General features: G+C 38.7%; 3 protein-coding genes and 30 non-coding genes across 33 annotated transcripts in view; 31 read left to right on the plus strand and 2 right to left on the minus strand.

The window, feature by feature from the left end:
* Positions 1-275: 275 nt before the first annotated feature.
* heatr1 (HEAT repeat containing 1) lies at positions 276-42,270 on the minus strand. The gene is made up of 45 exons (XM_073827698.1): positions 42,215-42,270; positions 41,537-41,678; positions 39,181-39,397; positions 38,527-38,668; positions 38,324-38,425; positions 38,087-38,233; positions 36,225-36,436; positions 35,976-36,106; positions 34,611-34,713; positions 34,384-34,488; positions 34,165-34,282; positions 32,425-32,532; positions 32,193-32,288; positions 32,003-32,085; positions 29,630-29,841; positions 27,257-27,378; positions 26,941-27,135; positions 26,471-26,639; positions 25,297-25,445; positions 22,846-23,038; positions 22,422-22,594; positions 22,135-22,290; positions 20,173-20,415; positions 19,674-19,805; positions 19,457-19,560; positions 19,234-19,380; positions 17,284-17,402; positions 16,922-17,043; positions 16,714-16,842; positions 15,356-15,586; positions 15,077-15,206; positions 12,748-12,917; positions 12,599-12,651; positions 12,393-12,516; positions 12,097-12,237; positions 11,669-11,970; positions 10,799-10,949; positions 10,518-10,676; positions 10,266-10,400; positions 10,076-10,180; positions 6,725-6,893; positions 6,376-6,578; positions 3,998-4,156; positions 920-1,028; positions 276-731 (listed from the first exon to the last, which is right to left on the minus strand). Exons 2-45 carry the CDS (start codon positions 41,676-41,678, stop codon positions 643-645), a joined length of 6,501 nt encoding a protein of 2,166 aa, XP_073683799.1. The 5' UTR covers positions 42,215-42,270; the 3' UTR covers positions 276-642.
* A 2,049-nt stretch (positions 42,271-44,319) lies between these two features.
* On the plus strand, positions 44,320-72,532 carry ppp1r9bb (protein phosphatase 1, regulatory subunit 9Bb). Its single transcript, XM_073827690.1, has 10 exons — positions 44,320-46,057; positions 59,347-59,479; positions 60,382-60,502; positions 62,507-62,611; positions 64,258-64,393; positions 66,598-66,744; positions 67,234-67,287; positions 69,845-70,074; positions 70,596-70,692; positions 70,818-72,532. The coding sequence occupies exons 1-10, from the start codon at positions 44,684-44,686 to the stop codon at positions 70,869-70,871; spliced, it is 2,451 nt and encodes an 816-aa protein (XP_073683791.1). The 5' UTR covers positions 44,320-44,683; the 3' UTR covers positions 70,872-72,532.
* Positions 72,533-73,152: 620 nt separating this feature from the next.
* Positions 73,153-78,493, minus strand: prdm9 (PR domain containing 9). Its single transcript, XM_073827689.1, has 6 exons — positions 78,355-78,493; positions 77,756-77,869; positions 77,346-77,617; positions 77,176-77,243; positions 76,901-77,091; positions 73,153-76,606 (listed from the first exon to the last, which is right to left on the minus strand). The coding sequence occupies exons 1-6, from the start codon at positions 78,368-78,370 to the stop codon at positions 74,697-74,699; spliced, it is 2,571 nt and encodes an 856-aa protein (XP_073683790.1). The 5' UTR covers positions 78,371-78,493; the 3' UTR covers positions 73,153-74,696.
* Positions 78,494-132,193: 53,700 nt separating this feature from the next.
* trnal-aag (transfer RNA leucine (anticodon AAG)) lies at positions 132,194-132,275 on the plus strand. Its single transcript has one exon. It is a non-coding gene; the product is annotated as a tRNA-Leu (tRNA).
* Positions 132,276-132,430: 155 nt separating this feature from the next.
* On the plus strand, positions 132,431-132,512 carry trnal-uag (transfer RNA leucine (anticodon UAG)). The gene has a single exon. It is a non-coding gene; the product is annotated as a tRNA-Leu (tRNA).
* A 153-nt stretch (positions 132,513-132,665) lies between these two features.
* On the plus strand, positions 132,666-132,747 carry trnal-aag (transfer RNA leucine (anticodon AAG)). Its single transcript has one exon. It is a non-coding gene; the product is annotated as a tRNA-Leu (tRNA).
* A 577-nt stretch (positions 132,748-133,324) lies between these two features.
* trnal-aag (transfer RNA leucine (anticodon AAG)) lies at positions 133,325-133,406 on the plus strand. The gene has a single exon. It is a non-coding gene; the product is annotated as a tRNA-Leu (tRNA).
* Positions 133,407-133,547: 141 nt separating this feature from the next.
* On the plus strand, positions 133,548-133,629 carry trnal-uag (transfer RNA leucine (anticodon UAG)). Its single transcript has one exon. It is a non-coding gene; the product is annotated as a tRNA-Leu (tRNA).
* Positions 133,630-134,040: 411 nt separating this feature from the next.
* On the plus strand, positions 134,041-134,122 carry trnal-aag (transfer RNA leucine (anticodon AAG)). The gene has a single exon. It is a non-coding gene; the product is annotated as a tRNA-Leu (tRNA).
* Positions 134,123-134,277: 155 nt separating this feature from the next.
* Positions 134,278-134,359, plus strand: trnal-uag (transfer RNA leucine (anticodon UAG)). The gene has a single exon. It is a non-coding gene; the product is annotated as a tRNA-Leu (tRNA).
* A 145-nt stretch (positions 134,360-134,504) lies between these two features.
* On the plus strand, positions 134,505-134,586 carry trnal-aag (transfer RNA leucine (anticodon AAG)). The gene has a single exon. It is a non-coding gene; the product is annotated as a tRNA-Leu (tRNA).
* Positions 134,587-135,149: 563 nt separating this feature from the next.
* trnal-aag (transfer RNA leucine (anticodon AAG)) lies at positions 135,150-135,231 on the plus strand. The gene has a single exon. It is a non-coding gene; the product is annotated as a tRNA-Leu (tRNA).
* A 141-nt stretch (positions 135,232-135,372) lies between these two features.
* Positions 135,373-135,454, plus strand: trnal-uag (transfer RNA leucine (anticodon UAG)). The gene has a single exon. It is a non-coding gene; the product is annotated as a tRNA-Leu (tRNA).
* Positions 135,455-135,865: 411 nt separating this feature from the next.
* trnal-aag (transfer RNA leucine (anticodon AAG)) lies at positions 135,866-135,947 on the plus strand. The gene has a single exon. It is a non-coding gene; the product is annotated as a tRNA-Leu (tRNA).
* A 155-nt stretch (positions 135,948-136,102) lies between these two features.
* Positions 136,103-136,184, plus strand: trnal-uag (transfer RNA leucine (anticodon UAG)). Its single transcript has one exon. It is a non-coding gene; the product is annotated as a tRNA-Leu (tRNA).
* A 145-nt stretch (positions 136,185-136,329) lies between these two features.
* trnal-aag (transfer RNA leucine (anticodon AAG)) lies at positions 136,330-136,411 on the plus strand. The gene has a single exon. It is a non-coding gene; the product is annotated as a tRNA-Leu (tRNA).
* A 564-nt stretch (positions 136,412-136,975) lies between these two features.
* trnal-aag (transfer RNA leucine (anticodon AAG)) lies at positions 136,976-137,057 on the plus strand. Its single transcript has one exon. It is a non-coding gene; the product is annotated as a tRNA-Leu (tRNA).
* Positions 137,058-137,198: 141 nt separating this feature from the next.
* On the plus strand, positions 137,199-137,280 carry trnal-uag (transfer RNA leucine (anticodon UAG)). Its single transcript has one exon. It is a non-coding gene; the product is annotated as a tRNA-Leu (tRNA).
* Positions 137,281-137,691: 411 nt separating this feature from the next.
* On the plus strand, positions 137,692-137,773 carry trnal-aag (transfer RNA leucine (anticodon AAG)). The gene has a single exon. It is a non-coding gene; the product is annotated as a tRNA-Leu (tRNA).
* A 155-nt stretch (positions 137,774-137,928) lies between these two features.
* On the plus strand, positions 137,929-138,010 carry trnal-uag (transfer RNA leucine (anticodon UAG)). The gene has a single exon. It is a non-coding gene; the product is annotated as a tRNA-Leu (tRNA).
* A 153-nt stretch (positions 138,011-138,163) lies between these two features.
* On the plus strand, positions 138,164-138,245 carry trnal-aag (transfer RNA leucine (anticodon AAG)). Its single transcript has one exon. It is a non-coding gene; the product is annotated as a tRNA-Leu (tRNA).
* A 564-nt stretch (positions 138,246-138,809) lies between these two features.
* Positions 138,810-138,891, plus strand: trnal-aag (transfer RNA leucine (anticodon AAG)). Its single transcript has one exon. It is a non-coding gene; the product is annotated as a tRNA-Leu (tRNA).
* A 141-nt stretch (positions 138,892-139,032) lies between these two features.
* trnal-uag (transfer RNA leucine (anticodon UAG)) lies at positions 139,033-139,114 on the plus strand. The gene has a single exon. It is a non-coding gene; the product is annotated as a tRNA-Leu (tRNA).
* A 412-nt stretch (positions 139,115-139,526) lies between these two features.
* Positions 139,527-139,608, plus strand: trnal-aag (transfer RNA leucine (anticodon AAG)). Its single transcript has one exon. It is a non-coding gene; the product is annotated as a tRNA-Leu (tRNA).
* A 155-nt stretch (positions 139,609-139,763) lies between these two features.
* On the plus strand, positions 139,764-139,845 carry trnal-uag (transfer RNA leucine (anticodon UAG)). The gene has a single exon. It is a non-coding gene; the product is annotated as a tRNA-Leu (tRNA).
* A 153-nt stretch (positions 139,846-139,998) lies between these two features.
* On the plus strand, positions 139,999-140,080 carry trnal-aag (transfer RNA leucine (anticodon AAG)). Its single transcript has one exon. It is a non-coding gene; the product is annotated as a tRNA-Leu (tRNA).
* A 554-nt stretch (positions 140,081-140,634) lies between these two features.
* trnal-aag (transfer RNA leucine (anticodon AAG)) lies at positions 140,635-140,716 on the plus strand. Its single transcript has one exon. It is a non-coding gene; the product is annotated as a tRNA-Leu (tRNA).
* Positions 140,717-140,857: 141 nt separating this feature from the next.
* On the plus strand, positions 140,858-140,939 carry trnal-uag (transfer RNA leucine (anticodon UAG)). The gene has a single exon. It is a non-coding gene; the product is annotated as a tRNA-Leu (tRNA).
* A 411-nt stretch (positions 140,940-141,350) lies between these two features.
* On the plus strand, positions 141,351-141,432 carry trnal-aag (transfer RNA leucine (anticodon AAG)). Its single transcript has one exon. It is a non-coding gene; the product is annotated as a tRNA-Leu (tRNA).
* Positions 141,433-141,577: 145 nt separating this feature from the next.
* Positions 141,578-141,659, plus strand: trnal-aag (transfer RNA leucine (anticodon AAG)). Its single transcript has one exon. It is a non-coding gene; the product is annotated as a tRNA-Leu (tRNA).
* A 553-nt stretch (positions 141,660-142,212) lies between these two features.
* On the plus strand, positions 142,213-142,294 carry trnal-aag (transfer RNA leucine (anticodon AAG)). The gene has a single exon. It is a non-coding gene; the product is annotated as a tRNA-Leu (tRNA).
* A 141-nt stretch (positions 142,295-142,435) lies between these two features.
* Positions 142,436-142,517, plus strand: trnal-uag (transfer RNA leucine (anticodon UAG)). The gene has a single exon. It is a non-coding gene; the product is annotated as a tRNA-Leu (tRNA).
* A 411-nt stretch (positions 142,518-142,928) lies between these two features.
* trnal-aag (transfer RNA leucine (anticodon AAG)) overlaps positions 142,929-142,942 on the plus strand; it is an 82-nt gene continuing 68 nt past the window's right edge. The window contains exon 1 of the tRNA in view: positions 142,929-142,942. This exon is cut by the window's right edge and continues 68 nt beyond it. This is a non-coding gene — a tRNA (tRNA-Leu).

Raw genomic sequence — 142,942 nt, forward strand, 5'->3', positions numbered from 1 at the left:
GCGGACACACTGATTAACACAGTAAATAAAGTCCATTTTAATCTCATGATTTCATCTAAATTCATCTTAATTTCATCTAAAGGCAGAAACACTATCCTTCTACACAATTCAAAATACCTAGTTTTATTTTCTTCTAGCTGCTCTCCATTTTCCGGACTGCTCTCTTTAGGGTGCAAGTGTGCTCGGATCTGAATAGATTTACATGACAGATATTGCATGTATGCAGCAAACTTGTTCAAATAGTAGAAGCATAGTAAAAGCATAGAGTTGAAAACCACCTTTCATTATACCTTTAATTTTTTTCAACCAAACACACAAACGCACATTTTCCAGACTCATTTTTTTATGGCATTCAGATTCCAGAGAGGTACATCAATACGCATTAGAAAATTCAATATAAAACCATTTCTTTTTAAAAACGTGTCATTTTTATATTACCCTAACGTCAAAACATGTTGCATTGCATTTGTGTCTTTTTACATTTACATAGACATGTAAAGGGTAGGACAGGTCAAGCTGTTAGTCAAGTGCGCAGCTGGAACAGGTTGGCATAATGACATGTGTTCCAGAAGGGTGGTTCATCACTAAATATTATACAAGGATTATGAATGCACACTTAAAGGGTTTAAGAAGCTCCTGGGATTAAAAGTAGCTTTGCAATGATTCACCGAGGATAGTCTCCATTTCATGAATGACCTTCTGCACTTGCTGCTCCACTTCTTCACAGTCATCTGTGAAACAAAGGGGAAGAACAATTAAATTCTGAATTCTAAAATATTTTAGAAAACATATTTAAATGTTCTTAAAATGCAACAAATACCCAAAGAAACAACAAAGATAACACCAGGTAAAACACACTGTACTTTGGTAACAGAATCATGTGTGCCTATTTGATTAAACATTGACTTAATGTTCTTACCCTCCATAAGCTCAGCCAGAAACGGGATAGTCTCTGGCAGAAGAACTATGTAGTTCTCCCTCAGCTTGTCTGCCAACTCCAGCAGCATGACAAGTGAAGAGAAGCGCACCTGAACAAAAAGGAAAACGTGGTCATTTAGTTTCAATTCTTTATTTAAAATATATTTAGGTTGAAGAGAAATCAATCCACATATTAGAGCAAAGCCTAAAACATAAAAGATTAAGGGCACTCATTTTAATCATTCCCACAAACTCTGGCTTTATAATGCAGGACATTCACATAATCAGACATGTGATCAGCTATGAACAAGCAACAGGAAAAACTTTTTTTTTTTATTTCAATTTGACAATATAATAACAAAATAATTATAGCTGCAAGCAGCAATTATGGGGCCAAGCACTAGGCAAGCAATGCAGCAAACAGAGCAACTGAAGCAATGAGCAATTGAAGCCATTTTAAGAAGAGTCTAGTCAAAATGGGTAAAAAAAAAAAAAAAAAAAAAAAACATTACTAGTAATATGATTTAATTGCTTTTTTTTTTTTTAAAGTAGGTTTCATTACAAAAGGCTAATGCAATCAAAAGTTATTAGCATTTTTAGACATTTCACAGCTAATGTTTAATTAATGGTTTATTACTCTTGACCAATAGGTGGCGCGGTTACCAAATTGATGTGCCGTGGTCAGTATGAGGTGACAGTGGCACATACAAAATGTGGTGTCAATTTTTAAAAGCTTTTCAGAGATACAGCCTCTGAAGCAGTTTGGCATCTTTCAAGCAAATTCATTGATGCGCTAAACGAAAACCGTTTCATATATCGACACGAAATCCATTACTTTTTGCCAGCATGGTCTGGAGATGATCAGAGTCAAATTTGGTGAAAACTGGACTAATAGTCTAGGAGGAGTTTGAAAAAGTAGGTTTTCAACATAAATCAAAACGGCAGAAAGGAAGTCCATCCAATTATGGCATAATTGGTGTCAATGTTCTCGGCATTATCCAAGGAATATAGCAAGACCAGTTTCATTACAATAGGTTAATGCTAATTATTAACATTTAAAATTTCATTATAACTTTTGGTCATAACGTGGCGCTGCCCCCAAATTTTTTGAGTACTGTCAAGGCATGGTGCCGAAGACACACATCGAGCTCCGTAGCGATACGCCAATGCATTCATAAAATATATAATTTTCTGACAAAATTTAAAATGGCAGACGCCCAAAATGGCTGACATAGGAAAATTGGGTATGGTTCGACTTGGCATGATGCACCAAATCTAAAGAGACCTTTTTTTATTTTTTATTATTTGCTTATTTTTTGGCCGAATAATTAACGAGTTATAAGCAAAAATAGCCATTTTTCATACATCCTAACCACTAGGTGGCACTGCGGCGAAACACTGCAAATAGCCTCAGGTCATGCTTGTTATAAAACAAACCAAGTTTGGTCTCAATACGCCCAACCGTTGAGGAGACATAGCCTCACACCCATTTTTGCGCACTTTTTGTAGAATTCGTTTGCACGTTATTCGAGAGCGGTTCAACTAATCAACTTGAATTACAATCATTTTTTGCCAGCATGGTCTGGAGACGATCTGAGCCAATTTTGGTGAAAATCAGACCAACCGTCTTGGATGAGTTTGAAAAAGTAGGTTTTACGAACTATTAAAAATTGAAATACCTTAAGATTTTTACATTTTGGTGTTCATTTGACTCTGCATGAGCCAAGGGATCAGAGGAAAAAAGAATCTGTGTTTCTTTAATTTGAAATGTTAAATTAGAGCTTTCAGTTTGGTGTAAAACATCTGGTAGAGGTCAAATCTGCTGCTTTGTTGATTTATGAACTATTCTCATTACAAATTTGTGAAGGTTGGTGTTTTGCATTTTCAAACGCACATAATAGGTGAGAGCTTGCAGAGATGAAGTTTGTGTGGAGCAGCATTTACAGTGAACCAAGTCACTCTAAAATACTGGAAAACCAAATCATGAGCTGCTAGCGTGTAAATGAAAACAATGTTGCCTGTTGTTATCACCATTTCATATACTTGGCAACACCAATTTTTACTCTTATTTGGCACTTGCTGGTGTTAATTCTGGATCCTGGCTAAGATACTAAGAGTGCTTCACCCACAGCCACAAAATGGTGCAACGTAATCCATGTATTCTATCAAATTTAGTCAATTTTTACTATAACTTATATAATCAAGTAAGCATCAGCATTGTTCCCATTTAGAAATTTTGTATGGGTAGCTGACAAATAGGCAGTAAAAATGCTGTTTTGTAAAAGCTTTTTTGTAAAAAAATTTAATATACTTGTCAAGTATGAGAAAATAGAAAAGGTCACTAACTTCGTCAATTCTTTTATTGTTTTTTTTTTTTTTTACTGAACTGTACCATAAATTTGTCCTATGGTGTGACAGCCAAAAAAATTTATTTTATCTTAATAATAAACAAATAGCATGAAATAGATTTATCTTGATTGTTTTATATAGTGTTATATATTTAATATGAAATTATAATTAACATTTTTTGACTTGACTTGTTGGACAATTTCAAGACAAACTGCTGGCATCCGTTTAAAACTGTTGAAAATGATAACATTTTAAGATGAGTGATATCTATGATCTCTCTATTGCAATACACAACTATTTAAAGATATTTCAAGATAAAAACAAATCTGTTGTTCTTTTATAATGTGTCACATCATAGGACATTACGCCACACTAAAGGACAGAGTTATTAAAATATTGATATATAATTATGGCGCTATGCTCGAGATAGTCACACCATAGGACAATTATGAGATTTGGCTCACAAAAAAACCCAAAAAAAAAACCTGCAGGTTTTATAACAACAGGTCCAAAAACAAATAAATGTTTAATGATTTACTGCATTTTAAATAATGAAAATGTTAATTATATTAATTTTTATCTTGTGGGACAGTAAAGATGCCATGTCACATCAACCCATACACATTCACATAAATTAATTTTTTGCCCTACAAAATGGTACCGCATACAATGGCACATCACTTCCACTCTATCTCTGTATGTTTAAAACTTTGATTCAGAATTTGCATACCTTGGGTGAACTGTGTCGTGTCTTGAGCAGAATCTGATAATTGAGAACTTTCCACTGCGAGTCGTCTCCCATGGCAACGGCAAACTGGCCAATACAAGGCACCAAATGTTCGGTAATATGGATCTTGTAGATCTCCTCTCCTCCTAGCATGTTCTCCAACTTCACACACATAAAAAAAAATGTATTAGACACCACAATAGCAGGAAAAACTTTTATACCCTTTATATAATACACAGTTTTGATCTAACAACTATAAAAACGTCAAGTGGTGTAACCATGTAAAAGATAATAAAATGTAACTAGGAAAAAATATTTCATAATCATGAAAATGTTAACTTTTCTTGGGGTTATTCCATTTGACACCCTGAACTTGCTGTATTACGAAAAGGTCAAATTAGCCAATATCTTTTGAGACATTGACACATATTCATTAGAGTCTATATGGGTAATCAGATGATTTTACATTGTGATTGATCTTGAAGACATCCACGATCTACTTTTCAAGTGAATTATAGAGATTGAGATCTTTTATGCCTTGGAAATAATGTTAAAAATACAGCAATGACTGCATACTAGATGGTTGTGCTGACCAGCCAAATAGAGACAATGAACCATTCTACATGACCTACTAAAAGGGCCATGCGATTAATCAAATTCTTGTTTCGGTTTCGATTTTGGCTTCCAATGATTATAAAAACAATAATCAAAATAAAATGATCACTGTCTTGTTTACAGTTTCTTATTTTAAGGCACTACTTAAAAGTCTAAACTTAACATCAAAATGCAACGTGACAGTAGTAAAATACAGTCTAAGAAAAAATTACTGCTGCTCTTGAGTGAATAACTTAAGTAGTCTTAACCCTTAAAGACCTAGAACATTTTGGGGCACCTGAGGCACCTGTACATGTCTTTGTTTTTTTTTTCAGACCTATTCTAGCAGTCAGCATCAATTGTCATATACCATTATAAACATAAGAACTTCAACTTTATGTCTAGCTAATTTAAAATGACAATTTTTCTTTTGTTTTCTCTAAAAATGAGTGAATTTCCAGAACTTCAGGAAAACCGCTGGCAACAATTGGGTGTTTTTTACTGTGTATTCAAACAAAAACTCTTGAAGTTTGGATTTTTTTTCTTTAGAAATTTGTATTTAGGTGTTTTACACTTCCAAATAAAATTTTGTCTATATATAACATTCCCCAAGCAAGTTATAGCCATATATTACAATATTATTATAGGCGATTTTCAGTGAACAACAGGCATATTTAGTTTATTGACAATATAGACATGTCCAAAAGTGTTTCAAGTCATAGCAGAATCAGTGTTATATAATAGCAAAACACGGTAAAAAAGTTACTTTTTCAGATAAATATATTCTTAATGGAGTATGAACAATAAACACAAACAGTGTAGACCTAAATTCCAGTGCTTTATCTGATATATATTGCCGTTTCATCCTTGTTTTTGGTTTGTGTTATGTCAAAGGGCTGAGTATTTCTGTGCTTTTTCAAAAAATGCTGCCATGCAAATTTTATTTTGCGTTTGTTTTCATGCACGCAAGATGCACTTTACTTTCACTTTGCGTTTGTTCAGAATTCCAAAGAAACATGCTAATCGGTGGTTCAAAGGACCAAAATCTATGTTAATTGGTTGAATAGAATAGATGACAGTTTGAACCAATGTGGGCACACGGGTGGGACTAAGCATCAACAATCGTTCCTGTTTGGCTCAGAGGACCGAAATGCATTGGTTTCATCTGACGAATCAGTGCAGACTTTTTAAAGCATTTAAATTGGATTAGCGGTTCAACAGTTATTAAACATTTAAAAACAATAGTTTTTTTTTTTCTGTCTAAGTCTTTGAGGGTTAATAAGAATAAATATTTAATGAATCAAGAGTGAAGTCTGGATATTTAGATAGTATTTCAGTCTCAAAATTGTGAAGATCGCAATTCAGATTGTGGATTGTGTTTTAAAATATTGAGTTTTTGGGAAGATAGCCCCAACATGTTGGTTACACCAGTGTTTACCAACTCTACTCCTTGAGGCACACCAAAAGCACACATTTTGGTAGTCTTCCAAACCCGGTCTTGGCGTATCTACTAATGAGTTCAAACGAGTGTGTTTGATTAGGAGGACATCCAAAATGTGTAATTTTGTTGTGCTTCAAGGACCCGGAAACAGGAACACTCAGTCACACTGCCCTGACCAGTATTTTGTTTTTGTCAAAAAAAAAAAAAAAACCTACTATATTACTACTTTATTATGAAAAGACTTTTAAGAATTTATACAAGAACTTTTAATGATCTTAATGATGAATGTGCCACGAGGGGAAAATATTATAGGTGTTGATACATTCAGTTTACATGCCACACTGACCTGATCCACCAGGGGGCCCATGAGAGCATCAGCCCTCTCCTTACTGAGGAAGCGCTGAGTATCATAGAGGAAGATTTTTTGGAGGCAGTCCAACATGTACTGCAGCAGCAGGCTGCTCTTTGCCACATTGTTGTCATTTTCATCATCATCATCTGAATCATCATCATCATCTGAATCATCATCTGAATCAAAGAAGGGTTCATCTATAGCAGAAGAGGGGGAAGTCAAAGTAAATTACAGCAGTTAAAAAGTGCAAAGAAAAATTACTGGAATATTTAAGTGTTTTGTCTCTAAAGTGCAAAATGTTCTACAAACTTGATACAAAAACATATTGATATGCGCAGACTACCTGTGTGGGAAAAGTTGAGCTGATGCAGCAGTTCAGAGAGGGGTTTGACCAGCTGCCCAGCAAACAATACAAACAGTCCTTTGAGTTTGCTGGCGATACTGTCTGCCAGTCTGTAGAACGTCAACAGGCGGTCTTTAGAAGCACCATCCATCTTTGACCAGTCAAACAGCTGCAGATAAGTGAAAAAAAAGATTCAGTCAGCATGCATTTTCACTTCTAATAGACAATTCATAACCAAAGTATATATTGAGCATATTGTTAAATAATTCATTTTCAGCTTTATTAATCAACCAGTTTAATACATATCATCATACCCCAAAAACACAAAATATTTCTTTGAATTCTAGGGCTGGATACTGTCAGATTTCACAAATCGATTTAACTTCAGTTCAGAAGTTCTTAATTCAATTTGATTTAAGGTTTAATACAGGTACGGGCATGTCAATTCCACTTAAAAAGTCTCTCAAACAATGCTGTAAACCAGGGCTATTCAATTAGATCCATTTGAGGGCCGGATTATCGAACTGGAAATTTGAAGCGGGCCAAGGGGATGGGGGCCGTCCCGATCTTTTTCTAGGGGGCCTATACAATTACATTGAAATGCATATTCACTAAAATGAACTAATATTACCAACACCAACATCTATAAAAGGTTAAGGTGCTGTCTGTCAATCAATTAAAAAAAAAAAAATCACACATTTTTTTAAATTAATCATGAATAATCGCATATTTATATATTTATACTGTCATAATTTCACAATGAACCTCCAAATTAAGGTAGAAACAACAAAGTATTTTTAAATATGTGTTTAATAGCATCTTTTTACCAAGTAGCCTATTATTAATGAAGTATTGATATCAATATTGCTACTGGTGTCTCTATTAAATTAATTTTCTCTCAGTTTTACATATTAATTATGTCCATTCAACATTACAGTAGAATTGAAAGCCCAACATTCAATAGGCTCTGAAATATATAACAGCTTTTAATTTAGGTGATTTTAAAACAATCTTTACATAAACTATAAATTGTGTATATGCATAAAATATACAGATTATTATTGCCATATACTAGTTATAATCGTCATTTTATGTTTTTAATTTTACATTAGTGTTTGTTTACCACAAAGTATATTTTGTCCATCAAAATAACATTCAAATTGGATCATAAGAGCTTTAAAGTGCTTAAAATGGTTTTGCAAAAATGCTTGAAAGTCATTGAAAAGTGCTTGAATTTCTCTCTCAAAAGGTTGTACAAACCCTGAAATTAATACTGTAATAACATTCGACTTTGCTTAAGTTGGTGTGACCTACATCAGCGCTGTTAATAACAGAATTCTGAGCAGAATTTGAATGATTCTCACTGATCTTTCAGCAACCTTAATTCATTCTGGGCGAAATCAAACACTTTTCACTGGATCTCGCAGCACTATGCAGTAACAGTGTCGCGAAATCAACTTTGGTTCCCGATGCTGTTCTGAGCTTGGACAAGTGTGTTTGCGTTGCGGTCTGAGCTGATAAACGGTCCGCGCTGCGCAGCTCAAACGTGGCGCGCTTTGGTTTCTCTTTCGCTTTGTTTGCCGTTTAATGTTTCTCATATGAAACAGAAATAGCAGCGCGTATGAGTTGAATAACGCGGTGGTCGCGCCATTGCGACCGCTCACAAAATTTAGTCGCACCGGCAGAAAAAATGCGGCCATTTGGTCGCAGTCTGGAGCCCTACAAGCGCTTGTCAAATCTGCCGTCTATTGATGTTGCGATCTCCGGTAGATTGTCGTTGTTCTTGGCTCTCTAGCTTTTCTTTTTTGGCTGGCCCGCCGCCTAGTGGACAAACTAATTAGTGCAAAAACCATTCAAGCCACCTGCTGCTCCCTCGGGCCGGACGAAGATGATTGGCGGGCCGCATTGGGCCCGCGGGCCGCCAATTGAATAGCCCTGCTGTAAACTATCAGTTGGTACATTAATTTGAAAGTTTAAAATAAGGCATCATAAAAAAAAATTATATTAAAAAAAGAAATTAATATGAAATATAGTGCATATATCTAGCAAAATGCTCTTCTGTAAAGTTTTATTCTTCTAGATGACTAACAAGCTTTGGACACCAAATCGCTTTATTTGAGGTCAATTTAACTGTACGTAAAATGAATATGTGAAATGCCGATAGAGCGATTACAAGTTGTGCTGTTTCTTTTAGCATACCTTCTGATATTCATTCATGTGTATTTCTCGCCATAACTAGTAGTAAAGTGGAAGATGACTGGTGCATGTCACATTAAAGGAACACTCCACTTTTTTTGGAATCCATTCAGCCGTTCTCCTGTTCTGGCGATATCACTTTTAGCATAGCTTAGCATAGATCATTGAATCCTATTAGACCAGTAGCATCGCGTTCAAAAATGACCAACGAGTTTCGGTATTTGTCCTATTTAAAACTTGACTCTTCTGTAGTTATATCGTGTACTAAGACAGGCGGAAAATGTAAAGACGCGATTTTCTAGGCCGATAAGATTGGGAACTACACTCCCATTCCAGCATAATAGTCAAGGAAGTTTGCTGCCGTAATATGGATGCAGCAGGCGCAGTTATATTACGCAGAAATGCTCCGTGTGCATGCAGTTGGTCACATTGTGCTGCGTGATATTACTGCGCCTGCTTCGGCCATGTTACAGCATATACATTGTTACAATTTTCATGTGTCAAACATTTTTTTTTGGCCATATGACAGAAATCTGATATTTTATTTGTCGTAAATGCGCATAACTAAAGTAAATAAAGCAAGCTAGTATGCATAGGCCACAAAGTGTTGCAGAAATAAAACATTAGTGGACCAAAAAAAGAAATATGGCATTTTTTCCAGAAAATGTCTTGCACAAAATAAATTCAAGCACTTTCAAGCACCCGTAACTATGCATGTTCATTTTCGAAAAACTTTCCAGGGCCTTGAAATTTTTTTTTTTTCACATTCACAAACTTTCAAGATTTCAAGGACCCATGGGAACCCTGTATACACATCTAGAAATCACCGAATGACATTAAACATTAAGTCTCTGTAAAATATGTTGCATTAATTTGTAGGGCTTGTTTTGTGTTTTATGGAACATTTGACTAGTCCAACAAGAGACAATTAACTACTATGATTCTTTTTTTTTTTTTTTACATGTCTACATTATAAAACTGATCCAAGATCATGTAAAAACAGACTTGAAGAAACTCAGAGACTTGGTTTGAAAACAAAAAAGCTTCACAAAGCAGTGGTTTGAAAGAACCCATTACTGTTATCTTGTTTTTAGATGCGTAAACAATATTGTCTTATTGAAGGAAGACTTTTTTCACTTAACAACAGAAGCTTACCTTGAAGAAGAGTGGTCTAAAAGTGACTTCTGAAAGTTTCATAACCATCATTAGCAGACAGTCAATCACATAGCCCTCTATCTCAGCAGTCTTATTCAGATCTCCCTATTGAACAATAAAGTTATATCGGTCATCATCAATAAGTGCACTTATTGAAAAAAGCACAAATTGAAACAGGGGTATGTAGTACCAGGCAATGCTGTGCACGGAAATCAAGAGCAGACAGGAAGAAGGTAGTGAGCTCTGATTGGTGGTTGTTGAGTTGGTCCTTCTCCATGTGAGTTATATGTTCTTTCAAGATGATCATCAGAGGACCAATACGATTCTGCAACAGGTACAGAAAATATGATCAGATGAATAAAACTAACAATAGCAATAAACCGTAGGAACTGTGCATTAAATGCATTAAAAGATCATTAGTCCAATCAAACTATTTACTTACCCGGTAAGCATCACCCATGGTGGAATAGCATTTTGAAATGGTGGGAATGAGGACCCTGGGAGGCACCTTTGTGGCAAGAGTGGTGCTGAGCGAGGAGAGACGTACAGACAGCTGAGGGCAAGCTGTCAGTCGCTTGGTTAGCAGAGTTAGGCGAGTGACCTAGAGCACCAGAGAAGAATGAGAAGGTTCAAATAAAAATAGTAAACTTAAAAGATAAAAATGTTTCTGAATAACATATGCTGCTCTAAGGTTTATCTTAAGTTACAAGGTGACACTAATACCTGTAAGATGATGTCCTCCAGGTAGGGGCTGATAAAGTGTGGCAGCGCCTCTGATACGCGCTGTAAAGCTGTGACAGCACTCAGCAGGTAGACTTCATTATTCATCAGGTCCTTTCTCTCCTTCAGAGCGTCCAGCACTGCAGGCATCAGGCTGAAGTCCGAACACATTAACATATAAGGATTCAAGATAATTCACTTCCAGTCTATTTAGATTCCCAACCCTTTTGTCAGCTTTACACTTCACACTTATGTAAAAATCAACTTTTTTTTTGAGGAAAACATTTCAGGATTTCTCTCCATATAATGGACTTCTATGGTGCCCCCGAGTTTGAACTTCCAAAATGCAGTTTAAATGCAGCTTCAAAGGGCCCTAAATGATCATAGCCGAGGAAGAAGGGTCTCATCTAGCGAAATGATCAGTTATTTTCTAAAAACATTTACAACTTATATACTTTTTCTACTATATCTCAAACGCTTGTCTTGCCGAGCTAGACAAGACGAGCATTTAAGGTTAAAAAGTATATAAATTGTAATATTTTTTTTTTTTTTAGAAAAATAACCCATCATTTTGCTAGATAAGACCCTTTTTTCCTTGGCTGTGATCGTTTAGAGCCCTTTGAAGCTGCATTTTGGAAGTTCAAACTCGAGGGCACCATAGAAGTCGTTTATATGAAGAGAAATACTGAAATGTTTTACTCAAAAAACATAATTTCCTTACGACTGAAGAAAGAAGACAAACATCTTGGATGACAAGGGGGTGAGTACATTATCTGTAAATTTTTGTTCTGAAAGTGAACTACTTCTTTAACCCCTCACAAAAGTGCTTGTCTACGCTGGGAGTTGTTGTTGTTGCATCTCTAGTAGTCGTACCTGTGTAACTGTGGTATAGCAAGGGCTTTAAGTGTGCTGGTCACTTCAGCCACACACAGCAGAGCACTTCCCATAACGTTCTTCTCCTCGTCTTTATTAGCAACCAGCTCCATAGCTTTTTTCAGCACTGGTATAAACACCTCCTGGTGACCAGAGCCGAAATTTCGGCACAGAAGCTTAAGGCTGTAAAGGGCCGTCTGTCGATTGATAGCCAGCTCGTCTTCTTCCTGTGCCGTAACCTGTCCGTGACTCCGACCCACGATATTTAGGAGGACGCCAACGAGCTCCAGAAGCACAGTAATCTGCCAGAGAAAAAGTGGAAATAAAGTGACCAGCTAATATTTAAACATGTTTATTAATGCAGAATGGGCAGTCGATTTATCGAAGTTATAAAATGTAACATTTTCTAAACTGTTCATATTTTTTACCTGTTCTTCCACCCACTGTGTCCGTTGCTGTAGTTTGTTATTGAGTAACTCCATGGCCTTTCTTCTTACTGATGCTAACTGATTACCCATCAGGCCTCTCAGTACAATGATGAAGGAATCCATGGGCAGCAAGGCATTAACCTAAAAGTCATATGCATGCACAAATTAAAGTTCCAGTTCAGTTCAGTGGTTCAGTTCTGAATAGAAAATTATCATGTTGCATGTAAACAGGTAAAGTTCAGGTATCAGTGTACTGGTGTACATGCAAACATGCTTAATAATCCGGCGCTTCCTACCTTGTCCAGGATGTCATAGGACTTGCTGAGCAAAGCTCTCCAGAACTTAGCCGTGGGTTTGTCTGCATTATCCTCTACACATCGAGCAACTGCATGGATGTGGCACAGAACCTCCTCCAGCAGACTAACAAGTAAACAAACATTACACCCTGCCAATGTCACCGTAACCAATCATCATTAAATACTGTAATCAAGCTTCAACTCACTGCTGCTGCAGAATCTGTAAAGGACCTTCTGTCATGTCCTCACAGTCAGCCACCTGTCAGTCAAAAATGTACACATTTAGAACGTTTATTGAAAAATCCTAGCATTTTAATATGCCCATTAAATAGAATGCCTCCTATTCTCAATGTACCTTCCCAACAAATTTGTCAGAGGCCAGAAGCTGAGCCGTAAAAGAGACGGAGACGAATTTAAAATGCCGAAGGTCTTTGCCACTATGAGCCTCCACACTGAAGATGACATCAGAGGCACTTTCTTCCTTCTTCGCCGCACTTCTTCCACGGGTCCTCTTTTTCTCCGGAGCTGCCCAGAGAAAACATCAAACATAACTTTCTTCCCTGCCTATTTTCTAGTCCAAAAAATTGAATAGCTATTAATTTTTATATATACAAGGAGTCAAGACCTAAATATAAACAGTTTGGTACACAAATACTGCACATAAAACAAACTTCTTAATAATATACAATGACAGTCAAACTGTGGCTTTCATAAAAATGCGTATTCAAACATGCATTTAACATGATCACTAACAGTTTAAGTTAAAATATGTACTATAGTGCATATATTTAGCTAAATTCTCTCTAGGGTCGTCTAAGTTGACTAAGTTGAGCTATGGACACTGCATGGCTTTCCTGAGGTAAACGTAACATTATACAACTTTGTTTACAAGCTGTTTCATCAACGTTTTACCATGGTTGAAAAACTGAGCGATTACAAAAGACATGATACATTCTTCTTAACACATCTTTTTATGCTAATTTATTTCATGCTATAACTAGTAGTAAATAGGAAGAGACAACTGTTTCATGTGTGCTCCTTACTGGTGCTTAAACTTAGGCAGATACAGTAATCTTTCACACCACTTTTAAGAGCATCAATGGCATTTACACCGTTTGAATTTCATGATAAAAGTGAGAATTTCAAAGCTGAGACTTTGTTTTTTATCAAAAGTAAAAAAAAAAAAAAACTAAAAAGTTTATTACTCTTACTAGATGTCAGGAATGCTACAAATAATGCTTGAAGTTTTGTTCACACATCAACTGAAAACAGCATAGACTAAAAGATTGCTCTTTGGATTTAAGAATTAACCCTTAAAGACCTAGAGCAGTTTTGGGGCACCTGAGGCACCTGTACATTTCTTTGTTTTTTCAGACCTATTCTAGCAGTCAGCATCAATTGTCATATATCATTTTAAACATAAGAACTTGAACTTTATGTCTAGCTAATTTAAAATTACAATTTTCCTTTCGTTTTCTCTAAAAATGAGTGAAAAACGCTAGCAACAATTGGGTGTTTTTTACTGTGTACTCATTTACTTTGTAATTAGGTGTTTTACATTTCCTAATAAAATTTTGTCTATATATAACATTCCCCAAGCAAGTTATAGCAATTTATTACAATATTATTATAGGCGCTTTTCATGGAAAACAGGCCTATTTAGTTGATTGACAATATAGACCTGTCCAAAAACGTTTCAGGAGTAAAGTCATAGCAGAAACAGTGTAGCATAATAGCAAAACACAGTAAAAATAAGTTACTTTTTCAGATAAATACATTTTTAATCTGAGTATGAACAATAAACACGAACAGTGTAGAAAGCAGCACAAGAAAATTGCACAAATTGTCTTGTCAAATTGTGCAACAAAAATATAAACAGACTAAATTATTCACAAACTGACAAAATGACAGAGGAATATACAGAGTGCAACAGAAAAAAAATGTATAGTTCTTTACAAACTATATAAGAATTTGTTACATAATATAACAACCAAATAGATGGATCTGCTGGCTGTAGTCCGTGTCTGAATCCATTTCACCGAGAGATCGCATATTGACGCGGAAACCTAAATTCCAGTGCTTTATCTGATACGTACGGCTGTTTCAACCTTGTTTTTGGTTTGTGTAATGTCAAAGGGCTCTGTCGTGAGTATTTCTGTACATTTTCAAAGAATGCGCTCATGCAAATGTGTTATTTTGCGTTTGTTTGCATGCATGCAAGACGCACTTTGCTTTCACTTTGCGTTTGTTCAGATTTGCAAAGAAACATGCTAATTGGTGGTTCAAAAGACCAAAACCTATGTTTATTGGTTGAATAGATGACAGTTTGAACCAATCTGGGCACAGGGGGGACCGAAACGTATTGATTTTATCTGACGAATCATTGCTGAGGAAATGTGATGATGTAATTACGCTCACCACGGAGCCTCTGAATATGCAAATGAGACAAATGCGATATCACTGAAAAATGCATTACAAGACTTTTTAAAGCATTCAAATTGGATTAGTGGTTCAAAAGTTATTAAACATTTAAGAATGGTTATTTTTAGCCGCGGGCGACTGTCTCTGTCTTTGAGGGTTAATAAGGGTTCATGAAAATGAATATAATTTAAAATCAAGTGAACAATACTGTCAACCTCAAGAAAGATAGTCAGAGGCAATTCATCGAAGTGCACAGTTCTTACCTTCTTCTTTGTCCTGTGGTAGAGTCATGAGATACTGCAAGATTTTGATGATAGAGGTCAGCTGCTCCTTTACCTCAAACTCACAGCACACAGAGATCCAGAACTCCTGATCTCTCTCCACAACAGCCTCCTACACAACACAAAACACAACTGTCTCTACAAACCCTAATCACAAGGGGTTTCCAGTGTACCATAGTATTTTTCTGCACATTGCTTATTCAGCAAAAAAAAAAAACTAAAATATTAAAATTTTAAAAACACACATGAAACTTTCTTTACCTTTTCAGCCCCAGCTGCACTGACGGATGTTTGTGTGACATGCTGCTTGAACAGGAGCAGCATTAGGACCCAGAGGAAGCGAGACGGTCCCAGTGTTTTCATCAGCTGGCTGAGGATGGGCAAGCGTCTGTGCTCAGGCACATGAGGCAGGGCATCAACAAACACATGCACAATATGTGATACCACAGTCTCCATATGCCCCTCAGACTGGCCACTTCCACCCTCATGGGCCTGTGGAGAAATAAAAAAAAAAAAGTAATTTTGTAACAGTTTAATTTTTCTGTTAAATAAGAAAATGTGAGTATAAAACTGGGTAAAACTCCCAGGACTATGATAGAAGGTTGTGTTTGGTTAAAGGGCAATGCCATGTAGAAAGGTTTCTATGCAAATTCTAGGTGGTTCCTAAGGCCCAGGTCACAAGAGTCCACCTTAAAGTGTTTATGATATTCTAGTCTCTAGATATGGCTTAGATCCCTCCTTAAGTATTAGTCACCCATTTTATCATCCACCAGGCAAAATAATCCAAAGAAGTCCTATTGTTTACAACAGTAAGAGTATACTTCTCCTTATACAAAGCCTTATACAAAGAAGAACCATTCATGTCTGCAGCACAAATCATTATGGATGTCTGATAGTGTCAAAAAGTAAAAAAAATACAAAAATTGAAATTGAAATTATAACCACCAGTACGTGGCAGCAAGCCAATTTGAGAATGAGTGAGTCATACGGCTGATTCATTTAATCACTGTTTCATTCAATAATAGGGCACCACTGTTTGTTTCTTGAATGTGTCACTGAATTACTGACTCACAAGATTCATTCAAAAACACTCATTCACTAAATCACTGCTGTGTGTTGCTTGAACATGTGCAAAGGTTCTGCTGGGGTTTTGTTTGGAACTATTTTCATTATTATAATAGTACTATTTTATTTTGATATGGAGCAAATCAGACAAATCAAGTTGACAATACTGTGTCTAAAACATACCTCAGAAAATTAACTTTATTTAACTGCTGCATTAAATGAGTATCACATTTGTAATAGTGTTGATATTCAAGGCGGCTTGTATGACCTTAACCATATGTTATAAACATAAAAATACAACAACTCATACAGGGTAATTTTTTACCACAATATCTAAAATCAAATTATTTTTTACAAAGCAAGTGATGTACTTAATGTCAGCTCTGATTATGATATTACCATACATGTCGTTCAACCCTACAAACCAGCTACAGAGTGAAGTTTAATACTATAGATTTGAGGTTTGTTCAAATCTTTAAAGCTCTTATGGAAATCGAATCAAATGCTTCAAATATATCAAACAGTATATAGCGCAACCATATTTTTCAACATACCTTTATAAGAGCAGGAATGACTGCCCGGACAGTCTTGTTGATGACCTGGAAGCTGTAAGTGTCATCCAGTCGCATGATGTTGGAGCCCATGAATGTAAAGATGGGCATGATGTTGTGAAGGACCTTCTCCTAAAATCCGAGTGAGAAAGACCGTTACCACTGTGCTTGCATGTATGTGAGTGAGTGAGCGTCTCATGACTGTACTTACAGGAAAGATACCCGCCAAAGTACCGAGCAGAAGCAAAGCATGATGGTGAGTTTGGGGCATGTCAGAGATCCTGACACACTGCACTACCAGCTCCACGTTAAATTTATCCTCCTCCAGCACATCTACACACACATACACAAATGCAGTATTTTCTTAATGTTTTCTGATTCAAAGAAACTTAAGAGAAAGTTCGCCTATTTATCCTCTGAAAAGAGATAAAAAAAAAATTGGATGGTAATTATTATTATTACACACCCTCATATAAAATATTACCAGCTGCATAGAGCTAAAGAAAGTTATATAAGCACTTAACCTTTTCATAATTTATCTTTTTCAAACATTTCATGCCAGATTTCTGGTACCTTTGCTGATAGGCCCACCGTCGGGAGACAATTTTTGACAGACATTCAGCAGGCAGCTGAGGATAAGTTGTTTTGTGTACTCAAGATTCTCCTGCTTAGCTGCGGCAGGCTCCAGACATCTATAGCAAACAAATAAAACAGCTTTCACAATCCATTATACTTCTATGCAGTGTTGGGGGTAACGCATTACAAGTAATGTGAGTTACTTAATCAGATGACTTTTTTCAAGTAACTACTAAAGTAACATATTACTTTTTAATTTACAAGACAATATTTAGTAAATATCTCTATTTTTTTTTAAATCTATTTTTACTTTGTTTATGTATTTAATCCCATTTTATTAACCAATGTCCAACTCAACCATACTAATAAGCAAAACTTACTTTAGTTAACTAATATTTGTGCTTCATTTTTCTCATTGCTGAGGAGTGTTCAACTTCCTTCTACAGATCTACTGTACATGAATTTATTTTTCCTTCAGCCTTAGGCTTAGTTATTTTACTTTTTGGTGTGAAAGGGCTTTTACATTTGCTTTTATATTAAAAACAAACAGGCAAGCCCTGCACAGATTTAAAAAGTAACAAAAAATTTAGGCAAAAGTAATGTAACGCATTACTTTCCATAAAAAGTTACATGATACGTTACTTTTTTAGGAAGTAACGCATTGTAATGCATTACTTTAAAAGTAACTTTGCCCAACACTGTCATACTGACATACAGGTGCATCTCAATAAATTAGAATGTCGTGGAAAAGTTCATTTTTTTCAGTAATTAAACTCACATTGTGAAACTCATGTATTAAATAAATTCAATGCACACAGACTCAAGTAGTTTAAGTCTTTGGTTCTTTTAATTGTGATAATTTGGCTCACTTTTAAAGGGTTATGAAACCCCAGACTACTTTTTCTGAGATTTTAGCAAAAGTGTTTGTGTTGCACATCACAGAAAGCAATGTTAGCATCTGTTAATATTAATTGTTAGAGAGAACTGGTTAATTTAATCTGGAAAGCATGTTTAAAAACACTATGGTCATTTAACCAACTTTTGGTGCTTTTGGCAGTGTGGGCAGGTGCCAAATCCTGCTGGATAATGAAATCAGCATCTTTAAAAAGCTGGTCAGCAGAATTAAGCATGAAGTGCTCTAAATTTACTGATAAATGGGTGCAGTGACTTTGGTTTTGAAAAAAACACAGTGGACCAACACGAGCAGATTTTGCACCCCAAATCATCACAGACTGTGGAAACTTAACACTGGACTTCAAGCAACTTGGGCTATGAGCTTCACTACCCTTCCTCCAAACTCTAGGACCTTGGTTTCCAAATGAAATACAAAACTTGCTCTCATATGAAAACAGGACTTTTGCTTGAGAAGCCTCTCTAGGCTGTGGTTCTCTCGGTTGGTTGTGCATCTTTTTTCTTCCACACTTTTCTGTTAACATGCTTGGATACAGCTGTGAACAGCCTTCTTTGGCAATGAATGTTTGTGGCTTACCCTCCTTGTGAAGGGTGTCAATGATTGTCTTCGGGACAACTGTCAGATCAGTAGTCTTCCCCATGATTGTGTAGCCTAGTGAACCAAACTGAGAGACCATTTTGAAGGCTCAGGAAACCTTTGCAGGTTTTTAAGTTGATTAGCTGATTGGCATTTCACCATATTCTAATTTGTTGAGTGAATTGGTGGGTTTTTAGTTAAATGTGAGCCAAATTATCACAATTAAAACAACTTAAGACTTAAACTACTTCAGTCTGTGTGCACTGAATTTATTTAATACACAAGTTTCACAATTTGAGTTGAATTACTGAAACAAATGAACTTTTCCATGACATTCTAATTTATTGAGTTACACCTGTACATCAGAGAATATTCGATCAGAAAAGCCACAAAAGAATGTGTGTTTGGTAAAGGAAAACAAACATATGTCAATACTAGTAGATTCAAGTTTAACATACCTGGAGAGCAGGTTAAAGAGAGCGGGCACAAGAAACTGGGCTCTCTTTAGCTTTTTCTTGTGTTGCAGAAGCTCTAAAATCAGGGTAACCCTTGGCCAAGAGACAACATTCTCCTCTAGCACTGCCCCGGGTGATTCTTGTGTTTTTCTGAGAAAAAAAAAAGATTGTAAGAATCTTTCAGAACTTGGAATTTGGAGTTGATTAACTAAAGACAGCTACGCACCTTGTTTGCATTTTACTCCTGCGTGTTTGTTGAACTGTACCAGCAACTTTTTGTTTATCTACAGGCATCAACTCATTGGCCACTAGCTCTGCATCAACAGCAATCTAGCAACAAGGAAAACATGGGTAAGTGATATCGCCAGAATAAGCGAACAAACATTACTTTACCATAACATAATTTAAAGTGAATATGAAAAGAAAATTAATGTTTCCCATACCGCTTTAAAGACACTGTTGATAGTTTGGGCACATTCAGGGTTTTTGTTCCCCACCAGCAAGTCAAATAAAACAGAAAGAATTTTCTGTTGAATCTTTTCATCTCCAAGAGCAGCGAAGAACGGCCTGGTGATCTGAAGAAACATGCAATCAAATAACGCAACAGATAGTCACACAATTAAATTGAGACCAAAAATGGAACTTTATTGAATCCTTAACGCGTTGGTTCACACAAAAACTTTTGTTATTGTGTAACATAAGCATGTTTGACCTTCCGCAAGAACCAATAAGATTTGTTTAGGCACATCAAACAAGTACGGTTGAGCTTCTGCTCACCATATTTGATGAGCTCTATGTATGTGGACCAATGTTTACATGTGAATAAAATACTTAATTGAATCTGTTCATCATACACAACGATTGTGTCTCTTCATAAGATACTTATTGCTTTGCTACGTCCTACACAGTTAACGGTTCTAAAGAACATAAACGTCCACCAACCTGCTCCAGGGCAATAATCTGGAAACTAGGCATAGTAGGGTACAGCTTGTACGAGGTGCCCAATGCCCTAATGAAGACCTCTAGGCATTGAGGGTCTTTGACCAGTAAAGGTGCTGACGCCTCACTGAACTTGCTTAGCAGGAGCTGCAGAAGGTGGGCCTCATCTGGCAGGAAGGTGCATGAGTCTGGAGCAAACTGCTCAAGAAGTCGCTCCACAGCAGGCAGAAGAATGGCCAAAATGGGCTACACAAAGTGAATTATAAGCATTATTATAAGAAAAGCATGATAAACCAATATCAAACACAGACAAAAATGACTGAAAATTACTATGTGCGACTGTGAAGAAAAGTTGTCTTTTGTTGTTTGATTAGCATTAAGCACAAAGACGGCAGAAGGAATATTACTTTTTACCGCTTTAAGAGCTGCACGGATCCAATATACTGTGACACTGTCACACAGGACACATGTTTTAACCTGCTCGATATATTTTGATTTTATGTATATTTGAGTTTTAATAGGTTTTCATGTTGTCTTAGCCATTTTATTCCTCTTAACCATTTTAATGTGTGTATGTCTTTAAATGAGTCTGGGTCTGCCTGTCATGTGATCAGTCACATGACAGGAATCAGGAACTAAACAGTATAAAGGAGGCAGCATGTCAAACAATCAGGGTCATTGACCAAACATTGGATTGTGGAGTTTCTTTTAAGGACTTACCATTACAGCATCACTTTTATTGGACTACACTTCTTTGGATTGTATATACAACGGTGGACACTTTTTACTTGGAGCTTTCAACCAACTAGGATTCTTAAGGACTGTTTTAGGGTATGATTTGAATGGACAATCTGCTTTTAACAGCCTAAGTTATTCTGGTTTTACTGTGTTGTTTTAGTTCCTTGTGAATATTGTAAATACATTTATTTATTCACTGTACTTTTGTCGTTGTCTTATCTTTTTAAAACACTTATTTTTCCTCACACAGCATAATCTGACCCCTTTTTAAATCCATGTTATTCGACTGATAAGGCCGATCGTTACAATACTATTACACATGTATTTTCATTCTCAACTGTTTACGTTAATTTGAGACATAACTGACGAAGGTTTTCACAAATAATCACCAAACGCCGCATTTTGACATATATTTGCATTGTTAATGTACGCATCTTAAGCTAAATGTTCACTTTACTTCCGTGTTCTGTTCCGCCTCTGAACGCATACACAGAACAGGGCAAATTCTCTTTCGTGTTTTTAAAAACACAACATCAAATAAACATTAATAAATCACGCACGTCTCATATTATGCAAGTCACCTTACATGATTTTACTGATTTGAATGTGAAATTGGGCTTTTATAGAAGAGCGAAAGCGCACAAAGGGGGGCGGAATCAGGAGCAATTATCGTTTTATCCTGATTATTGTATTTTCATAATCGGTTGAAGCCGAAATCAAAATCAAAACTGAATTTCACTGAATGCACAACCCTATTTAAAAGTAAGCAAAAATGTCTTTTAGGTTAACAGTAAAAATTTTCATGAAACCAATGAAGTTGGAAAAGCTTCACTTCTGACCCTGTTGACTTTCATTGTAAGCACAAATAACATTTTTGATTGATTCAAAAACATTCTTCAAAAAAAAAAAAAAAAAATCTTTTTGTTTCGTAATGACATGAACGTGAGTAAATGACAGAGTTTAAATTTGGGGGTATTTTTCTAACAATGACAGGATAACTGAATTTTGTTTTCTAGATGACTCCTGACCCAATAAAACCCATATGTAATGTAGTCTGAGTGCCATCTGTTGGAAACACGTGTTTTAGTATTTTTCATGGTCATGTGGAGTTGCATTTTGGCAACTAAGACACTTGATTACATGGATTGCATAAAACACTTCTATATAAACCAAAAAACTAAAGACACTATTTGAGACGGAAACTGATGATCAATTTGGTGACAGTACCTCTCCATGAACATCTTGAAGTGCTCGCAGCAGTGTTTTGCAGGTGTAGGCAGGGCAGCAAGGTAACTGCACACACTGCAGGAGCTGCTCAATTGATGCCAGCTTTTTCTTTTTATCTTTCAATAACAGTGCCTCCTCATAAATCTTGGACAGTGCCTATGGTAAAATCAGAAGTGTTATTTCTTAAAGATTCTGATTTACGCATCCAACACTTTTAGAACTTACACAACACAAAAGGAAAATTTCTATTTACCAAAGCTACGACGCTGTATTATGCTTTGACTGACCTGGCTGAGATATGAAGGGTCAGCGATGAGCTCCTCTGATGATTTGAGGAGGTCCTCCACAAGTGGATGATAAGGTGAAGAAACAACCCCTGACAGAGAGTGGAGTACGGCAATGGCAGCTCTCCGAACTTCACACACGCCTGAACACAGACACAACAGCAAGGACGGCACCACTGCAAAAACAAGACCACAGTGAGTTACACATGAGTCATGACTGAAAACAAGTGGTCTTAGATTTCTTTTCTTAAAAAGTAACTATATGTTACCTATGAACATACAGTATTCATGATTAAATTCTAAATAGATTTTAAAATATATTACTACTTAATTGACAGTCCTTGCAAATATACTAACTCACAACATCCTGTACAAATGTGCAATTCATATGCAACTAACCCAGATGGGAGAGACCATATTGACGTACCTGGTGAGGAATCTGACGCCAGCAGGTTTAATGTTTTTTCTGGCTGATTGCAAAGCAAAGCCTTTCCCACATAAAGAGCCTGAGTTTGCAGTATGGCACTAACTTTGCAATCCAACTGATCTCCCAAATTACTGTTGTATCCCCATAAAAGAGAGAGGAACTTAAACAGGGTTACCGGCTCATTCAGATGCACCTGCAAAATGAAAAAGCCAGAGAGAAATTAGCCATCTAGCCAATGCCTTTGATTTTAACGAAAATAAATAGTAATCAATCAACCATTTCCTGACTGTCACAATGGCAGTATCTGGTTTAATTATAGCAAGGCAAGACTAAAAACCATGTTCAAGAACTGCATATTTATAAGTATTAATGCAGGTTTTCTGCAGATATGAACAAGTGAAATTTAAGACTTTTAAAGATCTTTTTATTACCACCTTATATGACATTTAAAACCTAAACCTGTAATGGAAATACACACGTAAAATTGTATGTTTAAATGTAAAAAGAATACTAAATTTCATCGCTATTCTAAAAATTCTAGAATAGGGCTATTACCAGTCAGATTAAGTTTACACTGCTAAATTAAAACTTCAATAAATAATGTTATGAGATTCATTTTTTTTAATACATTCATGAATATACAAATAATAAATGTTGGGGGGGAATAGGGATGGCGAAAACTAAAAAATTTCTTGACCGACCACCGAGCCTCATTAGCCGGTTGAAACCGGTTAACCGATTAGTTTAAAATATGGTACGCTATTTGAAATAACAGCCATTTCGAGCCGCGCCTGCAATTTCGCAACTCTGTCGCATCTCTCTGCCCGCTCTGCCTCCCGCGCACACACACACACACACACACACACACACACACACACACACACACACACACACACACACTGCCACTCACGTCACTTTTTTTAAAATCCCAGACAGCGCGAAACATGAGTCCCGCAAACGCGGCGCCGAAGAGCTTGTTGTATGTAATCGTAGGACAAATGGCTCCTTAGTTTCAAATGGTTTGGGTACAAGGTGACCGCTTTGAAAATAAAGGCGTTTGTCTAGGTTAGAAGCTCATTTGAAACATTGCCACGGCTCATTTAAGAAAATGACAGCTCCGAAGAGACGCCGCTTTAGTTGAGGTAACAGTGCTAACCATAATAAAGAAAGATGATGATCATCATCACCTTATCGGTTACCACTGAAATGTAGATGTAATGTATTTCCAAATCTAAGCCCATCTTATGCGGAATGTTGCCTAATAGACTGCAACATGATAAAACCAATGGATAAAACAGGCACCTTCAGAATGCGTAAAAGACGCACCGGCACTTTTTTTTTAACTGACTACCGACAACTTTGACCGGTTAACGTTGATACGGTCAACCACCGGTCAAACGGTCATCGGTTAACATCCCTAGGGGGGAATGCATACTTTTAAAAATACTAAACTACCAGTAGGTGGCGGTAAGTCACTTGATGAGTGAGTGAGTTATTTCAACTGATTCATTCAAAATGCTGAATCATCTAGTAACAAAACACTGCAAGTGTTGCTTGGAGAACGTGCTATACTTCTGTTGTGATCCTTGTTTGGAACTATTTTCGTTGGTGAAACAGAACAAAACAGTAAATATTGTGTCTAAAATGTAAGTAACTTAACTACTTATAATAACTAATCAATGTAACACTTGCAATCGTGAGAATATTCAACAAAATAGCTCCCTTGGTATGTTAGTGAACTATATCATGCTATAAATAAACTACACATTTTGAACTTTTACCTCAGTGTTTCTTCTGAGTTTCTTTGTGTGTGCTGTTACACTAATTTGTTTTGAAGTCTCACAAAGAGACAAGCAGAGCGACTTTGATACCAGAAATATACTATTCATTATTAATCAATGTTTACGTTGAATGTATTAAAATAAGAAGAATCGTTCTTGCGTTTCGATGCTTCACTGGTTATTTTCTAGTTTTTGTCACTTAAGTCAGGCTGTTTGTCTGGTCGGGCAAGTAGAAAAATAAAACATTTTAATCTAGCTTTTTAATCTAGCTTGAAGGCTGGTGGTCAGCTAGCTGTAGCTCGACCTATATTACTTATTATTATTATTATTATTGAGAACATTATATACAGGAAAAGGTAGTTCGACCTGTATTCTGCTACTGCGATTCTGTCTGATGCTGCAGTAACTATACCGCAGTCCTTCAACTTATTGTAAACAGCCATTAAGTCCATCAGACTAAAGATATTTTGCGGTGATGTGACCAAAAATATTTAAGACCCATCAAATCTAAATTTAAGACATTTTAGGGCCTTTTATTAGGAAAACATTATATAAGACATTTTAAGGACCCCTGTAATGTGGCTCAGCTGCATTTGTAAAATTCAAAATTAACAGCATGTTATTCCACCTAGAGACTTAGAGTATAGAATGTGTAAAGAGAAAAGAGTACCTGTAACAGAGGCTGCATTAGGCTCTTGAAGCAGGGAGCCAAGGGCCCTTGACTGGCCCCTGATATCACCACGTCAAACAGACAACACAGGAGATGGAGGTAACAACAGGTATTGGCGTCCATTTTTTCTGGGTTCCACCAAGGCTCATCTGAAAAAAACAACCTTGTCAACTAACAATTACGTTACATAGCAATGCAAAGTCTCTTTTAGATAATGAATTATTCAGGCAAATTAATTGGGCCACAATTGGTCCTTCTGAGAACATCAAATATATGTAGTGAATTAAGTACATGTCTATATTCCAAGAAATGCTGTGCTCTTTAAACTTTATTTCATTATTAAAAACACTTTTTTCTTTTATATTTAACTAGGATATTTATGCAGCTTTTGTTTAGCGAGGATGCATTAAATTGACAGCAATGACTTTTACATTGTTACAAACAAAAACTGTATTTCATTATTTTTTTCTAATAATTCTTAAAAAAAAAACACTGTTACAGTTTCCATAAAAATATTAAGCAGGACTACAGCACAACATTGATAACAAGATATGTTTTTTGAACACCAAATTGGACGCTAAAAAAATTCAGCTTTGCCATACATACTGTATTTCTGATTAAATAGATTCAGTCTAAGTAAGATCTTACCAACCCAAAACTTCTTAACGGTATTCTTTTTCTTTCACTTTACATAAAATGTAAGAAGCCACTAGGGCTGTCACTATCGATTATTTTGGTAGAGTAATCTGTCAATTATTCTAATGATTAATCAAGTAATTGGATAATTATAATTTTTTTTGTAATAATAAAATAGACCTAAGTTAACAATAGCCTTTAAAATGACTTAAGTACATATATAATAGCAACGAGGCAATAATAATTAGTTCAAATAAAGTATCAAAAGCAAGTAGTCAAATGGTTTTATTGAACAAAACATATATATTTAATTGAATTGTAGCGTTTGAAAAATTTTAATAGCATTATGCTTTATTATCATTTTAAATGGGTTTAATATGTGGAATGGGCAAAATGCAATCAAGGATTTTTTTAAATCGAATATTCGAATAGAATCGAGGAATCATTACAGCCCTAGAAGCCACAAACAAAGACACAAATGTATGCATTATTTATTACAATCACATCACAGTTCACAGCTAAATAAGCAGTCCTGTACCTTTAAATGAAGAATCTGGACATTTGAGGGCCATGATGAAAAGACGCAGGAGTGACAGCAGGAGGAGGCCTTGTTCTCTCTCTACATTGAAGCCAGAGCTCATTTTCTGCAGAAACTCACCCAATATCTCAAAGACTGGCTGGCACTCATTTACCTCCTCACTAGAAACCTAACATAGAATAAAGAAAGAATTGCAAATTAACATTAGACCCAAATACAATTTGTGTAATTTAAACCAAGTCAAATGTACAATTCACAAAAGTAAAATATAATGCACAATATATTATATACTCTGTATCGCTGTGTCAAAACTAGTGATTTATAATTATTAGCAGCAGTCAACATTGGATGTACACAGTGCTGATAACAAAAGTTTTTTTTAATCAAACAATACAGTTTTTGTCTAAACAACAGAAATGAAAAAAAAAAAAAAAGTGTGAGCCCATTTGTTTCTGCATTTGTGCTCTGACCTGTGCAGGTTGGATTTGGTAGATCTGTAGCAGTAAAGGTTCCAGTAGTTTGTACACACTTTGTGCTGTGTGAAGGTGTTGACTCTCTGTCAAGGACTCCAGACTCTGTAGCAGTGCATTACTGAACACCACAAATGCTGCTCTCCTCTGCACACCGCTGCCCTGATGGCTCAGGATTTCACACACATTCTGTAGCTGCAAAACACACAAATGAGAAAACATAAATTGTTTATTTGTATGGACAAAATAAAAATGAAAAGAAACAAATCATACAGGGTTGAAACGACAGATTATCTATTTTCATTTTTACACTTACAGTGTTGCGTTTAGTTGCATGATCCATGTTGGCCAAGTTTTTGATCAGAGTTGTTGTAAGCATTTGATTGACCACACCGAGCACATCCGATGGAGCGGTTTTGTCCAAAACATCCTTCAGCACTATAAATAAAAAAGCCATCAAGACAACAAGAAATATATCAGTAATGATTTTATCAAATTTTCATCACATAATGTTCTTATTTTCTCACTATTTCAAGCAGCTGTGGGCCCAAAATAGGGTGACCAGACGTCCCGAAAAATTCGGGACAGTCCCGAAATCTAAGCTGCTGTCCCGAATCCCGCTCTAATTGTCCCGAAAATTATACTGAAGCAAAATCTTAAATAGTTTTTGTCTGATAAATCATAAAAAACTGTCCGTGGAGCGAGGTTGAGTCATCCTGCAGCCTGGCAACCAGCCCCCGCCGGCTGCTCATTGGCTGCAGCATCTTTTTTTTTTTTTTTTTTTAGATATACCCAGAGCCATAGAGAAAGAGAGTTACGACACGCTTTGATCTCGCCGCCGCGCGGTCACGTGGTTCGTGGAGCGCCCAATAGTTCCAAACAACTCCGCGCTGTCAATGTGTTTGAATGGGTTTAAGTAGGATAGACAACAGTTTTACTATATTTGCAGCAATTTCAAGTAATTATTAACACATATTGTGCATTGATTGTGTATTGATAACTTCTCTGAATACGCTTCTCTGAATATCGCATTTTATTCTGGGCAGTGATAAAGAGACATAATTAATATGTTCTCATACTTTTTGGCAGTCAAATGTGACCAAACACGTAACTTTTATTCAATTAAATAAATGTAATATATAGTTCAGTTCTATTTAGTTAATATTTGAGGAGGTTTTTTTTTTTGTACTAAATAATATGTGCAATAATGATCCTGACTATTTAAAAGATAACATTTTCTAATATAGTATTTATATTATAGTTAGTGTGATATTTAAGGTAAAATACATTTGAATGTGTATTTGGACATGATCAAACACTCTCTTTTTTATATGTTTTGATTTAACGATTTAATGTTAAATAAGAAAAAAGTAATTTATTCGTGTTATTTTATGATATTCAAATATACAACATAACTGAATATTATAAAAGGCAAGCAAAAATGGCATTTGACATAATAGAAAAGATGAAAATAGTGTTTAAAAAAACACAAGGCAACGAATTGCATTCAGCATACATTTTTTTTTATCGTATTTCTTGAATGCAGTCTTTACTGAAACTCATTCAACCTCCTACAGTGAGAGAAAGATTGCAGAAAGACTAAAAACGTAAAAATATGACAATTAGTATCTGGTTATGGTCGCTATTATGGTGTTTCTCACGTTATCTAACTGCATTTACAGTATAACTGTTCATTTTTTTAACGATAAACATTAACTACAACACGCTTTATAAAATACCACTACTGGCCAGTTTTCCGAGAGGTCAACTGATGCGTTAAAATGGCAGAGGCAGATGTTAGGCTGCATGCTAGCAGCATATTACACTGTACCAACACCGCGACAGTACAGACCAACAAGTTGGTCTCGTCCTTCTTTAAGAAGGCACCGTGTTCAAAATAACACTTCTATAGCCTATGTATTAGGCTATATCAATTTATATGCATATGTACTTGTTAATAAAAATATGATTGGTTCATTAACTTCAGTTTGAAGTATAAAAATAGCCTAACGTTACTTCTATATTATATAAAATTATATGTATATGTAGGCTACTTATATTAATAAAAACATGATTGGTTCAGTCACTTTCGTTTGAAATTCATTATCTTTATTAGCCTATTCATTACCCCCCCCGGTCCCAAATTTCAACCGATCTCATCTGGTCACCCTAGCCCAAAAATAATATTAACTAGTTAATATCAGAGCTTAACTTTCACTATCCAATCAAATACCAATTGATAAAATTATTATTCTTTTTTTTTTTTTACACAGACATAAGTAACATTATGGAAGGTAAACATGTTGTGAATATAAGGAAATTGCTATTTGATAATTAAGCAAACCTAAGTTGTTTCAGCCCAAAAAGTGTTCATCTTGAAATACCACAATCAATTTAAAAGTTATTCTAATGTGTACTTTATTTTTAAAAAGACAGACATGTGTACCACAACCTGGAAGTGTACTAAAATGCCTTTTACTTGCTAAAAAAAGTATAAACTAACTACCAATAAAAAGACAAAAGTTTTTTTGAATAAAGTTGAGATCATGCTGACAATTTAGAGGCCTTAGAAATTTGTATATCAAATATGATATCAAAGACGTTATTAAATATATATGTAATATTTTCCTCTTATATATTTCTTCTTACTATAAAATAGATTTCAGTGTATAACAGTAGCAGTGTTTACCTTTGGCCCAACCATGAGTTAGGGGAAGCTGGGACAGCAAAGTGGTTTCAGCAACACAAGATGCCATCTGTAGCTCCACACACTTGGGTGCAGCATTGGTCAACACCAGGAAAGGCAGAAGCTCCCAACTAATCTGAGCCTTAAGATCTGGGTTGCCCTCAATAATACGCGGGTCATCGAGAACTTGCACAGCCTCTTTTAGCACTGAACACCTGTGAAAAACAAGAGCAGATAAAGCTAAGCTAGTGCATCCTTCTTAGTGTGGAAAATGAGTTCTTTATATTCCTACGCTATTTAAAAAACATCAAAAAAAGTTTTTTTTTTTTTTTCGTTGTTGATGTCCCAATTACAACACATGATTTGCATGTCTTAAATTATCCGATTTGCACCCCTTATTATGACATTTTCATTATCATGGATGAAAAGGGCAGTATAGCTTAATGATACATTACACAACCTATTACGCTGCCTACCTAGGCAGCATTTCAAGTCACTATAGTCACGCTGCCAATGCTACCTTTTAAGAGATCTAATTTTCCTTCCTTGCACTTCAGGTAATGAATGCTATTTAAATAATACACAATTCCTGCTTATGCAGAAATTAGTTAGGAGGCAGTTAACAGCTCATTAGGTTTTTAGACAAAGTGATCATTCTATGGCAGTGTTGTTTTTGACAACCATCTTAGATTTAGTCTTAGTCTTTTGGACTAAAATGGTTATTAGTTTTAGTCAAATTTTAGTCACTTCTATATGTGATAGTTTTAGTCCAATTTTAGTCGACGAAAAGTCAAGAAGGTTTTAGTCTAGTTTTAGTCGACGAAAAGTCTAAAAGGTTTTAGTCTAGTTTTAGTCAAAAAAAGGGGAAAAAGTAGTCTTTTAACAAATTAATGTAGGTCAGTTAGTATTTTGCTGTTGGGTAGTGTCACTTATAAGTTCTGAAAATAGCAGATCTATAGTTCAACACAATGTGAGCTTCCGGATCGACTATTTTTTACCAATAATTACAATAATGAAGGAATGTTTTAAAACATAAAAGACAAACAAGGATGGAATGCTAAAACGGCTTGCCATACTAGTATGGCAAAGAGTATTTAATGCTAAAACGGCTTGCCATAGCGGCAGGTACTTTTTTCGGTTTTAATTGGCATGCACAATAAGCAGAAATGTCATGCATTTTAAACGTCTAACGGACCACCCACTAACATTTTCGTCTATTCTCGTCTCGTCAACGAAAACTCACACACGTCTCGTCATGTTTTAGTCATCAACGAGCCATTTTTATCTCGTCATCGTCTCGTTTTCGTCATGGAAAAAAGTGGCGTCAACGAAATGATTTCGTCATCGTTGACGAAAACAACACTGTTCTATGGAAATGTCCATTTTCCTGTTCCTGAAATATTACACTTGAAAAACACTTTAGGGTTACAGTTTCTTTATATTTTCAAAAGAAACAATGTTACTTGAACAATTAATGTGGCAATATTTGTTTTTAAATTAATTTAAAGTGCTTTGTTTTGATGTCTAAACAGGCTTTCTACCATTTAAAATACAATAATGTATTCATAACTATCAAATATTTTATGTAAATGTTGTGTCACCGGTGTTACCGTTTAACAAAAATCTTTTATTTTGGAAAAAATAAATAAAAATAAACATTCTCATTTCTCATTTATTTTATTGTTAGGGAATTGTAAAAAAAAAAAAAAAAATTAAATTTTACATAAATTTAAATGGATTAAGCTACTTAATTTAGTGAGTATACCATCACTGACAACATGTGGTTTGATACCTTGCAGCAGCCATTTCATAAAATGCATTTTTCATGAAAACTTCAACTTCAACCTTACTTATGTGCAACACCAGTGAAGATCAGCATACTAGGTCTTATGTATGTCACTGGTGATTCATTGTGTCACTAATACTGTTACTATGTTTCTGTCACATTAAATAAATAAAACATAATCTCCTTATTTCCTGAATTTTCATTGTTTTTTGTAACTCTGACTACATGTGCTGAAAAAAGGAGGTTACCAAAGAAGGTAACACAAGTGACAAAAAAAAAGGTACATGTGGTCTGTAAATAATTGCTCAAAAAAGAAAAAAAAAAAAAAATCAATAAGCTGTCATTTATATGTATGCATAAACTCAAAAGGTAATCTAATAATGTGGTCTAAGTTTAAATGTAAGAAAAAGACATCAATTTTAAAACATTTTGCTATTCCAAAGATGGACATCTCTGTAGAATGACCCAAAGACTAAAAGAGCATGTTTCAATTTCCATTACATTGAAACTTTCTATGAATTTATTTATCAAGAAGACAAACACTTGTATCATTCTAGATTTAAAAGGCGGCATAATATCAGTTAACTAACCAATCTGCTGATGGTTTGACGCGATGAAGAAATGAAATCAAACAGGAAACGGTCTCCTCTGCATCCATAAGATCCATGTGAAGCTGTCATGGAACCATAACGTACATTTTAAATTTACATTGTACACAACAAAGATAAGTTTACAGTTTACATCAGCAAACACACAACATTCATGACATTGTCATTTTACCTGCAAAGCTTTCAGGGCTGACATCACAATCTCTGGCACATCATCCTTTATTCTCTCCAGCAATGCATCCTTCAGATACTCCTCATCAAAGCCGTTCTGCTCCATAAAACATACAGTCAAAATATACATCTCATTACTTAATGTGGGTCTCGTGGATGTCCAATGGGATGTTATGATAAAAACAAGCTCAAATGGTGAACTAACATTAAAGGAGAATGCAAAAGATACACACATGTTCTGAGGTGAGGATCTCCTTCAGGTAGTCTACAGCCATATTTCTCACAGAAGGTAGTGGATGATTCAGACTGAGCATCAGAGAGGTGTCAGAATTTGGCAGGATCTGCAAATAGGAACAAGTCTTGTTATACAGGGCTGAACAATTTTCCAATAATTAAATGATAAATGCCAATATTTGTTAAAACAGTGTTAACGCATTCATCTGTTTTGTGGGATTAAAGGATTAGTTCACTTGCAGAACAAAAATTTACAGATAATGTACTCACCCCCTTGTCATCCAAGATGTTCATGTATTTCTTTCTTCAGTCTTAAAGAAATTGTTTTTTGAGGAAAATATTTCATGATTTCTCTCCATATAGTGGATATGTATGATGCCCCCAAGTTTGAACTTCCAAAATGCAGTTTAAATGCAGCTTCAAAGGGCCCTAAACGATCCCGGCAGAGGAAGAAGGGTCTTTGCTAGCGAAACGATCGTTATTTTCTAAATAAATTGACAATTTATATACTTTTTAACCTCAAATGCTCGTCTTGTTTCGTCTCTGGGATGTGCTTGCATAGTCTGTGTAATACAGGTCAATACAGTTAGGTTATGTCGAAAAACTCCAATCTCGTTTTCGCCTTCAACTTCAAAATCGCACTACAATGCTGTCTTAACTTATTTTTTGTAAAGGCCGTTTGATCTTCTTTGTATGTTCACTTTGTAAACACTGGGTTGGTACTTCTGCAGCGATGTAGGATGATTTTGAAGTTGGGGAAGAAAACGAGATGAGAGTTTTTCGACATACCCTAACTGTATTGACCCGGACCACAGACTACGTATGCGCATCGCAGAGACGAGACCATTTGAGGTTAAAAAGTATAGAAACTGTCAGATCGTTTCGCTAGGTAAGACATTTCTTCCTCGGCTGGGATTGTTTAGAGCCCTTTGAAGCTGCATTTAAACTGCATTTTGAAAGTTCAAACTTGGGGGCACCATACATATCCACTATATGGAGAGAAATCCTGAAATATTTTCCTCAAAAAACAATTTCTTTAAGACTGAAGAAAGAAATACATGAACATCTTGGATGACAAGGGGGCGAGTACATTATCTGTAAATTTTTGTTCTGAAAGTGAACTAATCCTTTAATGCTGATCGCAAATTTGAGAAAGGACTGAAACTGAATCGTAGACACATTCACAAATTTAGTATTACAGTGAATGAGGACAAACCATCTTAAAGAGTAATTTATTTACAAATTAAACTAAGATGGTCATATGGAGCCATTGTATAAAGAAATTTAATTACTGAAGCTTGTGTGTGAAGCAGTCAACATATACACACATGTATGATTAAGTTTATACAATGTGAGTAAAGTTGTTTCATTGCTACATTTTTATATCAGTTTGTTATATAATATTATATCACGTTTGCATATTATGCAGGAACACAATCTATTTTTGTGTTCAAAAATCACAAATAAATGATAAACTAAAAACTAAAATTTCTCATTGTTGATGAAAATCAAGCACTCTGAAATACTTGATTTTGATTAGTCGGTGACTTTTTAATTGATAATTGATCATTGTCACAGGGAACTAATTTTCTACATCTGTGCCAGTATTAGACTCCTGATTATCTGGTGAGAATGTATTTTGTAATAAAGGTCAGCTCATAGTACAATATTATGGATTATTTGGTTCCTCTAAAATAAAGGCTGGTTGCGTAAAACAACAAATGACCTGATAAACCTACTTTATATTTTCCACAGCTCATAGTAAGAGAGATGAACTGATGAAGCAAGGCTTTTTCATGGTCGGACGACACATTTTTGACGTGATTTTCTAATGCCCCATCCAGTGCACATGGATACCTACAAGCAAAAAAACACTCAAAGATAAACACCAGAAACAAATAATAACATTTTATGAGCTGTGCTATAGCACTAAAGTGCAAACAAGACTATAAACCTACCTAGACTCAAACAGTCGTACAATAGATTGAATTCTCTCATTAAGAGCCGAAATCCTATCCGAGGGAAGCTCATTGCTGTAGGAAACATACTCTTCAAGAAGCAGTCTGTGCAAAACAATAATTGCAGAAGATTAAAGATCTAACACATCGCCAGACCATCACAAATACATAATGTCCAGGATAAAAAACGATTACTCAGAATCGAAGCTAAATTAAACCACACATACTTGGCTGCAGTGTTCTCCAGGTTGCTGGACAGTTGAAGGTCCTGTAACACTGACTGTAATAGTCCAGTACTGTCTGACAAATCTTCATTCTGCTGCATCTGATCTATAGGGACACAATAAATAAAACAATTATAAGAGTTACAAGAGTCAAATTTGTTCTACTTTCCATATTTAGAGTTGAGAAATTTAAACTAAAGGCTAGAATACAGTACATGACTTTTGGCAAGTTTTTTGCCGGTCTGGACTTGTCAACACTATTTGCTGAAACTGATTTGCTGAACTGATTTCAAGACACATCAGGGTTATTGTTTTCACATTATTGTTTTCATTTTTCTTGTGTCAACTAGCAATGAGGCTAATGTTTCTGCATGATTTTTTTTTAGTGTTCGGAACAACCTGAATGTATGGAAGTGTGTGATCTTAAGTCGTTTAGTGTATAATGGTCAGTTTTCCTATGTAACTATTATAATTATTATTAACTATTACAAAGAGGGCAAATATATGATGTTTAGAATTGTAGATGTAGTGTATTCCAGCCTTTAGAAATAATTTTTGGTAGACAGGTTAATTAATATAGTGATGACATATTCTGCGATCATCAACAAACAAAGTCACACATGGATTTATTTGAGCATTATAAACGTTGCTTGGAAACAGCTCCAAGCTGAAATCTCATTATTACGGTACCTACGACAAAAAATGAATGTAGCATTTCACGAGAGATGAGAAAAGCCAATCTACTAGCTGTCTGATATTACACAGCTCTTTCTAGGAGCAATTTGGTGAGGGTTACATTTATCCAAACCTGTAAATGTCATATCCGAAGCAACGTTTATCATAAGATCCACCAATATTTACAGCACACAATGGCAAGTTTATAAGAGTAGTATGTTAATGAAAAGAAGCAACATTATTAAGTCAATGTGAAAAGGAAATTAGGAAAGTGTTTTCTTCATTATTGAAATATATTCTTGAACAAGGAAAAAAATGTAGGGCAGGGGGTGCAACTTGAATTTGTCCAATAGTAACTGGAATGTTGTAATTTCACCTTAGAATTATAAGGTTCTATCTGACATTTTTTGTCAAAATTGAGTTATTCACATTCTTATTCTGTGACAACTTATTTACATTATTTAATGTTTCTTTTGTAAGCCATGTACATTTGGGGCCATTTTTTAGAAAACAAAAATGGTTCTATCTACAGAAGTCTATGGAATGCAAAAACTTTGAAGCTCAATATCTCGAAAGTGCTCAGAATGCAGATAGAACCTTATAATTCTAAGGTGCGATTTGTTGTCAACTAGTGAATATGTCATCAGAGAAGAGATTTACACAAGTTTACACAAAGCACAGATAGAAACCAACCATCCTGGGTCATCACAGACTGTATGAGATGGGGCAGCAGATACCGCAGAAGGGGACTGATGTCATGGACTGTTGCTATACTCTGGAGACTGGACACCAGGTTGGGGATAGCACACAGGTACCCAAATGCCCTAATGAGAAAATACAAAAAAGGTTATACATTTTATTAGAGGAACAAAAACACTAGATAGACCTATATACCTACTTATTTAATGTAAGACACAGAGCAGGAAAATCACTAAAACTTACTTTGGACCAATTACACCTTCTTTTTGATTCTGCAAGAGGACGATAATACAGCTCAAACCCTCTCTGGACAGCTGAGGTGTTCGACGTAGAGACTTGCACAACTGCACGGCCAGAGTGTCCACAAGCTGAGCCTCCATTACTACCTTCACTGCCATTTGACACACAATCATGTAAGTGGCAGCCATGTAGTCTAAAAGGTTAGATTTAAGTCCCTGGAAAAGAAAAAAGCAAAAATGAATTCCAGTTCTGTTGCATACATCCTTTCTTGGTCCTAGAACAACATTTCTATAAAACGACTGTTTCATGCACCTTCATTTTGGTGAAAATATTCAGGTGTAATTTGAGGTAGACAAATGTTTTAGATGATTACGATTAAGTTATATCGTATTACATATATATATATATATGCACATCAAAACTCTATTAAAGGGGATTTTGCAATGTTCAATTAGTATAATATTGGCAATATTTTAGTCATGTAAATATTCTGATTCCCTAAATTCCAGTTTTCACCCCTGGAATATCCTGTTTTTAGTTGTAAATTTGTTACATTAGTAAGAGTGTGAAAACTATCCTTTTTTAATAGTGCTGTTAAAAGAAATTAACATGATTTATTATTAATATTAACATTAACAAATGCCTGACCCTTGCCATTTTTAGGAGGTGTAGTTGGACATTTTTAAATTCAGCAAGTGTAATCAAACCTAAAATTTTTGGTGGGAAAAGAAGTAATAAAACTAATAAATGATTAGTCAGCGTCTTGAATCTGCTGAGAAATAACAGCATATATAGATTGGCATCTTTACAACAATGTATACAAGAATATTTTGATGCCTGTAAATTTCATATTCAGAATATGGCTTAAAAAAAAAAAACAATTAACTACCTACTAAATAAATTCTCAGATTCTGAGTTATATTGATGTGTAATGAAAAATAATTAGTTATACATTAAAGGAGAATTTCAGTTCCTGAACAAAAACTTACAGATAATGTACTCACCCCCTTGTCATGTCCTACTTTCTTCAGTCATAAAGAAATGATGTTCTTTGAGGAAAACATTTCAGTATTTTTCTCCATTAACTTAATTAACTTCTATGGTACCCCGACTATGAACTACCAAAATGCAGTTTAAATGCGGCTTCAAACGATCCCGGCTGTAAATGATCCCAGCTAAGGAAGAAAGATCTTATCTAGGGAAACAATTGGTTAATTTTATTTTTTAATTACAATTTATATACTTTTTAACCCTTAAACGCACATCATGTCTTGCTCTGTCTGAACTCAGTTTTTTTCTGGTTCAAGACAGTTAGGGTTTGTTGAAAAACTTCATCTCATTTTCTCCCTCGACTTCAAAAATGTGTTTACAAAGTGAACATGCAAATTTCAAACACCCTTAACAAAAAAGGCAAAACAGCGATGTAGGGTGATTTTGAAGTTGAGGGAAAAAATGAGATGGGTTTTTTCAACATTCCCTGTCTTGAAAAAATATATAAATTGTAATTAAAAAAAAAAAACTGATTGTTTCGCTACTGCCCTTTTTCCTTTGCTGGGATTGTTAACAACTGCATTTGCGATCGTTTGAAGCCATATTTAAACTGCATTTTGGAGTTTCAAACTCGGGGCACTATAGAAGTCCACTATATGGAGAAAAACTATTTTTCCTCAAAAAACAATTTCGTTACGATTGAAGAAATGAACATGATCTTGGATGACAAGGGGGTAAGTACATTATCTGTAAATGTTTGTTCTGAAACTGAACTTCTCCTTTAATATAATTCATTAGAAACATAAAACTAACCCATATACATACATTTATAAACTCAACCACATCAGCATTATGTCTCTGAATTATTATCTTACCAGTTGTACAAATGGAAGCAGTTTGGCAATAATAGAGTTAGTTATCTTCTCCACTGCATCAAGTGAAGAAACAATGGTGGATGCATAGAAAGAGAAAATCACACGCAGCTGCGGACAGTTCCCATCCTTGACGAATCCAGAGTATGCCTACAATAAGAATCAATAAAGCATTAAACACTGCAGTATTATTGGACTGACAGACTTTAACCTGCACAGAACCCAGTCGTGGTGTCTTACCTTTACTGAATCTGTGACCATAGAACAAATGAAATCCATGAAGCCTAAATCCTTATAGCAGTGTGTGAGAAGAGTTCCTCTGGCCAGGGGAACGCCAGGTTTCTATAGATAAAGTACAGGGCAATTAGAAGGGTTGCAAATGAAGCTATAGCTTTCTTTACACTAAGTGCATATATGACAAAAACAGAAACAATATGGTTCACCTGAAGTCCATGTAGCCAGTGCCATTTGTGGGTTGGATCTTCAATCTTTAAAATCTGGATCACTCGTACAAACACTTTAGTCTCATGATACGGTAAAACACAAGCAATCAGGCTGTCCTGGTTGTACAGCTGAATGTGGAATCTGAAAGCACAATTTTGTCACTTACAAAGTTTATCACACTCTAAAGCGATAGTCTCATAACTGACAAAGTGAAACTCACAGTAGCTGCGTTTCCTTTACAGATTTGCGCAATCCTTTGGCATTATTTTATAAATGTTGATTAAAAAGTATTGCGAAATGACGGCGTTTTCATTAATCGATGTTATGCGACTAAAACATAATTTTTTCCTCTCGCGATAAGTCATGGCAACTGAATTTTGTGGGATTTTGGCTATATTTAATTGAATGGGACCTGCAAATGCAAAAAAACCTTTCCATTGCTGTTTTGCGAAATATTCCTTTTTCAAATTGCCTGAAATCCACCTCATGCGAGTGTAAATTTTTTTTGTGATATATGAGAGTTTTTGCGCAACTGACGCATTTCCATTAGGCATATTTTTAATTCGCAATTTCAATTTGCGCAATTAAAAGGGTAATGGAAACGCAGCTATATACAATCAATGTGAGACAATAGCAAATCTACTGAAGGTTACCTGTGTATTAGCCATTCAATGCATTTCAGAGCAGGCTTGAGCAGAAAGTATGGTGAAAGTCGAGTGAGAAAGAGTGAGATGCTTTTGTCCAGTTTCTTGTTGACTTCTTTGGTCTGAACGCTGCGCTCTAAAGTCAAAGAGGCTTGACTAAACAGAATTTCCTGAAACTCACTGAATGCTGAATCAATACCCATCAACTCCTCAAGTCCTGTGCAGCCTGTTCAGAATGATCAATAAAAGCAGACATTTAGATGAGATGACTATCACTACTCTTTACATTGAATGATTAAACGTATACAGGTGAATAATTACAGTAAGACTAATCAATTAACAATTTCAATGTGAAAAGATGACTGCTGCAAGATATATATATATATATGTACAATGTACAAGAGGCATCATTGTGGAAAAAAATATTTCTCAGCTTTTATTTACATTTGAACAAAAGGTGGCATGTCCAAAATTATTCATACCCTTTGCAAACTTCCACAGTGGGAAAATCCAATGTTCAATACCATTCCAAATAGTACAAGCTGTTCTAACGCATCCTAATTACCCTGATTCATTGGGAACAGCTGTTTTAATCAACTCAACAGGTGAAAAACAGAAGCTCTCTGCTGTTGGTTTGTGGACAGTCATGGATAAGACAAAGGAGCTCACTGAGGACCTGCGGCTGCGCATTGTGGCAGCTCACAATCCAGAAAAGGGCTATAAGACTATATCTAAATGATTTGAAGTTCCAGTGGCTACAGTGCAAAGTATTATTAAAAAATACAAGACGTTCCGCACTAGGGCTGGGCGGTATGACCAAAATTTTATTTCACGGTATGACAAATTTTATTTCACGGTAACGATATCTTTCACGATATAATTTTTTATATAGGTAGTTATTGCAGAAAATGTACAAAAGGGCTTTATATAATAAGCTTGAACATTTAAGAAAAGAAAAGGACTTGATCTTATTTGATTATTTTGTATTTTATTTTTAACCTTATAACTATAGTAAACATTTTCTTTTGATTTTCTGTTGAGCCCTCCTCGTCTGTTCGTTTCTCCTTTTCCATGTTTTTACAACCTCCCAGCATATCCTTAAGTCTTGCATTCAACGGTTTGACCAGTCTTAGCCTCACGCGTGCTGCACGTGAGTTGGCCACGCCCACTTATTTACATTACGTAGTATACAAGGAATAAAAAATTATTTTACGGTACAAATTTCATTCCGCGGTAACGATATATACCGTCATACCGCCGAGCCCTATTCTGCACTGTGAAGAATCTCAGAGGAAGTGGTCGGAAGCCAAAAGTGACACCTGTGCTGGCCAGGAGGATAGTGAGAGAGGTAAAAAAAGAGTCCAAGGACCACCACCAAGGCCATCCTGATGAATCTGGGCTCTGCTGGTGGCAACATCTCAAGGCAGACAGCTGCACACCACTGGGTTCCACCGACGCAGACCAAGGAGGACACCACTTCTCCAGATAAGGCACACAAAAGCCCGCTTGGCCTTTGCAAATGCTCATCTGGACAAAGAAGACGACTTCCGGTCTTCTGTTTTATGGTCAGATGAAACAAAAATTGAATTGTTTGCCCACAATGATGTAGCCTTCATTTGGCATAAAAAAAGGAGAAGCCTTTAACCCTAAGAACACCATCCCCACTGTCAAACATGGTGGTTGGAACCTAATGTTTTGGGGGTGTTTTTCAGCTGGTGGACCAGGGAACCTAATCACAGTAAACGGCACCATGAAAAAGGAGCAATACTTCAAATTTCTCAACAACAACATCAGGCAGTCTGCAGAGAAACTTAGCCTTGGGCACCAGTAGACATTTCAGCACGACAACAACCCAAAACACAGCAAAAGAGGTGAAGAAATGGTTAGAAGACAAAACATTAAAGTTTTGCAGTGGCCCAGCCAGTGTCCTGACTTAAATCCAATTGAGAATCTGTGGATGGAGCTAAAGATCAGGGTGATGGCAAGGAGACCCTCCAACCTGAAAGAGTTGGAGCTCATCAATAAAGATGAATGGGCAAAAATACCAGGGGAGACATGCAAAAAGCTGGTCAGCAATTATAGGAAGCGTTTGGTGTAATAGCCAATAAAGGCTTTTCTATTGATTATTGAGAAGGGTATAAATAATTTTGGACATGCCACTTTTTGTTCAAATGTAAATAAAAGACGAGTAATAATTCTTTCCACAATGATGCCTCTTGTACAACATCTTATCTTCTGGGAGACGTCTGTCATTTCTAATAAAAAAAAAACTTGCTGGTTGAATAAAAGTAACTTTAATCAGAATTTGCCAGGGGTATAAATAATAAATAAAAATAAAAATGCTCTAGCAGGACATTTGGCTTACCCAGTGCATGGAAGGTGCTGCGGTCCATGCTGGCAGCATCTTTAGGGTCAAATAGCACAGAGTCCACCACTCTCCGGCTGAGCAGATTGGAGTCATTCTGCGGCAAAGCCAGCCGCTTCAACTGATGTGCTAATGATGTCATCTGGAGAAATATTACAATAATATGAGAATTTCTGTTTTCACACAAAAGTATGTGCGTAACATTGTAAGGTTTCAGCGGGTCAGTGTCACAAAGAAATGATATTTCTACAAAGGTCAGATTTTACCACAAAATAAATTACATTTTATATAAAGAAATGTAGTTGAAACATCCATGAAGCGTTTTTTCATTACTAATACAATCATGAGGGTTAAAGATGACTTGACAGGCTTCGTGAGATACATACAGTACGTACGTGGTGGACCACATTATGTCTATATACATATGTATACTTACGTGTATAATACAATATTTATACTGGCTTATATTGATAATACAACAAAAAAACACAGACCCAAATGTTTAAAAGTAGCTATAACGTTATACGATTAAAATAAGCTATGTTTCGGTACTCTTTTCGGTTGCCAAAACACATATGCATATCATCGTAATATAAGCCCCACATACAATTTTTCCCATAAACGATTAAACGTTTTGATCTCGTCTATGCGTTTAAAAGAGTAAATATATTCCCATACCTTTGATTGAAGTTATCACACCAGTTTCCACGTGTGTGAGACTGCTAGTGCAATTTTCCTCTCTGTTTTGCTTTCGGTAACAGATAACTCAAAAGATGTTTTACTGCCACCTAGTGCATCGGATGGTTCGTAGCAAATAGAATGCGAATAGAAAAACCCACACACAGAGCGTTTCATGCAAGCAAACCACAAGCTATAAAACGTTTTTGTACTTAATTGCCGTTCATCTTTGAATTGTATTTTAACACAAACAGTTTTACTATCTTAATAGTCTTTATAGCCTATAGCCTATGGAGCCGAAAAATTGTCAAATGGTAAGCCTATCTTTATTTGGACTTTAAAGAACATTAACCTAACTCATCAATGTTTCAAAAAATGTGGTAAATGTTGGTAACACATCTTTCCATGCAGTCAATACCTAACCTAACCTTTAAAATATGTTTATGTAGTGCTGAGAGAGAGGTCAGGATTCTATTTATCCACTGTAGTCGAGAAATTTAACAACTTGGAGCTGTAGTATATAACTAGTTTATTGGATTACGTAATAAGATTCCAAAAATTAAGTAGGCTACTTTTAATTGGAGTAAGCTACATTTTAAAATACTCGTAATCAGACTACAGTTACAGTTTTTACATGATTACATATTATTCACACAATAGCAATAAATTAGTCATCATTTTGATTCTCTCTAATTCCTCCTTTTTTAAATTAATTTTCCTTTCTAAAACAGTCTACTGCTTATATACACTCAGAAAGTCCAATTTTGTGGACATTCACACATAGAATAGTCATTAGTCAGGTGGCGACACAGCATTTGATCAATGGATTTACAAAAATCATTTCAGGTTTAAGAAGTGTCTCAACATTGCATCAACTACTAATGAACACATTAATTTTTATTTGAATTATCACTCAATAGATTATTTAACCAAGTATTATTATGTATTATTGAAAAGGGAATCTCACAAAATTAACAGATTCTGGCTATTTGAACCTCTTTCACCTAATATATTTACTTTAAAGGGGTGGTCAATCAGCTCAAACAGCAACATTACACGCTAACTAGCATTAAAAAAGTGAAATCATAATCAGAGACCCCTTTAAGTATCCCTGAGATTTTTAAATAAATGTTTTAATAATTCAGATTTGCATGTTCACGGTTTTCTAATGGTTAATGGTCATATGGCTTGCAGATAAACCTAAAATATTTAATCTTTTTTAGTAATTGTAATTGTATTATTTTGATTGTTATTTTAAAATTATTTATTTTTATTTGACATATGATTTAATTACTTGTTAGCCTTTCATTAAACTCACAAACACCCTTGCAGTTCCTTTACAAAAGTAACATAATGCTTAATGCACTTCATGTTGTTAATTACAATGTAAGGAATACATTTTCTAACTCTTTGTATTTTTACATCATTGTGGTACAAGATTATCCTGTTTAAATCAATGTGATAAACAAATTAGGTCAAAAGTCATCTAAAAGTTTATTTTTACTTAAAATGACTACAATATGCTCAAAAACTGAGACATCTGTCATCTGCTGTCTCCATCTGCATATACAAAGACAAACAATAAAAAAATAAGAGCCAGAATTTGCAGATCCATCCTCTGTGTGAGCATAGCATAGTATAATATAATATAATATAATGGGCCCAATATTTTGTTATTGTACTTTAATTCTTTTCTTGTTTGTTCATATTTCTTTTTATTTTTTATTCATAGTCGTTGACATAACAGAAAAAAACATAAGAAAAATAAGATCAGTAAGATCATGTATGGAGTGATTTGCTGAACAGGTGTTGATCAAAGCATAAATAGGCTATTTCCACAGCTGGAATGCTGTGTCAACCAATCGGAAGCCAGGATTAATCTGTTAATACAAAATTAAATTAAATATATATTTTTTAAATGCTCAATATTGGCGTAAAAAAAATCAAAACCTAATTTATTGCTGGTTTTTAGTGTTATATTGTATGGAGCCCTGGTATGAGGACTAAAATGTGTGACCCCATTAAAATCAATGTGCTGAGAGGGTGTGAAATGAGACGCGCTCTATGACCCTGTATCTCTGCTGCGCTGCTGCAGCATCAGTGGGAAAGGCAGAAATCTGCAGCTGACTAAATCAAGAGATCAAAACGATCCGGATTATAAACGCACAATCTGCCGTGAAAATCCAGGGCGCATCGCTGTTCTAGTTTCTCATTTGGTCGTTCATCAATGCATGTGTGATTTACACATTAATCAGCGTTTTTTTCCACAGACGGGAAGATGGTGCGTTGCCTGTGCCATGCTGCTGACGGACACTCTACACGCATTCATGGGCATTAATTCACCGTTCTCTTCATCATATTCCAAAGCACATTATTGTTATTTAGCGACAGCGTTGTCCTGACAGAAACGTCTGGGCCACGGACTCAGAGATGCTGTTATCGCATCGCCTCGGAGAAGCCTAACAGACCATGATGAAGACCGAATCCTCATCCTCCTCTAAGCCAGCGAGCACCACCGCGCTCCGCAGCCCCTCTCCTCACCGCAACGCGTACGAGGCGGCGGGGATTCAGGCGCTAAAGCCGGCGACCGATGTTTTAAATAACGGCGACGCTCAGGATGGCAAGCCTAAACCCACCAGCCGCGGTCGCACGTACGGCTCGAACGTGCACCGCATCAAGAACATGTTCATGCAGATGGGCGCATCCTCACCCACCGAGGCTGAAGACGCGCAAAAGGCGAATGGCGACGGCAAAGCGGTGCGTCTCACGCTCCCGCGGGCTGGCAGCCTGAACGAGAACGTGGATCACAGCGCGCTGCTCAAACTAGGATCTAGCGTCTCCGAGCGCGTCAATCGCTTCGATAGCAAAACGGACGCGTCGCCAAGGTACTCGAAGCTGCAGGAGACGAGGAAGATCTTTGAGCAACAGCAACAGCAGCAGCAGCAGCAGGAGAAGCAGGCTGCTTCTAATCGCGTGTTACTGAAGAAAGAACGCGCCGCGGGCTTTCAGGATGCGTCGCGTTTGGATGTGGTCGCGCGTTTTAATGGCAGCACGGAGTCGTTGGATAGTCTGGATGCGATCGGCGGCACCGGCGAGGCCGTGTCGCCCACCGTCAGCCAGCTCAGTGCCGTTTTCGAGCGGGCCGCCGAGCTGCGGAACAACCTGCACCGGCTATCCAACACGCCCCCGCTGCCCTTGCGCGGGGTCACCGGCCGGGTCGGTGCGCTTAACTCAAAAATCATCACCAAACGGGTACGCGCTTTTCCTTCAGGGGCAAACAAGGAGGATGGGGTTAACCAGCACCAGGAGGAACAAGATGGGAGGTGTAGCAGCCTTAATGGAGCCTCTGAGTTTCAGGACAGTATCACAGCTGTGGATACAGAGCCCCTGGATGAGAAAAAGACAGGAGAGAAGGATGAATCTAGTCCCAATAAGGCTAATGCTACAGAGGCAAAAGGTACTCTTATTTCTGCTGATATCCGTAATTTGGAAAATGGGGGAGTTACTTCCAATGGAGAGGCCCTGGAGAGAGACACTATGGAGTCTGGCATCGCCAGCACTGGAAGGAAAGGCGAAGATGGACATGCTCGTCCATCAGTGGGGGTCAGCAAGAAGGAGGATGATGATGGTACTCTGAAGGAGAATTACTCTAAGGCTGATTTGGTGGATATCAGTGCCTACAGTGCAGTAGGAGAAGACTCTGGTGGTAGCCAGCTTGAGGATGAAGAGGATGAAGATGAAGTATATGAGCCGGAGTCAAGCTGCTCGGAGATTTCTGGATTACCTGTGGAGGAGGATCCGCCCCCGAGCCGGAAAATTAAATTCAGTACTTCACCCATTAAGGTGAGTTTATTCCTCAAAGGAATATTTCACCACAAATGAAAATTCTGTCATCATTTACTCACTCAAAACCTGAAAGACGTTATTTCTTTTTCGGAACAAAAAATAAGGTATTTTGCAGTACATTTCACCTGCCTTTTAGTGGGCCTCTGCAAAGTTCCTTGAGGGCCCAAGGATAACTTAAAAGTATTTAAATTAATAAATTATTATTTATAGATAAAATAATTTAACTGTAATCAAAATTAAACTGCTACAAAAACACAAAATCAAACAAAATTATGTTTCTTTCTTATGCTTTAATTACTGTTGTTTATATTGGAGAACATCAGTTTGTGAAACGTCTGTATGGTTAATTAATTTAATATATCAATACTTCCAGTTTCTGTTGATTTGTACAGCAGAAATATCTATAAAAGCCTATATATATATGGCCATATATATTGTTAAGTAAGAAATGTTGAAAACCACGGTTATTTATCAAGCTCCAAAAAGGACAAAAACATAAACATGTATAATTATGCATAACAGTTTCATAAAGGCAGTCCATATGTCCTATGCACTATACATCAAATTTTATGTAGTCATATGATAACGTCATATGAGGAAAAGACTAAAATTGAAATGATTAAGCTTTAAAGTGTAATTTGAATCATTGACTCCAAACACCATTAGATCTCACAAGTTTCATAACCAAAAATGAAAATCTTAATATGAATGAGATTTGAGAGTTATGATAGAGGGTACGATTTTTCAATGAGTGCATATTCATGTATTAACTTAATTAGATTTTTTTTTTTTTTTTTTTTTACATTTTTTATAAAGCCTTTGATTGCTCCATAGTTAGATGAACTCTGCTTTGTGTTCTTATTATTTTGTGTTCTTACTATTTAAATATCAAAAAATAATTTTTACCCATACAATGTATTTTTGGCTATTGCTACAAATATACCCGTGCTACTTAAGACTGGTCTGTGGTCCTGGGTCACATTTTTATGTCTTATATGTTTGGCTTTTGTTTTATTTCCATTTTATTTTTATGTTCATTAAAATGAATGAGAGGGGTCTGGTTCACTTAAAATGGTCGCCTGGGGCCTTGTGTATGTATTGGACTGAGTGAATGAATGAACGAACTTCATACATTATATCATTCAGTCTTTTATTTATTGGTTCCTGTCAAACCCTCAGTCACTGTTACTGTTGGTACGCTTTTAGAGGCTGCAGACCGGCACAGACTGAATAAGTTGAATAGAATATAACATAATCCAGACTGTCAGTCGGTTTGTCTTGGCATCTATTCTATCTCAAGCGCTTCCTCTCTTTGATTAGGTGTGACATTTATCCAGGACAAACGCTGACCTGACATCACTGGCTGAGGTAACAAACATACCTCAGACAATGTGTCTGATAAGCTCAGCTGGCCTGTTTGTGATCAGGATGTAGCTAGTTCTGCTCTGTAAATCTGTGTAAACATGAAAGCAAACCAACATTTACCTTTCAGGATACCATGTGCAATTATCTCTAGAATGAGAATGTCCCTTCCACTGACTAATATATATATATATATATATATATATATATATATATATATATATATATATATATACTAAAAAACTAAAATATACTGTAAGTTTAACCTCATTTTTATTCAAACGTGTATGTCTTGTAATTACACATTTGTAATAATAAAGTTGCAGTTTAGTACATTTAAAATATATTAACGTTAAATGTGACACTGAATAAAACACTACAGTTAAATTTATAAGCACTTTACATTTGCTGTAGTATGTGAGTCAACAAATACTAATACATAACACTAACACCAACACAAATGTTTTCTTTAAATCATAAAAAGTAATTTGAAGTAAAACTTTTGATTTGACATTAGAAAACTGCATTTTATTTCTTTAATATGATTTTATCAGCAAGTTAAGTTTTTTTAAATATACATTTAAGATCTGAAGTAGTGTACAAGTGCACATTCAATACGTTTTACCTCACAAGGTTTATGTTCTAGAATTACAAATATTACCCTTTTCACATCTAGTATTAACATCTGTTTCAGAGAGACTGAGAGATCTGATCACAAGTGGTAAATGCTTAGTAGAAACATTAAATTGTGGTCCAGGAAGTTTTGTGATTCGACAATTATGATTACATTTGGAGGTAGACAGAAACATATGTGATCACACTGCATAAGGATTGTAGAACACAGCAATACAATACCTGATACAGTATTTCCTGATTTACCTTCCTAACAATCAACTATTTAGCTAGAAAAAAGTCTAAAAATGTTTTTATGTAAATGTAAATTCATGCAGATTAAATACTCTCTTACAAATCATTATTAGAAAACTGAGAACATTCCGAAATCTTTTTAGTGGCATAAATACAAACGTATTAGCATTAAGTAATTATGAGCTGCCTAGTTCTGTACGGATGTCTAAAAGCGTGAACAAGTTCCCATGATGCATCTGAGAGAAAGGTGTGAGTATTTCAGATGCAGGGAATGCGAAAACATGACGAAACCCCTCCTGTAAGTGATAAGAGTAAAAATAGCTGACCTATGAATAGACGAATGTAAAGAGTAGATGTATTGTGAATATATCAGTATCACTGATAAATAGGAGAAACCTACAAAGAAACAGGAGCTCTTTTGTAATAGTCAGGGCTGATGCTGTTTGTGAGAACCAAACTCACAATGATCTTGTAGTCTGTTAAAGATTGTTCAAGAGAATGAAAGAATGCAACTCCAAGGTCTGTAGTCATGTTTTAGAGATGGAAAGCACAATAAAACCACCATGTGCTGTGTTTGAGTCAGATTTTACTGAAAACAGTTTTCCCAAAACATGTATGGCTTTCTTTTTTCTGCAGAACACAAAGGAACACATTTAGCATAATGTTCACAATCCACTATTTTCCATGCAAAAACAAGAACAGAACAACCTAGCAAAGTCTAAACTGATGGTCCTCTAGGAACAGGACTGGACAGCCCTGGCACAGGCAAACACTAAAAACAACATAGAACATCCTAGAATATAACTGCCATGGCAAATATCCAAAATACTCTAGCATTGTGCTGGTTATTTATTGTTGTTCAGAAAATGGATTTAAAAATGTAAACATTTTACCTCAGTCTTATTGGAAATATAATGTGGTTAAATTTGAGAAAAACTGCCTGGAAACATTTCACTGCAGTTTCCAGTTGAAATAAGCATTGGTGGCAGTATAACACCAACAACTTTTGTTCCTTTTCATCCAAATTATGATTACAGGGGAAGTTTATCAATTAACACTGTGTTCCTTGCACACTACTATGTAATGACCTAACTGGTCTAATGACAAAATGGTACCTGCGAAATGCGAAATACGTACCAATAAGTACATATCACAGCAGTTTCCAAAAGAAATGAACACTGGAGACAGTAAAATTCTGACACCTTTTATTCCTTTTCACACAAAGTATGATTTACAGAGTTTGATAAAGCGTACATTTTTACGGAATTATTAGGAAGAATCTTATATTATGACTAACATGCTGGGAGATTTGAAAACTGATGCTTTTGAACATTAGCATCACATATCCAGCTTCATATCTATGGGTTTTCATAGACTAGGTTTGTTCGGTAGCTCACGCAGTAAGGAGATGTACTTAAGGGGTGAAGAGCTCTGATTTGAATCCCATTTAACTACAGTTTTCCAAGAGATTTCACATCTACACAATTAAGATTCAAATGGCGTCAACAAATGTGTTTTTATATCGGGTTTTGCATTTGTTAACACTATCATGTAGATGTAGGGTAGGGTTGGGCGACAGAGCATTAACTTTTAGCAACAGTCCCCGTATATTTGAACTCTGAACCACCGCAATACGTACCTGAAGCAAAGTAAAAAAAACACAGCAATACGTACCTTTATCAACGTAATAAAAATGTGCCAGGGTTCACATATTGAACCTGTGTTTTAGCGCCACTTAGTGTACATTTCTTTTTGAAACATGCAGTAAGGTACATAAAAACGGTGCTGCTAAAAAAGTACCCAGAGGTACGTATTTTTATGAGTTGGTTATGACCTCAAAATACCATTTGTAAATAAATTTGTATGGGTTGTTCGAATACATTTGTATACATATGTAAGGCTTTGGTGAAGTAGTAAACTTGCTCAGTACCTCACCTGGTATAGCATTACACCTGCAATATGAAGCACTTGGGTATGAGTCCTGTAAAATATGAGTCAAGATTACAGAGCTCTAAGACATTTTTGCCACCAGGCTGTTTAATAAACCTGCATCTGCAATGGAGAAAAATTATATTGTTAAAGGTTTAGCAAAAATGTAGTCAGAGTCAAGTATTTCCAACCGTCAAAAAAGTTGATTGAGCATATACTTTGCACTAGCATCTCTGTATAACCTTTAAATTGAGTAAGAACTGTTTTTAAACCATCCGTTCTCAATCTGCAGTCTTCGTACAGTGTTTTTCACTGGTGTGTGAGATCATATAGAGGCCGCAGGCCGAGGAGACAGCATTCAGTCGCTGCCAAGCTGTGGCTGCCTTTGTGTTGGTCAGTAAGTGGCCGTGTCACTCTCTCTGTCTGTCTCTCTCCTTCTGTCCCTTTTCCACCCCCTTTCTTATTTGCGGACAGAATTTGGGACAAAGTTTTCTCCCTAAATGAATTTAACAGCTCTCCGTCAAACACAAGGCCTGTTGTGCTGGCTAGGGTGTTGGGTCTTTATTAAACCTCTCTCTCTCTCCCTCTCTCTTTAGGCTGGAGAGTTGAGGCTGACCTAAGAGGCAGATCCCACACTAACCGCTTTGTTCTCATTTTCTTCCCTCCCTCTCTCTCTGCCCCTCTTTCAGTTGCTCACTTCTTCTCCTCTCTGTGTCCTTCTTCAACCCATTTTCATCTTTGATGAACATATTCCTTCAAATTCATCTAGTATTCTTTTTGATTTTCATCTTCCTTTAGTTTTTTGACTGCCAAGTCACTCATTCTCATTTTAATCCTATTTTTTCCCTCTCTTTCTCTCTTTCACTTATTTTCCTGTCTCTTCTTCTTTCCCTGGCTTGGCATTGCTTATAAATAGCAGTATTGTCACTGTCAGTCCTCCCCTGCAAAGCGTTGTGCACACCAAACGCTCAAACGTACAGCATTTTTCATTAGGTCTCTCTGTTATTCTCTCTCTGTAGCCAGTGTTTCATCTGGGTGAAAAAAATCTTTCTATGTTTTACACCTCACCATGTGGTCCAGAATCAATAAATGTCAGTTATTTTAAACACAGTTCAAGGTGTATAAGTACCTGAGTAGTTTTTAGAGTGCAAGTTGGTGAGAAGAAACATCAGGATCATATTATATCCTAAAATTAAAAGAAAAATGATGTATTGCTTAAAGAATATAAAGATGTTTTTAGAAGAGATTTAGAGTCAAGAATGGGGTTTTAAAAAGCTTTAAAATGGAACAGACCAAATTATAAGATGTTATACAGTAAATATTGTGTTATAAAGTAAATGCATGGAAAAAAGTACTTTTTTTAAAGGGATAGTTGACCCAAAAATGAAATTTTTTTACTCACCCTCAAGCTATCCTAGGTGTATATGATTTTCTTCTTTCAGATGAATACAGTCAGAGTTATATTAAAAAAAGACGGCAGTGACATTTTGAAGTCTAATAAAGTGCATCCATTCATCATTAAAAGCACTCCACATGGCTCTGGGGGGTTAAAAAAGGCCTTCTGAAGAGAATGGATGCATTTGTCTAAAAATATTTATCCATTTATATATATATATATATATATATATATATATATATATATATATATATATATATATATAAATGTAATCCCTAGATAAAACTTGGTTCTATTTTCACAAGAGACAAATAAGCATCCATTCACTTCAGAAGGCCTTTATTAACCCCCTGGAGCCACGTGGAGCACTTTTTATGATGGATGGATGCACTTTATTGGACTTCAAAATCTCAACACCCATTCACTGCCATTATAAAGCTTAGAAAAGCCAAGACATTTTTTGATATAACTCCAATTGTATTCGTCTGAAAGAAGAAATAATACACAATAATACACCTAGGATGGCTCGAGGGTGAGTAAATCATGGGGTAATTTTCAAATTGGTTTGAAATTTTGAGGCATTTCTGTAGACAGCTGACTGAAATATCAGGATCATGCAGACAACCCAGAACTGTCTGTGAGTGAGACAGAAGGATGTTCCTCACACCTCTGTGCCTGAGGGACACTACAGGAAGTTTGACTGTACTCACATCAGGGTGGCTTTGCCCTACTTTACATTCTAGCCTTGTGCACCTTTAAATCTAAATAAAATATGCTATCTTAAGAAAAAAAGGCTGCTTATTAATGCATTTTGGCAGTGTGGTTGTATATATAATGAGAACAGAGAGGTGTGTATTTATAGGAAGTGCATGCATATTAATCGTATTTGAACAGCAGGTGTGGTTCATTCAACCATGCCTCATTCTTTACTCAATCCCAGCACTTCATTAGGATAAAATCCAGCTTGCTATGCAGTATCTCACCATATGCTACATTACTGAACAAAGCCTCAGAACAGCAGGATATAGATGATGTTTAGAAATGACTGCTGAAATTCTACAATATGTTATGTTTTGCCTGCCTGGCATGTGTTTTGCATAATTGTTCTGGGAAAGCTATATCAGTGCTAGCATTTTAGATCATATCCATGGCGTAGCCAGAAATGGTAAAATACTTTGGTACAGTAAGGTGGCCTTTTCTACTGATTCGTTTACATTCATGCATTTAAAAGACACTTTTATCCATGTTTCCCATTGACTTGTGCATTCAATTCAATTCAATTCAGAAAGCTTTATTGGCATGACAAAAAAGTACATTTTGTATTGCCAAAGCATCACAACAATATAGAAAATGATTTAGAACATTTAGTACACAAAATTATAATAATAGTTCAATTAAATAAAAAGATAGTATTATATATATTATCTTGGCTAGTTATTGCAAAAATAATAGTACAGATAACATAAAGCAATAATAATAGTGTAAACAAAGATTAATAAATATCGAACACAAGACCTTTGTCTAATGTTTCAGCTATAATGGTACAACTGGTACTAAGCAAGTTAGGCAGTATTTAGATTTCTGTTTTGTTTTGTTAAACCTGTAAAACCAGGGTTGTTAAATTTGTTATTAAATAACAATCTCACACACTTCTCTCTACTTTACAGTCACATCTTCAAATACAATTGCCTCTAGGCCCAGAAGATTTAAAACTTAATAAAAGACAGTTAAGCAAGAACTTGGGTCTGTTTTTTACCAAGAGTATTGATTGCTTGCTAAAGTGCTAAATGATAAGTGATATCCAGTATAATAGTATCCAGTATAGAGTTTTTTTTTTAACTTTTCTGATTTAAGTGTCAATAAAGGTGCTACAGGGTTACATAAGATGAAAAACACTGAACTGTACTGTATTTTGCAGTGTACCCATAATAAAAATGTACTAAATGTATTTAAAATACATTTATTTCATGCTAAGTATACTAAAATACATTTACATATACCGCACTGGTAACACTTTAGAATAGGGAACACATATTCACTATTAACTAAGAGTTTTCTCTTACTAAACTCCTGATTTGCAGCTTATTAATAGTTAAGGTTAGGTATTGAGTCGCGTTAAAGGATCTAGAACATGGTCATACAGAATAATGTATTAATGTGTGCTTATAAGTATTAATAATCAGCCAATATACTAGTAATATACATGCTAATAAGCAACTATTTAACAGTGAGAATTGGACCTTAAAATAAAGTGTTACCTATGTACTTAATAAAAATACTAAACTTGTATATTTAAGGTCTGCTAAATTGGAACTAATTTTGTACTTAATGCATTTTAAATGGTGTGGAATTAGTGCTGAAGTCCAACTAAAGATATACTTTTGATATACTTTTAATATTTGATTGTGCTAAAGTGGAACTCTTGCAAGTATACTTTAGGTGTACCTTAAATATCTTCCATTCAAAGACCGATATTATTTAATGTTCATACAATCCTCATCAATAGTGTCATTAAAACATATGTTAGGCTTAATATTAAGAAAGGTGCATTGTGCTGAAGTAGTACTCCAAATAAAGTTTAATTACAGTTTTTATATCAGTATGTCACAAGCGAGATGTCAGTAAATATGTAAATATACTTGAACTATACTTAGTATAAAATAATTAAATTCTATTACTTTTAGGGACCCTGTTCCTTTGCACTTTCATATACATTTTGCAGACGATTTTATCCAAAGCAACTTGTATTGTATTCAAGGTGCATATTTACATTTTATCACTTCTTATTTTCCCAGGAGTTAAATCCATGACCTTGGCATTGTTAGCGCCATGCTGTACTGATTGAGCTATAGGAAAGCCTTTGAAATAAACAAAAATACAATACATGTGCATGTGAGCCATAGTTGTATTTATTGCAATTAAATGTTATTTTATTATTTTATTTATTTCATTTTACAAACACATAACATTTCATTATATTTTATAATATTGCTAGTACCATACAACATATATTTTATGCCTAGCGTATGTAGATTTTTTGAAATCTACAGCTTGAAGAGTAAGAAAATATAGTAACAGGAGTGTTTAAAGAGAAAGAGGGAAAAACACCGGAAAACCTCTGCCTCATGCGTATGCAGAAACATGGAGTGCCTTCTGGTGTGCACAAATCTATTCCTGTCACCTGGAACAGAACCAATCTTACTGCAACTCTCTCTTGTTCCCGACCTCAAGCAGGGTAGAAAATGTCAGTGGTTGTGGGCAACAATTTTTCAACCATGTTATTTAGATCTGTTCCTTTCCCACAGCCTATTAACAGTATTCCTTAAATGGATTTTCCTGCCAGAACTTCTCACAATATTATGTTTTGTTCATTGTTACAAGTGTCTTGTGTTCTTCAATCATTCTCCAGTGCTATCCCCCTTAATCGCTCATGATACAAAACAGTTACATTTCTATACTAAAATGTAATGAGACTGAGACATTGACAGGCAATTTAATCCAAAACCTGAGCAAAAAAAACAGCAATTCCTTTAGACTATTTATGGCATTTACTGTAGATTTATAATCATTCATACCTTTAGTAGGGCAGCAGAGCCAGGATGGGACAGTTTAAGTGGAGGAGGGGTATTCCTGGCCATCTGTTAAGAGATGTGACCCACTGGTACTCTCACACAACTGGAGCGCCACTGTCTGTCTCTCTCTTGCTCTTTCTCTCATTCTATCATCCCCCTCCTTAATCCGATGTTTGTGTCCACCGGGCACCACCAAAAATCCCAGCCACACAGTCTAACTGAATCATGTGGCCGTGGTCTCAGCTGGTATATGTGATGCTTCATGGGGTATTTTGCTGTTGGGGAATAGGTGCAGGTGGGCTTAAAGCACAGATGGGAGTAAAGCACGATTTTTCTCTCAGGGCTTGTGTTTTGTGTGAGAAGTGTGGCTAACAGTTAGATGCTTGTGGCAGGACATGAGTGGGTGAGGATTTAGGATGCTGGTGGTTGTCTGGCATTGGGGAATAAAGACAGTCTGGTGTTATTTTTGTTTTATTACATAACAGGAAACGGCATTCACAGTCCATTTTACTTCTGTAATGTGACTCATTTCTGAGTGAAACAGGATATTCAAGGGAAAAAAGTAGGGCAGGACTTGATTTTATCCATTGGGAATTGATTGGATTCTTAAAGTAGTCTCTATATGAGAGGTGGATACAAAATGGGCTTGGTGGCGTCAACCAAACATGAAAACTCTTTTTATAAAAATACATAGCACACACAAATGGTGCAAACTATCGTTTGCCAATATTTCGGGGTTGAATAAATTAAAAGTATAATTATTTGGGTTTGTGTGCCATCTTCTAGAGATTTTTTTCACAAAGCTTCTCACAATGCATTCTGGTGTTACGTTCTCTGTGAAGAACAATTGCGATGTTTGGCCAAAAGAAGATGAGAAGGCTGCAATACAAAAGTAAAATGGATATCGACATGCTGTGTATCGAAGCATAGTCACCTAGATTATTTCACATTAACAGTGTAAATTTAAAACATGCATGTGTGCTTAGGCAAGGTTAAGTTGGCGCCTGCACCCACATTAAAAAGATTATATAAAACTAAAGCCTCAAGAGCTGCTGTGAAGCGGGCATACCTGCTCTGCCCACACAGTTTTGCTTTCAAAGGAAAGGAAAGGAAAGGAAGTGAGGTGAGGCCAAGTATGGTGACCCATACTAGGAATTTGTGCTCTGCATTTAACCCATCCAAGTGCACACACACAGTAGTGAACACACACACACCGTGAACACACACCCGGAGCAGTGGGCAGCCATTGCTGCGGCGCCCGGGGAGCAGTTGGGGGATCGGTGCCTTGCTCAAGGGACTCACCTCAGAGAGACACTTCAATTCCATAGTCATTGCATCAGTCTGTAGATAAAGTTATGTTTACATTCAAACAGCATGTAACAACATTGTGTCAGTAAACTGCAAGAGACAAGTATTTGAATCCAGTCAATGTGCTGGAAGAATTTGCAGCCAGAAAATGACCAAAAACAGCTGTTGTGGAATTGCAAATTCTTTGTTTATAAAATTTGGAACTTTAGATGTAAGGAAAGTCTAATGTTGCTTCGAAACAGAGAAAAACATGGTTGTATTAATAGTATTGCTAAAAAGGTGTACTTTTTTTGCCTCAGCAATGTCATGTATCCTTGTTCTTCACATAAAACTTAATTATTAGCACAGAGAGAGCTTCCCTGATTTAAAAACCCATAACAACAAGTATTAAATTGTGTACCTTGTGTAATCCTCTGCATGTACCAAACATTAATGATACAGCATGTCACAAAAGTGAGCACACTTCTCACATTTCAGCAACCATTTTAGTATATCTTCCCAAGGGACAATACTATAGAAATTAAACTTATATATTTTAGAGTAGTCAATGTGCAGCTTGTATAGCAGTATAGATTTACTGTCATCTGAAATTAACTCAACATACAGCCATTATTGTCAAAATAGCTGGCAACAAAAGTGAGTGATAACAGCAGTATGTTGTTTAACCATGCAAAGCCACATGTCCTATTTATCATGTTTATGTCTTTGTCTGCTTGACAGGACCGTACAAAGTTGTGTTGTATTTGAGCAGTTAAAATTAGGTGCTTTAAGTACAATTCTCTCATACTGACCACTGGATGTTTAACATGGCATCTCATGGCAAAGAACTCTCTGAGGATTTGAGAAATAGAATTGTTGCTCTCCACAAAGATGGCTAAGGTTCAGTAACACCCTGAAACCGAGTTACACTACAGTGGTCAGGGTCATACAGAGGTTTACCAAGATAGGTTCCATTAGGAACAGGCCTTGCAAGGGTCGAGTTTAGTACTCGTTCTGTGCGTCAGGTGCAGAACCTGGCTTCAAAAAAACAAATGCATGAGTGCTGCCAGCATTGCTTTAAAGGTTGCAGAAGTAGAAGGTCAGCTTGTCATTGCTCAGACCATACGCCGCACACTGCAACAAGCCGGTTTGCATAGGCGTCGTCCCAGAAAGAGGCCTCATATAAAGCTGGCTCACAAGAAATCCCACAAACAGTTTGCTGAAGACAACCTGTTCAAGAGCATAAATTACTGCCGAACGGCTGTTTTCCAACATGATAACGACCCCAAACACACCATCACGAAGATATACTAAAATGTGAGGGGTGTACTCTCTTTTCAAAGTGTTTAAACAACAAGAAAAATAGCAAAAATCATTGAGGGGGGTGTACAGAGGTCTTGTGAGAGGACCCAGTCATGAAAACATGGAAAATCATATAAATATTAGCAGGACAAATGATTTTGACTGACAACTGATTGAGAGTTTTATAAATGTAAGCATTTCTCCAGAAAATGTAGAAATTTAGTTATTTAGTTTTTCAAAACTTTGCTTAATGCTAACTTGCTTATTCAGGCAAGTAGCATTAGTCAGCTTCATTAAATGAAGGTGGTGAACTGATATTATTGATATTTATTGCCTAATATCACTGAATGGTCAGACTGTACAATCTAAAAAATGCTGGGTTAAAAACAACCCAACTTGGGTTATTTGGCAACCCAGCGTTGGGTAAATATTGGACAGAACACATGCTGGGTTATTTTGCTTTATTAAAGTCAACTGTTGTTTAAAAATTATTATATTGCTGCCTTAAAATGGGCTGGAAATCAAAAATCACACACAGAATTATAGAGGCAACAGCAATAATCAAAAGATGAACATTTATTATTAAGCAAAAACACCCATGGACAAAAATATAAGACAAATTTAATTTATTTGGGTGAATACAGCATAGTTTACAATATTATATACATTTAAACTTGTTTAAGAAGCATTTTAGAAATAAAAAATTGAACATTTAAAAGTAGCATTTTAATTTTTTTATTACTCTTTCATTTTGATACCTTGTTGTGTGTTAATTTTATGTTTGCGAGTTTATTATTCTACAATGTTCAGCACTTTGGTCAACTCTGGTTGTTTTTAAATGTGCTTTATAAATAAATATTGTATTGTATTGTATTGTATTTAAGTGTATTCAACCGTTCTCTGTAATCACTTTTCATAAAAGTGTTAATTCTCATACCGGTGTCGGCAAAATCGAAGCCGGTGATGGTTTTCTGGTTCGCCAGGGGGAACTATGAAGCTCAGACTGACGCCTCACTGAGATTAGAGAACATATTTTAACATCAAATTAAATTCAACTAAATTCAGTATTATAACGAATAAAAAAAAAAAGACCATTGTGCAAAAATGACTGCTGCTGATGCAGCTAACTGACATTTCATTCTTGTATGTTGCGTTGTGTAAACTAATATAATTGATAGCACAGTAAAGACTTGAACAAACCTTTATTTTGCCAAAGAAGTGCACCAAATCGGCAGCAATCACAGAAGAGGTGGCACTCTCTTCTGTAGAGAGTGCAAAAAGCCCTTGCTCTGACTATAACTCAGCAGCTGGGTTTGTTTGGTTGGAGACAGGCTCAACCCAAAAAATGTAATGACCTGTTAAAAATGACCCAGCAGCTTAGCAAATTACAGAAAAAATACCCAGCACCTGAGTTAAAAATATTAAAAATAACCCCCCCATAAAAATGATCCAACAAGCTCAACCCAGCATTTGGGTTAAAAAAATAACCCAGCATTTTTCAGAGTTCAGAAAAGCATGTTTCTGAACAAAAAAATGTGGTTATTAATATGATCAAATCACCTTTTTCTCAGGTGTTCACTACCTATTCTAATGAGGACTACGACAGGAGGAATGATGACGTGGACCCCATGGCTGCTTCTGCAGAGTATGAGCTGGAGAAACGTGTGGAAAGGCTGGACCTGTTCCCCGTAGAACTGGAGAAAGGTATTTGCGGAGAGGGGGTTGAAATGATTGATGCATTGAAGAGTCAATAAGTGGGTGGATATACTGATGGATGATGGATGAAAAGATTAGAGATTGACAGTATGGATTGATGGGTGGATAGATAAATGGTTGAAGGAACAGCCAACCTTCAACCAACAATTTATCATGTTTTTTTTTGTTGGTCTTTACATGAGTCAAATTTTAAATTTAATTTTTGCACACTGCATGAATCCATTCACAAACTTCCTATCCACAAGGCTGTTAGAAAAGTGTACAGTGGTGATTTTAGGAAATAATTGTGGCATTAATAAACACATGATACTGGATGATTAATTTACAGCGAATGTAACAATTCAATATAAAAAAGGAGTGATGTATAGATTTGTGTAGGGTGTTTCAATACAGTAATACCCCACACCTTTTTGACTACTCATTTCAAGTGCTTTGCCACTTGGAGTGAGTAGGGCATAGTGAAGCTCACTTTTGAATAGAATTCATCCTATGACTCATAGAACACCAGGTGGACATATTCACTTGAATCATAGGCATATTTATTTTTTAAAGTCTGATAATGGATGAAGGTGACGTTATGTATCTGGAAAAGATAAAGACTTTAGTGAGCAGAAGTATTGAATGATTGAATGTAAAAGTATTAAAATAACTAAATGATTATATACCACAGAACACTGATAGAGGCCACTGTTAATGTTAACTTAAGTTGCAAATTTAAATTACAAGTGCGATACAAATCTTTACCCAGAGTTAAAAACGGGCTTTAGATCAATGATAATCTGGGGTTAAGTGCAGTCTAAAAGGCCCTTTTGTGGTCTCAAAGGTGAATGGAACATTCTCATACTGTGATGAACAGAACTTGTTTAATTTTTTTTGTTGTCCATCAACAGACAATGAGGGTCTGGGTATCAGTATTATTGGGATGGGTGCTGGAGCTGACATGGGTCTGGAGAAGCTTGGCATTTTCGTCAAGACCGTCACAGAGGGAGGGGCAGCTCATCGGGATGGCAGGTAGATGTTATGCATATTCCACTGCGTCATAATTACAGTTGAGGTCAAAAGTTTACATCCCCCTTTCAGAATCGATCAAACAAAATGCATGTTCTTGTTATTGACCTGAATAAGATAGTTCACATAAAAGATATTTACATATAATAATAACATAAAATAATAACTGAATTTATAAAAATGTCTATGTTCAAAAGTTTACACCCTCTTGATTCTTAATACTGCGTTGTTACCTTAATGATCCATAGCTGTGGCTTTTTTGTTTAGTGATAGTTTTTCATGAGTCCCTTGTTTGTCCTGAACGCTTAAACTGCCTGCTGTTCTTTAGAAAAATCTTCAAGTCCCACAAATTCTTTAATTGGGGCAGCCGTGGCCTAATGGTTAGAGAGCCGGACTTGTAACCCAAAGGTTGCAGGTTCGAGTCTCAGGTCCGGCAGGGATTGTAGGTGGGGGGAGTGAATGTACAGCACTCTCTCCACCCTCAATACCACGACTGAGGTGAGTCCCTTGAGCAAGGCACCGATCCCCCAACTGCTCCCTGGGCGCCACAGCAATGGCTGCCCACTGCTCCGGGTGTGTGTTCACTACTGTGTGTGTGCACTTGAATGGGTTAAATGCAGAGCACAAATTCCTAGTATGGGTCACCATACTTGGCCTCACTTCACCTCCTTTCCTTTTTTTTTCCTTTCCTAATTTTCCAGCATTTTTGTGTATTTGAACCCTTTCTAACAATAACTCTATGATTTTGAGATCCATGTTTTCACACTAATGACAACTGAGGGACTCATATGCAACTATTACAGAAGGTTCAAATGCTAACTGATGCTCCAGAAGGGAAAACCATGCATTAAGAGCTGGGGGTTGAAAACTTTTGAACAGAATGGAGATGTGTGCATTTTTCTTATTTTGCCTAAATATCATATTTTTTTCATTTTGTACTGCCTTATAGTTTCCCAGAAGACAAAAAAGTTACATTTACCCTGATCTTCACCTTTATAAAGTTTTCACCCCCCTGACTCTTAATGTATGTTTTTTCCTTTTGGAGCATCAGTGAGCGTTTGAACCTTCTGTAATAGTCCCTCAGTTGTCCTCAGTGTGAAAAGATTGATCTCAAAATCATACAGCCATTATTGAAAAGGGTTCAAATACACAAAAATTATGAAAAACCAAGGAGGATTTTTCTAAAGAACAGCAGGCAGTTTCACTGTTCAGGACAAACAAGAGACTCATGAGCAACTATCACTATAAAAAAACTATATATAAAAAAACACAGCTGTGGTTCATTCAGGTAACAACACAGTATTAAGAACCAAGTGTATGTAAACTTTTGAACAGGGTCATTTTTATGAATTCAATTAGTATTTTTTGTGGACTATATGTGACCCTGGACCACAAAACCAGTCATAAGGTTAAATTTGACAAAACTGAGATTTATACATCATATGAAAGCTCAATAAATAAGCTTTCTATTGATGTATGGTTTGTTAGGATAGAACAATATTTGACTGAGATACATCTATTTGAAATCAGAAATCTGAGGATGCAAAAAAATAAAAAAAACTGAGAAAATCACCTTTAAAGTTGTCCAAATTAGGTTCTTAACAATGCATATTACAAATCAAAAATTACATTTTGATATGTTTACAGTAGGAATTTTACAAAAAATCTTCATGGAACATGAACTTTACTTAATTTCTTAATGATTTTTGGCATAAAAGAAAAATCAAAAATTTTGACCCATGCAATGTATTTTTGGCTATTGCTACAAATATACCCCAGCGACTTAAGACTGGTTTTGTGGTCCAGGGTCACATATGTGAACATCTTTTATGTGAAATATCTTTTCAGGTCAGTACTAAATAAACAATAACATGCATTTTGTATGATCCCTCTTATTTTGCAGATTCTGAAAGGGGGATGTAAACTTTTGCCCTCAACTGTATTTCTCAACTTAATTACTGAAACTCCTTTCACACTAGTCACAATGCGCACTTTTGTCTCTTTCAGGATCCAGGTGAATGATTTGATAGTGGAGGTGGATGGAACAAGTCTGGTTGGTGTAACTCAAAGTTTTGCAGCCTCTGTCCTGAGAAACACATCAGGCACAGTTCGGTAAGAACAGGTGGATTTAGAACAATGTGGCACAAATCATCTCCCTGCTGATATCTAATTTAATTGAAGTCCCATTTTTCAGTTTTATTTATATTTATCAACAGATACATAACACTGAAAATCACTTTTAAAGTTAACGGAAGCCAATTGAGTATTCATTACAAGTTTTTAATTGTAAATGTTTACTGTATAATTAGTATGTATTGAGAACAACAGTAGAATGTGTTCATCAGACAGCAGATTTGTTTGACAAAACTGCATTTCCCTTGATTCATGTAGCAGCTCGAGAATGATCAAACACATAGACAGAGCGTCACTTATTTAACTAATTTGAATCCTTTGCTTTTCATTGTGTCACATTAGCTCTAAAACAGCTTCCTGTTTATGATTTCGCCCTGTTTATACTTTGTTCCCTTACCAAAATCACTTGGACACATTACATCATAATTACAACTTCCGAAATCACAAGTAGGAACTTCCCAGAAGGAACTGAAGGAAGCAATAAATACAAAGTAATTAGAGACTGTACTTTTGACTCCATGACAGCTTGATTTGTGCATTTCAGCTTCTTTATTTCGTACTCTCTTACATTATATAAACATTTTGTATGAATTCATGGCAGGGTACAAACAGACATTACACTTGTGTAATATTTAACAACTGCCTGCAGCTGTAATGTGTGTAGTGTTTGTATGCTCTCTTTGTTCTACAAACACTGTAGGCAGTTCTACCTCAATAACATTTTGTGAAATTAACTTTCTGATACAATATTTTTCTTAATTTAAAACTTACTCAAATATAGGGTTTTAAAGTGTTTAAAGAATGATTTGGGTTCATTGACTTTATTTTTGGCATTATCTTTCTCTATGCTTGTCCTAGTTTATTCACCCAATGGGAATCATTGTGACAGTTGTAATTATGATGTGTTACAAAGACTGTATTTAGAAGAGAAGAATATTTCATTATGATAGATGAGTGTTAACCGGGGAGGCACGAACAAGGAGAGGGTTATATGCAACCAGACACTGGGTGGAGGAGACACACGCAGTGTAGGAGCAAAGAAAAGGGAGGAAATTGAGGATGGATAAATATAAAACAGGGGAGACAGACCAACAAAGAGGGATCTGTAAGAGCTTTTTCAAAAGTAAACAACAGTATAAATCTTGTACATTAATATAAATATTGTCTTCTCGTAATTTTAGACTGACCTTACAAAAAATGAGCATTCATATATAATTATTTATTGAGTCAAATCTTATGCGGTGCCTGACTGTAGTGACTTTTTTTTAATAAATATCCCTGATCATTTAGGTCTGATGTTAACCAGCTGAGAGACACATTTCAGTGCAGACTGTCTTATTGTAATGCAATAACTGTTAAATTATAGACCATTACTGATTCTGAAGAAGGCAAAGAAGGCATTTACACTGAAATCAAACAGCAAGAAGCAGCCCTTTTAATTCTAATGGTCTTATAAGTGGACTTCAGGAGAAATGTATGAAAATGTACTATGACCCCTTTCGTTTTAAAGTAAACGAAAGACAACTATTTATGGTTGTAGTCTAGCGAATACACAAGCACTAACAAGTAAAGAAAAAAAGATTTTAGATTACCACAAGGTATGTGATTAACACATCTGTTTCCAGGTTTATTATTGGCCGAGAGAAGCCCGGAGAGCAAAGTGAAGTGGCCCAGCTCATCCAGCAAACCCTTGAACAAGAACGCTGGCAACGGGAGATGATGGAACAACGATATGGCAACTACATGGGGGATGAGGAAGAGGTCTATAGTACTGTCCTACAATAGTTGTATTTTTATTTTTTTTAGTTAACATTCTTTATTCATGTAGTTGTGTGTGTATCTACTTAACCATATACTGAAGACAAATTTGTACTCAGAAGTGAGCAGTTGAGGTCAAATGTTTACATACACCTTGCAGAATCTGCAAAATGTTAATTATTTGACCAAAATAAAAGGGAACATAACAAATGCATGTTATTTTTTATGTATTACTGACCTAAATAAGATATTTTACATAAAAGACATTACATATAGTCCACAAGAGAAAATAATAGTTGAATTTATAAAAATGACCCTGTTCAAAAGTTTACATACGATTCTTAATACTTTGTTGTTACCTGAATGATCCACAGCTGTTTTTTGTTGCTGTTGTTTAGTGATAGTTTATGAGTCCCTTGTTTGTCCTGAACAGAACTGCCCACTGTTCTTAAGAAAAATCCTTCAGATCGCACAAATTCTTTAGTTTTCCAGCATTTTTGTGTATTTGAACCCTTTCCAACAATGACTGTATGATTTTGAGATCCATCTTTTAACACTGAGGGACTCATATGCAGTTATTATAGAAGGTTCAAATGCTCACTGATGCTCCAGAAGGAAAAATCATGCATTAAGAGCCAGGGGTGTAAACAAATGTTTCCCAGAAGACAAAATAAGTTACACTTTCCCTGACCTTCAAATTGAAAGTTTCCACCCCCGGCATTGTGTTTTCTTTCTGAAGCATTCGTGAGAATTTAAACCTTCTGTAATAGTTGCATATGAGTCCCTCAGTTGTCCTCAGTGTCAATAGGTGAATCTCAAAATGATACAGACATTGTTGGAAAGGGTTCAAATGAACAGGGACTCATGAACAACTATCACTAAAAAAAAAAAAACACACAGCTGTGTATCATTCAGGGAACAACACAGTATTAAGAATCAAGTGTATGTAAACTTTTGAACAGGGTCATTTTTATAAATTTGACTATTATTTTCTTGTGAAGACTACATGTAAATGCAATTTATGTGAAATATCTTATTCAGGTCAGTTCTAAATAACATGCATTTTCCATGATCCCTCAAAACCTTTGACCTCAACTGTAAATCATTTTTTTAATAAAATTACATGTAAATTAAATTATTTTATTTTTTTTAATTTGTAAACGAAAAGAGTTATAAAGAGTTAGGTTATAGTATTTATAACCAGTTGTATAATAAAACAATGAAAGTCTATGCAATGTCCACATTTAGATAAGTTAAGTAAGCATGCCATGGTGAAAAAAGTGATGCTAAGTATATCAAAAGTAAAACAGACAGTAAAAGAAGATTATCTGCTCTTATTGAATAGTTTCATTAATTTATATACAGTTTGTTTAGGTTGCTTATTCAAACACTTTTTAGGTTTTCTGTGATATGTTTAACTGTTAGCCACAGTTTTAAACATTATACATCAGAATAACGATATGTTTAACTGTTAGCCACAGTTTTAAACATTATACATCAGAATAACAATAACAATATAACATTTAGCAAAGTAATCATCTTATCATCATCTGCATAATGATAGAGTGTCATGACAAGAACCTAAGGGGGCTAAGGGGGGTTAGACTCAGTGGTGTTCATGGGTGTGGAATTCTGTGTGCAGTAAACAGCATTGAAGCATATCTAATGGTTTATAATCTAACATGGAGGACTGCAAAGTGCATCTGCATGCAATGATTTTGTAAAAAGTTTCCTCCATATTAATTTCACATAACAGACATTTTTGGTTATATATATCTGCCATGTTGTTCTAAAATTTGCATACACTCCAATTGTTCTTCCTAGAGGTCAAAATGATTATAATCAAAAGGCAAGACTGCTATACTTGGCATTGACAAGTTAACACAGTATCTCGTCTTTGAGTGACATTGTAATACATTTAAAGATTGGATTTAAACTAAAATCTATTCTGAGATCCTGCATTCTTTTTTTTTTTATTGCACTGCATCCTGTGTTTTTAAATGCAATGACATCTTATGTGTAAACAACCACTAACTATAAGTGTAAAACTTTAGCATAACACTTGCCATAACACCATATATGTACTGATTTTTAAAAGGGATATGTCAAAGTCTGTATTTTTCTCTATTAGGATGTTTTTAAAAAATATGTTTAAAACTTGCGACAAACTGCAGTTCCTTTATACTTCCTTTATACTTCCTTTATAGCCAGGTGATTATGGCACTGATGAAGAGGAAGAAGAGATGAGCCCTACGTACCCTAGTGCCATAGAGGTGTTTGACTTGGCCGAGAATGAGGACATGCTGTCACCAGTAGAAGTGGACCCTGAGAAGCTTGCCCACAAATATAAAGAAGTAGGACTAAAATGTTTAAAAACATCTCTGTTGATCCAATCTTTTAAAAATGCAAAAACAAACCCTGTTACTTTTGTTTTGTCTCTTGGTGAAGATGCAGAGATGGGACAGATGTGTATGGGTGTAATGGAGGTTCATTAAGCACTGTTTACATGGAACAAACTCCACCCACATAAATTATATCACTAGAATACCTAAAAAGTAGTAGTCCCACCCTAAAAAAAGCAGTTTACTAAAATAATAAACTAAAACATTAATAAAGATGCATTACATCCTTGATACATGTTAATGTCTTTCTTTTGGAAGACAAAAAAGACACCTGTGGCTGCAGTAGTTTTTTTGTACCATTTTATAACAAGCCACCCATTGAAAGTCATACAAATGTCTTTTCAAACATTTGTTTGTTGTTTTCCATTAAAATGCAAGTTTCATCATTGCAAAAGAGCAGATTTAGTTACATTCTTTAACCTGTTTACTACTTTGTCACAGTTGCAGATCAAACATGCTGTGACTCAGGCTGAAATCCAACAGCTCAAGAGGAAGGTATGATAACACTTTTCATGCTAACTGGTCATCAGAACTCTAAAAATATTAAAAATTAAAATTTTCTCAGCCTCAGGTGATCCAAGATGTAGAGTTTGTTTCATCACTGGAGCAGATTTAGAGAAATGTAGCATTACAGCACTTGCTCACCAGTGGATCCTCTGTAGTGAATAGGTGCTCTCAGCATGAGAGTCTAAACAAAAGCATTACAATAATCCACAAGTAATTTAAATGACTCATCTATTAATGGAAAATGCTGTGTTTTTAATGAACTACAGTCGTGGCCAAAAGCTTTGAGAATTACATAAATATTGGAAATTAGAAAAGTTGCTGCTTAAGTTTTTATAATAGCAATTTGTGTGGGGGGTTGCTTCTCATCCAAGGGAGTGGGCTCACTCACAATTTTGCCCAAAAACACAGCCATGAATAAAGAATGTAACCAAAACACCCTCCAACAGCAACTTCTTCCAACAATCCAACAACAGTTTGGTGAAGAACAATGCATTTTCCAGAATGATGGAGCACCGTGCCATAAGGCAAAAGTGATAACTAAGAGGCTCGGGGACCAAAACGTTGAAATTTTGGGTCCATAGCCTGGAAACTCCCCAGATCTTAATCCCATTGAGAACTTGTGGTCAATCCTCAAGAGGCGGGTGGACAAACAAAAACCCACTAATTCTGACAAACTCCAAGAAGTGATTATGAAAGAATGGGTTGCTATCAGTCAGGATTTGGCCCAGAAGTTGATTGAGAGCATGTCCAGTCGAATTGCAGAGGTCCTGAAAAAGAAGGGCCAACACTGCAAATACTGACTCTTTGCATAAATGTCATGTAATTGTCGATAAAAGCCTTTGAAACGTATGAAGTGCTTGTAATTATATTTCAGTACATCACAGAAACAACTGAAACAACGATCTAAAAGCAGTTGAGCAGCAAACTTTGTGAAAACTAATATTTGTGTCATTCTCAAAACTTTTGGCCACGACTGTAGACTATCATTATTGGGGTTCTATTATGCTCTATTACGAAGTCTTTATTTTGTTTTGGGGGTGCACTAGAACATGCTTTAATGTTTGCTGGTTCAAAAAACGCATTATTTTTCGCATAATTTACATTATTATAATAGCTTTTTCCCCAGCCTGGCAGAAATGGCTCGATTAGTTCTGGGTTTGATGAAGGCCCGCCTTCCGAAAAACTAAATATGCTGTGATTGGTTAGCAGTCCCACTGCGTTGCAATTGGCGAACAGCTTAGACGGCGTTTCAGTCCTGCCATGGCCCTTCCCAAAGCAGCAAGTTCTGTGTTCAACTGTTAGCGCAAGCTAGATTAAAGTGATTCTTACGTTTTAAATATGGATATTTTTCTTACAAAAACACATTGGTTTGCTACAGGAGGCTTTTATTTTATATAAATATTTTAACTGTTGTTTCAGACTAAAATTTGAGTCTTTTATCCATAATATTGCTTTCTCCAGTAAAAACCAGTTCTGAACAAATATGTTGGTGTATTTCGATGTCAGAGGACAACGGGAGATACTCTTTTTAATTAATGGAGAAAGCATTATTATAGATTATGGAACATTTTGGCCAGAAGCAATGGTTTTATGATGGATTTGTTTTTTACAAACACAAAGCTTTTCATTTCACAAGAGGTCAGCTAATGGACTGGAATTTTGTTGGTTAATTGTGGATTATTGTGATGCTTTTATGAGCTGATGGACTGGTTGGTGAGCAAGTAATGTAATGCTGAATCTCTTTAAATCTTTTCTGACGAAGAAACAAATGCATCTACATCTTGGATGACCTGAGGGTGAGTACATTTTTAGCAAATTTTCATTTTTGGGTGAACAATTCCTTTCAAATCTTCTCCATGCTATAGCCCTCAAATCTGATTTCACAAATTCAGAGCCACCAGGTTTGACAACATTTATACCATTTTTTTCTGATACAACACCTTGAGGCACCATGTTGGTAATGTTTTAATACAATTTAAGAGCTTGGTGAGAGGAAAGATTATATTTTTTTTACAGCTTACATTCTTCATTTTGGTAAAACTTATAAAGATTTACAATGCCATGAGGGTGAGTAAATAATGCCAGAATTATTATCCACCTTATTCTTTAATGCAGAAGTAAGTCTATGAGTGAAACTTATGCTTCATTAGCCACTATAGGGAACTAATGAGAAGAATAACAATGTGCAGTAAACGGTGAAACTGTTTGCACTACAAACCAGTATGTTCATATTTAAGATAATACATTAAAATAATATGGTAAGACACACCAATTTGCAAAATCAAGCAGCAAAACGTGCTGTTTTGTACAGCTAAAAATAGCTGGATGTGGATGAGACCGGAAGCCAGACCCATAAAATGTACACATGGTTGCGCCCACTCTTACGAGAAAAATAAGATGGATAGGCCTTTACATTTTTCAGAAGAATACATATGGAGGTTTTTTCTCAGACAAAGAATTCTGGTTTTTCACAGTTGTAAAGTTTTGATATATGCTGCTATATGTGTGAAAAAAAGTAATCACCTGTTTGCATTCATGTGTGAAGCTAAATCATGCAGACCAGGAGAAGCAGCGCTGGCGTGCTGAAAAGGCCCAGATGGAGCGTAACATGCAGGAAAACCGGGAGCGCATGGAGAAGCTGGAGGGATATTGGATGGAGGCGCAGAGTCTTTGCCAGGCTGTGGATGAGCACCTGAAAGAAACGCAGGCTCAGTACCAGGCTCTAGAACGCAAATACAGCAAGGCCAAACGCCTTATAAAAGAGTATCAGCAAAAGTGAGAGAAAACAAACACAGATACCTATCCACATTCTTACTGAAGGTCTATTTAGCTTTAACCCTGACTTATATTTTAAAGATGAATATGTCTATATACACACAAAAAATATTTCAAATTTATATAAACAGCATGATGTGACACTCACTGTGTTTTCATTCATCATAATTCATACAGAGTTGACACAAATCTATAATGACAAAAACTTAACATAAAGAATCAATATTTCAAGAATCAATTTTTTTTTATGAATGATTAATTCATATGTGACCAGCAATAACCGAAAATACATAGATTTTTCTTTTATGCCAAAAATCATTAGGATATTAAGTAAAGCTCATGTTCCATGAATATATTTTGTAAATGGCCTACCGCAAATATATCAAAACTTAATTTTTTATTAGTAATATGCATTGCTAAGAACTTCATTTGGACATATTTAAAGTCTATTTTCTCAGTAATTTGATAATTGATCATTTCAGAAATCTTTTAATGTCTTTTGCCTTCTGTTTTTCATACAGGGAGATTGAGTTACTGAAGAAGAAAACAGCTCAGCAGAAAACTGTAGAGGAGACTGAAGCTTCACATAAGGAGGAAACAGAGCAACTCCAAGACAAGGTACAGTGACGATTCCTGTAATATTTAGTAATGATCAAATCATTTTGCTTACCACTAATATATATCGATTTTAAAAACTATTGTACAGTTTATAATATAAAAATATGAAATATCTCTTTATACAGGTAATAGATCTTGAGTCACAGGTCGAGGAGTTGAAGTCACTGGATCCATCGTAAAAGTAAACAATTGTTAAATTATACCTATATCAGTGTAAATGTATTGGAGCTGGGGAAACAGAGAATCTGTACTTTTGTCCATTTTGTTATTGTCAGTAAGCCCGAAAGTTTCATTCCTCCATATCTTGATTTCAGGCTTTTTATGCTTTTAGAGATTTGTCTTATTTTCTTATACTCATTCTTAGTATTGTGATTAATTGTTTTACCCTGCAGTGTTTGCTCTCTAAAACCCTTCGTATTTTCCTTATATTTAACTCTAGATAATGATTCGGCAGTCATTGATAGTTTTGCCAAAGGTGTTCCTGTAATATTCTAATGTACACAGCAGTATCTTTTCTAAGTTATCGTAACAACATACATTTGGCAGAAAAGGAAGACCGATCTTTCATTAACAAAATACTACAGTGGGACATTTTTCCAGGTTTTGAAACTAATGAAACAGTGACCCTGATTCTACCAGAAGTGGTAAAAACAACATATTGTATTCGAAGACATCTGTTTCTGAAACTCCAGTAATGATTTGCCACTGCTGCTGTACCTTAAAAGTCTTGTTATTTCATTTTTATCCTAATGTCTTTCCAGGGACATTCCTTAGAAAGCACTGTTGTATATGCGATAAAACAGTAAGTATGATTTATCTGGATTCTTCGAAAGTATATATTAATTTAAAATGGGAAGCACATCATTCATGGTGGAATGAGAGGAACTTGAGGAAAATGGGAAAGACTCCAAATGATCTTTTAAAGAACCAGTTAAGGATGAAGTATTTCAGCTCTAATTTTTTGGTCATTAAAAAACAACACAAAACATACTTAGCTTAGCCTTACTATATAGCCAGATTTTTAAGGGGTTTATGTAAACACCTCTCTCCAGATGCCTCTCTTCTACCTATAGCAGTCCACACTTTACCTCTTGTGCAAGGTTTTGGTGACTTGAACCTTAAAAACCAACTGCTGCCTTTTATCTCAGTATTACTTCTGTTTATAGTCACTCTCCAGTGTTTATTTAGACCTTCCCCTTAAACCCTCATTACAGAGGCAAAAAAAGGTGTTTGCTACTTACGTTTCTTTTTTTTTTTTTAGTGGAATTGTTCTTTTGTTCAGCTATACCAGACACTGGTAATAATAATAATAATGTATGATTATGGGACTGGCCTCCACATGTGTATAGTTTTCTTTTTCTTTTTTGTTAATGAGTGTGGTTTACATTTAAATGCAGTTAAGAGATTGATCTGTATGGGCCACAATGGTTTAATGAAATTGGGGTGCGTTAAAAAAAAAAAGAGGACAAATCTTGATTCTACTGCCTGGAATGAATCTGCCTCATGTATTTTTCATTATGATTTAAGCTAATACAGCACACATTTCTTAGACTAGCTGTTGGAGGAATATGTCTTAGATACAATGGCAGTGAATTCCACATCTTATAGGAAGCAAGATTATTTGTTAACATAATCATGTGAAATGTATGAAGGAACCAAGAACTATAAATGATTGTGATTGTAGTATTTAGTATGTCATCATTAGTCTGTACACAGGACTAAATTAAATCGATGAGGCATGTGAACAACTTTTTTTCAGTGCAAGGCTTGTATGGAAAACACACTCATGTGATTTGTTAATGTGCTTTTATGAAATAAACAGTCAACTGTGGATTTGTAACCAAGGTTGCTTTGTTTTCTTCAGGTGGTACATGCTTTTTGCAATCAAATCTGTCAAAAGACCAACTACAATGCCCATATAAAATCTGAGACTGCTCTGCAGCTCTAAAATGACCCAAACTTGGGACATTCACATTACCTAACACTAGAGGGAGTGAGCTGATACATACATAGCTTTCACTCACTTACAATAAGAAGCTTTACCCCCGGTTTCACAGACAAGGCCTAAGCCTAGTCCTAGACTAAAATGTAAGTCTGAGCTGTTTCAACTGAAAGAAACTTGCACTGACTGATCTAAAAATATATTAGTGCCTTTGTTTTGTCTTAAGATGCATACCAGTAATGTTTTTTTCTAAGCATGTTTATAAAAATTACTTAATTGTCCTAATTGAACTATGAGTTAATCCTGGCTTAGTTTAAGCCCTGTCTGTGAAACCAGGCCTTAAAGTTTAAACAGTGAAGTGACTAATTTAAATTATTATTTACAAAAATGTCAGACCATTCTTAAAAAACCAAAGATCAGATACCAGAGAATTTTTTGTCTTCTTCAGCCTAAGCAAAGCATTCTTCTTTGGTCAGTTTTACAGTAAAATCTTGAGTTTTAAACAAAGTAAACACCAAGCCATTAAACATAGCTTTTAATCTGACAGCCTCTGTGGTACAAATCGAAAAAAGAATACAGACTAAATTCATATTTGTAATACATACTCTGCATCAGAGAATTCTTTGTTAGTCAAACATTTTGCCAATGTGCTGAAGGAGAAATAAGAAAGCTTGTTCAATTAATTATTTTATTTTAATAAATGTATTTGAAGGTTAAATTGTTTCCAAGAAGATGGGAAATTTGCATAGCACCAATGTGCATGTCAACAACACATGAGAATCTTCTAGCTCTCTGAAATGGTCGCTAATCTCTGAGATCCAAGAGTTTTTAGGGAGATTTTGCAGCAATGACACAGATGGTTTCATGTATAAATCTTAACACTCACAATTCAGCACTTCAGTGAAGACTTCAGAGTTAGTAAACACCGCATTCATGTGATTTTGCATGAAAAAAAAATTGAAGTGATCTTTATGGCATCTTTTAAAGTAAATTAGCAGTCCTACATTTTGGAATGTTCTATGAACAGTAAATTGACTAAAAGCACAGTCGGCCACTGGAAGGTAAAATTAATGTACTAGGTATTGCCCTTGCAATACTATATGACCACAATTAAAATATCTGTAATAAAAATGAGTATAACGTAAAAATTATATAACTTCTAATATAAAGATAGAGGAGGGATCTCAACTTGTAGTAGGGTTGTAGTAGCGAAGCGGTATTTTCTACCTGGTTTGCACACATTATGACAAAGATTTAAATCAGACAGTAAACACATAGCATTTATACAGTATACATGGCAAAGAGACATGACAGCAACCATGGTCACAGCATGTAAATGAGCATCAAAATCTTTTAGGAGGCCCATTTGTAACAAGAAAATTAAAATAAAAGAGTATTAGTGGCAAACCAGACTAATGAAAATGGTTTCAGATTGCATGTTTTGCAACATCATAATCACAGTAAATCATAGTTAAAATGAGAAGTTACCTGATACCTACTATTTAAAGGGAGATAATCTACACTAAATTGAACTAAGATCAGATGTATGCCAACTAAAAAGAAAAAAAATTACACAACAGATGATTTTATGCATTTTCTGTTGCACAGGACATGACATCTTATCAAAATACTTTTAGATTTATGCATCTATGCAAACTCAAAGAGTTTTCATTCTAAAAACCCTCATTTTCCCATCTTTGAAGTATCTTGACCAAAAAAACATCTTGCAACATACATTTACAAAATTATTTTACTATGATCATAGGAACATACTGTGGAACAATTACACATTTTGTCATTAATAAAATATATATTTGACTTTTGCTAACTTTTTTCAATAAATTGATTACAACCAGCCTAATGGCTGTGTCTTTGGGGTCCAATTACACCAAGCGATATTGTGCCCCATCATGTTATACTCAAAAACGCCTTGAACAGGATCTTCTCAATGGCTAGATAATTTTGTCTTACAGGAACTTAAAGATAAACTAAAGGTCACCTTGAAACGGGAACAACAAACTTTTCATAAGACATCCATAAATTCATCAGTGTCTTTACTACTTCAGGAGTGCATTTTCTGATGATGCCGGGTGAGATGGTATCTACGAGTAAAGCTTTTTCCACACTGTGTGCAGGGGAAAAGTTTGGTGCCATTATGAAGCTGTTGGTGAGCTTTGAGACTTTGTGGCCGACTAAAGCTTTTTCCACAATCAGGACACTGGCATGGTCGAACGCCTGAATGCTTCTGCTCATGCCTCCTCAAATCTCCCGACTGCCTGAAGCTTTCGCCACACTGTGAACACAGGAAAGGTTTTTCACCCGTGTGTGTGCGGAGGTGCACGTTCAGTTGACCGGAGTGGACAAAACTCTTTCCGCACTGCTGACATGTGTAAGGCTTTTCTCCTGTGTGGATGCGCTGGTGTTGCTTGAGGCTATTGAACCAACTGAATGCCTTTCCGCAATCTGGGCACAGATACACCTTCTCCCCCTGCTTGAAGCAGCTGTGGTTCTTGAAGCCCTTGATTGTGCTAAAGCTCTTGCAGCACTGGCTGCAGCTGTGAGGCTTTTCAACCGACAAAACACCCCCTTCTTGGAAGCTCAGATATTTAACGCTCATTTCTGGATGGTGGCGACGGATGTGCTTGTAAAGATAGCGCTCATCGGTGAAGGAGAAGGGGCAGTATGTGCAGGGAAAGATGCTGGCATCAACAAGGGCTGAGCTCTGGCGGTGGGCTTTGCGGCGTGAGTGGCTCTGCTGGTGGCGCTTCAAGCCAGAAGACTGGGTAAAGGACTTGAGGCACAGCGTGCAGCAGTAGGGCTTCTCCTTGGAGTGGATGGTGCGCTCATGGCGGCGAAGGTTACACAATCGGTTAAAGTAAAGGTTGCAGTGGGAGCAACAGTAATTTCCGTCTCCCTGCTGAATGCACTCATGGGCTTTGACCAGATCAAAATTACTGAAAACTCTCAGGCATTCACCACAGACATGCTGAGAATCTGCTGCTTCCTGTGTTCCCTCTAATTTATTATTATTATCTTGCCCTGCACATTGGTGAGCTTGTAGTGTCTCCAAATCAGAGAACCTTTGTTCACACTCTGTGCAGATAAACAAAGTATTCTGCACTTCTGCATCCTGAGCTGCATGCTTGTTTTTAGGTGGTCGCCCTCTTGGTCGGCCAGCAGGCACTTTTTTAGGGTGACTCCTGCCTCTCAAAGTGTTCTTCACAGGTCTTCTCACTCGAGTAGGAGGTTCATAGTTGGGATCATGCTTGTCAGAATTCGTCCCCGTATCTCCCTCAGTCCCTGCTGTGAGCAAGCCGCTCTCAACTAACCTGAGGTACTCTCCATGGTGATGGCGTTTCAGATGTTGATTTAAGTTGGATTTGGCCACAAAAGAGAAGGAGCACTTTGTGCAAGGGTATATATCAGAAGGTCTGTCAGCATCTTTCTCTCCCTTTTCCTCCCCCTGGTGGGTTTGTTGGTGTCTTTTCAGCCCCGTTGCTTGACTAAAGCACTTCTTACAACGGCTGCAGCAATAAGGCTTCTCTTTGGAGTGAATAGTGCGCTGATGTCTCTTCAGATGACAAGATCTCAAAAAGTTACGGCCACACTCACCACATTGATTCATTTCACCCGAGACCTCAGTTACACAGTTTGCCTGGTCACTCAAACCATTACTGCATGTATCAGACAAATCAGCACAGTCTGACTTTTCTGACTGATGGACGGGTTCTCCATTTAGGGTTGAAATTTGACCCTGACAGCTTTCTATCACTGGCTGAGTTGGAGGAGCTGTATCAGATGCCAGAATGCACTGGTCTATGTCTACAGGCTCAAGCGGCTGTGTCTGCATGAAGTGTGCATACTCATCGGGGTGTGAGCGCTTCACATGAACACGCAGATAAAAAATGGTTGGGAGGGAGTAATGGCAATAAGGACATAGACAGTCCTGAGTTGCCTGTACTTCAATTGGACCTGAAAAAGAAATTAAATTACTGGACAGCCACTAGGCATGACAGATATTAACTGAAACTGCATAGCATTCTCTGCATTTAACTATCCTTTCAAAGTAATACTGAAGTCCTTCTAACTTTTAGCTATATAACTGAAATGTTTATGGCACAATCACAAAGGTTAACTTCAAATATGGTTTATACATGAATCATCAAGCAATGCTCCCTAAAGCATTGAAACTAAAGAAGCAAACTTCTATTTAATAATATGAAACAAAGATGCCACAAAGGAGATAAATATCCAAGATGTAGTTACCTAGAGAATTGCATTTCTTATCCCAGATCTTATCCCAGGTGATGCCAAGTCCTTGAGCATATTCTTCAGCATACCAAACTCTAAATTCTTCCCCTGGGCTAATAGGGCGACAACAACGGAACAGAATACGTCCATTTTGCTGGAATGCAACAAGATTCTGCTCCGTCTCGTTTCTTGAGCACACCACAAACCTAACAAGACACAAGATTGAAAAAAAAAAACATCAAATAAATGTAAAAATATGACGCACAACAGAAGTGAATAGAAGGGCTTACTTCATCCAGTTAGAGTGAGTGTCCCTCTCTGCATCTACGTAAGTATACTGATTATTGCCTCTGCAAATCTATAGAGAGAAAATAACATCAATATTTTTTAACCAAAAGCTCATACTGAAATTACAATTATAACTCTTAAGAAATAACAAAACAGTAAGGTTGACACTCACTACCCAAGAGAAGGCACTATCTAATGCCTTTTCCTCAGAGGTCACCTCTCCATCAAAAGGTCCAAAATGCATTCCCAGTGGCACAGTCTGGCCTTGGTTGAAAACCCCAAGTCCTGCACTAGAGATGCTTGAACGACCTATAACCAAACCTTGTGGCAATGTCAGCAGAGCTCTCTGAGGAATGCCCACAGCTGTTGGTGAGTCACAAGTGAATAATGGTGGACCATGAACCTCACACTGGTCAATGAAATGCTGATGACACATCTCACAATCTGCCAAAAATAGCAAAGAGTAAGACAAGGAGATGGTATTGCAGACACAGAAAGTGTAAAAAGTACACATGAAATTGAGAAAGGAAATGCATTGAAATTTCATTTGCATATTTAAGTTTGAATGTGTTAATTACTTACAGAAATGTTGGTCATTAAATATGCTATCATCCTGCTCCTCCATCATCACAACAGAAGAACAATTAGTAACAGAGCCTTGTATTTCTAAATTCTGTTCATCGCTTGGTGGCAAATCTGTCAGGAACAGTTGACAAAAGAGTAGAATCACAGGTTACAATTTTTTTATTAACATGCTAAATTGCCACCTTTACGCAAAAATGGCGTCAAAGTTATGGTGTTCCATATTTTGTTAGATCTACACCTCACTTAGCAAAGAGAAAAGAAAACAACTACATTAAGACGGCAAGCTTCGATAAAACAGCAAAATAACTACATTACTGCATTACTGGTCTTGGCAATATTTGAACAATTTATTTTGTAAGTAAAATTTGCTTGCGTGACACATTTTGGTGACCTTGTTTTAAATGTTTAAACAACAGTTAATACTGGCATAAATTCACGAAAGGCATTAATAATTTATAGTTCAAAATAGACATGTAAAACCGTGCAGACAAATTAACAAGAGAGATACATTTTAGGTGTATATGTCGCTAAAGCTAGCATGGTATGTCTGCAAATAGTTGGCTAACTAGTTCGCTTTAGCATACGACGATACCCACCCGGACTGCCCGACATTGTCTCACCAAATGCAGTCCCACCTTTTGGTTCCTAACACTGTACACACATTCGGACACTAGGGTTATACAGTCATGTTGAACATTCAAGCTAACTAGCTGGATAGCGAACAAGACCCCAACTCAGCGCTTCCCGAAACAGGAAGTTGTAATACGTCGGCGTCTATGACGCCATCATTAACCTTGTTTTCCTTCCGCGACGGTGCGTGTGCACTGCGCCGTTTAAAAGTATTAACCTGTCTTTGTGGTCTTTTAAGAAGACATGGGGAATTATTTGATGTGATTTCGGTGTCTGCAAATAAGCTATAAAGACTTAGAATTAGCTTTGTGTAAGGAATCTTTTGTAAAATAATGCCCCTTTATTGTATTTTTTTTACTTTATTTATTTATTATTCTGTTTCACTTTTCTTGTTAAATAAATAAATACATTTACTATCATTAAATGTAAATGCTCATAACAAACAAAATGTCAAAGACCAGGGGCCCGTTTCAATAAGGAGGTTCAACCAACTCTGAGTTTAAACTTGAACTGTGAGTTGAGTTACCCTGAGATGGGAAACTCAAGAGTTTTCGGTTTCAGAACAGCTGAACTGAGTTAGTTCAGTCCACTCTGAGTAGGTTGACTCTGGGTTTAGCACATGAACCCCGACTATGAAAAGCCCTGATCAATGGAGCTCCGAAATTATGATTCACCATGGCAACAGCTCCCCCCAAAAAGACGTCTGCATGCTTCAAGTCAATGCTTAACTTTTTTTCTTAATCACTGTTATAATATCACAGAAAAAAACTGCAGAATGGTAGGTTATTGAACTAATATTAATTTTCATGGTATCCTACAGGCAAAGGAAAAAAAAGAAAAGAAAAAAAAAACAGAAATAAAACAGCTATAAAAACACAATCAATCAGGTAATAGTCCAATGCTCTTTTCACATAATTAAATACTCTCTAATCTAAATGGTTGCATTTCTCAATTAGAGTAATGAAATTAACATTTGACTTCATTCAGCCAACAGCAAGAAGGCTTGCAAAATAATACAGATGAAATGAAGATGGCCACAATACCAAGTATTAGAAGAATATTAAAATCCAACATGAAAAAGGATAATGTTTCTCATAAAGAGCGTTAGAGTAAGGCACACTTTTTTTTACCACTCTACATAGAGTGGCTGCACAAATGTGCTCTACATCCCTGCTGTTAAATAGAAAACTACCATTTAAAAATGCTACTGCTCAAATAAATACATGCAGCATGCACTTGGATATTGCAAAAAAAAAAAAGAAAAAATCGGAAAAAAAAAATCTACATAATCCTGTATATATTAATAAAATAATCCTATGTATAAAAGGTCATGCCGTTATTGTGTCTGCATGATGAAAATATGTGTAATGAATGAATGCACCTGCACTGCAAAAATGCTGTTTACGATCAAAATAGCTAAATATTCTTAAAGGAGTAGCTCACTTTCAGAATGAAAATTTAAAGATAATGTACTCACCCCCTTGTCATCCGAGATGTTTATGTCTTTCTTTCTTCAGTCGTAAGGAAATGGTGTTTTCTGAGTAAAACGTTTCAGGATTTCTCTCCATATAATGGACTTCTATGGTGCCCCCAAGTTTGAACTTCCAAAATGCAGCTCCAACGGGCTCTAAACCATCACAGCTGAGGAAAAAAGGGGCTTATCTAGCAAAATTATGGGTTATTTAAAAAAAAAATACAATTTATATCCTTTTCAACCTTAAATGCTTGCCTTGTTTAGCTCGGCAAGACGAGTGTTTGAGATTAAAAAGTATATAAATTGTAAATGTTTTTAGAAAATAACCGATCGTTTCGCTAGATAAGACTCTTCTTCTTCAGGTGGGGTCATTTAGAGCCCTTTGAAGCTGCATTTAAACTACATTTTGGAAGTTCAAACTCGGGAAGTCCACTATATGAAGAGAAATCCTGAAATGTTTTCCTCAAAAAACACCATTTCTTTATGACTCAAGAAAGAAAGACATGAACATCTTGGATGACAAGGGGGTGAGTACATTATCTGTAATTTTTTGTTCTGAAAGTGAACTACTCCTTGAAAACAAGATGCATTTTCCACATAAGAAAAAATTATATTAGGTATTTAGTCATTTAAGTATATTTTTCTTTTTTTTTCTCCAAATTATCTGCGCATGGGGTAAGAACAAGAATAATCTTGTTTCCATTTGCATTAGGATTATTTTTCTTGTTTTAAGTAAAATGCACTAAATTTACATTCCAAAACACTCACTAAAAATAATTTTTGCAGCGTAAATTAATGAATGAGGTATTTAAATATCACTTACACTTTAAAAAGGGGGAGGAGACCATAAGAAACTCTGGGTTTACCGAAGAAAACCTGCTCCTGACCAGGGGCCCGTTTCAGAAAGGAGGTTAAGTGAAAACTCTGAGTATGTTAACCCTGAAATGAGGGAAACTCTGGGTTTTCGGTTTCAGAATGGGAGGTATGTTAAACCTGAGAAAGCAATGTAAGTCAAGCCCGTTTCTGAAAGAGAGGTAACTTATACTCAGAGTCAGTTACCATGGCAACTTACTCTGTGAACCTAACCTGGTCGGGAGCAGGTTTTCTTCGGTAAACCCAGAGTTTCTTTCGGTCTCCTCCCCCTTTTTAAAGCGCAAGTGATGTTTAAATACATCATTCATTCATTTATGCTTCAAAAATGCTTTTCTTAATGAGTGTTTTGGAATGTAAATTTAGTGCATTTTACTTAAAACATGAAAAATAATCTTAATGCAACTGGAAACAAGATTATTTTTGTTACCCAATTGACAGATAATATGCAAAATAAGAAAAATACACTTAAAAGATTAAATAAACACCTTACACTGTACACTGTAAAAAAATATAAAAAATGAAATAAAGTGCAAAAACAATAATTTTACAGAGAGAAGTTTTTACAGAAAAAAGTTATTTTACAGATTTTTCGTTGTTTCAATTATGATATTTAACTTTAATTTTAAATTTTTTGTTTGGCAGACACAGCTTCCAGTCATTTGACCGTTTTTTTACGGGACCTTTTTTACAGTATAAAACCTTTATTTTACAAAATTTCACTTGTTTCAATTACAATATTTTACTTAACTTTGTGGGGTTTTTTTGGCAGCTGTATCTGCCAGTGGTTTGACTGTTTTTTTACAGTGTAAAACCCTTATTTGACAGATTTTACCTAGATTACTACAATAAAAGCACTAAATGTTCTACAGAGAAACACTGTTATTTTACAAATCATTACAATAAAAAAAACCTTCAATAAAGTTTCAAAGCATGCTCAAGGTGGAAAATGGACAGTTTTATTTAAAAGACAAAATACAAAGTCTTTACAAATGCCATATAAAATGTACATTTTAAATTTTTAGCTTTTTTTTTTAAAGAAATACAGCACAATTACATTTAAAATACTGTGCTGATGAAGAACATGGAACAGTTTCATCAGAATGTTTAATTAAATATATATTCAACTTAAGACAACTTCACTTGCAGAGAAAATATGTCCTGATAATTTACTCACCCCCATGTAATCCAAGATGTTCATGTCTTTCTTTCTTCAAAAAAAAAAAAAAAAGTAAAGTTTTTGAGGAAAATATTCCAGGATTTTTGCATATAGTGGACTACAATGGGTTGAAGTTGAAGTTTCCAGTGACCCTTATTCCTTGGCTGGGATCATGTAGAGCCCTCTGAAGGTGCAGTGAAACTGAAATTTGGACCTTCAACCTGTTGGCTCCCATCGAAAATTGGAGAAAAATCCTGGAATGTTTTTTTCAAAAACCTTTTTGACAGGAAAAAGAAAGACATTTTGATTTATTTATTTTTTTTTAAATTGGAAACAACAAGACAATACTAAGTAAGAAAAGCATTTTTAGGTGCATTAATTTATTGCACATATTTTCATCATGCAGACACTGTCAAAGTGACAAAAATGGCATGTCCTTTCATAAATAAGATTATTATTTATCATATAGTATAGGATTATTTTGATTAGACATGTGTATTTATTTGACCTGTGTCATTTTTAAATGGTAGTCAGAGCACATTAGTACAGACACTGTATGCAGAGCGGTAAAGAAAGTGTGCCTTGCTCTAATGCTCTTTCTGAGAATTTCAGTGTCATTGCCTACTGAGCATAAAGCCATCAAATATGAAGCTGATTGCTGTATGGAATGGAAGAATGGCAGATGAAAATGTATAATATATATATATATATATATATATATATATATATATATATAACCACCACCACAGCTGTTAAATTTACTAGGTCATCTTTTTTTCCTATAAATGCACAAATGCAACTTTTATTCTTTTTTTTCATGTTGGATTTTAATATTCTTCCAATACTTCCATCTCCTCTTCATCTGTTCTTCATCATTTTGAGAGCCTTCATGCTGTTGGCTTCATTTCATTACTCTAATTAAGAAATGCAACCGTTTGGATTAGAGAACATTTCATTTTGTGAAAGAGCATTAGACTATGTGGAAAAAGCTGCTGCAAAGTGAAATTAGACACATAATTGTTTTTTTATATGACACATTTTAATGTCAAATATTTGTAAAATCATGTAGCCTACACTCATGAACCCTTTCTGCTTAAAGCTTTACCTGGTTGAATTATGGTTACTTCCATGTTTAGCTGTTTTCTTCTTCTAATTATTATTTTTTATTTTATTTTATTTTATTTTTTTGCCTGTTTGATACCATGAAAATTAATAGTTCAGTAACTTACCGTTCTGCCAGTTTTTACCTTTGATATTCTAATTATTAATAATTAAATAATTATATTCTTAATAATTATTAAGAATTAAAGTTAAGCATTGGCTCGAAATATGCAGAGGTCTTTTTGGCGGGAGCGGTTGCCATGGTGAATCATAATTTCGGAGCTCCATTGATCAGGGCTTTTCATAGTCAAGCTGCAAGCACTAAACTCAGAGTCAACCTACTCAGAGTGGATTGAACTAACTCATTTCAGCTGTTCTGTAACCGAAAACTCAGAGTTTCCCATCTCAGGGTAAGTCAACTCAGAGTTCAAGTTTTAACTCAGAGTTGGTTGAACCTCCTTATTGAAACAGGCCCCATAAGAGTTTCAATCAAAAAATAAATAAATAAATTGATAATACAAACAAAACAAAATATTAAAACACACAATAGTTTAAATCTAACGCTGGTAACTAATAAACAGTGCTTATGGGAGTGTGTTATATATTTTTTCAATTTAATCTATGGTTTATGTCATGGTTAATAAAACAGCTAATTTATTCAGAATACAAACACGATTTTGGAGAAATGCAAGCTTGATATCGGAAAGTAATGCCGCGTTCCAGGCAACCCGTTACTCGTGTTTTTCCAACCTTCTACCCGTGAAAGTGCACCCGAACGGCAGTCAAACCCGTGACTTCCTACTCGAAAACTCGTACTAGATCGATGTACTCCCAGTTCCGAGTTCTGATGTGACATAGTCTGCGAAACCACTATGTCAGCACCTAGGGGTGCGTTGTTTATGCAAGTGGTACACAGTGAAAAATAGACTTTACAATATAACGTTGCAAACAAATTATTAATAATGTAATAATAATTAATGCGCTCAGGCACTTTGGTGTGACTTGCCTGGAACGCTACAAAGTCGTGAGTCGTGATTTGAAGTCGTGATTTACAAGCTCAAAAACCTGCCTGGAACGCAGCATAAAAATACATAAAAATAGGCCTCAATTTAATGCACTTTTAATTCACCCAGTTTAGTGAGAGTAAAGGTGTTCAAATAGAATGAATCGGAAAAAAAAAAATTATTTTGTAAAAATATGAATTATATATTACAGTTTTTTACAATCGTTTTTGCACTAATAACTGAACCTTAATGTCATTTTTTCAAAACTCTAGATACAAAACTCATTACTTGTAACACAGGCTGTCCAGTGTTCAAAACTTTGCATATTGCGTTCATATCTTTAAGAAGCCTTGCATTAGCAGAAGCATTGTTTCAAAAAACGAATTTATTATGAAAAATTATAGGAACATTACTTTAGATCACCCATAGATACCCATAGTTTCAATGTGTTTTTGCTAGTACAATCATTAAATATAGTTGTACAAAATATGTGATTCAGGTTTCATTTTTTTTTTTTTACTTTAGACTGAGAACAGTACAGACACAGTGGTATCATTGAAATACTGTAATGTGGAATTTACTGATAAAATAAATCTCAGCATAGGTTTTCTAAAGGAAAAAATTAGATTCAAAGTTTTAGCTGTTTTTGTTTCAGCAGGGTACAGAATACAGTTTACAGTATACTGTACCCTGCTGAAAAAAAAACAAAAACTGCTAAAACCAGCCTAGGCTGGTTGGCTGGTCTTAGCTGGTTTAAGCTGGTCTCCCAGCCTGGTCAGGCTGGTTTTAGTAAGGGAACCTAGGTGGTTCGTGGTCTTTTTGCAATTCAAATAAGTTGCCATTGGACGCATAGTTGGTGCGAGGGATCGCGTTCACTTTGTGGACGACACGAGCCACTTATTTCAATGGTGGCGTGGATGTTTTGCGAAAAAGCCGGTAAGTCCCTCATTGGCCATAGGCTCCGGACGGACACCTCTGGGGGCACCCTGACACCACGGGGAAGGCCACGAAAGGCCTTTGGGTGCCCCTAACCACCTATTCTTCACCACAGTCTTGACACGGAACGCCTATTTCGCCCACTAACCACCTATTCTTCACCACAGCCTTCCCCAGTGACACGGAACGCCTATTTCGCCCACTAACCACCTATTCTTCACCACAGTCTTCCTCAGTGACACGGAACGCCTATTTTGACCCCTAACCACCTAAACTTGACCAAAGTCTTCCTCAGTGCCACGAAATGCCTATTTCGCCCACTAACCACCTATTCTTCACCACAGCCTTCCCCAGTGACACGGAACGCCTATTTCGCCCACTAACCACCTATTCTTCACCACAGTCTTCCTCAGTGACACGGAACGCCTATTTTGACCCCTAACCACCTAAACTTGACCAAAGTCTTCCTCAGTGCCACGAAATGCCTATTTTGACCCCTAACCACCTAAACTTGACCAAAGTCTTCCTCAGTGCCACGAAATGCCTATTTTGACCCCTAACCACCTAAACTTGACCAAAGTCTTCCTAAGTGCCACGAAATGCCTATTTTGACCCCTAACCACCTAAACGTGACCAAGGTCTTCCTCAGTGCCACGGAATGCCTATTTTGACCCCTAACCACCTAAACTTGACCAAAGTCTTCCTAAGTGCCACGAAATGCCTATTTTGACCCCTAACCACCTAAACTTGACCAAAGTCTTCCTCAGTGCCACGGAATGCCTATTTTGACCCCTAACCACCTAAACTTCACCAAGGTCTTCCTCTGTGCCGCGGAGTGCCTATTTTGACCCCTAACCCGACCCAACCGTACGGGCATGGCCGCGAGGTGTCTTTCGTGCCCGCTAAACACCTATTTTTGTCCCAGGGCGAAGTCAGTCTAAATCGGTCCCGAAAGGTCGCAGGACCTCGAAATTCGATACGAGGGTAGCCGAGGGCGCCCCGAGTTGCGATCCAGAGTTTGAAATTTCAGTCTCCTCCCTAAGTGCGCGTTTCGGCGGTTCGTCACGATCCGTATGCGATTCGGCTTTCTCCATCCCCGAGGGTCTTTCTGTTCCCCAGGGACTACCGGCAGGCCAAGTTTGGGGCAGAAACGGCCCCCGGGGGCCAAACGGCAGAGCATCCCAAGTACCACTTATCCCATGCGTTTTCACAGGTGTTTGGTGGACAGCGGAGCACGAGGGCCGTTTTGCGTAGCGAGAAATTGCCGACCCGGTACGTCGTCGAGGGCCACGTGACGCCGCGTTCCATGAAATTCGGGGCCCCTCAGACACCCAGGGGCCGAAGGGGGGGCAGCGACATGCGCAACTTATTCTATTGACTTTTTATAGGCGCTTCGTGGACGGTGGCCGATCGGCCCTCAGACACCCAGGGGCCGAAGGGGGGGCAGCGACATGCGCAACTTATTCTATTGACTTTTTATAGGCGCTTCGTGGACGGTGGCCGATCGGCCCAAATTCGACATATACGCCCCGTCACGGGGCCCCGGGTCAGCGCCCGAAGTTCCGTGTCCGTATCGGCCCGAACGGGCGAGAAAGACCCTTACGACCACGAACCACCTGTGAAATTTCCATTGAAATAAGCTGCACGTGGGATGTCGGGTACCCAGGGGTCAAAAGGTCGCGTGGCCCCGAAATTTGGCACGGTGGTAGTCCAGGGACCCCCGATTCAGGATCCAGAGTTTCAGAGTTCTAGATGACTTCCAAGCGCATGTTTCAGCACTACGAAATTCTTTTACTTCAGAGCACTTTTGTCCAAAGTCTTCCTCAGTGCCACGGAATGCCTATTTTGACCCCTAACCACCTAAACTTCACCAAGGTCTTCCTCTGTGCCGCGGAGTGCCTATTTTGACCCCTAACCCGACCCAACCGTACGGGCATGGCCGCGAGGTGTCTTTCGTGCCCGCTAAACACCTATTTTTGTCCCAGGGCGAAGTCAGTCTAAATCGGTCCCGAAAGGTCGCAGGACCTCGAAATTCGATACGAGGGTAGCCGAAGGCGCCCCGAGTTTCGATCCAGAGTTTGAAATTTCAGTCTCCTCCCTAAGTGCGCGTTTCGGCGGTTCGTCACGATCCGTATGCGATTCGGCTTTCTCCATCCCCGAGGGTCTTTCTGTTCCCCAGGGACTACCGGCAGGCCAAGTTTGGGGCAGAAACGGCCCCCGGGGGCCAAACGGCAGAGCATCCCAAGTACCACTTATCCCATGCGTTTTCACAGGTGTTTGGTGGACAGCGGAGCACGAGGGCCGTTTTGCGTAGCGAGAAATTGCCGACCCGGTACGTCGTCGAGGGCCACGTGACGCCGCGTTCCATGAAATTCGGGGCCCCTCAGACACCCAGGGGCCGAAGGGGGGGCAGCGACATGCGCAACTTATTCTATTGACTTTTTATAGGCGCTTCGTGGACGGTGGCCGATCGGCCCAAATTCGACATATACGCCCCGTCACGGGGCCCCGGGTCAGCGCCCGAAGTTCCGTGTCCGTATCGGCCCGAACGGGCGAGAAAGACCCTTACGACCACGAACCACCTGTGAAATTTCCATTGAAATAAGCTGCACGTGGGATGTCGGGTACCCAGGGGTCAAAAGGTCGCGTGGCCCCGAAATTTGGCACGGTGGTAGTCCAGGGACCCCCGATTCAGGATCCAGAGTTTCAGAGTTCTAGATGACTTCCAAGCGCATGTTTCAGCACTACGAAATTCTTTTACTTCAGAGCACTTTTGTGCATTCAAAAGGGTCTTAGAGTCTATGTGAGCGAGAGGCCTGCGTGACAGATTTCTTCCGAAATGACAAAAACAACTTTACATTTGAGCTAGCCACTCACGTACTCCGTATGGTATTGGGCGGCCCCTAACGTACCAGCACGTGAAGTTTGGGGCCCCTCGGACCCTCGGGGGCCGAACGGGAGCCGCTGACACGTGCAACTTATTCCATTCGTTTTACAGGTGTTTCGCGGTCGGTGGACGGATCGCCCCGAATCCGACATATACGCCCCGTCACGGTGCCCCGGGTCAGCGCCCGAAGTTCCGTGTCCGTAACGGCCCGAACGGCCGAAAAAGACCCCTATGACCGCGAACCACCTGTGAAATTTCCATTGAAATAAGCTGCACGTGGGACGCGGCGCAGGCAGGGGTCAAAAGGTCGCAGGGCCCCGAAATTCGCCACAGAGCACCGTCAGGGGCCCCCGAATCGGGTCCCAGGTTTTCGTGGCCCTCGCCATTTCCTAGACCACCACAACAGGAAACGGCCCTGTGTCACTTGTCCGATCGCCCCCAAATTGACATATACTCTACGTCACGGTCCCCCGGGCCAACGCCCGGAGTTCCGTGTCCGTATCGGGCCGAACGGCCGAGAAAGACCCCTATGACCACGAACCACCTGTGAAATTTCCATTGAAATAAGCTGTAGGTGGGACGCGGTGCAGGCAGGGGTCAAAAGGTCGCAGGGCCCCGAAATTCGGTACAGCGGTAACCTTGGGGCCCCCGACTCAGGACCCGGAGTTTGGTAGCTCTGGATCGCTTCTAAGCATTCGTTTCTGCAGTTTGCAAAACTTTTGACATCAGGGCACTCGAACTGATTCAAGAGGGTCTTAGAGGCTATGTGAGGAAGAGGTCTGCGAGAGAGATTTCTGCCAAACGAGCACGCACCGCTTCGCGTCGGGGTTAGATGCTCGCCTGCTCGATATAGTGTTCGGGGGCCCGTAGGCTACCAGCACGTGAAGTTTGGGACCCCTCGGACCCTCGGGGGCTGAACGGGAGCCGCTGACGCGTGCAACTGGTTCCATTCATTTTACAGGTGTTTCGCGGTCGGCGGACGGAAAGGTCCGATCGCCCCGAATCCGACATATACGCCCCGTCACGGTGCCCCGGGTCAGCGCCCGAAGTTCCGTGTCCGTATCGGCCCGAACGGGCGAGAAAGACCCCAATGACCACGAACTACCTGTGAAATTTCCATTGAAATAAGCTGCACGTGGGACGTGGCGCAGGCAGGGGTCAAAAGGTCGCAGGGCCCCGAAATTCGCCACAGAGCACCGTCAGGGGCCCCCGAATCGGGTCCCAGGTTTTCGTGGCCCTAGCCATTTCCTAGACCACCACAACAGGAAACGGCCCTGTGTCACTTGTCCGATCGCCCCGAATCCGACATATACGCCCCGTCGCGGGGCCCCGGGTCAGCGCCCGAAGTTCCGTGTCCGCATCGGTCCGAACGGCCGAGAAAGACCCCAATGACCGCGAACCACCTGTGAAATTTCCATTGAAATAAGCTGCACGTGGGACCTCGGGTACGCGGGGGTCAAAAGGTCACGGGGCCCCGAGATTCACCACAGAGTACCGTCAGGGTCCCCCGAATCGGGTCCCAAGGTTCCATGGCCTTAAATGCTTCCTAAGCCAACAAACCACCGCGAAAGAAACGGCTCTGTGTGCCCATCCCCCCACAGCGCTCAATGGGAGACAGAGAGTTGTATGAAAAATAGTATAAAATATCGTTAGCGACTACCGACCTAAACCTCTCGGTATGTCGTCGAGGGCCGAGTGACGCAACTTCTAGTGATATATGGGGGCCCTCGGGCCCCCTCGGTCCGAACGGGAGCGGCTGACACTTGCAACTTATTGCATTGTGCAGGCACCCATGAAATAAGTTACAGGTGGGATTTTGCCGAGTCATACAGGAAGTGCCCACGTGCAACTTATTTGACGGGGCCTACACAGGCTTTAAGTGGACAATGCATTTTTATGCAAATTAAGCCATTTTAGGTGCTGTAATGTACATACAACTGCTGGGTAGTGTTCCCTCAGCACTGTACTGTAGATATTTGTCCATAAAACCACTGTAGTTATGAAATATGACTTATTACAGTACTGTCCACGAAACGCCTATGGAGGCCCAGTCAGATAAGTTACAGGTGGACAAGTGACACCCGTAACTTATTTGACAGGGCCTCCACAGGCTCTTCGTGGACAGTGCATTTTTATGCAAATTAAGCCATTTTAGGTGCTGTAATGTACTTATATCTGCTGGGTAGTGTTCCCTGAGCAGTGTACTGTAGATATTTGTCCATAAAACCACTGTAGTTATTAAATATGACTTATTATCTTATTGTCCACGGAACGCCTATGGATGCCCTGTCAAATAAGTTGCTGGTGGGCAAGTGACAGCTGCAACTTATTTGACCAGGCCTACACAGGCTTTCCGTGGACACTGCATTTGTATGCAAATTAAGCCATTTTAGGTGCTGTAATGTACTTATATCTGCTGGGTAGTGTTCCCTGAGCAGTGTACTTTAGAAATTTGTCCATAAAACCACTGTAGTTATGAAATATGACTTATTATCTTGTCGTCCACGGAACGCATATGGATGCCCTGTCAAATAAGTTGCTGGTGGGCAAGTGACAGCTGTAACTTATTTGACGGGGCCTACACAGGCATTCCGTGGACACTGCATTTGTATGCAAATTAAGCCATTTCAGGTGCTGTAATGTACATATTTCTGCTGGGTAGTGTTCCCTGAGCACTGTACTGTAGAAATGTGTTCATAAAACCACTGTAGTTATGAAATTTGACTTATTACAGCATCGTCCACGGAACGCCTATGGAGGCCCAGTCAAATAAGTTACACGTGGGCGTTCACCATATGTGGTGAAATTACCGAAAATCCACCATCAGAAAGTGACACCCGTAACTTATTTGACAGGGCCTCCACAGGCTCTTCGTGGACAGTGCATTTTTATGCAAATTAAGCCATTTTAGGTGCTGTAATTTACATAGAACTGCTGGGTAGTGTTCCCTGAGCCCTGTACTGTAGATATTTGTCCATAAAACCACTGTAGTTATGAAATATGACTTATTACAGTACTGTCCACGGAACGCCTATGGAGGCCCAGTCAGATAAGTTACAGGTGGACAAGTGACACCCATAACTTATTTGACAGGGCCTCCACAGGCTCTTCGTGGACAGTGCATTTTTATGCAAATTAAGCCATTTTAGGTGCTGTAATGTACATACAACTGCTGGGTAGTGTTCCCTGAGCCCTGTACTGTAGAAATGTATCCATAAAACCACTGCAGTTATGAAATATGACTTATTACAGTACTGTCCACGGAACGCCTATGGAGGCCCAGTCAAATAAGTTACAGGTGGGACGTTCCCTCTTGTGTGGTCCACTTCTGTGGTCAAACATCAATTAATAGACTAAAGAACTTATTGAGGTGGCTCCCCGCATCCTCCTGAAGGACCCTGAGGTGTTAAACCCTCAGAATTCCACTGACCACGAACAGCCTATTTTTAATAATGGGATAGATTGTACGTGGGACGTCCAGATCTCAGCTTCTGGACGTGCTATCAAGCTGAAACCTGCGTTCCTGCGCTGGCCTGGACATGCCCTGATGACTTTGAGAATTTGAAGAAGATCGGAGAAACTTGAAAATCTTGCTCAAAAAAACAAGCCAGATTTTCAAGTTTCTCCAAACTTCTTGAAATTCACCACAGGAGCTGGGAATGTCCAGACTAGTGCAGGAACGCAGGTTTTAGCTTGATAGCACGTCCAGAAGCTGAGATCTGGACGTCCCACGTACAATCTATCTCATTATAAAAAATAGGCTGTTCGTGGTCAGTGGAATTCTGAGGGTTTAACACCTCAGGGTCCTTCAGGAGGATGTGGGGAGCCACCTCAATAAGTTCTTCAGTCTATTAATTGATGTTTGACCACAGAAGTGGACCACACAAGAGGGAATGTCCCACCCGTAACTTATTTGACAGGGCCTCCACAGGCTTTTCGTGGACAGTGCATTTTTATGCAAATTAAGCCATTTTAGGTGCTGTAATGTACATACAACTGCTGGGTAGTGCTCCCTGAGCACTGTACTGTAGATATTTGTCCATAAAACCACTGTAGTTATGAAATATGACTTATTACAGTACTGTCCACGAAACGCCTATGGAGGCCCAGTCAGATAAGTTACAGGTGGACAAGTGACACCCATAACTTATTTGACAGGGCCTCTGCAGGCTTTCCGTGGACAAATAGGTGGTTAGGGGGATGAATAGGCTTTCCGTGGTCACATAGGTGTTTAGGGGGACGAATAGGCTTTTCGTGGTCACATAGGTGGTTAGGGGGACGAATAGGCTTTTCGTGGTCACATAGGTGGTTAGGGGGACGAATAGGCTTTTCGTGGTCACATAGGTGGTTAGGGGGACGAATAGGCTTTTCGTGGACACATAGGTGGTTAGGGGGACGAATAGGCTTTTCATGGTCACATAGGTGGTTAGGGGGACGAATAGGCTTTCCGTGGTCACATAGGTGTTTAGGGGGACGAATAGGCTTTTCGTGGTCACATAGGTGGTTAGGGGGACGAATAGGCTTTTCGTGGTCACATAGGTGGTTAGGGGGACGAATAGGCTTTTCGTGGACACATAGGTGGTTAGGGGGACGAATAGGCTTTTCGTGGTCACATAGGTAGTTAGGGGGACGAATAGGCTTTTCGTGGACACATAGGTGGTTAGGGGGACGAATAGGCTTTTCGTGGTCACATAGGTGGTTAGGGGGACGAATAGGCTTTTCGTGGTCACATAGGTGATTAGGGGGACGAATAGGCTTTTCGTGGACACATAGGTGGTTAGGGGGACGAATAGGCTTTTCGTGGTCACATAGGTGGTTAGGGGGACGAATAGGCTTTTCGTGGTCACATAGGTGGTTAGGGGAACGAATAGGCCTTCCGTGGTCACATAGGCAGTTAGGGGGACGAATAGGCTTTTCGTGGTCACATAGGCGGTTAGGGGGACGAATAGGCTTTTCGTGGTCGGTGGGCGGGGCCGGCCAATAGGCTCCCCGTGGGACCTTTAGGCTGTCCGTGGACGCCCACCTACAACCTATTCGACGCCCCCCCACAGGCGTTCTGTGGCAAGAAGTCTGCCACCTGGTGGCCGAACTCGAGATTGCAACAAAAGGAGCAAAAAATGGGGGCCGTTCCGCGGGGCCCCTGGGGGTCCCAGGCCCCGGCCGATGCCTCAGACGGACCCCGCAGGGCCTCCCCTCTGCGACGGGGAGGTCGAGGGGTCCGGCAAAAATCCTCTAGGGGGTGCTGCGCAGCGTCCACGAACCGCCTGCCACCGGCAACTTATTAAGCGCTTCGCGGACCCCTGCCCTAAGCTGGCGCCCTAAGGCAAGCTGGTGGTTTCCCAGCCTGACCAAACAGAAAAGTGGCCAATACCCCTCTAAAACCAGCCTGCTGACCAGCTATGACCAGCTAAAAACAGCCAAATAGCCTAAGCTGGTTTTGGATGTTTTTTTTTTTTTTTCAGCAGGACTAATTTGTGTACCAACGTTCTTTATACATTCTTTTTTTTTTTTTTTTTTTTTTTTTTTTTTTTACCAGGGTATCCATTAACTCATTACAGTTTTTTACAATCATTTTTGCACTAATAACTGAACCTTAATGTAATTTTTCAAAACTCTAGATACAAAACTCAAAACAGTCATTATTTGTAACACAGGCTGTCCAGTGTTCAAAACTTTGCATATGCGTTCATATCTTTAAAGAAGCCTTGAATTAGCAGAAGCATTGTTTCAAAAAACGAATTTATTATGAAATATTATAGGAACATTACTTTAGATCACCCATACACAAGTTACCCATAGTTTCAATGTGTTTTTGCCAGTACAATCATTAAATATAGTTGTACAAAATATGTGATTCAGGTTTAATTTTTTTTTTTACTGTAGACTGAGAACAGTACAGACACAGTGGTATCATTGAAATACTGTAATGTGGAATTTACTGATAAAATAAATCTCAGCATAGGTTTTCTAAAGGAAAAAATTTGATTCAAAGTTTTAGCTGTTTTTTTTCAGCAGGGTACAGAATACAGTTTACAGTATACTGTACCCTGCTGGAAAAAAAAAAAAAAACTGCTAAAACCAGCCTAGGCTGGTTGGCTGGTCTTAGCTGGTTTAAGCTGATCTCCCAGCCTGGTCAGGCTGGTTTTAGCTGGTGGTTTCCCAGCCTGACCAAACAGAAAAGTGGCCAATACCCCTCTAAAGCCAGCCTGCTGACCAGCTATGACCAGCTAAAAACAGCCAAATAGCCTAAGCTGGTTTTGGATGTTTTTTTTTTTTTTTTCAGCAGGGCTAATTTGTGTACCAACGTTCTTTATACATTCTTTTTTTTTTTTTTTTTTTTTTTTTTTTACCAGGGTATCCATTAACTCATTACAGTTTTTTACAATCATTTTTGCACTAATAACTGAACCTTAATGTCATTTTTCAAAACTCTAGATACAAAACTCAAAACAGTCATTATTTGTAACACAGGCTGTCCAGTGTTCAAAACTTTGCATATGCGCTCATATCTTTAAAGAAGCCTTGAATTAGCAGAAGCATTGTTTCAAAAAACGAATTTATTATGAAATATTATAGGAACATTACTTTAGATCACCCATACACAAGTTACCCATAGTTTCAATGTGTTTTTGCCAGTACAATCATTAAATATAGTTGTACAAAATATGTGATTCAGGTTAAATTTTTTTTTTTACTGTAGACTGAGAACAGTACAGACACAGTGGTATCATTGAAATACTGTAATGTGGAATTTACTGATAAAATAAATCTCAGCATAGGGTTTCTAAAGGGAAAAAATTTAGATTCAAAGTTTTAGCTGTTTTTTTTTTCAGCAGGGTACAGAATACAGATTAGAGTATATTGTAACCTGCTGAAAAAAAAAAAAAAAAAAAACTGCTAAAACCAGCCTAGGCTGGTTGGCTGGTCTTAGCTGGTTTAAGCTGGTCTCCCAGCCTGGTCAGGCTGGTTTTAGCTGGTGGTTTCCCAGCCTGACCAAACAGAAAAGTGGCCAATACCCCTCTAAAACCAGCCTGCTGACCAGCTATGACCAGCTAAAAACAGCCAAATAGCCTAAGCTGGTTTTGGATGTTTTTTTTTTTTTTTCAGCAGGGCTAATTTGTGTACCAACGTTCTTTATACATTCTTTTTTTTTTTTTTTTTTTACCAGGGTATCCATTAACTCATTACAGTTTTTTACAATCATTTTTGCACTAATAACTGAACCTTAATGTCATTTTTCAAAACTCTAGATACAAAACTCAAAACAGTCATTATTTGTAACACAGGCTGTCCAGTGTTCAAAACTTTGCATATGCGTTCATATCTTTAAAGAAGCCTTGAATTAGCAGAAGCATTGTTTCAAAAAACGAATTTATTATGAAATATTATAGGAACATTACTTTAGATCACCCATACACAAGTTACCCATAGTTTCAATGTGTTTTTGCCAGTACAATCATTAAATATAGTTGTACAAAATATGTGATTCAGGTTAATTTTTTTTTTTTACTGTAGACTGAGAACAGTACAGACACAGTGGTATCATTGAAATACTGTAATGTGGAATTTACTGATAAAATAAATCTCAGCATAGGGTTTCTAAAGGGAAAAAATTTAGATTCAAAGTTTTAGTGAAGTGGTTTTCCTCTCGCTGCTTTGAAAGATCACATAAGTCTTGGGGTTTTGAAGCCAGAAGATAAGACTTTATTAACAAAGTAACAAAGAATGAGAAACCCTCTGCAGGAGAATCTGTCGGGTCTCTGTTTGGCATTCTTCCTTTATAGCGTTTCTCCTAGGCGTGTTCTAACATTCCACACATATGGTTCTCCTTAAGTCCGGTATCAGGAAACGGACTGGGGCCACTATTTACATTAGGGAAGAGGCCCCATCATATATCAGGTGTCTAATGTCAAAACAGAACGTGCAACTTGAGCATATAAGGTATGTCTTCACATTTCCAGATGGCTATGTTTTTCCTTAAGTGGGCCTTCTCAAACACAGGCAATACACGGTTATAATAGTCAAAAAACTTGATTCATAAATGGCTATAGTCACATTGATGATACTTAATTATGATTAATAAAAATCTTCTTCATATTTCCCCCTTTGAGACGTTTCACGTCTCACTTTCCCCACAGTGCTGTTTCTTAATTAAGATTCTACTCAGTGACTAACCAAAGTACTCTGAAGGGGTATTTATCTGTCTGCTTCTCTCTATGAAACATTTACCTCCCAATTTTACTACATCTAACCTTATGACATTTGATATTACCATGTGGTGAGCTATTGAAGATTTCATGTTGAATTCACAACTCTTCTGATCATGCACATTACAACAAGTCCACATACATTGCAACATAGCTAGTGCTGAGAGGGCAATTAATCTAATGTGTTCAGCTTTCTACCATAATTCCTTTAAACCAGTTTCATCCCCATACATTATCATCAGTATTCATTTCTCTTGCGGTCAGACTTTCTATTGCTTTAGTCATGTTATGGATGCCTAGGTCTATCATGTGTTCATCTGCATCATTGTCTGGAATATATGTACAACATGTAGTCTCCACTATTGTACACATCCCCCGTAGATGCAGTGAGCTGGTAAAAGACGAGTTGGTTTCGCAGTGCTGTCTTAGTTCTTGCAGGTCTTCCTTGATGCCTCCATCATTACCTTCGTAGTGTTCATGAAACTTATCAGTTCATACCTTGTCACTTCGACTTATCAACTTAAAGGCTATTTTATAGTTAATGTTCTTTCGGAACAGGGTTGTCTCTTCCCAAGCTTGAATATTTGCTGTGATCTTGCAGTGAAATTACTTTCATTGCCGATTTCTCTTTTCGTCTTGATCAGATGATTTCTTGCCTTGTTGTGGTTAATCAGTCTCCACCACATGTTGCTGGCATAGGAGTGGGCAGGATCTGGGTGGTCCAGCTAGTGTTCATCTCCTGCCTTTACTTCTTGGACATCTCGGCCTTCTCGATCAGAGTAGCAGTGAGCAAGATCAGAATGATCCTATTTGTTGCTAATATCTGCAGACTCGGTTCTGTCTCTAGGGATTTCTTCATTTTCCTCATCTTCCTGTTTAATTCAATTTGTACCATTCTTGTCAGGTACTGCCATGTGACACCTGCTAACTCCTGCTAACTTCTCCTTGCTGTCATTCGTTGGCCTGTACTGACCTCAGATTACTCCCACACAGTGATGTCGCTGCGTGTTCAGCTCCCATACACCACTGTATGTTCATTTACCTTTGTCAGCCAGACGTCCACCTTGGCATGGGGCAGCTGGTCAATCACTTTACTGATATTTGTCGCCCTCGTCGTCTTCTTCCTCTCTCTTCAAGCAGCTTCCCGACATACAAAGCATGTTGTCTGATTTTCTCCAGTTTGACCCATAACATAAAAATCTTCAACCTTTTCAAAATCTTCAACCTTTTCTTGAACCTTTTCAACCTTCCCCCTTTGAGACTTATTAAGTCTCACCTTTGCATGTCTTTACTCAGAGTGCAGCTTCATAATTCGGTATCACTAGCTGGTGACTAAGGTAGGTCACATTGCTTCATTACTAATGACCAGATTATAGAATAGCACTTGGTAAAGCTGCAGGACAAAAAACCCTCCTCCCCACTCATTCACACTTGATTTTAGGGGAGAAGTAAAAAGATCCTGCCTTCCTAATATCAAAAGTTCTTTCATGACACAATTTTACATGTCTGCTTCATTCTCTGTCTTTGTCTTTTTCTTTTTGCGTTCTTTCTCATTGTCTGTTTCAACTTTCATTCTCTTTCCATTTCCTCCTTTCCATTTGTTGGCCTACATCTTCACCAGGATGACTCTTTACGAGCCGTTGCGATGGTCTTTCCCTCGTTGGCAAGAGAGGGTCGTTACTAGCACGCCCTTGATCCCTCGCTTCATGCTGTGTAGGGTTGTTAAAGCTGGTTGGCGCATTTAAGGTGGGAGATTTTGGACCTTGGTGTCACTCTGCAACCATGTTGCTGATGTAAGATTCTCCCTTCATAATTGCTCCCTCAGTGGTTCATATTTGTGGAGCCAACCCTTCCCTGGCCTTGATAGTGCTGTTACCTGTAAATGGAAACTTTCAGAATTTTTATTAGTGATATCAGACATGCAAATTTTTTCATCTGGCCTGTTGTCCTTCTTGGTCCGACCTGTGGAAATATCATGTGGGTTAAGGGCTGTCCTGGCCCCTGGGCTCTCATATCCATTGCTATCAATATAATGAGCTGGGTTTTATTACATGAATATCATTGTTACTAGTTTTAATTAGTTTCCAATTCATTCTCAACAATTTGCAAAATCAGTTTTCACTTTGTTATACAACTATCATTGTCCTACTACCATTGGATAACTTCTTAGACCTATCTTGCTCAATAGCATAGGCCTTTCAACCTGGAAAACACTTAACCCACTTAATTCTTGTCAACAGTCAGAAAACAATATTTTTCATTTTGACACACAATCAGCTCTCTCATGATTTGCTGAAAAGGAAGTTAGATGTGGGGTGGACAGAGCAAGCTTGCTTGCTTTGCCTTCCCATGCGATACGCTGCGCAATTGTGGCATTGTTTTTCCTTTCTGCCACAACAATAACCTAGGTGCTGACCAGGAAACTTAACCAAATTCATCCATGGTCATAATTTTACTGGGCATAACATGCCCTGTGGGCCCACATTTCAAATTTGCATACAGCTGTTTTGGCAAAATAATTGATTTGCCTCAGTGTCTCGTCAGACACTATCTTTCACTCCATATCACACCCTTGCACACCATCATTCATACTTTTTCTCTCTTTTTCACACACACACCCTTTTTGGTTAACTTCATTTTTATTTTTATTTTTGTCCAACCTTAGCTGATTGTGAATGAACGATTTTAGCCTCAGCTTTTGAATAGACTAACGTAAGCTTTTTTCATTATCAGCCTCTATTAAGTGTAGTTTTGGTTGTATTTCCCATAGGTTCTAAACATCATTTTATGCAACTGGGTAACTTCTGTCCCCACAAAATTTATTTAACTCTGCTATGTAGACCTTTTTTTTTTTTCATCAAAATCTAACAGATTATTTAGTTCAGAATAATTGTTCTAGGCATTGTGCAATTAAGAGCCAACTGTAATTTCTCAAATGTCATTTACTTGTCTACTTTAAATTTTCATCATATACTTTTTGTTATTGCTCATGAGCATCTTAGAGAAGAGCATAAAAGCTTTCTGCATAATCTAGGATCCATGGATATCAACATTTCTATCTCATTTCCCCCAGTGTTGACAGCATTTGTAATTTTCATGATTTTGGAACTTTATGGTTATTATTTTCCCTCAATCTATCCCCGAAATGTCCCTAAACAAAATTAAGTGACCAACATATTATTTTCTCAGTCCTATTTTTCCTATTAGACATCTTGTCTGCCCCCTTTTTTCCATAAAAGCTCAGCATTTGTATCGATAATTCACCTGTACATTTCCCCTAGTTGGTTAATGAAATAACCCTCTCTACGCCAAATCCAGCTCCATTTTTATCTGATTGGTGAGTTAAGCACCCACTCTTTCTGTCAAAAGTTCTTTTCCTTTAAGACCTAAGGCTGGACTGGTACCTAATGAAAAGCAGATCAAGAATGTTAGTTAAAACACAGAATTCAAAGAGCTGCTGTGAGACCAGTGAATAATCAATATTAAGTTATTAAAATTAATTATTAAATTTGAAGCAGTCTCTATAGTGATCATTAGATATGCAGCACCTGTGCACACGATGGGAAGTGATGAAAGTTCTTCTGTGTAGATCATCAGTCTGTTGGAGCTCTTTAGCTGTTGCACTGGGTCGTCAGTCTGTGATGGCAGTCAAAGGCTTGATGTTGGGTTGTATAGTCTCTGTTGTTTCTCTGTTTCTCTTCAGTCTGGCTTTTGCTTGATTCTGCCAGAGTTTTGCATTTTCCAGATGTTCTCTTCTTCCTCAGGAAAGGTCTCAAGTGAAGTCTCCCCTTTTCCTGTTTAAAGTCAGTCTTTCTCCATGCAGGAGTGTGTGTTCCCATTTAGGAGGGGGTTGAAAGTCCATCAGCCCCTCCCCCTTCTTCTCTCCGCAGCCTTGTATTTGCTTCTTCATCACAGTGTTAGACAGCCTCCAGTTCTTTGCTTTCCTTGGTCAAGGCACTGTTCCCGAAGTCTTCTGAAATTTGAACACTCAAGAGACTGCATTAATCAAATTGAATCTTAGTAAACTATGACCTCAATTGTGTCTGAGCAATCAGCTCTAACTAATTTTCACTTTTCAGCCAAATCTTTCAATGGTCGTTTTTATCTGGTTAAAAACAGCAGTTCCCTTATTCTATTTTAGTAAAGCAAGTTCTTCGTTGCGAAAATAGCAAGCAGTTTCTTCTTTGCAAAATGCAGAAAAAAGCTATCTTTATTATCTAAGTATACTACAATAAAACAAAATGATCCTTCTTCTTTCTACAACAGCATGGCATGCATATTGTGAAACAAAGATTTCCATCCTATTTTTTCTTTTACATTCACATAGATTGTTCAGAATAATCTAGTAATGGTGAATGAATTTTTCCATATCAGCATATATTTATTCACCAAGTTCCCTTTACTATTTTAAAATGTCTATGGCCTTTAAATCATCATTTCTATTAACTTGGTCACCCAATCTTGTTCTTATTCCACATTGCATTACACAAGTTATCTTTTAGTTAACTCAACCCCAAATCTCTGAAACTCTGTAATGGATTAATTTCCATACTGTCTTCCAGGGATAACAAGATACAAATTTTAGACGTCATTAGATATAAAATATTATGTTCTTAAGCACGTGCAATCTTATTTCTTCATCTATCGAGATAAATCATTAACTAATACTTCTTATTTTAATGAATCTCTTACTTTAGTACTTTGCAAAGTCTATTTCTTTTATAATTTTTAATCAACATTTTCTTTATTTATTATTATCTATTAGTCCCTATTATTCAGGGCTCTCTCTGTGCAATCCGACCACACTCAAGTGTTTGTCCGGGAGGGGCACGCACATCTGGTCCCCCCTTTTATGGAGTTTTTTCCCTCACTCACACAGACACAGACACAGACATTGACACACACATTTACACAGACTTTTCTACACTCTTCTTGAGTGACCTGTCAGTTCTACTCTCTCTTTCACTGAAGTTTTCCATACAGTAAAAAAACAGTACTCTGAAGGATTTTTGCCTATCAGTACCTCTGTAACCTCCTAACTCCTCTACAGAGCGGTATCCATAGGACTTCACTTTATCTGCTTCACGTTTATTGCTATCCTCAAGGCCCACTTAACAATAAACACAGATCATATTCAGCTCTTACACAAAACAAATCAAATACACTTAAACAACTTAACATTCCCTGATACACTTCCTCAACACAGGGAAACAATCTGGCAAGTTTGCGCTCTGTCTCATTGATTCACTTCCTCTACACAATGAAGGCAACCCTTGCAGAAATAAAGCCTATCTCTTGTAGGTCTTTTGCCTAGGACTTCTCTTTTAACACTTTAAACATCTAACATAAACTTTACACTTATAAAAATATTAAAATCTGTATTCCCTATTCTTCTCAAAACCAAAACAACAGAAAACACAGATCAATGCATGCATTTAGTTCTTTTAGACTCAAAACCCCTTTTATTATTTTTAAATTTGGAAGAGCAAATATCTGAGTGTTCTTACCATCCTGGGCAGACCTGGCTGAACAACACAAACTAATTATGCAAGCAAAAACTGCTTACCTTTTTTTAGTGGCCACTGTTTATGTTGCTCAGTCCAGACAGCCCAAAATGGTCTTTCACCCGTGCTCCTTTCCATCCTGTTCGTGACGCCAATATGAAGTGGTTTTCCTCTCGCTGCTTTGAAAGATCACATAAGTCTTGGGGTTTTGAAGCCAGAAGATAAGACTTTATTAACAAAGTAACAAAGAATGAGAAACCCTCTGCAGGAGAATCTGTCGGGTCTCTGTTTGGCATTCTTCCTTTATAGCGTTTCTCCTAGGCGTGTTCTAACATTCCACACATATGGTTCTCCTTAAGTCCGGTATCAGGAAACGGACTGGGGCCACTATTTACATTAGGGAAGAGGCCCCATCATATATCAGGTGTCTAATGTCAAAACAGAACGTGCAACTTGAGCATATAAGGTATGTCTTCACATTTCCAGATGGCTATGTTTTTCCTTAAGTGGGCCTTCTCAAACACAGGCAATACACGGTTATAATAGTCAAAAAACTTGATTCATAAATGGCTATAGTCACATTGATGATACTTAATTATGATTAATAAAAATCTTCTTCATTAGCTGTTTTTTTTCAGCAGGGTACAGAATACAGATTAGAGTATATTGTACCCTGCTGAAAAAAAAAAAAAAAAAAAACTGCTAAAACCAGCCTAGGCTGGTTGGCTGGTCTTAGCTGGTTTAAGCTGGAAGTAGCTGGTTTTAGCTGGTCTCCCAGCCTGGTCAGGCTGGTTTTAGCTGGTGGTTTCCCAGCCTGACCAGACAGAAAAGTGGCTCTTGTGTGTTTCATGGATATTTTGTTCACTGTAAGCAATACAGTAACTTTTTCTGTTCTATCATATCATGTTTCTACTGTACCTCCTGTAATAAACAGAAAAAGAAACTTATTTGCTTTTTACTGGAATGCTTTTGAATGTGAACATTACTGTACATGTGGACAGACAGTTCCCAACCAAGAAATTTAGTGTCAAAACGGTGGATTGCATGTTTTGCATGCAAATACCTGTAAAACTGAAACATAAAAAGTCTATGCAGTTTTTGTAATGTCAGCAATAGCCAGTATTTTGAAACCTGGTGTACTTTGATTGACTGCATGTACCTTGTGTAGTGAAAACAAATGTTATTCTTTGACAGAATAATTTCATTTGAGTCAGATTTCCAGTGTTTTGGTAAAATAGTGTGTGCAGAGAAAGATGTGTTATATTTTGAAATGAAGAGTTAGTATATATTTAACAAAATGTATTTTTGAAAAGAAAATTATCCATTTGGCCAATTGTGTTTTGTAGGTGCGAGTCTGTGTTAAGTGTTTAGAAAAAGTATCTGAAGTATGGGTAAGCGCTTGTTAGCGATTGAAAAAAACTGTAATATTTAATTTTATCTATTTAATATTCATTACTGTATTGTTGGAATAATTGCAAAATAAAAACAAACTGTGAAGTTATTGCTTTTTGTTTTTTACTTTTATTTTCATTTTATTTGCCTTTTCATTTGTTGCTGTTTAAAAACTTATTCAATATTTAATTTTATTTATGTAATATACATTACTGTATTGTTGGAATAATTGCAAAATAAAAACAAACAGGGAAATGATTGCGTTTTGTTTTTTGCTTTAATTTCAAATAGTGATAGTGAGGTCAAAACAAAAATTTAATGCAGGATCTAGAAAAAATCTAATCGTGATTAAACCAGAAAAATGCACAATAAATGAACAAAAACAAATTTTAAAGCTTGGGCTCCTAAACATTAGATCACTCGCACCCAAAGCACTTATTCTAAATGAAAGGATCATGGATAATAGCTTTGATGTCCTATGCTTGACTGAAACTTGGCTAAAACCAAACGATTATATTGGTCTTAATGAGTCTACTCCACCAAACTACTGTTATAAGCATGAGCCCCGTCAGATTGGTCGTTGCGGTGGTGTTGCAACAATACAGGTCCTTCTCAAAAAATTAGCATATTGTGATAAAGTTCATTATTTTCTGTAATGTACTGATAAACATTAGACTTTCATATATTTTAGATTCATTACACACATTTGAAAGTAGTTCTAGCCTTTTATTGTTTTAATATTGATGATTTTGGCATACAGCTCATGAAAACCCAAAATTCCTATCTCAAAAAATTAGCATATTTTATCCGACCAATAAAAGAAAAGTGTTTTTAATACAAAAAAAGTCAACCTTCAAATAATTATGTTCAGTTATGCACTCAATACTTGGTCGGGAATCCTTTTGCAGAAATGACTGCTTCAATGCGGCGTGGCATGGAGGCAATCAGCCTGTGGCACTGCTGAGGTGTTATGGAGGCCCAGGATGCTTCGATAGCGGCCTTCAGGGTTCTTACACCTTTTCCAAAGTAAAATTCAAGCACTTTTCAAGCACTTTCAATGTGCATTTTCAAAATTTTCCAGCACTGTGGTAAATTACATATTCTCATACATGAGTTCTTAATTTTAAATCAGATGTTATTGTGCTATTAAATGTGTATATGTCTGGATTGCATATAACATTGCCTAATATAAATAGCCAACATACAGTACACAAATTATATAATTTAAAATATTTAATTAATATAATTTACAGAGTATCTGCAGTATTTTATAAAATAAAATTTAAAGGCTTTTTAAGACCTGCACAAATAAAAGTAATACTGTATAAGTGGAGTAGGGCCATGTCTATGGTAACATATTAATGACTGGTATAAAATGACTGTAAAAAAAATATGATACTAAACTAAAATTCTAAATCTTGAAAAGTTTCTAAAACTTAAAAGTTTTTCACAAATACATTTCACATTTCAGCCTAAAAGTACTAAAAGGTAGTCAAAAAGAAACTATAAAATTAATAATAAAATGTAGCTAGCCCAAATAAAAAAAGAAAATTTTTTTAAACATAGAAAAACAGATAGGAGTCTAAATGTCAATCAAAAATATTTTCAATTAACAAATATCAAGGAATGATTCCCCCCCAAACCCCCCCCCCCCTAATTAGTGTATCTGCACAATTTTTAAATATCAATTTAAGGCAATTTATGACCCTTTTTAAGAGCTGCACGTGTCAAATGAACAGTATGAGTGGGTTGGAAAATGTACGGTAACATATTAAGCCATAAAATGATATGATTTATAATTCAGATTTTCACAAAAACAAAAAATCTTATACAATGGCATCTCAGCCTTTATATCATTAAAAGGGATAAATCAAGTATTTATTATATTTATTTAAAAAAAAATATTAATGTCTTAATTGTTTAGATATTTAGAAAGCACATTAACTTCTTTCACATTACAACTCTTATGTGTTTGCTGCATAAAATCATGGGTCAATATTTGCAATAATCTGATTATAAACAGCTGAAAATGTGCTAATTCATTCTGTCACGAGGGGGCGCTTTAAGAGCGCTAAAATATTACGGTTTCCCTAGTAACAGCTGTATAAAAATTAGCATTAACGCAGTTTTATCAGACATGGAATGAAAATGCCAATGACACGTTTCTGAGGACAGTCGGTTCCCTTCAGATACATTCATATAAAGACATCAGTTTTGACTTTGAAACGTGCAGCATGTATGTTTATTCAATGACATCACTGCCTTTTGAAGTTTTATCCAGCCATATCGCGATTCTCGTCTTTCCGTCCCCAACTGTAAGACCTCTTAAACTTATAATTAAGCCTTTTCTTATACTATTTAACATATTTAAAACTTGTTATGGCCTTAAATTTGATACAACTAAATGGAGGAGTTTTTAGGACCCGCAGTAGCCCTCTACTTTAAGATAGTCCGGTGAAACCTTTTGGTAGCCCGACTGGAAAACACAATAGCCCCGGGACGTCGAGCTGGCGACTTTGCCAGCCCCAAATTCTCGTTTTAAACCTAATTCGTATTTGTCGTATTCAAGCCATCGCGGACTGATGCATGTTTTATCTCCCGCTCTGTTCCATCAGAGGGCGCGCATCAAGAAAGACCGGCAGATCACACTACAGCCACACGTGCACACTCCAGCGGAGCTGTTTGTTTTTTTTCTTTTAGTTTACGTATTATAAGCAGTGTTGGGGTTAGTTACTCAAAAAAGTAATATATTACATATTACATATTACTCTCAAAAATAGTAATGCCTTACTTTACTTTATTACTCCCTGGAGAAAGTAACTAGTTATATTACTAGTTATATTACTAGTTACATTTTTTTTCTTACACAAAAAACTGTTATTCTTAACAAAAAAGCATGACCTACTGCGTGCATCCAGTGCATACGCGATCTCATAAAGCTCTTATAACACAATGGATATTATGCACAATTCATCTTTCATAAAGGTCTACGTGTGTTGTGATTCGTAAGCACGCAATATTCAGCACTGTTCAAAACTTTTGAGCAGTGAGTGAATTCTATCTTAAACACCATTGATTGGCGATGCGTTCCAAAAATCAGCAGATGGCTACATTGCTCATGCTGCAAACAAGTTTTACATCGAAACTGCCTATTCTTGCGCTTACTAATCATATATGTCAGGGCTATTCAATTGGCGGCCCGCGGGCCCAATGCGGCCCGCCAATCATCTTCGTCCGGCCCGAGGGAGCAGCAGGTGGCTTGAATGGTTTTTGCACTAATTAGTTTGTCCACTAGGCGGCGGGCCAGCCAAAAAAGAAAAGCAAGAGAGCCAAGAACAACAACAATCTACCGGAGATCGCAACATCAACAGACGGCAGATTTGACAAGCGCTTGTAGGGCTCCAGACTGCGACCAAATGGTCGCATTTTTTCTGCCGGTGCGACTAAATTTTGTGAGCGGTCGCAATGGCGCGACCGCCGCGTTATTCAACTCATAAGCGCTGCTATTTCTGTTTCATTTGAGAAACATTAAACGGCAAACGAAGCGAAAGAGAAACCAAAGCGCGCCACATTTAAGCTGCGCAGCGCGGACCGTTTATCAGCTCGAACCGCAACGCAAACACACTTGTCCGAGCTCAGAACAGCCTCGGGAACCAAAGTTGATTTCGCGACACTGTTACTGCACAGTGCTGCGAGATCCAGTGAAAAGTGTTTGAATTCGCCCAGAATGAATTAAGGTTGCTGAAAGATCAGTGAGAATCATTCAAATTCTGCTCAGAATTCTGTTTTTGACAGCGCTGATGTACGCTATGTCAGACAACCAGAAGTCACACCAACTTAAGCAAAGTCGAATGTTATTACTGTATTCATTTCAGGGTTTGTACAACCTTTTGAGAGAGAAATTCAAGCACTTTTCAATGACTTTCAAGCATTTTGCACAACCATTTTAAGCACTTTAAAGCTCTTATGATCCAATTTGAATGTTATCTTGATGGCCAAAATATACTTTGTGGTAAACAAACACTTATGTAAAATTAAAAACATAAAATATCGATTATAACCAGTATATGGCAATAATAATCTGTCTATTTTATGCATATACAATTTATAGTTTATGTGAGGATTGTTTTAAAATCACCTAAATTAAAAGCTGTTATATATTTCAGAGCCTATTAAATGTTGGGCTTTCAATTCTACTGTAATGTTGAATGGACATAATTAATATGTAAAACTGAGAGAAAATTAATTTAATAGAGTCACCAGTAGCAATATTGAAATCAATACTTCATTAATAATAGGCTACTTGGTAAAAAGATGCTATTAAACACATATTTAAAAATACTCTGTTGTTTCTACCTTAATTTGGAGGTTCATTGTGAAATTATGACAGTATAAATATATAAATATGCGATTATTCATGATTAATTACAAAAAAAGTGGGATTTTTTTTTTTTTTTTATTGATTGACAGACAGCACCTTAACCTTTTATAGATGTTGGTGTTGGTAATATTAGTTCATTTTAGTGAAAATGCATTTCAGTGTAATTGTATAGGCCCCCTAGAAAAAGATCGGGACGGCCCCCATCCCCTTGGCCCGCTTCAAATTTCCAGTTCGATAATCCGGTCCTCAAATGGATCTAATTGAATAGCCCTGATATATGTTGTTCTTGCTGCTTTTGTGCAATAGATGAATAACATTTTTTTTTTTTGATATTTTATGTTTAGATATTTCTATATTGCGGGAGTCCCGCGAATCATTTTAATTTCCCGCATCCCACACACACACACACACGAGTCTCTACCCGCCCGCACCATCAAGTTTTGTCCCGCGCCGCACTCTGTTGCGTTGGGTCCCGCGGGTTTGCAGGTCTCTATTTGCAAGTGCCGCTCTGCTGCTGGCTGCCGGGTGTCGACCAATCGGTGATGGTAATTTAATGATACCTCGTGCCAAACCCAGACCAATCACTGTTCCATTCACGCCCCCCTCCCCTTCCCTTCTGTGTTGTCGTGTGCCTTGTGTGTGATGAAGGTGCTACTGGCAAATGTAACGCAAGTAACTAGCTCGGGAAAACTGTAATAATATTACCATTTTCAGACGAGTAATGCCTTACACTACTAGTTACTGAAAAAAGTAATATTATTACAGTAACGCGTTACACCCAACACTGATTATAAGCCTAACAAAAAAAAAAACTATTTAGTATGAAAGCGAATTAATATGAAACCGATGCAACTGCATATTCAAGCACTTTCAAGCACTTCATCCAAAATCCAAGCATTTTTCAAACCTTGAAAACACTACATTAAAATTCAAACATTTTCAAGGAATTCAAGCACCCGTACGAACCCTGGGCCTTAAGCTCATCCAGAGTGTTGGGTCTTGCGTCTCTCAACTTTCTCTTCACAATATCCCACAGATTCTCTATGGGGTTCAGGTCAGGAGAGTTGGCAGGCCAATTGAGCACAGTAATACCATGGTCAGTAAACCATTTACCAGTGGTTTTGGCACTGTGAGCAGGTGCCAGGTCGTGCTGAAAAATGAAATCTTCATCTCCATAAAGCTTTTCAGCAGATGGAAGCATGAAGTGCTCCAAAATCTCCTGATAGCTAGCTGCATTGACCCTGCCCTTGATAAAACGCAGTGGACCAACACCAGCAGCTGACATGGCACCCCAGACCATCACTGACTGTGGGTACTTGACACTGGACTTCAGGCATTTTGGCATTTCCCTCTCCCCAGTCTTCCTCCAGACTCTGGCACCTTGATTTCCGAATGACATGCAAAGTTTGCTTTCATCTGAAAAAAGTACTTTGGACCACTGAGCAACAGTCCAGTGCTGCTTCTCTGTAGCCCAGGTCAGGCGTTTCTGCCGCTGTTTCTGTTTCAAAAGTGGCTTGACCTGGGGAATGCGGCACCTGTAGCCCATTTCCTGCACACGCCTGTACACGGTGGCTCTGGATGTTTCTACTCCAGTCTCAGTCCACTGCTTCCGCAGGTCCCCCAAGGTCTGGAATCGGTCCTTCTCCACAATCTTCCTCAGGGTCCGGTCACCTCTTCTCGTTGTGCAGCGTTCTCTGCCACACTTTTTCCTTCCCACAGACTTCCCACTGAGGTGCCTTGATACAGCACTCTGGGAACAGCCTATTCGTTCAGAAATTTCTTTCTGTGTCTTACCCTCTTGCTTGAGGGTGTCAATGCTGGCCTTCTGGACAGCAATCAGGTCGGCAGTCTTACCCATGATTGCAGTTTTGAGTAATGAACCAGGCTGGGAGTTTTTAAAAGCCTCAGGAATCTTTTGCAGGTGTTTAGAGTTAATTAGTTGATTCAGATGATTAGGTTTATAGCTCATTTAGAGAACCTTTTCATGATATGCTAATTTTTTGAGATGAGGAATTTTGGGTTTTCATGAGCTGTATGCCAAAATCATCAATATTAAAACAATAAAAGGCTTGAACTACTTCAGTTGTGTGTAATGAATCTAAAATATATGAAAGTCTAATGTTTATCAGTACATTACAGAAAATAATGAACTTTATCACAATATGCTAATTTTTTTAAAAGGACCTGTATATAGCTCCGCGCTATCATCTGGGCAGAACTATTGTTCCTGCTACCCAAGATAGGTTCACAAATAACCTGCCTGACTTATCTCAGCTGCTCTGCGTACCCATAAATACACATGAACTAGACAAAATGACCAGTAACATGGGCACTATCTTCTCTAATACATTAGAAGCTGTTGCCCCCATCAAGCTAAAAAAGATTAGAGAAAATCGTACTGTGCCATGGTACAACAGTAATACCCATTCTCTAAAAAAAGAAACTCGTAATCTTGAGCGTAAATGGAGAAAAACTAACTTAGAAGTTTTTAGAATTGCATGGAAAAACAGTACGTCCAGCTATAGACAGGCTTTAAAAGCTGCTAGAGCTGAGTACATCCACCAACTCATAGAAAAAAACCAAAACAATCCAAGGTTTTTATTTAGCACAGTGGCTAGATTAACAAATAACCAAACGCCACCCGACCTAAATATTCCTGCACAGTTTAATAGTAACGACTTTATGAATTTCTTTACTGATAAAATAGACAACATCAGAAATACAATAACAAATATAGATACTACAGCAACTGATACTTCAGCATTATTCATTACACCCGAAGAAAAACTGCAGTGCTTTATAACTATAGAACAGGAAGAATTAAATAAACTTATCAGCACATCTAAACCAACAACATGCCTATTAGATCCTGTACCCACTAAATTACTAAAAGAGTTGTTACCTGTAGCAGAAGTACCGCTTCTTAATATTGTTAACTCATCATTATCTCTAGGTCATGTCCCAAAACCATTCAAACTAGCGGTTATTAAACCTCTTATTAAGAAACCACAGCTAGACCCTAGTGAATTGGCAAATTACAGACCCATTTCTAATCTTTCATTTATGTCTAAAATTTTAGAAAAAGTTGTGTCCGCTCAATTGTGCTCCTTCTTGCAAAATAATAATCTCTTTGAAGAATTTCAGTCAGGTTTCAGGCCCCATCATAGCACAGAAACTGCACTTGTAAAAATCACAAATGACTTGCTACTTGCGTCAGATCAAGGCTGTGTCTCATTGCTAGTTTTACTTGATCTTAGTGCTGCGTTCGACACTATAGATCATGACATACTCATAGATCGATTACAAAACTATACAGGTATTCAAGGGCAGGCTTTAAGATGGTTCAGATCATACCTGTCCGATCGCTACCACTTTGTTTATTTAAACGGGGAGTCATCGCAGCTATCACCAGTAAAGTATGGAGTGCCACAAGGATCTGTCCTAGGTCCTCTGCTATTTTCAATTTACATGTTACCTCTTGGTAATATTATTAGGAAATATGGGATTAGTTTCCATTGTTATGCTGATGATACTCAACTATATATTTCAACAAGACCAGATGAAACTTCTAATTTAGCAAAGCTAACAGAGTGTGTTAAAAATGTGAAAGATTGGATGACCAATAATTTTCTACTATTAAATTCAGATAAGACCGAGATATTACTTATTGGACCAAAAAACAGTACACAGAATCTCTTAAACTGCAATTTGCGACTAGACGGATGTACTGTTTCCTCTACAGTCAAAAATATGGGTGTTATATTAGACAGCAACCTGTCTTTTGAAAATCATATTTCTCATGTTACAAAAACAGCATTCTTCCATCTTAGAAATATTGCTAAGCTACGGAACATGTTAGCTGTTTCTGATGCAGAAAAGTTAGTTCATGCATTCATGACGTCAAGACTGGACTATTGTAATGCACTACTAGGTGGCTGTCCGGCTTCTTCAATAAATAAACTACAGGTAGTCCAAAATGCAGCTACTAGACTCCTTACCAGATCAAGAAAATATGATTATATTACCCCAATTTTACGGTCTATACACTGGCTACCTATAAGGTTCTGTATCACTTACAAAATACTACTTCTTACCTATAAGGCCCTTAATGGTTTAGCTCCTGCATACCTAACTAGTCTTCTACTACGCTACAATCCCTCACACTCCCTAAGGTCGCAAAACACTCGACTTTTAGTAGTACCTAGGATAGCAAAGTCCACTAAAGGAGGGAGAGCCATTTCACATTTGGCTCCCAAACTCTGGAATATACTTCCTGATAACGTTCGGGGTTCAGACACACTCTCCATGTTTAAATCTAGATTAAAGACTCATCTCTTTAGCCAAGCATTCACATAATGAATCTCATAACATTGTACTTCAGTTACATCTGATCAAATGCACATCAACATTCTTCAGCTTGGGCTAAACACATAATTTTTGCTTGGTTGGAACGGCAGCTACGCTAATTATTTCTCTATTCGTTTCTCTGTTTCTGCCACGGGATTTCCATAGGAATTACTCAAGATTCAGTCTGGATTCAGAATATCCAAGAAGAGATGACGACAACCCCTCAGAGGACCGCCGATGATGCCAGCCTTGAAACAACATACAGCAGTTTAATTGCAACACATAATCACTACACCATTATTATTTTTTATATTTATATCATATGTACATCGACTTAACATACAGTAGTCACCACTAACAAGCTACTAAATATATTATAGTAGCCTACATTTTTGTACAGCTGCTTTGCAACGATTTGTATTGTGAAAAGCGCTATACAAATAAACTTGAATTGAATTGAATTCTTTGAATACTTTTTTAATATTTAATTTTATTTATTTAATCTTCATTACTGTATTGTTGGAATAATTGCAAAATAAAAACAAACTGGGAAATGATTGCTTTTTGTTTTTTACTTTTATTTTCATTTTATTTGCCTTTTCATTTATTGTTGTTTGAATACTTATTTAATATTTAATTGTATTTATTTAATATTCATTACTGTATTGTTGGAATAATTGTAAAACAAAACAAACTGGGAAATTATTGCTTTTTTCTATTTTTATTTTAATTTTATTTCCCTTTTAATTTCTTGTTGTTTGAAAACTTATTTAATAGTTCATATAATTGTATTTATTTAATATTCATTACTGTTCTGTTGGCATGATTGTAAATTAAAATATTTCAGCATATTACAGTTTTTTCAGTCGCTAACAAGCGTTTGTCCAAACAGTTGTCACATTTTCAAAACTCTAAACACAATTAGCACAGCATCTGTCTTTTGTGGTCATACCATTCACACATTTCAGGTCGTTTTCACCCAATATGCAGTGAACACATTTCCACAGTGCTTACATTTTCTTAACAGACAAGCTATACCTCCCAACAAAATTATGGATTGTTTTTGTAGTATTTACGAATGTTAACACACAACATCCCACAATAGCAAAAACAATATTCCAAACCTTAGATACAGTATAAAAACCTCTGCTTCTGCAATGATATCAGTTCAAAAACAATATCAATATCAAAAATATATCTCAGCTGATAATAAACAAACAATTGAATAGCTGATTTATGTTGGGTAAATTGGGCCAACCACAGCAGATTCCAGTCTGGCTTAGACTCAGAGGCAGTAATTTTTTTCTATTACATTTACACTTATACAGTAAAATTAGGACTTTGAGGAGTGATGTTTTGGAAACAGGGTTGGGGTCAATTCAGGAATGAACTCAACAATTCCAATTCAAAGAAGGAAATGGAATTGGAATGGAATTGGAATTAGAATTCAACAACAATTACAGGAAACAGAGTTGGAATTGAATTGGAATTACAGGAAGTGGAATTCAATTCAGGGAAATCCCACTGAATTCCATTTATTGCTGTTTCTGAGCATCTATGTGTGATTGCATTTAGAGACATATTTTAACTTTATTTATGATGCTTTATAAATACCAAGTAATGTATGAAATAGAGTTGATCAAATGCAAGTAAATAAAAATGAGAACTGTACATTATGAATTACAGTTTTTTTCAATCGCTAACAAGCACTTACCCATACCTAAGATACTTTTTCTAAACTCTTAACACAGACTCACACCTACAAAACACAATTGGCCAAATGGATAATTTTCTTCTCAAAAATACATTTGGTTAAATATATACTAACTCTTCATTTCAAAATATAACACATCTTTCTCTGCACACACTAACTTTACCAAAACACTGGAAATCTGACTCAAAATGAAATTATTCTGTCAAAGAATAACACTTGTTTTCACTTCACAAGGTACACACAGTCAATCAAAGTACACCAAGTTTCAAAATACTGGCTTTTGTTGACATTACAAAAACTGCATAGACTTTTTATGTTTCAGTTTTACAGGTATTTGCATGCAAAACATGCAATCCACCATTTTGACACTAAATTTCTTGGTTGGGAACTGTCTGTCCACATGTAGGCCTACAGTAATGTTCACATTCAAAAGCATTCCAGTAAAAAGCAAATAAGTTTCTTTTTCTGTTTATTACAGGAGCTACAGTAGAAACATGGTATGATAGAACAGAAAAAGTTTTACTGTATTGCTTACAGTGAACAAAATATCCATGAAACACACAAGAGCATTCTGAACAAAAAAACAACAGCAAAAAGCCTAGATATCCCAGCCAACATTTGTATGTGGGGCCCATGTGGGTTTGAAATGGGCTGAAAAATGGGCCCCATGTAGGATTGTCCGCGGGTTCCATAATGGCCCTATGTTAATTGCCCACATGGATATCATATAGGATTGCACTCGCCACTAGGTGGGACCTAACTGGGCAACATGCACAAGACCCACATGGGTCCCAGCTTTAACCCAGCTAAGTTTTATATGTGGGGCCAATGTGGGTTTTAAATGGGCTGAAAAATGGGCTCTATATGGGATTGTCCGCGGGTTCCATAATGGCCCCATGTTAACTGCCCACATGGATTTCATATAGGACTACACTTGCCGCTAGGTGGGACCTAACTGGGCAACATGCTTAAGACCCACATGGGTCCCAGCTTTAAACCAGCTAAGTTTTATATGTGGGGCCAATGTGGGTTTTAAATGGGCTGAAAAATGGGCTCTATATGGGATTGTCCGCGGGTTCCATAATGGCCCCATGATAACTGCCCACATGGATTTCATATAGGACTACACTTGCCGCTAGGTGGGACCTAACTGGGCAACATGCTTAAGACCCACATGGGTCCCAGCTTTAAACCAGCTAAGTTTTATATGTGGGGCCAATGTGGGTTTTAAATGGGCTGAAAAATGGGCTCTATATGGGATTGTCCGCGGGTTCCATAATGGCCCCATGATAACTGCCCACATGGATTTCATATAGGACTACACTTGCCGCTAGGTGGGACCTAACTGGGCAACATGCTTAAGACCCACATGGGTCCCAGCTTTAAACCAGCTAAGTTTTATATGTGGGGCCAATGTGGGTTTTAAATGGGCTGAAAAATGGGCTCTATATGGGATTGTCCGCGGGTTCCATAATGGCCCCATGTTAACTGCCCACATGGATTTCATATAGGACTACACTTGCCACTAGGTGGGACCTAACTGGGCAACATGCACAAGACCCACATCGGTCCCAGCTTTAACCCAGCTAAGTTTTGTATGTGGGGCCAATGTGGGTTTTAAATGGGCTGAAAAATGGGCTCTATATGGGATTGTCCGCGGGTTCCATAACGGCCCCATGTTAACGGCCCACATGGATTTCAAATTAGATTGCACTTGCCACTAGGTGGGACCCAACTGGGCAACATGCGCAAGACCCATCTTGTTCCCAGATTTGGGTACTACAAGGTTACTACATGGGCTGAAATACGGGCTGTAACTGGGATTGTCCATGGGTTCCATGCTGGCCCCAGCAACTTATGCATGGGGCCAAGCTAGCAATCATCTGGGTTCCATCTAAAATAATATCAACACCACACAAATAAATTTTTAAGGATTAAAGCACACAGTGAGATTAAAATATTTTCAAATTTAAATTTTATTGAAGACACACAAGGACAGCATTTAAATAAGCAGATTAATGTCAGATTAAAGGAATAGTTCACTAAAAAAAATGAAAATTTGATGTTCATTTGCTTACTCTGAGGGGATCCAAGATGTAGGTGACTTTGTTTCTTAGTAAAACACAAACAAAGATTTTGAACTGAAACCATTGCAGTCTGTCAGTCATATAATGGCAGTCAATAGTTACCAAATCATTAAGAGTAAAAAAAAAACATGCACAGACAAAACCAAATTAAACACTGTGGCTTGAGACGATGCATTGAGGTCTTGAGACACATAACGATGGGTCTGTACATGTAACTGAACAGCATTTATATCATTATTAAACTCTGATCCACCGGAACATTCAGGTGTATGGAGCATAGGGGTGGGCGATATGACCTAAAATTAATATCACGGTATTTTTCATCTTTTGAACGGTGACGGTATAATATCACGGTATTACTTTTTTGGTACATTTTGGGAGGAGTAGCCTGTCCTGTCCCTTTAGTATGTGAATAAAGTTAATATTTTTTATAATATAATAAGTAAATGGTATGTATCCTTATCAAAAAGAGACATGGGAGAGTATTATCCATTCTCAACATATTTATTTTGCAAAAAACCTAAAGATCTTACTTAGTGTACAACAAAACACAAATTATTTTTTATTGAAATTTAATTTCTGCAATATATATAACCTTTAAATAACTGGGGGAAATCAACCCATAGCAACAGTTTAAAAGTAGACCAATTCTGTGGGGAAAAACGCGGACTTGGCAACCCTGCATCCAACACCAGCTGCTGGAGTTAATGTCATTGTACACATGAGTAAGAAATTTTCGTCCGAGATTTTTGCACATTAAAAAAAATACAGGTTATGTTAATCGAGTTTACACACTGCCTCTGAAACTTTCGTCCGTCATAAAAAAATTCGGATCGTGTTTGATTTTCTGCATTTTCGCATCCATAATAAGCATTTTGATAAGGATGGCGAATATGAGAAAAAAAAAAAAAACGCATACGAAAATCGGACTCAGTGTACAATGACCTTTAGATTTGAATGATCACGGGTCGAAAGTAAAGAGAGATGACAAAAACAGACTGGAGAATTTGCTGTAATCTTGTACTCACTGACAAATATCTATTATAAGATGTGCTGCTCCCTTTACACAGAGTGTGCGTTATCGCAAAATCGTAAGTAAAAGTAAAAACAGCGCGAGCGCTCAGTTAAAAGCAATTTCTATACCCTGCATATTGAAAGTGCGAAAATTATATACAATATTAGTTCGCCTCGCGCCCGCTCAATTTGTGATCCGCTGTGTAAATCCTTCGGCTGGCCGACCGGGAAAAGTCCGCCTCTGGTATAGGCTACAGGCCCGACCTTTCTTCACGATGTTTCACCAGTCGTTTAATGGCCACTCCCCTTTTACCTACCACCTGCAAAGCTGATACGAATATGTTTTACTTTTTTATTTACAACAAGATATATAGTATAAGGTCAGGTATTCAGACCACAACTGAACGTTTGAAGAAAATGTAATGCCTTATTATTTAGAATTAGCTATTATTGATGTAAATGCAGCCGTTCGAGGCACATAATTGATTTATTACGGTATTGACGGTATTAGAAAATCCATGTCGTTGCGCAATGTCACACCGGTGCTGACTATGACTCCGGTGTACCGCCCACCCCTAATGGAGCATGTTCACAGTAGCTGACATGTGGTGCATCAACATGCTCTGGCAATGTAGTCAAAAGTTTGTCTTTGTAGATGAAAAGTCAATACTCCCAGATGAGTTCACACAAGGAAATGTAATCTTTTAGTTTTTAATCGGTTACCAGAATTTGTATAAGCACAAGTAATTACCATTTTGATAAGCCAATATGCTCATGTAAACAATGAGTGACGTATACGCGTGATAGATCACACACGGACTGGGTGAACATTCTCAGGACAGTAGAACGTTCCGGTGGATCAGAGGTAAATAATAATAAAAATAATAATATAAATACTGTTCAGTTTTTTGCACAGACCGATCGTTTTATGTCTTAAAGGGATAGTTCACCCAAAAATGAAAATGTGATGTTTATCAGCTTACCCCCAGGGCATCCAAGATGTAGGTGACTTTGTTTGTAGTCTGTCAGCCATATGATGGCAGTGGATGGGCACAAACCTTTAAAAGTGAAAAAAAAAAAAAAAAACATGCGCAGACAAATCCAAATTACACCCTGCGGCTCGTGACGATACATTGATGTCCTAAGACACGAAACGATCGTTTTTTTATGAGAAACTGAACCGTATTTATATAATTTTTTACCTTTGATACACAGCCACGTCTAACTGTCCTGAGCACGAACTCATCATCCGGCTCGTTACATGTGTATGCGTTCTGGCGTAGTATACGTAAATGCCGGAAGTCATCTATCCCGTGTGTACGACACTCATTGTTTACACAGTGCACAGAGATTTTGTGTATAGCGGCTATTCAAAATGGTAATTACTTGCACTTATCCTGATTGTTCAAACCGATTGAAAGCTAAAAATTACGTTTGCGCAAACTCATCCAGGACTGCTGACTGTTCACCGATTTCCCCTTACGACGTTTGCGTATACTACGCCAGTGAGCGTACACATGAAATGAGCCGGAGGTTGAGCTCACACTCAGGACAGATGGACGTGGCTGTGTATCAAAGGTAAAAAATTATATAAATACTGTTCAGTTTCTCACAAAAAAAAAAACACTATTGTTTTGTGTCTTAGGACATCAATGTATCGTCATGAGACGCAGGGTGTAATTTGGATTTGTCTGTGCATGTTTTTTTTTTACTTTTAAAGGTAAAACCAAGCACCAAGCCCATCCACTGTTATTATGTGGCTGACAGACTGCAAGGGTTTGAGTTAAATATCTGAAGAAACAAAGTCACCTACATCTTGGATGCCCTGTGTGATTTTTTTTTGTTTTTGGTAAAAAGATTTGGTAACCACTGACTGTCCTTTAAAGAGCATCTCTTCAAAGTTATAAACCTACTTGTTCAAAATAATGTAAAAGTTAATACTTTTTTTAACCTGTATTTGACCTAATATTTACTGAAACCTTCAAACATTTGAACAGGAAATAAATGGGAAAAATTGGAAGCATCAGCAACGATACATTTGTGCTTACAGTGCAGACAGTCACTTGTGCATTCTAGACATCCTCTGTACTCCTCCGTCTCTTGTTCCAATTTTGAGAGATCCCCATCAGCTTCTTGCCAATCATTTCAGCTTTCTTAAGAACCTCTGCAAAACAAATTTGTTTAAATATACTGAATATGCAAGATCAAATTACAAATAGCATTTTTGTGCTTGACTGAATTAGGCTAATGCTTAAAATGAAAATAATTTTGTCAAAAAGATGACATAAAATAAGGAAACTGCCCTCACCTACAGAAAGGAAAACAACAGAGTAAAAAACAAGCTGTACAGATTCTATTCCAATAGACAGGTTTTCTAGGATGTGTTTAGTAAATTGTTAAAAAAAAATGTAACTTACATGTTAAAACAACATATTAAAGAAAAACAACTATTACTCAGGATAATACTAAAAATAATAATAATTATAAAAATAATTCTAAATTGTCATAGAATTGGAGTGTCATTGGAGGGGCATTAGGGAAATCAATAGAGAATTACTGTTCATTCATTCAAACTAATCTAATTACATTTTTTATTGATAAAATCAGTTTATGAAGCATAAATATGCAATGTGTTTTAAAGGACCACTTCAATTATTGTTATGAGTTAACCATTTAGAAAATAATAATAATAATAACAACAAAAATGATAATACATTTTTTTATCAAGACTTTGTCATTTTACTATTAGGCAGATTCTCGCATTTATATTCTATGTCCATGGATGGAATCGACAAACAAAATAATGCTTAAAGGGATAGTTCACCCAAAAATGAAAATTTGTTTATCTGCTTACCCCCAATGCATCCAAGATGTAGGTGACTTTGTTTCCTAAGAAAAACACAAACAGAGATTTTTAACGAAAACCGGTGCAGTCTGCCAGCCTTATCATGGACGTGAATGGGCACCAAACCTTTAAAAGTAAACAAAAACATGCACAGACAAATCCAAATTACACCCTGCGGCTTGTGACGATACATTGATGTCTTAAGACACGAAAAGATCGTTTTTTGAGAGAAACTGAACAGTATTTATATAATTTTTTACCTTTGATACACAGCCACGTCCATCTGTCCTGAGCACGAGTTTGGCATCAGTCACGTTACATGTGCTCGCGCTCAGGCGAAGAATACGCAAACGCCGTAAGGGGAAATCAGTACAAGTCCCGGATGAGTTTTAAATCGGTTTGAACAATCAGGATACGCGCAAGTAATTACCATTTTGAATAGCCGCTATAGCCACAATCTCTGAGCACTGTGGAAACAATGAGTGTTGTATTCATGCAACAGATCGCTTCCGGTGTTTGTGTATACTATGCCAGAGCGCTACACGTATAACGATCCGGATGATGAGCCCGTGCTCAGGACAGATGGACGTGGCTGTGTATCAAAGGTAAAAAATGATATAAAAACTGTTCAGTTTCTAACAAAAATCGATCGTTTCGTGTCTTAGGACATCAATGTATCCTCACGAGTAGCAGGGTATAATTTGGATTTGTCTGTGCATGTTTTTGTTTACTTTTAAAGGTTTGGTGCCCATCCACGTCCATGATAAGGCTGGCAGACCGCACCAGTTTTCGTTAAAAATCTTCGTTTGTGTTTTTCTGAGGAAACAAAGTCACCTACATCTTGGATGCATTTGGGGTAAGCAGATAAACATCAAATTTTCATTTTTGGGTGAACTATCCCTTTAAAGTATTTTTTATTATTATTAATATTATTAATGCTGATGATTTATGAGTGATTTAAAATAGAAATTTTAAAATATTCTTCTTTGTGCCGTTGGAAAACAACTGAGTTGATCACAAATTTGGACCATTCTTAAATTTCCAGGATGGATCGACTTAAGGGTTACAGTTTTAATAACATAAGTTAGAGCTCTTAGATAAACTAAAATACTAAAACTTTTTTTTTTTTTACTACCTGAAGATTTAACAAAAAAAAATATAATAATAAAATAAAAAATAAAATAACACGTAATTGTAGGTTCTGGCAAATTAATTTTTAGAGTCAATTTAGAATTTAAATCATTACACATAATTCAGAATCCTAACTGCACACTGTATTAAGTAAATTATGTAAAAACAAATTTAAATAGGACATAAAAGTAAATTAAAAAGTACATTTTATTAAATTACATCAAATCAAAACTTTGCAAATAGTTAATAAATCCATACCAGAAGTTCTAGTGGAGTGTAGCAGATAAAGAAGAGCCCTCCACTATATTGCCAGTAATCAGCTGAATCCTCAGTCGGTCTGGGGTGGGCTGATAAGTCCTTAAAAATAAAGATTTCACTTTTAAAATTCTTTTGAACTCTTATACAAAATGTTTTTCGTACCAACATTTGCCACTATAAATCATTCAGAAAACATGAACAGTCAGCTTTGAGACTGTTAGTTATTATATAATTAAAAATGTAAGAATATGCCTAACTCATGGCAATCCAAAAAGAAAAAATGTGAATCCCCAAAAAGACACTGGATTCACAACAATAGACTCTTTTTTATAAATGTATCAAAACAAGGTAAACACAATTGTAGCTTAAAAATTAGTGCACCCAAATCAAACCAAAACTTAACATAATTTTACCTGCAGCTGCATTTATCCAGACCCATTTAAGGCTCATGAAGGACTCATAATATTTTTTGTAGTGAAACAACTAAAGGACTGATGATGGTAGCATGTTCTCCGTATTTGTTATCTCAGATGAAGAAAGACAAAAGAATAAAAAAGTTAGTCATATTGATAATCAGTGGGGCAAATGTCTTACAAATGTATTTTTGATTATGAGAAGAACCATACTTTTATATTTTAATCCCATTAAAGATTTAGAATCAAAGATTAAAAATAATGTTATTGGTAGCAGTTTGTGTTTTATAGTTAGATTCCTGTGTTTCCGAGCTTTAATAGCACTTTCATCACTGTACTCATTGCTCCTTCTCATGCATTGCGTTTAAATTAGCTGACAACATTCGTAGCCTATCTATAACACATAGCAATATCAGGGGCTACAAATACGTGCTAATATGCTAATCGCGATTAGCATCTGGTGTAACATCTTTGATGAAGCACAGATGCAAGTCATAGTGCGTCTGTTACCTCATGTGGAATTTACACAGAAAGAACATAAAGCTAGAAAGACTGAAATATGTTCCCTTACCTGATATCAGCAATCTGCTTGCAGGACCTCACAGATCCAGTCCGGTCTTCCTCTGTGTTCACATTCCAGCTTTTGTTCTCCACATGTCACAACGCGAGTTAATTTAAAATAAAAATGTAACAAACTAACGTATTTTCAAACTTGACCAGTAAAGGCGCGCACAGCTGTCATTGGCCAGTTACTTGTCAGATGGCAGTCAGCTTAACCAATCATGATCCCTCCAGCAAGGTTATACAACCAGCGTGGTAATGGCAAGATAAAAGATTTTTTTTTAAAGAAATATGTGTGTTTAGTGTTATTTGTAGGCTGTATTATTTTAATAGTTGTTCAAAAATTGTTTTCAGTGTATGAAATAAAAATGCAGTTGTAGCCATTCACAAAATTGTAGGTCCACAAAATCAAAACAAAGATATTGATTCAAAATACATACACTATATAGCCAAAAGTACCCTTCTAATGAACAGGTTTGACTACTTTAGTAATTTCCATGAGTACAAATCTTAATGTTTAAGCATAAAATTATATTCTAGGGAATTAATTTTAATAGCAACAGTTTTAACATAACAATGCCTTTGTGTATAAGGCAAGGTTCAAATTGAAATGATTGATTCAGTCAGTGTGGAAGAACTTGACTGGTCTGCATAAAGCCAAGTCTTAATCCCAGTTGAACACCTCGGTGTGACTTTAAATGCAGACATTGAGCCAAAAACTCATCGCCAAACACCAATGACTTGTACAAACACCACATGGACAAAAGTATTAGGACACCCCTTCTTTAAAACAGAAATAGGCACTTCTAAAACTGTGGCAACAAAAATGGGAACATAATTAATGTAGCCTATTTAAAAATTGTATTTTTATCAATTAAAATTTGATAAAATTTCAACAGAGATAAAAATACAATTTTTAAATAGGCTACATTAATTATGTTCCCATTTTTGTTGCCACAGTTTTAGAAGTGCCTATTTCTGTTTTAAAGAAGGGGTGTCCTAATACTTTTGTCCATGTGGTGTTTGTACAAGTCATTGGTGTTTGGCGATAAGTTTTTGGCTCAAGGTCATTTAAAAATCAGTCCAGAGGTGTTCAACTGGGATTAGGACTTGGCTTTATGCAGACCAGTCAAGTTCTTCCACACTGACTGAATCAGTCATTTCGGTTTGAACCTTGCCTTATACACAAAGGCATTGTCATCTTACAATTGAAGAGGCTCCTGTCCAAACTGTTGCTATAAAATTAGAAGCGCACAATTCCCTATAATATCATTTTATGCTTAAACATTAAGTTTGTTCTAATGGAAATTACTAAAGTAGTCAAACCTGTTCATTAGAAGGGAGAAAATACTGGCAATAGTGTATCATGTAAAAAAAAATCAACTTTGATTTACAAGTATTTTTGTTAACCCTTTTCAATCATTTAGCAAACCATTTTATAACTTTGATGGTTTGTCATGTGCTGGGACATAAAATAAAAAAAAGCTAATGATACATTTCAGAAACATAAAATTCCATTATATCTTTCTTTACTTGGGCTATTTTATTATATGAACTGATGACCTTACAAAATTTAAAAGAATATCTCTAGAAATGCATTTGTCACTCCGACTGACCATAAAACTGGGGGAGTTTCACTAAATCAGGGCACATGACAAGCTGCTAGAGGGTTTGATTTCTTCTACCCGTCTCAAAGCGATTACAATCCAAATATGTTATCCCATTATTTAGAGATAATTAGTAATCTCTAACCTTTTCATTAAAGTGCACAGTTTTCCTTATTTTTTTCTTATATAAAAACATCTATTGTGATAAGCATTGTGCTGTAACTCACAAAATCAGACCACTAAAAACTGACACTTTGAATATGTAATGTCCTATGATTGTACAGGTCATTTGCCCAATTTCAGATATCAAAAGACATGTGCTATGCAGGACATTTTTGACCACACCCAGGTTTGACCTGGTTTGCCTGTACCAGCTGGGTTCTTCAGCTCCAAAATTCTGCTATCATTACCTCACCTTAAGTTGTACCAAACCTGTATTAATTTTTTCTGTGTAATAAAAACAATATACACAAATATTTTGGGAAATTATCTTAACAAAAAGTTTCTGGCCCCCAATGACTTCCATAGCCTTTTTATTTATTAATTTTTATTTCCCAAGATGTGTCCAGTAACTGGCTTCCAACATTCTTTAAAATAACTATTTAAAAAATAATTTAGATAATGTTCAACAGAAGAAAGACTTCATGCAGGTTTTGAACAGAGAATGAGCAAATGACGACAGAATTGTGACGATTGTCTTGCTGAGTTTAGTTCTAACTCTAACCAAACACGGCTCTAACCAAAAGCTAATCATAATGCTCCAAACTATTTGTAAATTAGACACAGTCATGTTTGATTAGGGTTAGAATCATATTTGGTTTGGCCAAGAGGACCCCATGTCCCTTATGAAAATTTATAATGGTTTTACAATGAAAAAAATATATAAGTATTGTAGTTATTTTTTGGTAACTATCAATTAACTATGTGGTTACCAATTTGGCCCCATGTGGGCTCCCTATATGGGACTGATTGTGTTTGCCCATGCCAAACCCATATGGTTTATGAAACCGGGCCCCATATGTGTTTCCCAGTTTTGAACCCATCTAGATGTTAACTATGTGGGTACTACCTTGGCCCCATGTAGGCAGACTGTATGGGATTGATTGAGTTTGCCCATGCCAAACCCATATGGTTTATCAAAGCGGGCCCCATATGTGTTTCCCCATTCTGAACCCATATAGACGTTAACTATCTGGGTACTACATTGGCCCCATGTAGGCAGACTGTATGGGACTGATTGAGTTTGCCCATGCCAAACCCATATGGTTTATCAAAGCGGGCCCCATATGTGTTTCCCCATTCTGAACCCATATAGACGTTAACTATCTGGGTACTACATTGGCCCCATGTAGGCAGACTGTATGGGACTGATTGAGTTTGCCCATGCCAAACCCATATGGTTTATCAAAGCGGGCCCCATATGTGTTTCCCCATTCTGAACCCATATAGACGTTAACTATGTGGGTACTACATTGGCCCCATGTAGGCAGACTGTATGGGACTGATTGAGTTTGCCCATGCCAAACCCTTTTGGTTTATCAAACTGGGCCCCATATGTGTTTCCCCATTCTGAACCCATATAGACATTAACTATCTGGGTACTACATTGGCCCCATGTAGGCAGACTGTATGGGATTGATTGAGTTTGCCCATGCCAAACCCATATGGTTTATCAAAGTGGGCCCCATATGTGTTTCCCCATTCTGAACCCATATAGACGTTAACTATCTGGGTACTACATTGGCCCCATGTAGGCAGACTGTATGGGATTGATTGAGTTTGCCCATGCCAAACCCATATGGTTTATCAAAGTGGGCCCCATATGTGTTTCCCCATTCTGAACCCATATAGACGTTAACTATCTGAGTACTACATTGGCCCCATGTAGGCAGCCTGTATGAGATTGATTGAGTTTGCCCATGCCAAACCCATATGGTTTATCAACGTGGGCCACATATGTGTTTCCCCTTTCTGAACCCATATAGACGTTAACTATCTGAGTACTACCTTGGCCCCATGTAGGCAGCCTGTATGGGATTGATTGAGTTTGCCCATGCCAAACCCATATGGTTTATCAAACCGGGCCCCATATGTTTTTCCCCATTCTGAACCCATATAGACGTTAACTATCTGGGTACTACATTGGCCCCATGTAGGCAGACTGTATGGGACTGATTGAGTTTGCCCATGCCAAACCCTTTTGGTTTATCAAACCGGGCCCCATATGTGTTTCCCCATTCTGAACCCATATAGACGTTAACTATCTGGGTACTACCTTGGCCCCATGTAGGCAGCCTATATGGGATTGATTGAGTTTACCCATGCCAAACCCATATGGTTTATCAACATGGGCCCCATATGTGTTTTCCCGTTTTGAACCCACATAGATGGTAACTATGTCGGTACTACATTGGCCCCATCTAGGCAGACTGTATGGGATTGATTGAGTTTGCCCATGCCAAACCCATATGGTTTATCAAACCGGGCCCCATATGTGTTTCCCCATTCTGAACCCATATAGACGTTAACTATCTGGGTACTACATTGGCCCCATGTAGGAAGACTGTATGGGATTGATTGAGTTTGCCCATGCCAAACCCATATGGTTTATCAAAGTGGGCCCCATATGTGTTTCCCCATTCTGAACCCATATAGACGTTAACTATCTGGGTACTACCTTGGCCCCATGTAGGCAGCCTGTATGGGATTGATTGAGTTTGCCCATGCCAAACCCATATGGTTTATCAAACCGGGCCCCATATGTGTTTCCCCATTCTGAACCCATATAGACGTTAACTATCTGGGTACTACCTTGGCCCCATGTAGGCAGCCTATATGGGATTGATTGAGTTTACCCATGCCAAACCCATATGGTTTATCAACGTGGGCCCCATATGTGTTTCCCCGTTTTGAACCCATATAGATGGTAACTATGTGGGTACTACATTGGCCCCATCTAGGCAGCCTGTATGGGATTGATTGAGTTTGCCCATGCCAAACCCATGTGGGTTATCAAAGTGGGCCCCATATGTGTTTCCCCGTTTTGAACCCATATAGATGGTAACTATCTGGGTACTACATTGGCCCCATGTAGGCAGACTGTATGGGATTGATTGAGTTTGCCCATGCCAAACCCATATGGTTTATCAACGTGGGCCACATATGTGTTTCCCCTTTCTGAACCCATATAGACGTTAACTATCTGAGTACTACCTTGGCCCCATGTAGGCAGCCTGTATGGGATTGATTGAGTTTGCCCATGCCAAACCCATATGGTTTATCAAACCGGGCCCCATATGTTTTTCCCCATTCTGAACCCATATAGACGTTAACTATCTGGGTACTACATTGGCCCCATGTAGGCAGACTGTATGGGACTGATTGAGTTTGCCCATGCCAAACCCTTTTGGTTTATCAAACCGGGCCCCATATGTGTTTCCCCATTCTGAACCCATATAGACGTTAAATATCTGGGTACTACATTGGCCCCATGTAGGAAGACTGTATGGGATTGATTGAGTTTGCCCATGCCAAACCCATATGGTTTATCAAAGTGGGCCCCATATGTGTTTCCCCATTCTGAACCCATATAGACGTTAACTATCTGGGTACTACATTGGCCCCATGTAGGCAGACTGTATGGGATTGTTTGAGTTTGCCCATGCCAAACCCATATGGTTTATCAAAGTGGGCCCCATATGTGTTTCCCCATTCTGAACCCATATAGACGTTAACTATCTGAGTACTACCTTGGCCCCATGTAGGCAGCCTGTATGGGATTGATTGAGTTTGCCCATGCCAAACCCATATGGTTTATCAAAGTGGGCCCCATATGTGTTTCCCCTTTCTGAACCCATATAGACGTTAACTATCTGGGTACTACCTTGGCCCCATGTAGGCAGCCTATATGGGATTGATTGAGTTTACCCATGCCAAACCCATATGGTTTATCAACGTGGGCCCCATATGTGTTTCCCCGTTTTGAACCCATATAGATGGTAACTATGTGGGTACTACATTGGCCCCATCTAGGCAGCCTGTATGGGATTGATTGAGTTTGCCCATGCCAAACCCATGTGGGTTATCAAAGTGGGCCCCATATGTGTTTCCCCGTTTTGAACCCATATAGATGGTAACTATCTGGGTACTACATTGGCCCCATCTAGGCAGCCTGTATGGGATTGATTGAGTTTGCCCATGCCAAACCCATATGGGTTATCAAAGTGCGCCCCATATGTGTTTCCCCGTTTTGAACCCATATAGATGGTAAATATGTGGGTACTACATTGGCCCCATCTAGGCAGCCTGTATGGGATTGATTGAGTTTGCCCATGCCAAACCCATATGGGTTATCAAAGTGGGCCCCATATGTGTTTCCCCGTTTTGAACCCATATAGATGGTAACTATCTGGGTACTACATTGGCCCCATCTAGGCAGCCTGTATGGGATTGATTGAGTTTGCCCATGCCAAACCCATATGGGTTATCAAAGTGCGCCCCATATGTGTTTCCCCGTTTTGAACCCATATAGATGGTAACTATCTGGGTACTACATTGGCCCCATCTAGGCAGCATGTATGGGATTGATTGAGTTTGCCCATGCCAAACCCATTTGGTTTATCAAACCGGGCCCCATATGTGTTTCCCCATTCTGAACCCATATAGACGTTAACTATCTGGGTACTACCTTGGCCCCATGTAGGCAGCCTATATGGGATTGTTTGAGTTTACCCATGCCAAACCAATATGGTTTATCAAAGTGGGCCCCATATGTGTTTCCCCATTTTGAACCCATATAGATGGTAACTATCTGGGTACTACATTGGCCCCATCTAGGCAGCCTGTATGGGATTGATTGAGTTTGCCCATGCCAAACCCATATGGTTCATCAAAGCGGGCCCCGTATGTGTTTCCCCATTCTTAAACCATATAGACGGTAACTATATGGGTACTACCTTGGCCCCTTGTAGGCAGCCTGTATGGGATTGATTGAGTTTGCCCATGACTGACCCATATGTTAAACCCATATGGGCCCCACTTGTATAGACCATTTTGAGCCCATATGCTCATTTCTCATTAGTGACCCAGCTGGGACCCACATGGGGAGCCCACCTCTTTTGACCCATGTGGGACCTACTTAGCTACCTCAAGTGGGCCCCAGATAAGATGCCCATTTTGGGACCATGCCCACTTGGTACCCATATAGCCCAAGCATAAACCATGTGGGCCCCACATATGCATGTTGGCTGGGTAAAAAGGAGGGGGGGGGGGGGGTTAAAAAAAGCACAAAATTACTGTATCTAATCTCTGCGATCTTGAAATGAATTGAATTGAGAATGAATGGTAAATTCCAATTCACTTCCTGGAATGGAATTGGATTTGGAATTGGACTGTCAGGAAACGGAATTGAAATCAAATAAATTCCCAAAAATTCCACTTGAGTTGCTAGTTTATAGTACATTACAGTTTTTTTTCAGTCGCTAACAAGCGTTTGTCCAAACAGTTGTCACATTTTCAAAACTCTAAACACAATTAGCACAGCATCGGTCTTTTGTGGCCATACCATTCACACATTTCATGTCGTTTTCACCCAATATGCAGTCAGTGAACACATTTCCACAATGCTTACATTTTCTTAACAGACAAGCTATACCTCCCAAAAAAATTATGGATTGTTTTTGTAGTATTTACAAATGTTACAGTTTTTCTCAATTGCTAAGACACATTTCTTGAAAGCTGCTCTCCTTTTCTCTAAACTGTGAACACAAAACCCAATTTTCAAGCTACATTCACAAAATCTCAGACTCTTCTTGCAAAACCAAACTTTCACCTCAAAACAGTTCAATCTGTGCTCAAAACTGAACTATGTTGTCAAATCGTGCCCCGAGTCAATCAAAATTAAAAACACTACTGAACAGTCACTAAACACTACGTAGAAAAATAGAAAACACAATGCTCAGGACATGAAGCTGGAGAAATAAATGTTTATTGTTCACTGTAGGCTAAATGCATGTTGCAAAACAAAGAAAACCTGTGCATTTAGCACTTGTACAAAAAGACAAAACAGGAATCTTGTGCATTTACACGTAGCACTTGTAAAAACAAACAGAAATCCTATGCGTTTGCCACTTGTGAACAGTAAGCCCATGTAAAAATAAAGTACAAAAATATACAAATAAGTGCAATACTCAGCCTCAGCATCATGTCTCCGTACTGGGTCAGGCCACAGGACTTCATCCACATCACAGGCCACATTTTGTCTGGCCAGGCAACAACATAGATGGGAAGAGTTCGTGTGAGAGGAGGTCGAGGTGGTCAGCGAAGACAAAGAACAGTAATATCTGATGAAATCAGAGCTACTGTGATTGACCATGTTCTTGTCCATGGTATGAGCATGAGGGAGGCTGGACAAAGGGTACAACCAAACATCAGTAGATTCACTGTGTCCACCATAATCCGAAGATTTAGAGAAGAGAATAGGTAATTACCATTTTTTGACATTATAGGACAGTATGTAAATATTGACAGCAAATTACTGTATGACATACTATAGAGCTGGTAAGTCCCGCCCATCCGTAAAACCCCACTGGACCTCTAGATTGAAAAATCGTCAATGCAAGTGAATGTGAGAAAATAATTATTTGACTATACTGTAATGTCAAAAAAATGGTAATTACCTGTTCTCTTCTCTAAATCTTCGGATTATGGTGGACACAGTGAATCTACTGATGTTTGGATTTCATCAGATATTACTGTTCTTTGTCTTCGCTGACCACCTCTCACACGAACTCTTCTTCTCAGGCCTCACAAACCAGTGCTCTCTGAACTGGCTTACTGTATATGTTCCCTCACATCATTAGCCACAAGTGTGATCAGTTTTGAGTTGTTGTGTTCAAGTGGTGACACCTGTGCTTTAATTTTGTTTGACTTTTGTCACCTGTGCTCACCATTATGCAGCACGGGTGCATCACAATGAAAATGTGTTGGCAAGTTGTGTCTAAACAGGTGAAAAGTGCTTATGGTTTTGCCAAAAGAGCGATTGATTCAATCAATGGGTTCAGGCAACTGAGCATTTGGTTCAGACATTAGGGTTTAGTGTTTTAGCAATTGAGAAATACTGTAACACACAACATCCCACAATAGCAAAAACAATATTCCAAACCTTAGATACCGTATAAAAACCTCTGCTTCTGCAATGAAATCAGTTCAAAAACAATATCAATATCAAAAATATATCTCAGCTGATAATAAACAATTGAATAATTGACACACAGCTGATTTATGTTGGGTAAATTGGGCCAACCACAGCTGATTCCAGTCTGGCTTAGACTCAGGGGCAGTGGTTATTTTTATCTATTACATTTACACTTTTACAGTAAAATGTGGACTTTGAGGAGTGAAGTTTTGGAAACAGGGTTGGAGTCAATTCAGGAATGAACTCAACAATTCCAATTCAAAGAAGGACTTGGAATTGGAATTAGAATTCAACAACAATTACAGGAAACAGAGTTGGAATTGAATTGGAATTACAGGAAGTGGAATTCAATTCAGGGAAATTCCACTGAATTCAATTTATTGCTGTTTCTGAGCATCTATGTGTGATTGCATTTAGAGACAAACATTTTAACTTTATTTATGATGCTTTACAAATACCAAGTAATGTATGATATAGAGTTGATCAAATGCAAGTAAATAAAAATGAGAACTGTACATTATGAATTAATAATTGAATGACAGTGGTGATAAGTTTCTGTATGTACTATACATTCAATATATGATTACCACATAATATGTCTCAACTCACAAAAAGATTGGTCATGTTCATTCATGTATTTCATTCATTTTTATTGCATCGAATTATCATCATTTCCTGAAATTTGGCATGTGAAATGATCATGCTTACCTACCTAACCAACTAAACTGAACACAACACCATTTTGTGTTAATTTTTGTTTTGTTTTGACGTTATAAGTGTTATTTGTAAAGTCTTTACATTTTCTTTTTTCTAATTTTTTCCTCCCTACAGCATATGCTGTTGGGGGGGAACGTTTTATTTTTGTTTTTGTGTGTGTTTAAGCACATTTTTTTTTTCGTTTGTTTGTTTTCGTTTGGGTGCATAATGGCGGACGGACGCACGGTAACAGACATGGATACGGCTGGAGGAACGCGAGAGGTTGACGGACACGGATCTGAAATAAGACGACGAGACGGGAATACAATGGATGGTCATAAAAGGATTAACAGGACAAAGATTGATTATTTAAAAGAAGCTACAGTGAGTGTGGATATTTCGAATGTGAACGCGAGGGCGGAGGACATCATAAAAGCAGTGACGGAAAGGATTGGAAAAGGAAACATTTTAGCGGTAAGACAAAGCAAAACAAAGAATATGAAGTGACTGTAGAAAACGTGGAAGACGTGGAGGCGTTGGTGGAAGGATTAAAAATCAAGGACACGATGTGTGAAGTTAAAAGACTCCAAAATAGAGACTATGTTGTTTCGTTCATGCACCTGCCTGTTTATATAGACGATCGAGAGATTTTAGAAAAATTGGAAGGGTGGGGAGTTACCCCTATTTCGGGCATCAAAAGACGAGTGTATCCGGGCACGACCATTGAAGATGGAACGAGATTTATTAAGTCTCGTTTTCCTAAGGAGGTTGCCTCTCTCCCATATAGCACAAAGCTAGATACAGCTGAAGGGTTTCAGTATTTCAGGGTGATGCACAGCCATCAGATTAAAACCTGTCGGCTGTGTATGAGCCCTGAACATATTATGAAAGACTGCCCTGACTTTAAGTGCTATAAATGTGAGGAGAGAGGACAACAGGATTAGACTGCAGCCGTTCCGCAGAGTCAGTATTAGGGAGGCCTTTCCACCTGGCGAAGAGACCCTTGGAAGGCAACACCAAGAGGTAGCGTGGCCGAGCTGTCTAAGGCGCTGGATTAAGGCTCCAGTCTCTTCGGGGGCGTGGGTTCGAATCCCACCGCTGCCAAGGCTGAATTTTGGAAGGCTATTGTGCCTGCACAAAAAAACTTTCCTTGCCCGCGCTCCACAGGCTTTGCAAAGAAGGTCCCGCGGCCGACGTTCCCTCTATCTTTGTGGGGGGGAAAGAGGGCAGAAAAGGGCCCACGAAGGAGTGCATTCCAGGGTAGCGTGGCCGAGTGGTCTAAGGCGCTGGATTTAGGCTCCAGTCTCTTTGGGGGTGTGGGTTTGAATCCCACCGCTGCCAGCAGCTATTTTAACCAAGGCAGGGAGGCCCTCTAACCCGCTTGGGAGCAGGTTTGTTTCACGCAAACAGGATTAGACTGCAGCCGTTCCACAGAGTCAGTATTAGGGAGGCCTTTCCACCTGTCGAAGAGACCCGTGGAGCATAACCCGACGAGGTAGCGTGGCCGAGCGGTCTAAGGCGCTGGATTAAGGCTCCAGTCTCTTCGGGGGCGTGGGTTCGAATCCCACCGCTGCCAGGGCAGTCTTTTGGAAAGCTCCTGAGGCTGCTACGCCTGAGCGAAGCGACTGGAGAAGTGACGCTGCATGCTCATCCAAACTCAGCCGCTTTCGCTTCCTTTTCCATTTAGCAAAGTCAGTGCTGGAAGCTTGACCCAGCCTCTGCTCCATCCCAACAGAGGCACACCAGTAATTTACAATCATAGGAGAGGTGCTTTAAAAAAACAAACAAACAATTCAACGAATTTGAAAAATATAATAGCGAAAAACAATGAGTAGTCTACAAGAATGGAGACAGCCAATGTCGCTCATGGAAAGTTTTGGGTGAAATAACAGCTGCCTGATCATTTTGAGTTTAAATTCAACACCGCTGGCTGCCGTTTTCACATAAGCCCCAAAGGCCTTGATTAGCGGATTCAGGTGTGCTTGATCAGAGATGGACCTCCACTCCGCAGGAAGGGGGCCACCAGGAGTAGGACTGCATACCCCTGTATAAAGGATGCCTTTACGGCGGCAAATTACAAGGCATCAGCTTGTGGCGAAGCGCGACAAGAAAAAAAATTGGCGGAAAGCAGCGGGGGGGAAGAGGGCGCAAAGGGTAGCGTGGCCGAGCGGTCTAAGGCGCTGGATTAAGGCTCCAGTCTCTTCGGGGGCGTGGGTTCGAATCCCACCGCTGCCAGGGCAGACTTGTGGAAGGCTCTTTTGCCTGAGCCAAAAAAAACTTGTACGGCCTTTGCGAAGAAGACTCGTCGGGTGCCTTTCCCTCTAGCTGTGGGGGTGAAAGAGGGCAGAAAAGGGCCCACGGAGCGAGCCGCTGCAGGGTAGCGTGGCCGAGGGGTCTAAGGCGCTGGATTTAGGCTCCAGTCTCTTCGGGGGCGTGGGTTCGAATCCCACCGCTGCCATCGGTGATTTTAACCAAGGCCGGGAGGCCCCTACGTAAGCTGTGAGAGTATGCTTACCTTGGCAGCAGCAGCAGCCAGGCCCGTCAGACAAGACGCGTCGTCTTCTCCCACAGACGATCGGCTGTGTGCTAAAGCAGGCTGACTCAATCCTGCTTCTGGGCCCCGTCTTTCCCACATGGGTGACCGACTACTCGAGGCTTAACTGCTGATGATTTGCATCACATCTTGTGTCGTTCTGTTCTTCCAAACTCATCTCAGACTTGTTGTGGTAGCAAAACATCCGCAAGCTCTAACGCGCTCGGAAGCGGGTTTGTTTCACGCAAACAGGATTAGACTGCAGCCGTTCCGCAGAGTCAGTATTAGGGAGGCCTTTCCACCTGGCGAAGAGACCCTTGGAAGGCAACACCAAGAGGTAGCGTGGCCGAGCTGTCTAAGGCGCTGGATTAAGGCTCCAGTCTCTTCGGGGGCGTGGGTTCGAATCCCACCGCTGCCAAGGCTGAATTTTGGAAGGCTATTGTGCCTGCACAAAAAAACTTTCCTTGACCGCGCTCCACAGGCTTTGCAAAGAAGGTCCCGCGGCCGACGTTCCCTCTATCTTTGTGGGGGGGAAAGAGGGCAGAAAAGGGCCCACGAAGGAGTGCGTTCCAGGGTAGCGTGGCCGAGTGGTCTAAGGCGTTGGATTTAGGCTCCAGTCTCTTTGGGGGCGTGGGTTCGAATCCCACCGCTGCCAGCAGCTATTTTAACCAAGGCCCTCTAACCCGCTTGGGAGCAGGTTTGTTTCACGCAAACAGGATTAGACTGCAGCCGTTCCGCAGAGTCAGTATTAGGGAGGCCGTTCCACCTGTCGAAGAGACCCGTGGAGCATAACCCGACGAGGTAGCGTGGCCGAGCGGTCTAAGGCGCTGGATTAAGGCTCCAGTCTCTTCGGGGGCGTGGGTTCGAATCCCACCGCTGCCAGGGCAGTCTTTTGGAAAGCTCCTGAGGCTGCTGCGACTGGAGAAGTGACGCTGCGTGCTCATCCAAACTCAGCCGCTTTCGCTTCCTTTTCCATTTAGCAAAGTCAGTGCTGGAAGCTTGACCCAGCCTCTGCTCCATCCCAACAGAGGCACACCAGTAATTTACAATCATAGGAGAGGTGCTTTAAAAAAACAAACAATTCAACGAATTTGAAAAATATAATAGCGAAAAACAATGAGTAGTCTACAAGAATGGAGACAGCCAATGTCGCTCATGGAAAGTTTTGGGTGAAATAACAGCTGCCTGATCATTTTGAGTTTAAATTCAACACCGCTGGCTGCCGTTTTCACATAAGCCCCAAAGGCCTTGATTAGCGGATTCAGGTGTGCTTGATCAGAGATGGACCTCCACTCCACAGGAAGGGGGCCACCAGGAGTAGGACTGCATACCCCTGTATAAAGGATGCCTTTACGGCGGCAAATTACAAGGCATCAGCTTGTGGCGAAGCGCGACAAGAAAAAAAATTGGCGGAAAGCAGCGGGGGGGGGGAAGAGTCCGCACAGGGTAGCGTGGCCGAGCGGTCTAAGGCGCTGGATTAAGGCTCCAGTCTCTTCGGGGGCGTGGGTTCGAATCCCACCGCTGCCAGGGCAGACTTGTGGAAGGCTCTTTTGCCTGAGCCAAAAAAAACTTGTACGGCCTTTGCGAAGAAGACTCGTCGGGTGCCTTTCCCTCTAGCTGTGGGGGTGAAAGAGGGCAGAAAAGGGCCCACGGAGCGAGCCGCTGCAGGGTAGCGTGGCCGAGGGGTCTAAGGCGCTGGATTTAGGCTCCAGTCTCTTCGGGGGCGAGGGTTCGAATCCCACCGCTGCCATCGGTGATTTTAACCAAGGCCGGGAGGCCCCTACGTATGCTGTGAGAGTATGCTTACCTTGGCAGCAGCAGCAGCCAGGCCCGTCAGACAAGACGCGTCGTCTTCTCCCACAGACGATCGGCTGTGTGCTAAAGCAGGCTGACTCAATCCTGCTTCTGGGCCCCGTCTTTCCCACATGGGTGACCGACTACTCGAGGCTTAACTGCTGATGATTTGCATCACATCTTGTGTCGTTCTGTTCTTCCAAACTCATCTCAGACTTGTTGTGGTAGCAAAACATCCGCAAGCTCTAACGCGCTCGGAAGCGGGTTTGTTTCACGCAAACAGGATTAGACTGCAGCCGTTCCGCAGAGTCAGTATTAGGGAGGCCTTTCCACCTGGCGAAGAGACCCTTGGAAGGCAACACCAAGAGGTAGCGTGGCCGAGCTGTCTAAGGCGCTGGATTAAGGCTCCAGTCTCTTCGGGGGCGTGGGTTCGAATCCCACCGCTGCCAAGGCTGAATTTTGGAAGGCTATTGTGCCTGCACAAAAAAACTTTCCTTGACCGCGCTCCACAGGCTTTGCAAAGAAGGTCCCGCGGCCGACGTTCCCTCTATCTTTGTGGGGGGGAAAGAGGGCAGAAAAGGGCCCACGAAGGAGTGCGTTCCAGGGTAGCGTGGCCGAGTGGTCTAAGGCGTTGGATTTAGGCTCCAGTCTCTTTGGGGGCGTGGGTTCGAATCCCACCGCTGCCAGCAGCTATTTTAACCAAGGCCCTCTAACCCGCTTGGGAGCAGGTTTGTTTCACGCAAACAGGATTAGACTGCAGCCGTTCCGCAGAGTCAGTATTAGGGAGGCCGTTCCACCTGTCGAAGAGACCCGTGGAGCATAACCCGACGAGGTAGCGTGGCCGAGCGGTCTAAGGCGCTGGATTAAGGCTCCAGTCTCTTCGGGGGCGTGGGTTCGAATCCCACCGCTGCCAGGGCAGTCTTTTGGAAAGCTCCTGAGGCTGCTGCGACTGGAGAAGTGACGCTGCGTGCTCATCCAAACTCAGCCGCTTTCGCTTCCTTTTCCATTTAGCAAAGTCAGTGCTGGAAGCTTGACCCAGCCTCTGCTCCATCCCAACAGAGGCACACCAGTAATTTACAATCATAGGAGAGGTGCTTTAAAAAAACAAACAATTCAACGAATTTGAAAAATATAATAGCGAAAAACAATGAGTAGTCTACAAGAATGGAGACAGCCAATGTCGCTCATGGAAAGTTTTGGGTGAAATAACAGCTGCCTGATCATTTTGAGTTTAAATTCAACACCGCTGGCTGCCGTTTTCACATAAGCCCCAAAGGCCTTGATTAGCGGATTCAGGTGTGCTTGATCAGAGATGGACCTCCACTCCGCAGGAAGGGGGCCACCAGGAGTAGGACTGCATACCCCTGTATAAAGGATGCCTTTACGGCGGCAAATTACAAGGCATCAGCTTGTGGCGAAGCGCGACAAGAAAAAAAATTGGCGGAAAGCAGCGGGGGGGGGGGAAGAGTCCGCACAGGGTAGCGTGGCCGAGCGGTCTAAGGCGCTGGATTAAGGCTCCAGTCTCTTCGGGGGCGTGGGTTCGAATCCCACCGCTGCCAGGGCAGACTTGTGGAAGGCTCTTTTGCCTGAGCCAAAAAAAACTTGTACGGCCTTTGCGAAGAAGACTCGTCGGGTGCCTTTCCCTCTAGCTGTGGGGGTGAAAGAGGGCAGAAAAGGGCCCACGGAGCGAGCCGCTGCAGGGTAGCGTGGCCGAGGGGTCTAAGGCGCTGGATTTAGGCTCCAGTCTCTTCGGGGGCGAGGGTTCGAATCCCACCGCTGCCATCGGTGATTTTAACCAAGGCCGGGAGGCCCCTACGTATGCTGTGAGAGTATGCTTACCTTGGCAGCAGCAGCAGCCAGGCCCGTCAGACAAGACGCGTCGTCTTCTCCCACAGACGATCGGCTGTGTGCTAAAGCAGGCTGACTCAATCCTGCTTCTGGGCCCCGTCTTTCCCACATGGGTGACCGACTACTCGAGGCTTAACTGCTGATGATTTGCATCACATCTTGTGTCGTTCTGTTCTTCCAAACTCATCTCAGACTTGTTGTGGTAGCAAAACATCCGCAAGCTCTAACGCGCTCGGAAGCGGGTTTGTTTCACGCAAACAGGATTAGACTGCAGCCGTTCCGCAGAGTCAGTATTAGGGAGGCCTTTCCACCTGGCGAAGAGACCCTTGGAAGGCAACACCAAGAGGTAGCGTGGCCGAGCTGTCTAAGGCGCTGGATTAAGGCTCCAGTCTCTTCGGGGGCGTGGGTTCGAATCCCACCGCTGCCAAGGCTGAATTTTGGAAGGCTATTGTGCCTGCACAAAAAAACTTTCCTTGCCCGCGCTCCACAGGCTTTGCAAAGAAGGTCCCGCGACCGACCTTCCCTCTATCTTTGTGGGGGGGAAAGAGGGCAGAAAAGGGCCCACGAAGGAGTGCGTTCCAGGGTAGCGTGGCCGAGTGGTCTAAGGCGCTGGATTTAGGCTCCAGTCTCTTTGGGGGCGTGGGTTCGAATCCCACCGCTGCCAGCAGCTATTTTAACCAAGGCAGGGAGGCCCTCTAACCCGCTTGGGAGCAGGTTTGTTTCACGCAAACAGGATTAGACTGCAGCCGTTCCGCAGAGTCAGTATTAGGGAGGCCGTTCCACCTGTCGAAGAGACCCGTGGAGCATAACCCGACGAGGTAGCGTGGCCGAGCGGTCTAAGGCGCTGGATTAAGGCTCCAGTCTCTTCGGGGGCGTGGGTTCGAATCCCACCGCTGCCAGGGCAGTCTTTTGGAAAGCTCCTGAGGCTGCTGCGACTGGAGAAGTGACGCTGCGTGCTCATCCAAACTCAGCCGCTTTCGCTTCCTTTTCCATTTAGCAAAGTCAGTGCTGGAAGCTTGACCCAGCCTCTGCTCCATCCCAACAGAGGCACACCAGTAATTTACAATCATAGGAGAGGTGCTTTAAAAAAACAAACAAACAATTCAACGAATTTGAAAAATATAATAGTGAAAAACAATGAGTAGTCTACAAGAATGGAGACAGCCAATGTCGCTCATGGAAAGTTTTGGGTGAAATAACAGCTGCCTGATCATTTTGAGTTTAAATTCAACACCGCTGGCTGCCGTTTTCACATAAGCCCCAAAGGCCTTGATTAGCGGATTCAGGTGTGCTTGATCAGAGATGGACCTCCACTCCGCAGGAAGGGGGCCACCAGGAGTAGGACTGCATACCCCTGTATAAAGGATGCCTTTACGGCGGCAAATTACAAGGCATCAGCTTGTGGCGAAGCGTGACAAGAAAAAAAATTGGCGGAAAGCAGCGGGGGGGAAGAGGCCGCACAGGGTAGCGTGGCCGAGCGGTCTAAGGCGCTGGATTAAGGCTCCAGTCTCTTCGGGGGCGTGGGTTCGAATCCCACCGCTGCCAGGGCAGACTTGTGGAAGGCTCTTTTGCCTGAGCCAAAAAAAACTTGTACGGCCTTTGCGAAGAAGACTCGTCGGGTGCCTTTCCCTCTAGCTGTGGGGGTGAAAGAGGGCAGAAAAGGGCCCACGGAGCGAGCCGCTGCAGGGTAGCGTGGCCGAGGGGTCTAAGGCGCTGGATTTAGGCTCCAGTCTCTTCGGGGGCGTGGGTTCGAATCCCACCGCTGCCATCGGTGATTTTAACCAAGGCCGGGAGGCCCCTACGTATGCTGTGAGAGTATGCTTACCTTGGCAGCAGCAGCAGCCAGGCCCTGTCAGACAAGACGCGTCGTCTTCTCCCACAGACGATCGGCTGTGTGCTAAAGCAGGCTGACTCAATCCTGCTTCTGGGCCCCGTCTTTCCCACATGGGTGACCGACTACTCGAGGCTTAACTGCTGATGATTTGCATCACATCTTGTGTCGTTCTGTTCTTCCAAACTCATCTCAGACTTGTTGTGGTAGCAAAACATCCGCAAGCTCTAACGCGCTCGGAAGCGGGTTTGTTTCACGCAAACAGGATTAGACTGCAGCCGTTCCGCAGAGTCAGTATTAGGGAGGCCTTTCCACCTGGCGAAGAGACCCTTGGAAGGCAACACCAAGAGGTAGCGTGGCCGAGCTGTCTAAGCCACTGGATTAAGGCTCCAGTCTCTTCGGGGGCGTGGGTTCGAATCCCACCGCTGCCAAGGCTGAATTTTGGAAGGCTATTGTGCCTGCACAAAAAAACTTTCCTTGCCCGCGCTCCACAGGCTTTGCAAAGAAGGTCCCGCGGCCGACGTTCCCTCTATCTTTGTGGGGGGGAAAGAGGGCAGAAAAGGGCCCACGAAGGAGTGCGTTCCAGGGTAGCGTGGCCGAGTGGTCTAAGGCGCTGGATTTAGGCTCCAGTCTCTTTGGGGGCGTGGGTTCGAATCCCACCGCTGCCAGCAGCTATTTTAACCAAGGCAGGGAGGCCCTCTAACCCGCTTGGGAGCAGGTTTGTTTCACGCAAACAGGATTAGACTGCAGCCGTTCCGCAGAGTCAGTATTAGGGAGGCCGTTCCACCTGTCGAAGAGACCCGTGGAGCATAACCCGACGAGGTAGCGTGGCCGAGCGGTCTAAGGCGCTGGATTAAGGCTCCAGTCTCTTCGGGGGCGTGTGTTCGAATCCCACCGCTGCCAGGGCAGTCTTTTGGAAAGCTCCTGAGGCTGCTGCGACTGGAGAAGTGACGCTGCGTGCTCATCCAAACTCAGCCGCTTTCGCTTCCTTTTCCATTTAGCAAAGTCAGTGCTGGAAGCTTGACCCAGCCTCTGCTCCATCCCAACAGAGGCACACCAGTAATTTACAATCATAGGAGAGGTGCTTTAAAAAAACAAACAAACAATTCAACGAATTTGAAAAATATAATAGCGAAAAACAATGAGTAGTCTACAAGAATGGAGACAGCCAATGTCGCTCATGGAAAGTTTTGGGTGAAATAACAGCTGCCTGATCATTTTGAGTTTAAATTCAACACCGCTGGCTGCCGTTTTCACATAATTGATTAGCGGATTCAGGTGTGCTTGATCAGAGATGGACCTCCACTCCGCAGGAAGGGGGCCACCAGGAGTAGGACTGCATACCCCTGTATAAAGGATGCCTTTACGGCGGCAAATTACAAGGCATCAGCTTGTGGCGAAGCGCGACAAGAAAAAAAATTGGCGGAAAGCAGCGGGGGGGGGGAGAGGCCGCACAGGGTAGCGTGGCTGAGCGGTCTAAGGCGCTGGATTAAGGCTCCAGTCTCTTCGGGGGCGTGGGTTCGAATCCCACCGCTGCCAGGGCAGACTTGTGGAAAGCTCTTTTGCCTGAGCCAAAAAAAACTTGTACGGCCTTTGCGAAGAAGACTCGTCGGGTGCCTTTCCCTCTAGCTGTGGGGGTGAAAGAGGGCAGAAAAGGGCCCACGGAGCGAGCCGCTGCAGGGTAGCGTGGCCGAGGGGTCTAAGGCGCTGGATTTAGGCTCCAGTCTCTTCGGGGGCGTGGGTTCGAATCCCACCGCTGCCATCGGTGATTTTAACCAAGGCCGGGAGGCCCCTACGTATGCTGTGAGAGTATGCTTACCTTGGCAGCAGCAGCAGCCAGGCCCGTCAGACAAGACGCGTCGTCTTCTCCCACAGACGATCGGCTGTGTGCTAAAGCAGGCTGACTCAATCCTGCTTCTGGGCCCCGTCTTTCCCACATGGGTGACCGACTACTCGAGGCTTAACTGCTGATGATTTGCATCACATCTTGTGTCGTTCTGTTCTTCCAAACTCATCTCAGACTTGTTGTGGTAGCAAAACATCCGCAAGCTCTAACGCGCTCGGAAGCGGGTTTGTTTCACGCAAACAGGATTAGACTGCAGCCGTTCCGCAGAGTCAGTATTAGGGAGGCCTTTCCACCTGGCGAAGAGACCCTTGGAAGGCAACACCAAGAGGTAGCGTGGCCGAGCTGTCTAAGGCGCTGGATTAAGGCTCCAGTCTCTTCGGGGGCGTGGGTTCGAATCCCACCGCTGCCAGCAGCTATTTTAACCAAGGCCCTCTAACCCGCTTGGGAGCAGGTTTGTTTCACGCAAACAGGATTAGACTGCAGCCGTTCCGCAGAGTCAGTATTAGGGAGGCCGTTCCACCTGTCGAAGAGACCCGTGGAGCATAACCCGACGAGGTAGCGTGGCCGAGCGGTCTAAGGCGCTGGATTAAGGCTCCAGTCTCTTCGGGGGTGTGGGTTCGAATCCCACCGCTGCCAGGGCAGTCTTTTGGAAAGCTCCTGAGGCTGCTGCGACTGGAGAAGTGACGCTGCGTGCTCATCCAAACTCAGCCGCTTTCGCTTCCTTTTCCATTTAGCAAAGTCAGTGCTGGAAGCTTGACCCAGCCTCTGCTCCATCCCAACAGAGGCACACCAGTAATTTACAATCATAGGAGAGGTGCTTTAAAAAAACAAACAAACAATTCAACGAATTTGAAAAATATAATAGCGAAAAACAATGAGTAGTCTACAAGAATGGAGACAGCCAATGTCGCTCATGGAAAGTTTTGGGTGAAATAACAGCTGCCTGATCATTTTGAGTTTAAATTCAACACCGCTGGCTGCCGTTTTCACATAATTGATTAGCGGATTCAGGTGTGCTTGATCAGAGATGGACCTCCACTCCGCAGGAAGGGGGCCACCAGGAGTAGGACTGCATACCCCTGTATAAAGGATGCCTTTACGGCGGCAAATTACAAGGCATCAGCTTGTGGCGAAGCGCGACAAGAAAAAAAATTGGCGGAAAGCAGCGGGGGGGGAAGAGGCCGCACAGGGTAGCGTGGCCGAGCGGTCTAAGGCGCTGGATTAAGGCTCCAGTCTCTTCGGGGGCGTGGGTTCGAATCCCACCGCTGCCAGGGCAGACTTGTGGAAGGCTCTTTTGCCTGAGCCAAAAAAAACTTGTACGGCCTTTGCGAAGAAGACTCGTCGGGTGCCTTTCCCTCTAGCTGTGGGGGTGAAAGAGGGCAGAAAAGGGCCCACGGAGCGAGCCGCTGCAGGGTAGCGTGGCCGAGGGGTCTAAGGCGCTGGATTTAGGCTCCAGTCTCTTCGGGGGCGTGGGTTCGAATCCCACCGCTGCCATCGGTGATTTTAACCAAGGCCGGGAGGCCCCTACGTATGCTGTGAGAGTATGCTTACCTTGGCAGCAGCAGCAGCCAGGCCCGTCAGACAAGACGCGTCGTCTTCTCCCACAGACGATCGGCTGTGTGCTAAAGCAGGCTGACTCAATCCTGCTTCTGGGCCCCGTCTTTCCCACATGGGTGACCGACTACTCGAGGCTTAACTGCTGATGATTTGCATCACATCTTGTGTCGTTCTGTTCTTCCAAACTCATCTCAGACTTGTTGTGGTAGCAAAACATCCGCAAGCTCTAACGCGCTCGGAAGCGGGTTTGTTTCACGCAAACAGGATTAGACTGCAGCCGTTCCGCAGAGTCAGTATTAGGGAGGCCTTTCCACCTGGCGAAGAGACCCTTGGAAGGCAACACCAAGAGGTAGCGTGGCCGA

Source organism: Garra rufa, chromosome 22 (assembly GCF_049309525.1).
Source record: "Garra rufa chromosome 22, GarRuf1.0, whole genome shotgun sequence".
Lineage (NCBI taxonomy): Eukaryota > Metazoa > Chordata > Actinopteri > Cypriniformes > Cyprinidae > Garra > Garra rufa.

Excerpts from the sequence above, each read along its gene's own strand:
- heatr1 (XM_073827698.1), bottom strand. The coding sequence starts at position 41,678 with ATGACATCATTAGCACATCAGTTGAAGCGGCTGGCTTTGCCGCAGAAT. Across the intron at positions 12,918-15,076 it reads ACCACAGGACAAAGAAGAAG|CTCCGGAGAAAAAGAGGACC; the intron begins GTAAGAACTGTG and ends TTCTCTGGGCAG. Across the intron at positions 12,517-12,598 it reads TTACAGATTCTGCAGCAGCA|TCTGCTGGAGGAGGTTCTGT; the intron begins GTGAGTTGAAGC and ends TTTACTTGTTAG.
- ppp1r9bb (XM_073827690.1), top strand. The coding sequence starts at position 44,684 with ATGATGAAGACCGAATCCTCATCCTCCTCTAAGCCAGCGAGCACCACC. Across the intron at positions 60,503-62,506 it reads GCAGCTCATCGGGATGGCAG|GATCCAGGTGAATGATTTGA; the intron begins GTAGATGTTATG and ends TGTCTCTTTCAG. Across the intron at positions 62,612-64,257 it reads AACACATCAGGCACAGTTCG|GTTTATTATTGGCCGAGAGA; the intron begins GTAAGAACAGGT and ends ATCTGTTTCCAG.
- prdm9 (XM_073827689.1), bottom strand. Across the intron at positions 77,244-77,345 it reads ATAGTGCCTTCTCTTGGGTA|ATTTGCAGAGGCAATAATCA; the intron begins GTGAGTGTCAAC and ends TTCTCTCTATAG. Across the intron at positions 76,607-76,900 it reads TAAGAAATGCAATTCTCTAG|GTCCAATTGAAGTACAGGCA; the intron begins GTAACTACATCT and ends TTTCTTTTTCAG.